Source organism: Pongo pygmaeus, chromosome 14 (genome assembly GCF_028885625.2).
Source record: "Pongo pygmaeus isolate AG05252 chromosome 14, NHGRI_mPonPyg2-v2.0_pri, whole genome shotgun sequence".
Lineage (NCBI taxonomy): Eukaryota > Metazoa > Chordata > Mammalia > Primates > Hominidae > Pongo > Pongo pygmaeus.
Window position 1 is genome coordinate 27,126,265 of NC_072387.2, and position 143,854 is coordinate 27,270,118.

At 43.7% G+C, this 143,854-nt stretch overlaps 4 protein-coding genes, 1 long non-coding RNA gene and 1 other non-coding gene across 13 annotated transcripts; 3 read left to right on the plus strand and 3 right to left on the minus strand.

The window, feature by feature from the left end:
- Nucleotides 1–1,549: 1,549 nt before the first annotated feature.
- On the minus strand, nt 1,550–17,301 carry LOC134738067 (inositol-pentakisphosphate 2-kinase-like). Its single transcript, XM_063650922.1, has 2 exons — nt 17,206–17,301; nt 1,550–1,855 (listed from the first exon to the last, which is right to left on the minus strand). The coding sequence occupies exons 1-2, from the start codon at nt 17,299–17,301 to the stop codon at nt 1,550–1,552; spliced, it is 402 nt and encodes a 133-aa protein (XP_063506992.1).
- Nucleotides 17,302–39,657: 22,356 nt separating this feature from the next.
- SAP18 (Sin3A associated protein 18) lies at nt 39,658–50,069 on the plus strand. 4 transcript variants are annotated; one of them, XM_054446122.2, is made up of 5 exons: nt 39,658–39,707; nt 41,529–41,933; nt 42,138–42,247; nt 48,048–48,170; nt 48,424–50,069. In XM_054446122.2, exons 2-5 carry the CDS (start codon nt 41,805–41,807, stop codon nt 48,578–48,580), a joined length of 519 nt encoding a protein of 172 aa, XP_054302097.1. In that variant the 5' UTR covers nt 39,658–39,707; nt 41,529–41,804; the 3' UTR covers nt 48,581–50,069. The 4 variants fall into 4 exon arrangements, with proteins under 4 accessions (XP_054302097.1, XP_054302099.1, XP_063506675.1 ...); XM_054446124.2 differs by having other exon boundaries at nt 39,661–40,093; XM_054446125.2 differs by lacking the exon at nt 39,658–39,707 and adding an exon at nt 41,385–41,416.
- On the minus strand, nt 41,138–41,209 carry LOC129011990 (small nucleolar RNA SNORD27). Its single transcript, XR_008493500.1, has one exon. It is a non-coding gene; the product is annotated as a small nucleolar RNA SNORD27 (small nucleolar RNA).
- A 3,268-nt stretch (nt 50,070–53,337) lies between the features above and the next one.
- Nucleotides 53,338–77,467, minus strand: SKA3 (spindle and kinetochore associated complex subunit 3). 4 transcript variants are annotated; one of them, XM_054446119.2, is made up of 9 exons: nt 77,236–77,310; nt 73,515–73,576; nt 73,238–73,403; nt 68,884–69,295; nt 62,691–62,776; nt 60,802–60,887; nt 58,827–59,030; nt 56,938–57,056; nt 53,340–56,394 (listed from the first exon to the last, which is right to left on the minus strand). In XM_054446119.2, coding segments are annotated over exons 2-9 (1,119 nt in total). In that variant the 5' UTR covers nt 73,560–73,576; nt 77,236–77,310; the 3' UTR covers nt 53,340–56,393. The 4 variants fall into 4 exon arrangements, with proteins under 4 accessions (XP_054302093.2, XP_054302094.2, XP_054302091.2 ...); XM_054446116.2 differs by having other exon boundaries at nt 53,341–56,394; nt 77,263–77,467; XM_054446117.2 differs by lacking the exon at nt 53,340–56,394 and adding an exon at nt 57,312–57,433 and having other exon boundaries at nt 56,951–57,056; nt 77,263–77,391.
- Nucleotides 56,672–60,552, plus strand: LOC134738002 (uncharacterized). The gene is made up of 2 exons (XR_010123482.1): nt 56,672–56,794; nt 57,762–60,552. It is a non-coding gene; the product is annotated as an uncharacterized LOC134738002 (long non-coding RNA).
- On the plus strand, nt 77,288–78,427 carry MRPL57 (mitochondrial ribosomal protein L57). 2 transcript variants are annotated; one of them, XM_054446120.2, is made up of 2 exons: nt 77,288–77,607; nt 77,801–78,427. In XM_054446120.2, the coding sequence occupies exons 1-2, from the start codon at nt 77,364–77,366 to the stop codon at nt 78,112–78,114; spliced, it is 558 nt and encodes a 185-aa protein (XP_054302095.2). In that variant the 5' UTR covers nt 77,288–77,363; the 3' UTR covers nt 78,115–78,427. The 2 variants fall into 2 exon arrangements, with proteins under 2 accessions (XP_054302095.2, XP_054302096.1); XM_054446121.2 differs by having other exon boundaries at nt 77,567–77,615.
- The last annotated feature ends 65,427 nt before the right edge of the window (nt 78,428–143,854 follow it).

A 143,854-nucleotide genomic window follows, 5' to 3' on the forward strand; every position in this document is an offset into this window, starting at 1 on the left:
AAATTATTATAATGGTAATATATGCTCATTGTAAAACATTTCAGAAAATGAAGGAAATTATGTGTTTGTCCATTTGGTTGTTATAACAAAATAAACTTAAGAAAATTATTTCTGGCATTACTGGAGGCTGGGAAGTCCAACAGCAAGGCGCTGGCAGATTCCATGCCTGGTGAGGGTCCATTCCTTGGTTCCTAGACAGCCCTCTCCTGACTGTCTCCTCACATGGCCAAAGAAGTGAGGGTCTCTGAGGGCCTCTTTTTTTTTTTTTTTGTATTTATTCAAGCAAGTATAATTCTCAAGTTATCACAAAATTCCCCCCCAAAAAAAATTTACAATCAGCAAAATAGCTTCCTTATTTCTAATGTATCATTTTCATATAATTCCATGGTTTCACTAATATTATATGTTATAATAAGCCTCCACTAGTCCCTCAAAACGATGATATAAATAATCAGTCTGTACAACCTAGCCTAGAGTAAAAAACTGAAACCAAGATTCCCAACGTTTTTCATAGCAGCCGGGCACACTTTGGTGACCCCAGCGAGAAACCTCTAGGCAGCAGCCAGGAGCTGTTCACCTTCCAGAAGCAGGGCCTGTGGCAGCCTGACAGGGAGAGGACATGGGGTCCAAAAACACAACTTGTTTCAAGGCAAACCTGAGGGAGGAACTTGGTCCAGAAGGAAGAGAAAACTAGTTCCTCAACCACCCCAAACACCGGAGTGTCAGGAAAGCAGTGAGCTGTCAGGGCACACTGTCCAGCCCGGACACAGCAGCTCAGCCAGTCACAGCTCCACCTCCAGCTTCTACAGCAGCAATTTCCAGTGGGAAAGAACACCTCATCTCCCCCTCATGTGAAAGATAAAATCATAAACAAAAAAATTGGTCAATGCTCGCATGAGTGGTGTCCATCCTGACCTGAGTCTCGCACTCCCTGCTGCCCCACCTGGAGCCGTGGGCTTCAGCACGTCCACAGGGACCCTGAGTCTACACTGCTCAGAACTGGCATCTGCATGACCATGAGGTCATGCTCTGCAGCAGGGTACCACCTAAAAACCTGTGTTGATATGTGGCTTGCACTGAAGAAGTGACCATGTAACTCAGCTGTGGAAAGTTCCAGTAGTATCCATGTTTTCTTAAAAGTCCAAACTGTAAAATGTATGTGACAAGTCAAGTTTTCTATGTTAAGAGTCTGGTGGTAGCAGATCAAACCTTAGGTCTTAGAATAAGGCTTTTCGCATTAGATAATCAGAGATGAGCACTGATTGGGAAGGAAGAACTACCCAGAAGGTCTTCCCAGGGCTTAACGGACACTTCCATTTTAAGTATGAGAGCAGCTTCCTGGGACACAGCACTCATGTCCTACATTTCTTGTCCAGGAAGATGTTTCTAGTGCTCTTCAATTGCATGTCTCCAAGAGGCAATCCCACCTCAACAGGGGTTAAAAGCAAAAACATTCACGACCAAAGTTCACCCAACCCAACAGAAAATAGCTCTATCATTCAACCTTCACATTTTATGTTCAAGTTTCAAAGACACTGCAGGGAAAAAGTTAGATCTTGTGGAGAACTAGTGTGCAATCTTCACTTTCCTTGAACCGAGTTGACGTCATGGTGTCGTCTTTGGCACGTACAGTCTTTGAATAATAGTTGATGATCTTGCCATCCAGTTTATACTGATAGGGAATGCTCTCATAGGGCTTGAGGTCAAGGTCCACCACAGACATGGAGAAAGCAAACCTGGGCCTCGATGAAGGGATGACAGGCCTTTGATCAGATCTGGCATCCTGCAGACAGGGGGAGAGTGCGATCATGATGGAGCAGTCCTTGGCAGTCATGGCGATGCGGTACTGCTGCACCTTGAGGCCAAGGAGGGCGGATCACTTGAGGTCAGGAGTTAGAGACCAGCCTGGCCAACATGGTGAAACCCCATCTCTACTAAAAATACAAAAATTACCTAGGCATGGTGGCAGGTGTCTGTAATCCCAGCTACTTGGGAGGCTGAGGCAGGAGAATGGCTTGAACTGGGGAGGCGGAGCTTGCAGTGAGCCGAGATTATGCCATTGCACTCCAGCCTGCACTCCAGCCTGGGCAACAATAATGAAACTCGGTTTCAAAAAAAAAGGTCTGTCACAGTAACGACAGACAGTCATGCGTGACATCACTCGAGAGAGGAATAAACTCACGTTTTGGCTTAATCTCTACACACAGAATCTGCCGATGGTGCTCTGCAAAGTGGTAGGTCTGAAGTCTGGTTAAATGGAGAAGGCACATAGTGTAACCACTGAGAGTGTCCAGGTCCTTGTCACAGCGAGACTCTGGTCTTTCAGATTGTATCTTTATTTTATTTTTATTTTTTAAATTTTTTTGAGATGGAGTCTCACTGCGCCGCCCAGGCTGGAGTGCAGTGGCGCAATCTCGGCTCACTGCAATCTCTGCCTCCCGGGTTCAAGCGATTCTTCTGCCTCAGCCTCCCGAGTAGCTGGGACTACAGGCACGCACCATCACGCCCGGCTAACTTTTATATTTTTAGTACAGGCGGGGGTTTCACCATATTGGCCAGGCTGTTCTCGAACTCCTGACCTCGTGATCCGCCCACCTCGGCCTCCCAAAATGCTGGGATTACAGGCGTGAGCCACCGCACCCTGCCCAGATTGTATCTTTAAACGAAGCTGTTTCACAAACTCTAAAGGTGGCTGAACAACTTCCCCACAATGAACATAGTTCTCCCCCAAAAACTCCTTTATGACATTTTTGCCAAAGTCCACTATGTTCTGCAGGTGCTGAAATATCTCTTCCGAGGTCTTCTTCCTACTTGGAGGAAACTTCAGAAAACTCAGCAAGACACAGCGCTGCACGTGTGGTAGGTACCCCCATTAATTCGCGTCCATTAGCCCCTCTTCCATGCCCTGGCGCAGCCCTGGCGCCTCGCGGGCTGGGACGCAGGAACGCAAGCTGGGGGGCGGGAACGCGAGCTGGTGGCTGCCCGCCTCACTGGGCACCAGCCGTTGCCTTCGGGAGAGGAGTGCCTGTCAGCTGCCGCCACCCACCCGACCCCGCCGCCGCGACTCGCAAGCTGTGGCCCTTTGGGGCTTCTTTTATAAGGGCACAAATCCTATTCATCGAGGCTCCACCCTCATGACCTAATCACCTTCCACAGGCCCCACCTCCTGCTACCATCACACCGATGGTTAGGATTTCAACACGTGAATGGGGCTGGGGTGACACAAACATTCACACTGGAGCAAAATGTAGAAGGAAGAAAAGGAACATCACCAGTGCTACCACCAAGAGACTTACTCCTCTGTGCACTCATTTGCCCATTCGGCAAATCTCTCATGGAGCAGGTGCCGCGCTGGAGGCCAGGGAGGGGCGGTGCAGCAGAGGCCTCGGCTTTGAGGAGTCAGGCAACAGAGAGCAGTCAATCCACAAACACACCAGGTAGCTTAAGTGCGAGGAAGAGAGAGGAAGCAGGCATGAGCCACAGCGCCCGGCCCAGAATGTACATTTTTAAAGTTTGCTACAGTTGTCTAGTGACCTTCCAGAAGGTCATACTGATTTGCCCTCCACACAGCACTCTGTGGGTGTGCTTGTTTCCCTACATGCTTTCTAGTGCTATATCCAGAAATCCACCTTCAACAGTCTTATTTTCACTGGCACTAGCCAGTATAGTTTAAAAAGGAGATTTGGGCGGGGAGCAGTGGCTCACGCCTGTAATCCCAGAACTTTGGAAGGCCGAAGTGGGCGGATCACGAGGTCAGGAGATCGAGACCATCCTGGCTAACACGGTGAAACCCCGTCTCTACTAAAAATAAAAAAGCCGGGCGTGGTGGCGGGCGCCTGTAGTCCCAGCTACTCAGGAGGCTGAGGCAGGAGAATGGCGTGAACCCGGGAGGCGGGGCTTGCAGTGAGCAGAGATCATGCCACTGCACTCCAGCCTGGGAGACAGAGTGAGACTCCGTCTCAAAAAAAAAAAAAAAGGAGATTTGGGGCCGGGCACAGTGGCTCATGCCTGTAATCCCAGCACTTTGGGAGGGCGAGGCAATCGAATCACTTGAGGTCAGGAGTTCAAGACTAGCCTGGCCAACGTGGTGAAACCCTGTTTCTACTAAAAATATAAAAATTAGACGGGCGTGGTGGCACACGCCTGTAATCCCAGCTACTCAGGAGGCTGCGGCAGGAGCATTACTTGAACCCGGGAGGCAGAGGTTGCAGTGAGCCGAGATCACGCCATTGCACTCTAGCCTGGGCGACAGAGCAAGATGCTGTCTCAAACAAACAAACAAACAAAACAACAACAACAAAAAAAACCCACTGTGGCTGGTGTCATCATTATTATTGCTGTTGTTCCTGCTGTTGGAACAGTACAAATGGGAAAAAAGTAAAAAGGAAGAGAGTTTACCAATTGTCTAAAATGAAATACCTAACAGGTTACAGAGTCAGGACTTAAACCTAGAAATTCTGACTCCTGCTCCAGTGCTTTTTCCAATTAAGCTGCTTTTTTTTTTTTTTTTTTTTTTAATTTCTTAGTTTCCCTCTGCCTTCTTTTGTCTGTGACACACTGGGGTTCAGTGTGAGTGGGTGTAAATGAGCCTGGAACAACTCCTTGTGCCAAGCAGCAGGGAAGCCATCAGACACTGACAGGCCCATGTCAGTGAGTCCCTGGATGGAGTTGAAAGTGCCACTGGCTAAGGAAACATTTGAAAATTTCTAAATCTATGAATTCAAAAAGAGACTAAAAACAATGATGACCACAACTTCGTTGCTCACCCTTGAAGAATGCTAGGAACCAGCGTTTAAATTTGAAAACCGGCAAATAAAAGGAAAGCAGTAAGTATTTATTCTGTGCTTCCAATATGAACTGTACTACTGGGTAACCAGAGAGCTGACAGAGGGGCAGCTCCTATTTATAAAGTAATCCAGCTGATTAATGAAGAACAGAAAAATGAGAGTACCACCACATGCCACCCTTGTGTGAGATCTACCCAATGGCACACACACGCAAAGCACACAAAACCGAGCAGATGTTCTGTGTGAAAGTGCACACCACCACTGGTGAAGTGTTTTTGTAAAAGTTTTAAATTTAAATCTGACCCAGCATCTCAATCAATTTCTGGGAAATATAGGGGAACTTGCTAAGTGATGCATTGAAGTGAGGCTGCCATTGGTAAAGTCTAGGAGCTGAAAAACTCCACAGGACAAACAACCTGGCTTCTTCATCTGAAAATTTGCAAGGAAAAAAAGAGATGGAGGGCGAACTTATGGATTAAAAGAAAATTAAGTTGGGTGACTTTTATGTAATAGAAATGACACCTCAATCAAGCTGCTACAAAGAAACTAATTAAGAAGCTTATCAACCAGGACTCATAGGGCTCTTATTTGGATCCTGATTAGAAAAAAAAATGTACTAAAAAAGTTTTATGAGACAATTGGACATTTAAACACTGATTTCCAATTTGATAATCTCAAGGGATTAATGTTTTAAAAAATTATGTATAATAATGTTATTTTGGTTATGTTTTAGAAGAATCCTATCTTTTAGTGACACTGAAATATTTATGGATAAAAGTAGATTATTTCTGGGATTTCTTCAAAATAATCTGGGATTGGGAAAGTAGGTGGGGTAGAAATGAACCACGACATACCCCTACTTGATACTTGTTGAAGCCGGATGAGATACCTGTGGGGTCATAGTACTATTCTCTCTACTCTTGCATATATTTGAAAATGTCCATGATAAGATCCAAGGTTTCAGTGTGCAGAGATTATGTAAAAGAATACTTCTCAGTCTGGGCATGGTGGCTCACACCTGTAATCCCAGCACTCTGGGAGGCCTAGGTGGGTGGATCATCTGAGGTCAGGAGTTCGAGACCAGCCTGGCCAACATGGTGAAACCCCGTCTCTACTAAAAATACAAAAATTAGCCGGGCATGGTGGTGCATGCCTGTAATCCCAGCTACTTGGGAGGCTGAGGCAGAAGAATCACTTGAACCCAGGGGGACAAAGGTTGCAGTGAGCCAAGATCACACGACTTCACTCCAGCCTGGATGAAAGAGAGAGACTCTGTCTCAAAAAAAAAAAAAAAAGAATACTTCTCCCACCTTAATTGAAATTTTTAAAATTAGAGACAAATCAAATGGAGTCTAAGTTAATATTTTTGGTACATCCTTGGGATGAAATACCCTGCTCCCATTACAAATGCATATGTCCACAATATGTTGTAAGCAATAAACCAGCTTACAAATGTAATTTTAAATTTAATTTTAATTTAATTAAAACAGAAAAAAGGCATTATACGCCCATTGTAAAAAGCAACTCAAATAATACAGAGGGGAAGAAGGGAAAGCTTCACCTCCTTTCTCCATCCCTGTTGATGGGACTCAGATTCCTCTTTCTTGTGTATTTCTTACAGACCTTTTCTGTGTGATTCATAGTTTTGGATTTTCCAGGTTGTCAGAGTTGGAATCATACAGTATGTTGCCTTTGCAGATTGGCTGCTTTCACTTAACAATATACATTTGAGGTTCCTCCATGTTTTTTATGGTTTAATAGCTCAGTTCATTCTAATACTGAATAACATCCCATTGTCGGGATGAACCACAGTTTATCCATTCACCTACAGAAGGACATCTTGGTTGCTTCCAAGTTTTGGCAGTTGTGAATAAAGCTGCTGTATTCCATGTGCAGGTTTTTGTGTGCACATAAGTTTTCAATTTATTTTGGTAAATACAAAGAAGCACAATTGCTGGATTGTATAGTAACAGTATGTTGAGTTTTCTAAGAAACCATCAACTGCCTTCCAAAGTGGCTGTTGGCTGGGCATAGTGGCTTATTGCAATTTGGTAGGCCGAGATGGGAGGATTGCTTGAGCTCAGCAAGGAGTGCAAGACCAGCCCCGGCAACATAGTGAGACACTCCATCTCTACAAAAAAAAGGAGAAAACAAAACAAACCAAAAAACTGATAGTGTTTGATATAGCAAATTTTTATTTATTTATTTATTTTGAGATGGAGTTTCACTCTTGTTGCCCAGGCTGGAGTGCAGTGGCGCGATCTCAGCTCACTGTAACCTCTGCCTCCCGGGTTCAAGTGATTCTCCTGCCTTAGCCTCCCCAGTAGCTGGGATTACAGGCGTGTGCCACCACGCCCAGCTAATTTTGTATTTTTAGTAGAGATGGGGGTTTCACCATGTTAGTCAGGCTGGTCTTGAACTCCTGACCTCAGGTGATCTGCCCATCTTAGCCTCCCAAAGTGCTGGGATTAGAGGCGTGAGCCACTGCGCCTGGCCCACGTTTTTACAGTTAGTTTATATCTTACAATTTTCATCGGTAGTTTCATTGTAGGTTTAAGTAATAAACCAGGAAACTTTAAAAAATAGATGATAGATAAATCCCTCAAGGGCTTCCCGGTGCCCTCGGGATAACATACAACTTTCTTACTGGTACTTTCTATGTTCTTTATAACCGGTTCCTGCTCACTCTCCAACCCCAACTCTCCTCTGTAGCCAGCCCCCTAAGCATTCCATCCTCTGTCCTTTGCACATATGTTCAACTCTGTCTGAAGGCCAGCCCTGCACACCTTCCCCCAGCAATCTCTATTTATCCTTTAAGTCTCGATGTAGAATCATTTATTCCATGAAGCTGCCCTGGTGTTCCCCTCCCCCAACCCAACGCTTTGAACTTCCCTAGTATAGCGCTTTTCACCAGATGACAGTTGTCTAGTTGTTTGATGTCTTCTGAGGAGGTCAGCCAGCCCTGTGACCAGAAGGCATGAGCCCTGAGTTAAGTCTTCCTCACTGTTCTGTTCCTAGCCCCTAGCAGAGGAAGCCCAGCTCCACCATGGGCTCTGGCCAAGTGTCTGTTTTCTGACTTCTTCTTGTCCCTATTGTAAGGTCCCTCTCTCAGCGACCTCCACATGCCTTTCATGGGGCCCAGGCTCCTTTAGCTGCTCTCCCCGTGGCATGGAGGGTGTGCGGGACAGCACGAGGCTGCTCGGGCCACGTGTTCGGGAGCCTCACCCTGCCACGGCCGCTGCACTACCCTCATGCCCTGAGGAGCTCTGGGCTCCCTGAGCTGTGGGATCCCCTCAGTCTTTTCTGAGGTTTCTACCAGCCTTTATCTAGTCTGAGTCAGGTTGCTTTTCAGAGACATCATCAAAGTTTAACTCTATCAACATCACCAATTAGGGTGGTGCAAATCCAGAGCACAGACTTATGACCTGGCGAGGATGTGCAGCAACAGGAACTCTCATTCACTGCTGGTGGAATGCAAAATGGTGCAGCCACCCTGGTCTTTTTGTTTGTTTGTTTTTAGAGACAGGGTCTCTCCCCATTGTCCAGGCTGGAGTGCAGTGGCATGATCATAGCTGACTGCAGCCTGGAATTCCTGGGCTGAAGCCATATCCTCCTATCTGGGCCTCCCAAGTAGCTGGTGCATACCACCACACCCGGCTAAGTTTTGTTTTGTTTTTTTTTTTTGAGAACGAGTCTGGCTCTGTCGCCCAGGCTGGAGTGCAGTGGCGCGATCTCGGCTCACTGCAAGCTCTGCCTCCCGGGTTCACGCCATTCTCCTGCCTCAGCCTCCTGAGTAGCTGGGACTACAGGTGCCCGCCACCACACCCGCTAATTTTTTTTGTACTTTTAATAGAGACGGGGTTTCACCGTGGTCTTGATCTCCTGACCTCGTGATCCGCCCGCCTCGGCCTCCCAAAGTGCTGGGATTACAGGCGTGAGCCATGGCACCCAGCATTTTTTTTTTTTTTTTTTTGAGACAGAGTCTTGCTCTGTCGCCCAGGCTGGAGTGCAGGGGTGTGATCTTGGCTCACTGCAACCTCTGCCTTCTAGATTCAAGTGATACTCCTGCCTCAGCCTCCTGAGTAGCTGGGATTACAGGCATGCACTACCACGCCTGGCTAATTTTTGTATTTTTAGTAGAGATGGAGTTTCACCATGTTGGCCAGGCTGGTCTCGAACTCCTGACCTCAGGTGATTCACCTGCCTCAGCCTCCCAAAGTGCTGGGATTACAGGCGTGAGCCACTGTGCCCGACCAACATTGAATATTATTAGTATTTGTAGAGATGGGGGGGGTCTCACTATGTTACCCAGGCTAGTCTCGAACTTTTGAGCGATCCTCTTGCCTCAGCTTCCCAAAGTGCTAGGATTACAGGTGTGAGCCACCACACCTAGCCAAAAGCCACAGGTTATTGATATAGCAAGAAGAACTTCACATAATTTAAACTAAAACAATGCTACTGTTTGAATGTGTTCCCTTCAAATTTCAGGTGTTGACATTTAATGGCCAATGTGATAATATTAAGAGGTGGCCTTTTAAAAGGTGATTAGACCATGAGGGCTCCTCCCTAGTGAATGGGATTAAGACCCCTATTAAAAAGGCCAAGGCCTCTCCGTCCTCTCCCTCTCCCCCTCCCGCTCCCCCTCCCCCTCCCCCTCTCCCTCTCCCTCTCCCTTCTTCGGTCTCCCTCTCCTTCTTTTTTTCGGTCTCCCTCTGTTGCCAAAGCTGGACTGTACTGCCGTGATCTCGGCTCGCTGCAATCTCCCTGCCTCGGGCTCCTGTGATTCTCCTGCCTTGGCCTGCCCAGTGCCTGGGATTGCAGGCGCGCGCCGCCACGCCTGACTGGTTTTTGTATTTTTGGTGGAGACGGGGTTTCGCGGTGTTGACCGGGCTGGTCTCCAGCTCCTGGCCTCGAGTGATCTGCCGGCCTCGGCCTCCCGAGGTGCTGGGATTGCAGACGGAGTCTCGCTCACTCAATGCTCAATGTTGCTCAGGCTGGAGTGCAGTGGCATGATCTCTGCTCGCTACAACCTCCACCTCCCAACCGCCTGCCTCGGCTTCCTAAAGTGCTAAGATTACAGCCTCTGCCCCGCCGCCACCCCGTCTAGGAAGTGAGGAGCGTCTCTGCCAGGCCGCCCTGTCTGGGAAGTGAGGAGCGCTTCTGCCCGGCCGCCATCCTGTATAGGAAGTGAGGAGTGCCTCTGCCCAGCCGCCACCCCGTCTGGGAAGAAGTGAAGAGCGTCTCTGCCCGGCCGCCCCGTCTGGGAGGTGAGGAGCGCCTCTGCCCGGCCGCCCCGTCTGGGAGGTGAGGAGCGTCTCTGCCCGGTCGCCCCGTCTGGGAAGTGAGGAGCGCCTCTGCCCAGCCGCCACCCCGTCTGGGAAGAAGTGAAGAGCGTCTCTGCCCGGCCGCCCCGTCTGGGATGTGAGGAGCGCCTCTGCCCGGCCGCCCCGTCTGGGAGGCGAGGAGCGTCTCTGCCCGGCCGCCCCGTCTGGGAAGTGAGGAGCGCCTCTGCCCGGCCACCCCATCTGGGAGGTGAGGAGTGCCTCTGCCCGGCCGCCCCATCTGGGAGGTGAGGAGCGCCTCTGCCCGGCCGCCCCCTCTGGGAAGTGAGGAGCGCCTCTGCCTGGCCGCCCCGTCTGGGAGATGAGGAGCGCCTCTACCCGGCCGCCCATCGTCTGGGATGTGAGGAGCGCCTCTGCCCGGCCACCCCATCTGGGATGTGAGGAGCGCCTCTACCCGGCGGCCCATCGTCTGGGATGTGAGGAGCGCCTCTGCCCGGCCGCCCCGTCTGGGAGGTGAGGAGTGCCTCTGCCCGGCCGCCCCGTCTGGGAGGCGAGGAGCGCCTCTGCCCGGGCGGCCCCGTCTGGGAAGCGAGGAGCGCCTCTGCCCGGCCGCCCCGTCTGGGAGGTGAGGAGCGCCTCTGCCCGGCCACCCTGTCTGGGAGGTGTACCCAACAGCTCCGAAGAGACAGCGACCATCGGGAGCGGGCCATGAGGACGATGGCGGTTTTGTTGAAAAGAAGGGGGGGAAGTGTGGGGAAAGGAAGGAGAGATCAGATTGTTGCTGTGTCTGTGTAGAAAGAGGTGGGCATAGGAGATTCCATTTTGTTCTGACTAGGAGAAATTCTTCTGCCTTGGGATGCTGTTGATCTATGGCCTTTCCCCCAGCCCCGTGCTCTCTGAAACATGTGCTGTGTCAACTCAGGGTTAAATGGATTAAGGGCGGTGCAAGATGTGCTTTGTTAAACAGATGCTTGAAGGCAGCATGCTCTTTAAGAGTCATCACCACTCCCTAATCTCAAGTACCCAGGGACACAAACACTGCAGAAGGCCGCAGGGACCTCTGCCTAGGAAAACCAGAGACCTTTGTTCATGTGTGTATCTCCTGACCTTCTCTCCACTATTATCCTATGACCCTCCCATATCCCCCTCTCCCAGAAACACCCAAGAATCATCAATAAATACTTAATTAAAAAAAAAAAAAAGGTTTCACGTGGCATTCAAGTCTTGCCTCTTCTGCCTTCTGCCATGTGAGGACGCAGAGTCCCTCTGCTCCAGAAGATGCAGCCACAAGATGGCATCTGGAAGCAGAGTTGCCCTCAGAGACTACACACCTGCCAGCATCCTGATCTAAGACCTCCCAGCCTCCATAGAACTGTGAGAAATAGAGTGTGAGACATCAAGTGTATTGGTTAAAAAAACAAAAAAAATTAGAACTGTGAGAAATAAAGTTCTGGGTTTTTTTTGTTTTGTTTTGTTTTTTTGATGGAATTTTGCACTGTCACCCAGGCTGGGGTGCAGTGGCACGATCTCAGCTCACTGCAGCCTCTGCCTCCCGGGTTCAAGCGATTCACCAGCCTCAACCTCCTGAGTAGCTGGGATTACAGGTGCCTGCCACCATGCCTGGCTAATTTTTGTATTTTTAGTAGAGACGAGGTTTTGCCATGTTGGCCAGGCTGGTCTTGAACTCCTGACCTCAGGTGATCCACCCGCCTCGGCCTCCCAAAGTGCTGGGATTACAGGTGTGAGCCACCGTGCCCAGCCTGTTCTTTATAAATTACCTAGTCTCAGGTATTTTGTTGCAGTGGCAGGAACAGACTAATACAAACAGCAAAAGTAATTAACGATTTAAGACGTGATGACAATGATGTAATTGAAAGTTTAAGATGACCAAGAAGCACCGAGTGGTTTGAAGCCAGGAATGCCATGATTAGCTTGATGGATTAAGCAGATGCTTGGGCTGTAGTGTGGAGACTGGAAGGGAGAAGGCAAACCTGGGACCTGGGAGGCCAGGCAGGAAACTTGTCCACCAGGCAGGAGGGAGGGAGCCCTGAGCCAGGCTATGGCAAGGGTGACCAGAGAGCCTGACCAGGACCTGGTTTGCATAGAACAAGCCCTATTTACACCTGTTGTCCTGGGGCCCCACGCATTCTCAAATGAATCCCAGTTGCAAGGCCGGGCGCGGTGGCTCATGCCTGTAATCCCAGCAGTTTGGGAGGCCGAGGTGGGCGGATCATCTGAGGTCAGGAGTTTGAGACTAGCCTGGCCAACATGGTGAAACCCCATCTCTAATAATAATACAAAAATTAGCTGGGCATGGTGGCGCACACCTGTAATCCCAGCTACTTGGGAGGCTGAGACAGGAGAATTGCTTGAACCCAGGAGGTGGAGGTTGCAGTGAGCCGAGATCATGCCATTACACTTCAGCCTGGATGACAAGAGTGAAACTCCGTCTCAAAAAAAAAAAAATGCATTTAATACACTTAACCTAAACAAGGTGTGGTGGCATGAGCCTATGATCCCAGCTACTCAGGAGGCTAAGTCGGGAGGACCACTTGAGGCCAGGAGTTCGCTGTGTGCTGTGATCACACTTGTGAATAGCCACCACACTCCAGCCTAGGCAACACAGCAAGATCTGTCTCTTAAAAAAAAAAAAAAAAAAAAAAAGACACCTAGCTGGCCACAGTGGCTCATGCCTATAATCCCAGCACTTTGGGAGGCCGAGGCAGGCAGATCATTTGAGGTCAGGAGTTTGAGACCAGCCTGGCCAACATGGTGAAACCCCATCTCTACTAAAAATACAAAAATTAGCTGGGCTTGGTGGCGCACACCTGTGGTCCCAGCTACTCAGGAGGCTGAGGTGAGTGAATCACTTGAACCCAGGAGGCAGAGGTTGCAGTGAGCTGAGAGCACGCCACTGCACTCCAGCCTGGGTGACAGAGCAAGACTCCGTCTCAGAAAAAAAAAAAAAAAAGACACCTAACTTACTGAACATCATAGCTTAGCCTCACCTATCTTAACATCTACAGACACTTACATTAGCCTACAGTTGGGGAAATCATCTAACGAAAAGCCTATTTTGTGATGAAGTGTTGAATATCTCATACAGTTTATTGAATACTGTGCTGAAAGTGAACACAGAAGGGCTGTATGAGAACTCCAGGTACATACGGTTCCTACTGAATGAGTGTTGCTTTCACGCCACCACAAAGTCAAAAATCTTAAGTTGAACGTCAGGGACATCTGTACGATATCACGTGTTATACTGGGGACAAGGGTGTCTTGGGGTGAAGGGGAGGGCAAGGAATGACCAGGGCTAGGGCCATGAATTTTAGCAGGTCCATGGCCATGCAGCCTGAGACTCGCCCGCAGCGCACAGTGGCTCTGTGATTGAGTTCCTGCACTGAGATGTGATTGGAAGAGACGTGACGATGTCCTTGCAAATGACGGTGAGGCCTTCCCCCATTGCCCCTTCTCCTGCTCTTTTGCAGGAAACATCAACAACCAGAGCCTTCCCCCAGGGAAGGATGGCAGAGCTGTCCCACAAGCCAGGGGCACCACATCTGGACTGTACGTGAAAGCAAAAAGAGCTCCTCTATTATTTAGGCCTTTGTTTTTCTATCTTCTTGTTACAGCAGTGTAGCCTGTGCACTAAAACACAGTAGGCATTTGCTTAATAGACTGTGTAGGAGTTTTAGATGGAAGTCCCCACTCATCACTACTGTTACCCTTAAATAGGTTTAATCTCTTAGATTCCCCAAGTCTTGGACTCAACTGTAGACCTTTTGCTCTGGACTTCTTTTTTTTTTTTTTTTTGAGATGGAGTCTTGCTTTGTCACTGCAACCTCCGCCTCCTGGGTTCAAGCGACTCTTCTGCCTCAGCCTCCCTAGTAGCTGGGACTACAGGCATGTGCCATCACTCCCAGCTAATTTTTATATTTTTAGTAGAGATGGGGTTTCACTATATTGCCCAGGCTGGTCTCAAACTCCTGACCTCATGATCCACCTGCCTCGGCCTCCCAAAGTGCTGGGATTACAGGCTTACAGGTGTGAGCCACTGCACCTGGCTTGCCCTGGACTTTTACTGAATGGTCCCTAGGATGAGTTCCCCCCATTAAGGCCACAGAAAAACCGGGAAGCAGTAAGAAGCCTATATATGGAGACTGGCCTTAGAGGAAAGGGCTCAGCCACAGGGCTGAGCCAGGCCTGGTTTCCCTTCTAGCTGTCTGTGGATGTGCTGAGCCACGCGGGGGAAGCCACGTGGCAAGTTGCTTGAGTTTGGTCCTCTATGTTAGGCTAAAGGGGTAAGTAAAATAAAGTTGACAAATGGTGAGCGGCTGCAGAGGGCTCAGGAAGAAAGCACAGATGTCCCATCCATCCTTCAGACATGCGGGGGAGAGTTCCTGGTGTGATGAAGCCTTCGAGGCCACCCTGCTGAGTATACCCTGTGTTTACTGCGCAGCAGCTGTGTGCAGGCAACGGAGCTGGCAGGAAGCAGCACCAAGCAGAATGAGACACTGCCCTTGCCACCAAGGGGCTAATGGGGCAGTGAGGAGACAGAAAGACTCTTTTTTTTTTTTTTTTTTGAGATGCAGTTTTGCTCTTGTTGTCCAGGCTGGAGTGCAATGGCAGGATCTTGGCTCACCGCAACCTCTGCCTCCCGGGTTCAAGCAATTCTCCTGCCTCAGCCTCCCGAGTAGCTGGGAGTACAGGCATGCACCACCATGCCCAGCTAATTTTATATTTTTAGTAGAGACGGGGTTTCTCCATGTTGGTCAGACTGGTCTCAAACTCCCGACCTCAGGTGTTCCGCCTTCCTCGGCCTCCCAGAGTGCTGGGATTACAGGCATGAGCCACTGCACCCGGCTGAGACAGAAAGACTCTTAACCATAATGTGATGCAAAGGAAACTCCAAATCTGTGGTTGGTCCTTTCAGACCTCCTGAAGTGCTGGTGGCCGGCATCCTAGAGACCCCACCCTCACCTGCGGTGCTGCCTGCCAACCTGGGCTCATGGCACGTAAGGATGAGATCACTGCTCCGCTTGGTTTGTCAAAGCTCACTTTAGAGGCAGTGCAGCACCCCGCCCCCAATTCAGAGAAACACTGGGTATGTTGTCTGCAACTTCAGATATGTGGGATAAACAAACCCCTACTCAAGTGGAAACTAATCCTGCCGTTTTTCTCTGCCTTTGCAATTCATCAAAGCATCCGTCCTCAAAGTCTCAGTGTCTCATGTGTGCCTTCCAATGGATCTTTCTTCTTGCCACGATAAATGGCATACTTTTATCTTTTTTTTTTTTTTTTTGAGACAGGATCTCGCTCTGTTGCCCAGTCTAGAGTGCAGTGGTGATCACAGCTCACTGCAGTCTCAAACTCCCGGGCTCAAGTGATCCTCCTGTCTCAGCCTCCTGAGAAGCTGGGACTACAGGCACATGCTACCATGCCTGGCTAATTTTTTGTGTGTTTAGTAGAGATGGGGTCTTCCTGTGTTGCCCAGGCAGTTCTTAAACTTCTGGGCTCATGTGATTCCCCTAACTTGGCCTCCCAAAGTGCTAGGATTACAGGTGCTTAGCCTAGTTTTATCCTTAATAGGCCTCCTTTAAGGTGTTGCAATCTTTCAGTTCATTTTGGCTTAAGGTTTGTATTTTTCTTTTTCTGATGGTGGCCTGCTGGTTGAAAAGGCCTGGGTTCTGAACACGGGGTGCAATTTGTAAGGATTGCATTTGGAGCGGGTGACATTACTTAAGCTGTGTTTCCATCCTGGGGTACCTCCAACCAACAAAGTCAAAGATGTAAAATACATTAACAGAGCATTTTTTCCCTTGGCCTGCAATAGAAAACTCTAAAGAATTAAAAGAAGAAAAAAAGAAGGAAGACTCCTATACATGTATGTACAAAATATATGTATATCTGCTATGGACAGAATGTCTGTGTCCCCCCCAAAATTCGAATGTTGACATTCTAACCTCCATTCTGATAGTATTAGGAGGTGGAGCCTTCGGGAAGTAATTAGGTCGTGAGAATTGCGCCTTCGTGAATGTGTTTAATGCTCTTATAAGAAGAGAATAAGAGAGCGTCCCCTCTCTCTCTGTGTCTCTGTCTCTCTGTGCCATGTGAGGAGGCAACAAGAAATCAACCTTCTCTTAGCCAGGAAGAAGGCCCTCACCAAGAACTCCAGCCATGCTGACATCTTGATCTCTGACTTTCAGGTTCCAGACCTGTGAGAATAAATGTTTGTTGTTTAAGCCACCCAGTCTATGGTAATTTGCTATAGCAGCCTGAGCTAAGAATAGGTGTGTGTGTGAGTGAAAATGATGAATACAGTATCATTACAATTAATGAGGTGCCTAATGGTGGTTGCCAGGAGTAGGGGGAGGGACATAAGGACCTTGTTGTTTAATGAGCACAGCTTCCATTTACAAGATGGAAAACTTCTGGAGATCTGTTTCACAATGATATAAATATCCGTAACATCACTGAACCGTACACTTAACAATGGTTGAGTGATACATCCTATGTTAGGTGTTTTTAACCACAATTTTTAAAAACCCAGATACCTAATTGTCAATTCTTGATTTCTTATTGGTCAAGGAATATCACTGGTATTAGTTCATCTACTGTGTCGCACCCTCGATTTAAAAATGCCCAGGGTTGTTTGCACTTTGAAGAAAAGATGACCCATATGATCCAGTCAGCAGCGCAATTCACCCTTTGTTCTTTGTTAACTCGGTGAAAGGGGTCACACTCATAATGGCTTTACCCGTTGTTGATGATGGTTATGTCTTCTCCCTCTGGTGTTCCCTGAAGAAAGGGTCCTCCTGAGAAAAGAAGCTTAGAAGGGGAGGCTGAAAAAGGAGATCAGGTGCAAGGACGTGAGGCCAGCCAGGCATCAGAGCACACTTGGGTAGCCATGGGCTAGCCTGTGGGTGGTCAGAGTGACACATCACATGGGAGACTCAGCCTACTGGCAAACTTCCTGATTTATTCAAAGTATACCGCAGGATGTAGTCTTGTGGCAAGTGGGCTGCAGAGATGCTGAGTACCTTGGTAGAAGCACCCAGGGCCATCCCCTACAGGTGGTCATGCATGTGGGTGCATTGACATCAGCCTGGGAAGCCCTCATATTGCTACTGTGTTACCCTTCCTCCCTGCGGTCCTGCTCCCCGCTTCCCATCCCCCTGCAGTCCCTGAAGCTTCTGCCCAAGGGCATTTACTCCACCCCAGTGCTCCTCCATGCTCCTTGCTAGCCAAGCAACACTTTTATTCAACCAGAAAAAGGCAAGCCAGCCAGCGCGGTGGCTCACACCTGTAATACCAGCACTTGCGGAGGCCAAGGCAGGTGGATCACTTGAGGTCAGGAGTTCTAGACCAACCTGTTCACCAACATAGCAAAAGCCTGACTTTACTAAAAATATAAAAATTAGCTGGGTGTGGTGGCACACACTTGTAATCCCAGCTACTTGGGAGGCTAAGGCAGGAGAATCACTTGAACCCAGGAGGTGGAGGTTGCAGTGAGCTGAGATTGCACCATTGTACTCTAGCCTAGGTGACAGAGTGAGACTCCATCTCAAAAAAGAAGGAAAGAAAAAGGCAAGCCTTTCTTCAGACCCCTTACCACGTGCTACTGGACACGGTCATAGTCACTGTCCTATTTGATGACAACTAGAATGGGACGGGGCTCACACAGAGTGGTGCAAAACACAGTTTGCACAACCATGAGCAGCAGCTTTTTATGCTGTCTATGGAAAGCTTTGACTCTGCAGTTAATCTTTCTGAGACTCCCATTTCCTGCTACTTTGGCCAACAGACATCATACAAGTTAGTGGGCCTTTTTGTAGAACAAAACTGATATTAAAGCCAATAACTAATCAAAGCCAGATTCCTAAAAACATATCTCACAAAACTGCTGTCACACAAGCACAAAAAGTAGTTGCCCCACTACCCTCACACCAAACACATGGCACTTAACGGCATTTCCTAAGTGTCAGACATTGTCGTTAGTGTTCTACAAATATTAACTCATTGAACTGCATCCTCTTAGCAATCTTATGAGGCTGTCATGATTATTTCTCTATTATAGATGAGAACTCGGAAGCATGAAAAGGCCAAGTGTCTTAGTCCATATTATGCTGCTATAGCAGGATACCTGAGATTGGGTAATATACCAAGGAATTTCTCACAGTTCTGGAGGCTAGGAAGTCCAAAGTCAAGGCAATGGCATCTGGTGATCTGGTGAGGGCTGTATCCTCTGGAGGGAAGGGATGCTGTGTCCTCATATGGCAGAGGGTAGAGAGGCAAATGGGCAAATGCTACATGAAGCCTCTTTTATAAGGGCCTTAATCCCATTAACCAGGAAGGAGTCCTCATGGTCTAATCACCTCTTAAAGGCCTACCTCTTAATACTGTCACATTGGCAACACCTGAGTTTTAGAGGGGACACATTCAAACCACAGGACTAAGTAAATTCCTCAACGTCACCCAGAGTTAGCAAGTGGAGAACCATGAGCAAATCCAGGCAGCTGGCCTCAGAGCGCTACACAATGCTTCCTTTGTTTGTTTGTCTTGGGGTTTTTCTTTTCTTTCTTTCTTTTTTTTTTTTTGAGGGTCTCACTATGTTGCCCAGGCTGGTGCCTCCCAGTTTCTTATTTCCATTTTTACTCATTATTTCACTTATTTTTATTTTCACTCAATGAACATATCCAAAAGCCTAAAGCCATCTTTATATAGGCATTATAAACAGATACATTTTTTAAATTTATGTAAATCAACACAAGTGGTCATGGAAAAATGGTGAATGTAAGCAAAATTAAAATGACTGAGAATCTGCATTTGCATTACCTGGGTTTGGAAAGCAAAAGTGTGGGAGTTCAGCATGGTATTTATTCATAAATTAAGAATCGGAAAGACACCAAGCTCAGTATTTCCTGTCACTCACCTCAGCCTTAACCAGTTGGGACCAACCAGTCACCCCAGGAATGGAGATTTTTCACTGAACTTTCTGTTTGGGAGGCAGCACCCCTCCCACCCAGCGGCTGCTCCCTAGTGGCTGCCACATTTTCAGCTGGGGAATTCCAGCTTTGCCTTATCTCTGTGGCAGGCCACCAGGAGCCATGCTGGACTGAAGTCAAGGCACAGCCTGATGATAGTGATCTATAATTACTGCTTGTCCCTTGTAACTACACTTTTAAGCACTGTCAAGAAATTACTGTACCTTTTGTAGTATATTCAAAGCTAAAGTGGAAGATCTTAAAGATTCCCATTCTATTTATAAAGCTATGATGACATCATGTCCTTAGCAATGACAAGTTCTGCGCATATGAAATTTATAACGTAGATCAAGTTTTGAGAATTTTTACCTTGTTCCTAGAAGTCTAATTGAAGATGTACCTAACATAACCACCTTTGCTTCATATTTACTTTTTCCATGTGTTCTTAAGTGTAATAGGTAGGACCACTTTGTTGGCCACTCATTCATTCATTCATACACAGTTTCAACCAACATTTGTTGAATGTTAGATCTCGGGCAAAAGCTATGCCCTAGGACGCAGGAAAAATAAAACAGACCCTACCATCCTGGAGAAAGAAAGAAAAGAAAGAACACTGGGCAAGTGCCACTTAACTCTGTGCTAGGCATTGGTCTAGAAAGACTGACATGTTAACAAGTAATTAGAATAGTTTGAAAGATTTAGGATATCATCATTCAAGATTTTGTGGGTGGCTGGGTGCAGTGGCTTATGTATGTAATACCAGCCCTTTGGGAGGCCAAGGCAGGAGGATCACTCTAGACCAGACTGGGCAACATAATGAGGTCCCATCTCTACAAAAATACAAAAATAGCTAGGTATGGTGGCACACACCTGAGCCTGGGAGGTTGAGCCAACATTGAGCTGAGATCGTGCCACTGCACTCCAGACTGGGAGACAGAATGAGACCATGTCTCAAAAAAAGAAAAAATACGTGGGTACAGGAGGAAGGAATGATGAAGTGTCCTGCCACTTGCAATCACAGGCAATGGCTTATCTTTTCTAATTTCATGTTTCTTCCATGTGATCTGGGACTCTTCTTTCCTCCAATACACAGGACCTCTTCAAATGGGGAGATAATTTATGAGCATAAACTATCAACAATTGAGCTAAATCTCAAGCACAATCTCAGTTTACTCAGCATTGCTTTGCTTTTTCATTTTTTGTTTTTATTTCTTGCTCGAGTGGTTAATATGCCTACGTGGTTCAAAAATAGTATTTTTAGGCTGGGTGCGGTGGCTCACGCCTGTAATCCCAGCACTTTGGGAGGCCAAGACAGGCAGATCACCTGAGGTCAGGAGTTCGAGATCAGCCTGGCCAACATGGCAAAACCCTGTCTCTACTAAAAATACAAAAATTAGCCAGGCGTGATGGCGTGGGCCTGTAATCCCAGCTACTCTTTAGGCTGGGGCAGGAGAATCACTTGAACTCAGGAGGCGGAGGTTGCAGTGAGCCGAGATTATAGCACTGCATTCCAGCCTGGGCAACAGAGCAAGAGTCCTATCTCAAAAAAAAAAAGTATTTAAAAATATAACTAAATGTATTTTCATATATTATTTATATATTAATATATTACACGATTAATATTACTAATTTATTTTATTAATAATAAATAAAATATTTTTATTAATAATAAATGTTTTATTAGTAAATATAAGGTTTGTAAAATAAGTATAAAATATTAATAATTATATTTATGTGTGTATATACATATACATACATAAAATAAGGTATACAGTCTCTATAGGTTGCTACTTGTATTAGTTCCTCATGGGCCTTTCCTATGTTCATTCATGAACAAACCAATGCAAATGTACTTACTTACTCCTCCCCTCCCCGTTTTATAAATAAAATGTAGCACTCTGTCTACAATACTCAGCACCTTGCTTTTGTTCATTTAATAGTATATCCTGGACAATGATGACATCCTCATTATTTTTTACTGCTGCATTATATTCCTTTTTGTGAATGGGCCATTATTTAACCAAACTCTGATGGATGAGCATTTGGGTTCTTTAGTTTAAAGTCTTTTGTTGTGTCAAGCTTGTAACCATAGCCTTTTGTATACATGCTTGTGTATCTGAATGATTAGTACTCAGAAAAGGGGTTGCAGAGTCAAACATATTTTTAAATTGGATTAAATACTGTATTGACAAAGTGTTCCCTATTGGGGTGGTAACATTTTACATTTTCATCAGCAATGTAGGAAAGCTCCCGTTTCTTCAACGTTTGGGTTTTTGCTGATGCAGTAGGTAGAAAGCAGTGTTTCCGTCAAGTTTTAATGTGCCTACTTTTCTCTTACATGAGACAGGTTGGGCATCCTTTCATTGATTCCAGGGCCATTTGCATTTCTTGTTCTATAAACTGTGTCCATTGCCCATTTTTCATTTGGATTAATCTTTTCTATTTCTAAGAACTCCTTGTAAGTCAGAGAGGCCGGACAGATTGGCTCACACCTGCAATCCCAGCACTTTGGGAGGCCAAGATGAGAGGATTGCTTGAGCCCAGGAGTTCGAGACCAGCCTGGGCAACATGGTGAAACCTTGTTCCTACAAAAAAATCTTAAAAAATAGGAATTAGAATAATAATAATAATAATAATAATAATAAGTTAGAATAGCCCCGTGTCTGTGGCATAGTTTCCAGTATCTTTTTCTGGTTTGTCGTTTGTTTGCTGTTTACAGGCAGGGTCTTGCTCTGTCATCCAGTGGGAGTGATGTGGCACAATCAGGGCTCATTGTAGCCTTGAACTCCTGGGGTCAAGTGATCCCCTCTGCTTCAGCCTCCCAAGTAGCTGGGACTACAGGCATGCACCACGCCCAGCCATGTCATTTGTTTTTTAACTTTACTTATGGTGATTGATTTTTATGAGGTGGGATTATCTGCTCTGTCGCCCAGAATGGAGTGTAGTAGCACGATCATAGCTCTCTGCAACCTCAAACTCCCAGGCTCACGTAATCCTCCCACCTCAGCCTTCTGAGTAGCTAGGACTACAGGTGTGCACCACACCCAGGTAATTTTTTATTTTAGTAAAAAACAGAGTTTTGCCATGTTAGCCAGGCTGGTCTCGAACTCCTGACCTTAAGTGATCCACCTTCCTCAGCATCCCAAAGTGCTGGGATAACAGGTGTGAGCCACCATGCTGGGCCAATGTCCCCACTTAAAAATGCAACATCCATGTCTACCCAAACACTCCAAGCCCCTTACCCTGCTTTACCTTTTCCACAATGATCACTTTGTAATATAATCTTTTTTTTTCTTTTTTTTTTTTTTTGAGACAGAATCTCATTCTGTTGCCCAGGGTGAAGTGCAGTGGTATGATCTTGGCTCAATGCAACCTCTGCCTTTCAGATTCGAGTGATTCTTGTGCCTCAGCCTCCCAAGCAGGTGGGAATACAGGCATGCGCCACCACACCAGCTAGTTTTTAAATTTTTAGTAGAGATTGGGTTTCACCATTTTGGCCAGGCTGGTCTCAAACTCCTGACTTCAACTGATCTGCCTAGCTCAGCCTCCCAAAGTGCTGGGATTACAGGTGTGAGCCACCATGCCTGGCCGCTTTGTAACATGATCTATTATTCACTTATTTATTTTCTTCTTTTTATTGCCTGTCTTCTTCATAGGACTATAAACTTCACTGGGACAGAGTTTTTTTCTCGTTTGTTTACTGAACATCCGCAGAGCCTAAACAGAGCCTCGAATGCAGGAAGTATTCAATAAATATTTATCAAGTGGATGAATTCAATTTTTTTTTCTTTTTCCATTGGAGTTGGAGGTTTTTTTTCTTATGAGTTCTTTACATATTAAAGATATTGGCTGGGCGTGGTGGCTCATGCCTGTAATCCCAACAATTTAGGAGGCCAAGGCGGGCAGATTGTCTGAGGTCAGGAGTTCGAGACCAGTCTGGCTAACATGGTGAAACCCTGTCTCTACTAAATATACAAAACAATTAGCTGGGCGTGGTGGTGTGCATCTTTAATCCCAGCTACTCGGGAGGCTGAGGCAGGAGAATGGCATGAACCCAGGAGGCAGAGCTTGCAGTGAGCTGAGATCACACCACTGCACTCCAGCCTGGGCGACAGAGCAAGACTGTCTCAAAAAAAAAAAAAAAAAAAAAAAGATATTAGCCCTTTTGTCAATATGTTATAAATATTTTTCTTAGAATATGTCGCCAAAAAAAGGAATATGTCTCCAGTTTTCCTATGCATTTTCTTACATTATGGATAATATTTTATGGGCTGTATTATAGATATTTCCCTATATTTAAAAAAAATTTGGCCTGGCATGCTGGCTCATGCCTGTAATCCCAGCACTTTGGGAGGCTGAGGCTCCCTCCTCAATCCCAGTAGGCACCATTCCCACCATTGTGTCTCTACCAGTGGCCACCTGCATTCACAAAGCATTGCCTTTATTCCTGGCACACACAGATAATAATTGAGGTCATTGTGTGGTCACTGCATGCTATGCCCCACCAGGATCCCATTTCTACCAAGAGGAGCTTGCCACTGCCTTCCAACCCAACCATCTCAGACAGCCAACCCCAGAACCTCACTGCTTTGGCCTTAGGGTTTGTGCCCTGCCCCTCCCTCCCCACCTCCCACCCGCACCCCTTCCCCCCGCCCCCGCCTCCCACCAGATTCCTATGTTGAATAGTCCCCACTGTGTTGGTATTGAGAGTTGAGATCATTGGTAAATGATCAGGTCATGAGGATGGACCCCTCATGAATGTGATTAGTGTCCTTGTTTCTGTTACCAGGCTGGAGTGTAGTGGTATGATCTCTGCTCACTGCAACCTCTGCTTCCCGGGTTCAAGCGATTCTCCTGCCTTAGCCTCCCAAGTAGTTGGGATTACAAGCATGTGCCAACCACGCCCAGCTAATTCCTGTATTTTTAGTAGAGATGGGGTTTCACCATGTTGGCCAGGATGGTCTCGATCTCCTGACCTCGTGATCCACCCACCTCGGCCTCCCAAAGTGCTGGGATTACAGGTGTGTTGCCCAGGCTGGAATGCAATTGTACGATCTTGGCTCACTGAAACCTCTGCCTCCTGGGTTCAAGTGACTCTCCTGCCTCAGCCTCCTGAGTAGCTGGGATTACAGTCATGGGCCACTACTCCTGGCTAATTTTGTATTTTTAGTAGTGACGGGGTTTCTCCATGTTGGTCAGGCTGGTCTTGAACTCCCGACCTCAGGTGATCCGTCCGCCTCGACCTCCCAAAGTGCTGGGATTACAGGCGTGAGCCACTGCACCTGGATCTCTCTCTGTCTCCCTCTGTCACCCGGGCTGGAGTGCAGTGGCGTGATCTCAGCTCACTGCAACCTCCACCTCCCGGGTTGAAGCAATTCTCATACCTCAGCCTCCCGAGTAGCTGGGATTACAGGCGCCCACCACCATGCCCGGCTATTGTTTGCCCTTTTTTGCCTTTCTGCCATGTAAGGACACATAGAAGGTGCCGTCTAAGAGGAACGGGGCCTCACCAGACACTGAATACCTGGCTCCTTGATCTTGGACTTCCCCACCTCCAGAACGGTGAGCAAGACATTCTGTTGTGTAAAAATTATGCAGTCTAAGCTGTTTTGCTGCAGCAGCCTGAACAGACTGAGACACCCACATTTGAGAGTTGTTTCCTGGGGCCACTTCTGGCACCAAACACTTACGCAGTGTTCAATTGGAAAAACAGAAACCATTCTATATATTTTAAGCAGAAAGGGATTTAAATTATGGAATCAGATACTGTAAAAACTGCTGGCAGGTCTAAAGGAGCAAAAATCCAGGGAAGTTTGTCAAAATAGCATGAAGAAAGATGATAAGTAGCGTGAAAAAATCCAGGAAAGTAAGGTGTTAGTTTCCATGTTCATCATGGCAGCTGTGGGACAGGGACCTAGGAAATTGCTGCCCCCTGTTCCCTGGTTAGAAACCTCCATGATGCTCAAACACCCATCAGGGAGGGGCAGCCTCACAGGGGGTGCCTAGAGGTGGCTGCAAGGCCTCAGGTGTGCTGAGGTCCCCACATTCCCACTGCTCGCTGTCTCAGCATCCCTTTGTCTTTCAAATAATGCAGGAGTACCTATCCTTGGTCCTTGGCAGAATGTAAATCCTAGAACCCTGGAGGCAAGAGGGTCTGGGAAATACAGTTCTAGGATTCCGAGGAAGGCAGTGGAGATAAACGGTGGTTGAAGATAAAAAGAGGGAGAGAAAGCTCCATAATGTCTAGCACACTCCATTAAAAACCTGGCCGGGCGCGGTGGCTCACATCTGTAATCCCAGCACTTTGGGAGGCCGGGGTGGGCAGATCACGAGGTCAGGAGATCGAGACCACGGTGAAACCCCGTCTCTACTAAAAATAAAAAAAAAAAAAATAATTAGCCAGGCGTGGTGGTGGGCGCCTGTATTCCCAGCTACTTGGGAGGCTGAGGCAGGAGAATGGCGTGAACCCAGGAGGCAGAGCTTGCAGTGAGCTGAGATTGCGCCACTGCACTCCAGCCTGGGTGACAGAGTGAGACTCTGTCTCAAAAAACAAAACAAAACAAAACAAAAAACAAACAACAACAACAACAAAAAACTTCTTTCTAATCAGGAATTCAGCTCTCTTCATTATACTCACTCTTTCTGTGAGTCTCCTGACCCCCCCAAAGGCTGGTATTTCTCAGGGCCCGGTCCACAGGCCAGGTGTGCCCCATCCCAATCCTACTAAAATGTGCTCTCTGCAGGCGGCCTTTTTAGGATCACCCTTAAGTATGCTGACAACCAAAACTTTCCTTTTCTCCAAGCTGTGAAGCTAAGGTTTGTGGAGTTTCCAACGGTTGCAAAGCCCACAGAACTCGCTGAGCAACTGAGCTTCTGTCTGCTCTCCCTGTGCTGGCACTGCCCAGAGTGGCAGCTTGCGAAGTCAGGAGCAGGATGAGGCATCTGAGACGGCCCTGCCTCCTCAGTACGCTTCAGCACACTCCAGTGTGTGAGTACAAGGCAGGAAGCACTGGCTGCTGTCATTCCCTTTGTCCTGAAGAATGACAAATAGTCCATTGTAGGGTCCCAGCGGCTTCCCTGCCATGCCCAACTCATACCCTCAGTATAAATTACAAATTTACAGTTACACACCCTACCCTCATACCTTAGCAGAGAAAAAAAATTAAGCTGAGTTACAAACTAGATGTTATTAAAAGCCTAAAGATTATGGTTACAAAGAAAAACATAACTATTACACATTCTCAAGGCTTATTTTTTCTTTGTAAAGACAGGCAGGCTGGACACAGTGGCTCATGCCTGTAATCCCAGCACTTTGAGAGGCCGAGGTGGGCAGATCACCTGAGGTCAGGAGTTCAAGACCAGCCTAGACAACATGGTGAAACCCTGTCTCTACTAAAAATACAAAAATTAGCCAGGTGTGGTGGCACGTGCCTGTAGTCCCAGCTACTCGGGAGGCTGAGTCAGGATAATCGCTTGAACCTGGGAGGCGGAGGTTGTGGTGAGCCAAGATTGAGCCACTGCACTCCAGCCTGGGCAACAAGAGCAAAACTCCATCTCAAATAAATAAATAAAGGCAATTAAAATGTAAATTTGTAAAACAACAACAACAACAACAACAAAATAAAGGCTTGTGATACTACCCACCAGAATAGATCAAGCAAAAATTTGGATCCGGTAATTTTTTTTTTTTTTGAGATGGAGTCTCGCTCTGCTGCCCAGGCTGGAGTGCAGTGGCACTATCTCAGCTCACTGCAAGCTCCGCCTCCTGGGTTCACGCCATTCTCCTGCCTCAGCCTCCTGAGTAGCTGGGACTACAGGCGCCTTCCACCACGCCTGGCTAATTTTTTACATTTTTTAGTAGAGATGGGGTTTCACTATGTGAGCCAGGATGGTCTCGATCTCCTGACCTTGTGTGGACCTGGTAATTTTTAAGTCTTAAAAATTCTTTGAACTCAGAACTGTAAATGATGAAGAGATGTCCAAAGCACTGGCAGGACTTGCACAGAAATTGCCTGGCTGCTTGAATTTCAAACCTCTCACCTTCCCAAGTCAGTGAGCACCAAGCTTTGGGAAGGATTCCCAACCCCCGGGAGCCCTGGAAGCAGCTGAGGCCCTCGGCTTTCCCTGGAGATGTTGGTTTCCATTGTTTGTTGTTGTTGTTGTTTTAAGATTCCCAGGTGCTTCTAATGTGCAGCCACCATTGAAAACCTCTGGTTTAGGGGTTAAATAAGGCGGACATCTCAACTGTTTTCATATTAATACTTCACTACTACTACTCCCAGAAATAACCTAGTAACTATTTCCAGTCCCACAATGTAATGGTCTTGAACTGATGCCATTTAAAGTTGTGTTCACCTGGCCTGTAACAGCCACCTTGACTCCTTTCATAGCCTGGGGTTGTGGCTGACTTTTGTGAGTTTCCCTGAGTGAAACGGTGGGTGCACTAGAGTTACTGTCTTCTCTCCTGGCTGGCCATTTTGAAATACTTTCCACATACAATACATGCCTACTTATTTGCTTTTTCTCCCTTTTCCTTGATCAGGACTTAAGAGTTTTGAAAGTAACAATGAGAACACATGGACACAGGAAGGGGAACATCACACTCTGGGGACTGTTGTGGGGTGGGGGGAGTGGGGAGGGATAGCATTAGGAGATATACCTAATGCTAAATGGCGAGTTAATGGGTGCAGCACACCAGCATGGCACATGTATACATATGTAACTAACTTGCACATTGTGCACATGTACCCTAAAACTTAAAGTATAATAATAATAAAAAAAAAGAGTTTTGAAAGTTGATTAAAATAAATATTCTTCAGAACTTGAATCTGGCTGTCAAGAATGTGAGTGAAGCCCCATATAGTGGCTCACACCTGTAGTCCCAGCAGTTTGGGAGGGCAAGGCAGGAGGATCGCTTGAGCCCACAAGTTCCAGACCAGCCTAGGCAACATAGTCACTCTGGTGGGGGCATGCCCTCTGCACCAGCTCTGGGAGGTGATTCTGCCTGTGTTGCTGACTGCCCAGCCTCACAGAGTGGTTGTGTGTTTTTCTAAGCCTAATTGATCAGCCTTCTTGGTGGTTCTGTGAGCTGCTTTTTCAGCCCATTCCTTTTCTTAAATTGGCCAGAGTCCTTCCGTGTTTGCAAGAAGAATCCCAACCGCTATGACTCTTATTCTAATTAAAATAAAATTCAAACTCCTGTCATGGCCTCAGATAGGTGACCTGGCCCCTGCCCACATCTGTGGCCTTTCTGTCCTTTGTCCTCCCTGCTCCAGCCCCTGGCCTGGCTTCTTTTTTTTTTTTTTCTTTTTTTTAGACAAAGTCTCACTCTGTCCCCCAGGCTGGAGTGCAATGGTGCAATCTCGGCTCACTGCAACCTCTGCCTCTCGGGTTCAAGTGATTCTCCTGCCTCAGCCTCCTGAGTAGCTAGAATTACAGGCGCCTGCCACCATGCCCGGCTAATTTTTTTGATATTTTTAGTAGAGACGGGGTTTCACCATGTTGGCCAGGCTGGTCTCGAACTCCTGACCTCAGGTGATCTGCCCGCCTCGGCCTCCCAAAGTGTTGGGATTACAGGCGTGAGCCACTGTGCGCGGCTGGCCTGGCTTTCTTTCGTTCTCCCTACATGCAGCCTGGGCCATCTCAGCCACTTCCCAGAGCTCACCCTCTGCCTGCAAGCCCCATCTCCCAGATCTCCAGGCTGTCTCCTCTCATTTGGCATCACTTCAGAGCCCTGTGTGTTCCTCTTTCTTTTTTTTTTTTTTTTTTTTTTTGGAGACAGGGTCTTGTTCTGTCACATAGGCTGGAGCGCAGTGGCACAATCATAGCTCACTGCAGCCTTGACCTCCTGGGCTCAAGTGATCCTCCTACATTAGCTTCCCAAGTAGCTGAGACCACAGGTGCACACTACCATACCCACTTAATTTTAAAATTTTTTGTAGAGATAGGGTCTTACTATGTTGTCCAGACTGATCTTGAAGTCCTGGGCTCAAACAATCCTTCTGACTCGGCCTCCCAAAGTGTTGGGGTTATAGGCATGAGTTTCCAGTTTATTTGGGTAAATACCAAGGAGCATGGTTGCTGAATTGTACGACAATAGTATGTTTAGTTCTGTAAGAAACTGCCAAACTATCTTTCAAAGTGGCTGTACCATTTTGCATTTCCACCAGCAATGAATGAAATTTCCTGTTGCTCTACATCCTCAGCATTTGGTGTTGTCAATGTTTTTTATTTAGCTGCATAAACAATCATGTCACCTGCAAACTACAACAGTTCTTTTTTTTTTTTTTTTTAATTAGTTTATATAAATAGACACAGGGTTTTGCTATGTTGCCCAGGCTAGTCTCAAACTACTGGGCTCAAGTGATCTGCCTGCCTCAGCCTCCCAAATTTCTGGGATTACAGGCATAAGCCACCACGCCCAGCCAGTACAACAGTTTTAATTCTTCCTTCCCAATCTGTCTACCTTTACTTTTCTTTTCTCGTCTTGCATTAGCTAGGACTTCTAATACAATATTAAAAAGCAGTAGTGAGAAGGGACATCCTTTCCTTGTTCCTCATCTTAGGGGGAGGACTAATTTCTCACCATTAAGAATGATGTTAGCTGTAGGCTTTTTGTAGATGTTCTTTATCTAGTGGAGGAAGTTCCTCTCTATTCCTAGTTTGCTGACAGTTTTTATCATGAATGGGTGTTTGATTTTGTCAAATGCTTTTTTTTTCATTATTGATATGATCATATTATTTTTCTTCTTTATTATTATTATTATTTTTTGAGATGGAGTCTTGCTCTGTTGCCCAGGCTGGAGTGAGCACAGTGGCATGATCTCGGCTCCCTGCAACCTCCGCCTCCCAGGTTCAGGTGATTCTACCGCCTCAGCCTCTTGAATAGCTGGGATTACAGGCGTGCACCACCACACCCAGCTAAATTTTGTATTTTTAGTAGAGACGGGGTTTCACTATCTTGCCCAGGCTGGTCTTGAACTCATGACCTCGTGATCCACCAGCCTTGGCTTCCCAAAGTACTGGGATTACAGGCATGAGCCACTGCGCCCAGCCGATTTTTCTTCTTTAGCTTGTTGATATGATGGGTCACATCACATCAACTGATTTTTTTTTTTTTTCTGGACTGTGTGGCATTTGTCACCTTTTATTTTATTTATTTATTTAATTTTTGAGATGGAGTCTTGCTCTGTTGTCCAGGCTGGAGTGCAGTGGCCTGATCTTGGCTCACTGCAACCTCCACCTCCTGGGTTCAAGCGATTCTCCTGCCTCAGCCTCCTGAGTAGCTGGGATTACAGGCACGTGCCACCATGCCCGGCTAATTTTTGTATTTTTAGTGGAGACGGGGTTTTTGTATTTTGTTTTGTATTTTTAGTAGAGACAGGGTCTCACCATGTTGGTCAGGCTGGTCTTGAACTCCTGACCTTGTGATCCGCCTGCCTCGGCCTCCCAAAGTGCTGGGATTACAGGCATGAGCCACCACGCCCGGCCACATTAGCTGATTTTTAAATATTGAGCCAGCCTTGCATACCTGGGATAAATCCCACTTGGTTATGGTTTTTTTAATACAACATTGTTGGATACAATTTGCTTATATTTGTTCAGGATTTTTGCTTCTGTGTTCATGAGAGATACTGATCTATCTATCTATCTATTTTTTTTTTAAGCGAGGATCTCATCTTGTCACCCAAGCTGGAGTGCAGTGGTGCAATCCTGGCTCACAGCAGCTTCAGTCTCCTAGACTTAAGTGATCCTCCCACCTAAGCCTCCCAAGGAGCGGGGACTATAGACATGCACCACCACCCCTGGCTACTTTTTCATATTTTTTTATAGAGATGGGGTTTTGCCATGTTGACCAGGCTGGTCTTGAATTCCTGACCTCAAGTGATCTGCCCACCTTGAACTCCCAAAGTGCTGGCATTACATGTGTGAGCCACTGCGCCTGGCCCTAAAATGTCTTTAACCATGTAACACATATTTTAATACCAGGTATACATTTATTTGGGAGCAGTGGCTCACTCGTGTAATCCCAGCACTTTAGGAGGCCTCTACAGCTTGCCTCTGGTAAATATGTTGCTGACACTCTGCAGACTCTTGAGGAAGTAGATGTCTGTTTGAAAACCATTTTCCATCTAATCATTCAAATGCTTAAATTAGGGAGTAAAATGAGAGACATTTCAACTCTCTGAAAAGACAATGCCACCCCTTATTCTGTTCCACTGGCTTAAAAGTAAATGGGTTTCCGAATCCTACACCTCAGGGTCTAATTGGTGGGAACAGCCTAGTAATTTATCCAACTGTTCATTGATATAATTCAATAGGCATTAACTGAGCACTAGCTATGTGCTAGGCAGGCTCTGTGGACTAGGCTAGGAGCTGGGGATGCAGAGGTAAGACCGAGCCTCTGCCCTCAGGGAGTTTACATTCTATAAAGAGAGGGTGACGTAAGTCACATAAATCAGAAACGAGAGATGCTATGAGAAATAAACAAGCGATTGCTGATGGAGGAGGGAGGTAGAGAGAACTCTACATTACTAAAGCTGAGAAAGGCCTCTCTGAGATTACTTTGATAATAGACTGAGTGAGGACTGAGGATGGGACAAGGGTGTGGGGGAAGATTGTCTCAGGTAGAGTAAGCAGCAAGTGTTAATGTCCTGGGCTGGTAGGGAAGGCCCACAGGGCTGCAGAGCAGCGAATTAGGAGGATGGCGGGAGAGGAGGGCGGAGGAGTCATCAGTACCTTAGTATGGAAGTTAGCTTTTGTTCCAAAGTACAATGGATACTTTGAAGGTTTTTAATCAAGGGATTAGGACTTTTAAAACACTACCCCTCTGGCTATAGTGTGAAGAATGCCAGTAGGGGTAACACAGCAAGACCAATTAGGAGGATCAGGACTGATTCATGGCAGCATTGCCTGTAGTGCTGATGCCAAACAGGTACTTCTGCTCATTTGTAAAAATACAGAGTTCTGGCCAGGCTGTGGTGGCTCATGCCTGTAATCCCAGTAAGAGGTGAAGCCAGCTGGACTTCCTGGGTGGAGTGGGGACTTGGAGAACTTTTCTGTCTTACAAGAGGATTGTAAAATGCACCAATCAGCACTCTATAGCTAGGATTGTAAAATGCACCAATCAGCACTCTGTAGCTAGCTAGAAGTTTGTAAAATGCACCAATCAGTGCTCTGTAAAATGGACCAATCAGCAGGACATGGGCGGGGACAAATAAGGGAATAAAAACTGGCCACCACCCCCACCCCCCCACCCCCCCACCCCCCCACCCCCCTGCTCAGCCAGCAGTTACAACCAGCTCCAGTCTCCTCTTGGGCTGTGGAGCCTTTGCTCTTTCGCTCTTCCCAATAAATTTTGCTGTTGCCCACTTTTTGGGTCCATGCCATCATTAAGAGCGTGACACTCACCGTGCCATCTTTAAGAGCTGTCACACTCACTGCGAGGGTCCGTGGCTCCATTCTTGAAGTCAGGGAGACCATGAACCCACCGGACACCAGCATGTTGGGGACACCAGCACTTTGGGAACCCTCGGAGGCCGAGGCAGGTGGATCACCTGAGGTCAGGAGTTCTGAGACCAGCCTGACCAATATGGCGAAACTCCGTCTCTACTGAAAATACAAAAATTAGCTGGGTGTCGTGGTGTGAGCACGTAATCCCAGCTACTTGGAAAGGGAGACAGGACAATTGCTTGAACCCGGGAGGCAGAGGGCGTAGGGAGCGGATATCGTGCCATTGCACTCCAGTGCGGGAGACAGAGGGAGACTCCGTCTCCCCCCAAAAAAAGAGTTCTTAGGATAGCAGAAAGTAACCACGTGGGCTTGGTGGCTTATGCTTGTAATCCTAGGACTTTGTGAGGCACAGGTAGGAGAATCACTTGAGGCCAAGAGCTCGAGACCATTCTGGGCAACATAGCAAGACTCAATCTCTACAAAGTATTAAAAAATGAGCTGGATGTGATGGTTCATGCCTGTAGTACAAGCTGCTCAGGAAGCTGAGGAGGGAGGATTCCTTGAGCCCCGGAGTTGGAGGCTGCAATAAGTTATGAGCATGCCACTGCCCTCCAGCCTGGGCGCCAGAGTGAGACTCTTTATCTTTGGGAAAAAAAAAAAAAAAAGCCAGGCGAGGTGGCTCACACCTGTAATCCCAGCACTTTGGGAGGTGAAGGTGGCCGAATCACCAGAGGTCAGGCATTTGAGACTAGCCTAGCCAACACGGTGAAACTCCGTCTCTACTAAAAATTATAAAAATTAGCCAAGTGTGGTGGCATGTGCCTGTAATCCTAGCTACTTGGGAGGCTGAGGCAGGAGAATCGCTTGAAGTGTGGAGGTGAAGGTTGCAGTGAGCCAAGGTGGCCACTGCACTCCAGCCTGGGCAAGAGAGTGAGACTCTGTCTCAAAAACCAAAAAGAAAAGAAATGTATAGTCTAAGTAATAATTTTACTACCTGTAAGCTTCATTCTTCTAGGATTGTTATGGAAATTTATATATATTTTTGACTCCTTTTTTGAGACAGGGTCTCACTCTGTTGTCTAAGCAGCAGAGTTGTACGGTTGCACAGTCATGGCTCACTGCAGCCTTGACCTCCTGGGCTCATACAAACCTCCCACCTCCAGCTTCCTGACTACCTGGGACTATAGGCACGTGCCACCACAGCTAATTTTTTTTTTTTTTTTTTTTTTTTTAAGAGACAGGGGTCTTGATAATGTTGCCCAGGCTGGTCTTAAACTCCTGGACTCAAGCGATATACCTGCCTCAGCCTCCCAAAGTGCTGGGATTACAGGTGTGAGCCTTTGCGCCCAGCCTTTACTCTTGGTAACAAGTAGATGCTTTACTGAGCCCGTTCACATACACCCCTTTGTAAAACAGAGCCCAGTAAATATTGTGCTTATGAATGCTGTACCCCTTGTCACCTACAGATGCGCCTGAAGGAAAGAGTGTCATGTGAGGAATTTGAAAAGCATTAATAATCCCCCTAGAGATTCAAATTTATAATCCACAACTTTCATAAAGAACCAGAAAGTTCTATGAATAATACATTTCATTAAATCGTCTCCAGAAACACATTTTGTACAGTGTTCACTTATTTCCCTGCCATTAGAAGGTCATTCTTCTTCATCTTAACAGGAGAGAATGCCATGGAGTTGCAGTGATTGACTGAGGCATATTCTTTAGAACTCCTCATTACATATTTCTGATTTTAATTCGGAGAATCTGCCTTTTCGTAGATTCATAATGCTAGGACACACAAAAGAGAGGTAGAAAAAGAAGAGTGGGGAGAGTCTGATGACTTATTTTTCACATACTTCAGATGTTCACTTTTTTAATTTTTAAAATTGTGATAAAATTTATGTAACATAAATGTTAATATTGTAACAATTTTTTGGTGTACAATTCAGTGACTTTAAGTATGTTCACTATGTTGTGCAACCATCCCCACCATCCATATCTAGAATTTTTTCATCATCTCAAAAAGAAACTCTGTACCCATTAAGCAATAACTTCCCACTCCCCACGTACCCACCAGCCCCTGGCAGCTTCTCTTTTACTTTCTGCCTATGAATTTGCCTGTTCATTCTATGTGTCTCTTACAAATGAAATCACACAATGTTTGTTCTTTTGTGTCTGGCTTATTTCACTTAGCATAATGTTTTCTAGGTTCACCCACGTTGTAACGTCTCAGAATTTTATTCCTTTTGAAAGCTGAATATTCCATTCTATGTGTATCTTTCCATCTGTTGATGGACATTCAGATTGTCTCTACCTTTTGGCTACTGTGAATAATACTGCTATGAACACTGGTGCACAAATACCCGAGTCCCTGCTTTCAATTCCCTTGGGTATATTACTTAGAAGTGTAATACTTGTCCATGTAAATTCTAAAAAGAAAGAAAGGAAAGATGCATACCCTTAAATATTACAATTTCAGGAGCAATTCAGAGCTGGTCCATGTAGGTAGAATGAGGGCTGCTGAAAAATATTCCAAATATTCTAAAATATAGCTGCACTTCTACTGCCTCAAGATGTCAGAAAGTTTCATTTTGATGAGAGCTGGTTATTTGGAAAGGTCCCAAAATGAGAGCTTATATCTAAGAAATGAACCCTCCCCAGTATCACCAATAAAAGGTTGTGAAGTTCTTCATTTTCATAGTTTCAATGTTTTCCCTTTAATGGATTGATTAGAGTGCCCTCATGTGTCTGCATTTTTATATTATGGAGGTTTTGAAAAAGATATAATACTAGAATCATCCTAGAATTCTTCTTTATTCAGAAAAATAAAATTTTTAAAAAAGATATACTAGAATCATAGAACTGGGGAGAAAATTTAAATATCTTTTTGAAAAAACAAACACTGCCTGCATGCAATTCTGCATGCATGCCTATTCTAGGCACAATGAAAAAACAAATTTTTTATGGCTGGGTGCGGTTAGTCACACTTGTAACCTCAGCACTTTGGGAGGCTGAGGCGGTGAATTGCTTGAGGCCAGGAATTTTTTTTTTTTTTAAGAAGGAGTCTCGCCCAGGTTCATGCCATTCTCCTGCCTCAGCCTCCCGAGTAGCTGGGATTATAGGCGCCCACCACCATGCCCGGCTAACTTTTTGTATTTTTAGTAGAGACGGGTTTTCACTGTGTTAGCCAAGATGGTCTCGATCTCCTGACCTCGTGATCAGGCCACCTCAGCCTCCCAAAGTGCTGAGATTACAGGCGTGAGCCACCGCACCCTACCGAGCCCAGGAGTTTGAGACAAGTCGGGCAACATGGCAAAACCCCATTTCTAGAAAAAATTAGCTGGGCGTGGTGGTGTGGCCTGTGGTCCCAGCCACATGGGAGGCTGAGATGGGAGGATTGCTTGAGTCCAGGAGGTGGAGGCTGCAGTGAGCTGAGATTGAGATTATGCCAATGCATTCCAGCCTGGGCAGCAGACCCAGACCCTGTGTCAAAAGTAAGTAAGTAAATAACTATTTTAAAAGAGTAATCTAAATCACACATACAAAAGAGTTTCTAAGATGTACAGCTACAATGTAAAGAATAAAAAACACACTCCTCCTAGTGAGAAAGAGTATATTACCAGTATCTTAGAAGCCATGGATGCCCTTCATAAATTGCATCACCCAAGCTTACCCTCAGAGGTAACACTAAAGTGAATTTAGTGTTTATTTCCCCCTGCTTCTCTTTATAGTTTTACTACTCATGTTTGTTTCCCTAAACAGTATTTTTAGGTGAGGGGTTCCTATTTTCCCCCCATATTGAATAAACTGTATAAATTGAATCCTATCTTATGTGTTCTGTGACTTGCTTCTTCTACTTTTTAAAAAAAGAAGGCCAGGTGTGGTGGCTCACGCCTGTAATCCCAGCACTTTGGGAGGCCGAGGTGAGCAGATCACGAGGTCAGACGATTGAGACCATCCTGGCCAACATGGTGAAACCCCTTCTCTACTAAAAATACACAAATTAGCTGGGCATGTATCGGGGGAAAATTTAGCCAGATATCGGGCGAAATTCACCCCCGATATTTCACATAGGTTCTTTTCTATTTTCCCTAAGTGTCGGCCAGTCTGAGAAATAAAGGGACAGAGTACAAAACAGAGAAATTTTAAAGCTGGGTGTCCGGAGGGGAGACATCACATGTTGGTAGCTTCCGTGATGCCCCCTGAGCTGCAAAACCAGCAAGTTTTTATTAGTGATTTTCAAAAGGGGAGGGAGTGTACGAATAGGGTGTGGGTCACAGACATCACGTGCTTCACAAGGTAATAAGATATCACAAGGCAAATGGAGGCAGGGCCAGATCACAGGACCACAGGACCAGGGCGAAATTAAAATTGCTAATGAAGTTTCAGGCACTCGTTGTCATTGACAACATCTTATCAGGAGACAGGGTTTGAGAGCAGACAACCGGTCTGACCAAAATTTATTAGGTGGGAATTTCCTCATCCCAATAAGCCTGGGGGCGCTACGGGAGACTGGGGCTTATTTCATCCCTACAGCTCGACCATAAAAGACGGCCACCCCCCCCAAAGCGGTCATTTTAGTGGCCTACCCTCAGGGACGTATTCTCTTTCTCAGGATGTTCCTTGCTAAGAAAAATAATTCAGCGATATTTCTCCCATTTGCTTTTGAAAGAAGAGAAATATGGCTCTGTTCCGCCCAGCTCACTGGTGGTCAGAGTTTAAGGTTATCTCTCTTGTTCCCTGAACATTGCTGTTATCCTATTCTTTTTTCAAGGTGCCCAGATTTCATATTGTTCAAACACACATGCTCTACAATTTGTGCAGTTGATACAATCATCACAAGGTCCTGAGGTGACATACATCCTCCTCAGTTTACAAAGATGACAGGATTAAGAGATTAAAGTAAAGACAGGCATAGGAAATCACAAGGGTATTGACTGGGGAAGTGATAAGTGTCCATGAAATCCTCACAATTTATGTTCAGAGATTGCAGTAAAGACAGGCATAAGAAATTATAAACGTATTAATTTGGGGAACTAATAAATGTCCATGAAATCTTCACAATCCACGTTCTTCTGCCATGGCTTCAGCCAGTCCCTCCATTCGGGGTTCCTGACTTCCCGCAACAGGCATGGTGGTGCATGCCTGTAATCCCAGCTACTCAGGAGGCTGAGGCAGGAGAATTTCTTGAACCTGGAAGGCAGAGATTGCAGTGAGCTGAGATCGCACCACTGCGCTCCAGCCTGGCGACAGAGCGAGACGCCGTCTCAAAAAAAAAAAAAATTAAAAAAAAGAGTACTGATTCATTTATTTACTTTCACATCTTTATAGTATTCCATTTTATGATATACTCTAGGTAGGCAGTTGAATTGTTTCTAGTTATTATGAATAAACACATTATAATATTATTTAAACTGCTGCCTTGTGCTCATGGCCAACAGTTTTTCTGAGTTACACATAAAGCATAGAATAGCTGAGTCTTTTTTTTGTCTTGAGACGGAGTTTCGCTCTTGTTGCCCAGGCTGGAGGGCAATGGTGCAATCTGGGCTCACCACAACCTCCACCTCCCAGATTCAAGTGATTCTCCTGCCTCAGCCTCCCAAGTAGCTGGGATTACAGGCATGCACCACCATGCCTGGCTAATTTTGTATTTTTAGTAGAGATGGGGTTTCTCCATGTTGGTCAGGCTGGTCTTGAACTCCCAACCTCAGGTGATCCACCCACCTTGGCCTCCCAGAGTGTTGGGATTACAGGCGTGAGCCACTGCGCCCAGCCAGAATAGCTGAGTCTTAAGGTGTGCACATATTGAATCTTTCTGGATGATGCCAATCAGTTTTCTAAAGTGGATGAGCACAATCTATAAGAATTCCCTTTTCTCCATATCCTTGCGAGCACTTAGTTTTCAGACTTTCACATTTTGGTTAATCTAGTAGAGTGAAATGTTATCTGTGTTTAACTTTGCATTTTTATGACTATTCTTGGGGTCTGGTATCTTCATATGTTTACCTTTATTTAATCTTCTATGAAATGGCCCATTTTTGTTTTGTTTTGTTTTGAGACAGTGTATAGCTCTGTTGCTAAGGCTGGAGTGCAGTGGCAAGATCTTGGCTCACTGCAATCTCTGCTTCCCGGGTTCAAGTGATTCTCCTGCCTCAGCCTCCAGAATAGCTGGGATTACAGGCACCTGCCACTACGACCGGCTAATTTTTGTATTTTTAGTAGAGAGGGTTTCGCCATGCTGGCCAGGCTGGTCTCGAACTCCTGACGTCAAGCTATCCACCCATTTCAGCCTCCCAAAGTGCTGAGATTACAGGCGTGAGCCACCGCGCCTGGCCCATCCATGTCTTTTGTCATTTTTTCTATTGAATTATGTATTTTTAAAATAGCAAGGTATAGCATTAGTACAGAAGGGTGCATAAAAAATAAATGGGGTTGGGCATGGTGGCTCTTGCCTGTAATCCCAGCAGTTTGGGGGGCTGAGGAGGGTGGATAGCTTGAGGTCAGGAGTTTGAGACCAGCCTGGCCAAAATGGCAAAGTCCTATCTATACAAAAATTAGCCCGGCATGGTGGCTTGCGCCTGTGTTCCCGGCTACATGGTCCCAGCTACCCAGGAGGCTGAGGTGGGAGGATCACTGGAGCCGGGAAGTCAAGGCTGCAGTGACTCATGATTGCATCACTGGACTCCAGCCTGGGTGACACAGCAAGACCATCTCAATAATAACAACATAAATGTACTCTTTAAAGAGTAATTTTAATTCAGGCCGGGTGTGGTGGCTCATGCCTGTAATCCCAGCACTTTGGAAGGCTGAGGCAGGTGGATCATGAGGTCAGGAGTTCAATACCAGCCTGGCCAAGATGGTGAAACCCCGTCTCTACTAAAAATTCAAAAAAATTAGCTGGGCATGGTGGCGGGTGCCTGTAATCCCAGCTACTGGGGAGGCTGAGGCAGAGTATTGTTTGAACTCATGAGACGGAGGTTGCAGTGAGCCGAGATTGTGCCACTGCACTGCACTCCAGCCTGGTGACAGAGTGAGACTCTGTCTCAAAAAAAAACGTAATTTTAATTAAAACAGCTCTGTAACCACCACCTACCTAGGTTAAAAAAAAATGGAATGTTGCCAACACTCTAGAAGCATTCCATTTGCCCCTCCCTTGTTACAATTCCCTTCTATACTCAGAGGTCATTACTACTCAGACTTTTCTGGTAATTATAATTACTTCTCCATTTTCTTTATAATTTGGTCACCTGGGAATTCTTTTGAACAATATATTTTAGTATTGCCTGCTTTTGAATGTTTTGAAAATGAATTCATACAGTAAATACATTTTTGTCTTTGGTTTCTTGTATTCACCACCATGTTTGTGAGATTCCCACTGCTTCATATGACTGTAGTTTGTAAATTTGTGTTGCTTTATAGTATCCCACTGTTGATTGGTAGTTTTATTGCTGTCTAGTACACTACAATTCACTGAACTGTCCTACTGTTGATGGACACTTGGGCTGTTTCCAGCTTTTTGTTCTCATGAACAATATAGCTAAAAACATTCTTGTAATGTCTCTGGATACACTTGAGCAAGATTTTCTCTAGGGTAAGTACTACTTTCTAAAACAGGTGTTCCAGTTTACATTCTTACCAGCAGTATATGAGAACTCCCAGTAGCCTACAAACACTTGCTACTGTCAGAGTTCCTAGATTTTTTGTTTGTTTTAAGACGGAGTTTCGGAGTTTTGCTCTTGTTGCCCAGACTGGAGTACAATGGCGTGATCTTGGCTCACTGCAGCCTCCGCCTCCGGGTTCAAGCGATTCTCCTGCCTCAGCCTACCAAGTAGCTGGGATTACAGGCTTGTGACACCACAAGTGGCTAATTTTGTATTTTTAGTAGAGACGGGGCTTCACCATGTTGGTTAGGCTGGTCTCGAACTCCTGACTTCAAGTGATCCACCCGTCTTGACCTCTCAAAGTGCTGGGATTACTGGGGTAAGCCACTGTGACCAGCCGTATTTTTTTTTTTTTTTTTTTTTTTTTAGACGGAGTCTCACTCTGTCATCTAAGTTGCTGGACTGCAGTGGCACGATCTCCACTCACTGTAACCTCCGCCTCCCGGATTCAAGCAATTCTCCTGCCTCTGCCTTCCCAGTAGCTGGGATCATAGGCGCCTGCCACCACTCTCGGCTAATTTTTTTTTTTTTTTTTGTATTTTTAGTGGAGACGGGGTCTCATCGTGTTGGCCAGGCTTGTCTCAAACTCCTGACCGCAAGTCGGGAATCAGGAGGTCAAATAACCCGCCTGCCTCTGCCTCCCAAAATGCTGGGATTACATGCGTGAGCCACCACCACGCCCGGCCAGAGTTCCTAATTTTTGCCAATCTAGTGGGTATGGTTTAAAAACCAATCAATTGAAACTAATCGTGGTTTTAATGCATTCCCCTGATTCGTAATGCGCTTGCGCACCTTACATGTTTGTTGACTATCTGGATTTTGTCATTGCCAACGCACCTGTTCAGTAATTTTATCCATTTTTCGATTGGGTTGTCTGTTTAGATCCTATATATTCTGGATAATTGCCTTTGTCAATCATATGTGTAACAAATTTCTAATGTGTGGCTTCTCTCTTACGATGTATTTTTTTTCCCACTCTTCAGTCGTAAGATGTTATCACTTGTAAGTTCAGTCATATACTTGACATTTTGGGTTCATCATGGAGTTATGTATTTTGAAGGTCAGATTATTTTTGTCCTAAGCCAGTCAAATCAATTGCTTCAAGTTAGTTGTTTTTGTATCATATAGTCCCACCCATAGGTCCTGAAGATATTCTAGAACGTTATTTCCTACAAGTTCTGGATTTGCTGTACGCGTTCAGGTCTGTAAGCCACCCGAACTGTGTGTGGCTGTAAGGATCGCCCCATGACCACGTAGGCTGGCGGCCCCTCTTCCGGCTTACCTCAGGGGCGGGTATCGCGGGCCTGTTTTTTCATCAGAAAGATCTATATTTTGCTAATAAAGGAATGTTTTGTGTCCAATAAGGTTTTCGTCATTACGCGTGAAAACTCCACCTTAAGCTTATTTCGCCTGTGAATATTTAAGGGAAAAAAACATCCCGGCAACCAACTGCTAGGCGACAGACGCTAAGCACCGCCTCCCCGCGGACGTCAGCACCCGCCTTTTCCCGAAGTCGCAACACGCAGGAGCGCTCCGGCTCGTACGCCACGCACGGAAGTGCGCTTGCGCCAGGAGACGCCCCGCCCAGCCCCTGGCCGACTATAAAGTGTCGAGCTTCTCCTCGCGAGAGACTTTGTGCTCATGCTCGCTGCAGGGGTCGGAGGTCAGGGCGAGCGTCTCGCGGGCCGTAGGAGGAAGATGGCGGTGGAGTCGCGCGTTACCCAGGAGGAAATTAAGAAGGAGCCGGAGAAACCGATCGACCGCGAGAAGGTGAAGGCCCCCTCCGCTGTGGGGTCCGGGAAGATGCTGGGGATGACCCCCGCAGGGTGCAGAGGCGCGGCCTGTGTGCGGGAGGAGATGGTGTTTTTGGTCTCGGGGCAGCTCGGAGGCCGCAACGCCTCGGTAAGAGAGATGAGCTCCGGGTTCGCAGCTAGTGTTTTTAACTTCTGCCCTTACGTTTTCTCTCTCCCTCAGACATGCCCACTGTTGCTACGGGTCTTCACCACCAATAACGGCCGCCACCACCGAATGGACGAGTTCTCCCGGGGAAATGTACCGTCCAGCGAGTTGCAGATCTACACTTGGTGAGGAGGGCAGGGTGGCCTCAGGGACCCGGGCCGGGAACCTGGAACAACAGTTAATTGCCTTTGCCAGTGTAGAGTTATTCTCCTTGATTTCAATTTCATTTCTCCACTTGAGGCCTTCGGACTCAGCTTTCAGGAAGTTAGAAGTTTTTGTTGTTAGGTGAAAGGAGATTTGCCCGTATTGTAACGCTTTTGTGATTAATGTTGCAGCTTTTGGGCAGTTTAGAATGGACAGACCCAAGATTGCTATCACTGTTATGACAGCTAGGTACAAAAGTGATAGGTAGATAATTAAGTTGTAGTATCCGCCCTAAAGGGACTCATAGTCAAATAAATTGCACTAGGACAACATGGTAAGGGAGAGTGATGCTGTCGAGTGGTATTTGTTATTCTCAAAGAGCATTTCCACGTAATATTAAGCCGTAGGTACCAAAGCACCAAAAGTGAAAAATAAACTACCAAAACCCGGGTTATTTCTTCTCGAAGGGTTAATGGAAAAGCTTTTGATATGTGTTTAGTGAAGATGGTTCCTGAATGTTTATCTCTTGGGTGTACCTCTACAAACTACTGCAGGCTTGTCTTTAGCGCTGCACGTAACTCCTGGGATTGATACCATAATGGCTTTTTAGTATAAGTAAAAGGTGTGTAATTGAAAAATATATGTATATACTTTATATATATATTTTTGAGACAGAGTCTCCCTCTGTTTCCCAGGCTAGAGTGCAGTGGTGCCATCTCGGCTCACTGCAACCTCCACCTCCTGGATTCAATTGATTCTTCTGACTCAGCCTCCCAAGTAGCTGGGATTACAGGTGCCCACCACCACGCCTGGCTAATTTTTGTATTTTTAGTAGAGATGGGGTTTCACTGTATTGACCAGGCTGGTCTCGAACTCCTGACCTCAAGTGATCTGCCTGCCTCAACCTCCCAAAGTGCTGGGATTACAGGTGTGAGCTACCGCGCCCGGCCTAAAATAAATTTTTTATTGTGATGAAAAGATATATAACAAGCCAGGCACGGTGGTTTATGCCTGTAATCCCAGCACTTTGGGAGGCTGAGGCTGGCGGATCACTTGAGGTCAGGAGTTCGAGACCAGTCTGGCCAGCGTGATGAAACCCTGTCTCTACTAAAAATGCAAAAATTAGCCGGGTGTGATGGCGCAGAATTGTAATCCCAGCTAATTGGGAGACTGAGGCAGGAGGATCGCTTGAACCTGGGAAGTGGAAGTTGCAGTGAGCTGAGATTGCGCCACTGTACTCCAGCCTGGGCGACAGAGCGAGACTCCGTCTCAAAATATGTATGTGTGTGCATATATAACAAAATTTGCCGTGTTAACCATTTCTTTTATTTTTATTTTTTGAGTCTCACTGTGTCACCAGGCGGGATCTCGGCTCACTGCAACCTCTGCCTCCCGGGTTCAAGCGATTCTCATGCCTCAGCCTCCTCAGTAGCTGGGATTACAGGCGCCCGCCACCACGCCTGGCTAATTTTTGTATTTTTAGTGGAGGCAGGGTTTCACCATGTTGGCCAGGCTGGTCTCGAACTCCTGACCTCAAGTGATCCGCCCACCTTGGCCTCCCAAAGTGGTAGGTTTACAGGCGTGAGCCACCGCACTTGGTAATTAACCGTTTCTAAGTGTACAATTTTTTGGCATTAATAGCATTCAAATTGTTTTGCAACCACTGTTTCTACAAGTTTTTATCCCTCCCTCCAACAGAAACCCTGTACCCCCATCCTGCCTTTTTTTAATTTTTAAAGAGACGGAGTCTTGCTCTGTTCCCCAAGCTGGATTTGAGCTCCTTGGCTCAAGCAGCTGGGACTACAGGCACACACCACCATGCCCAGTGTGCTGGTACCATTTTAAGGACTCTCTGTGCCTATTATTAATTTCCCATTCCTCCCCTGCCCCATCCCCTGGTAGCCTCTAATGTATTATCTGTCTATGTATGAATTTGCCTAGTCTGCATATTTCATTTCAGTGAACTCATTACAGTATTCGTCATTTTGTGACTGGCTTATTTCATGGTGTTTTTAGGGTTAAAGTTGTAGCATCCATTTAGCCTTGTCAAGGCTGAATCATATTTCATTGTATGTGTGCATCACATACGTACTCATCTATTGATGGACACTTGGGTTGTTTCACCTTTTTTGCCATTGTGAATAATGCTGCTGTGAACATTGGCATACAAATGTGTTTGTGTCCCTGCTTTCAGTTCTTTTGGGTATGTACCTAGGAGTGGATTACTGGGTCATATGTTAATTTTGTTTAATTTTTGAGGAACCACCAAACTTTTTCATAGCAGCTGCACTATTTTATATTCCCCAAAAGATGTATAATTTTAAACTATTTAAGCCCTGTACACTAGAGCTAATCCCTTGAAGATTAGGACCTTACTTGTCTTATTTGGAGGTGCTTGTTAAATTTATATAGTAGTATGATACCTGTACTTAAGCATCACTCAAGGGTAAGTGTTCTAGGAAGGTTGATTTAGCTTATATGGAAGAACTGTTGAATAATGGCTTGATGAAAATCTCTTCAGAAATTAAAGTGTATGTTTCTTCCACCAAGAGTTCCTATTTGCCAGGTGCTGTGTGTGCTTAGATCCTGAGGGTATAAAGTCAAGAAGGTACTGCTCCTCCCTGTAGTAAGTCCTTTTATCAGGGAAAGTGGATGAATAGAGTGATTTTTAGGGTTAAAATGGCAGGGTGAGGTTGTTCCACAGACCTTCTACTCTGAATCAAGAAAAAAATTACAAAAAAAATCCTGTCCTAAACTATACCATCCATAAATTGTTACCAAACAAAGAAGGAACAACCTTAAATTATATCTCAAAATGGTGGCCAAAAAAAAGATTCTGAAAGACTGGATGATTGGTATGGGGGTAACACAAAGGCCTGCCCTCACTCCCAGAAATAGTAATGAGGGAAAATTAGTTAACATATACTGGAAATTCTCAATTTGGAGAAGTAGACTGTGGAGTTAAAAAGTAAGCAGTCCCACGACAAGTTATGGAAACAGGAGTGGAAGTCCAGAGGAGCCCAGTAGAGGCAGGCTGTGTTTACCAAAGTCAATCAGGGCTCAGCCAGAAAAACAAAATTGGGAGAGATGTGTTAAGAGATTTATTTCTGCTGGGCGCGGTGGCTCACGCCTGTAATCCCAGCACTTTGGGTGGCTGAGGTGGGCGGATCATGAGGTCAGGAGTTGGAGACCAGCCTGGCCAACATGGTGAAACCCCGTCTCTGCTAAAAATACAAAAATTAGCCAGGCATGGTGGTGGGTGCCTGTAATCCCAACTACTTGGGAGGCTGAGGCAGGAGAATTGCTTGAACCCAGGTGGCAGAGGTTGCAGTGAGCCGAGATCGGCACCACTGCACTCCAGCCTGGGCGACAGAGCGAGACTCCATCTCAAAAAAAAAAAAAAAAAAAAATGCTTTATTGCAAAGAATTGGCTTACATGATTGTGGGGGCTGTCTAGGCTCTTAATTATCAAATCTGTAGGGCAGGTTCTCAGGAAGGAAGAGCTGCTCTTAGGGCCTTTCAACTAATAGAATCAGGCCTACCCAGATTATATAGGATAGACTTCTGAATTCAAGGTCAATTGGTTGTTGACTTCAGTCACATCTATAAAATATCTCACAGCAATACCTAGGTTAGTGTTTGGTTGAATATCTGGGGACTGTAGCTTCGTCAGGCTGACACAAGTACTGAACCCCACCCTGTCCTCAAGCTTCTGACTGGTGATGAAAAAGCAACACTTGGCACTCTAATTGTTGGTCTGGAAAGACAGTCCTTAGAAGGTGGGAAGCTTGTGTAGGTTTCACACTGTCAGAACTGATAAAAGGTGTGATATAAATACCCCAAATTAAGAGCAAGACAATATTGAAAATATTTTTAGAAAGGAAAAAATTCTTTCTGGTATTTATCATCATAAGTATATACTGTGTATCAGAATATAGATTGAGCATCACAAGTCCAAAATCTGAAATGCCACAAAATCTGAAACTTTGAGAGCTGACGTGACACCGGTGGAAAATTGCACACATAAGTTCTTGACACAAACTTCTTCCTTTTTTTTTTTTTCTTTGAGACAGAGTCTTGCTCTGTCATCCAGGCTGGAGTGCAGTGGCACAATCTCAGCTCACTGCAACCTCTGCCTCCCAGGTATAAGCAATTCTCCTGCCTCAGCCTCCTGAATAGCTGGGATTACAGGTGTGCACCAAACTTCCTTTCATGCACAAAATTACTTAAAATGATGTATATAATTATATTCCAGCTGTGTATAAGGTATGTTTGAAACATAAATGAGTTTCTTATTTAAACTTGGGTCACAACCCCAAGATATCTTACGTATATGCAAAAATTCTAAAATTTGAAAAAACCCAAAACACTTCTAGTCCCATGTATTTTGGGTAAGGGATACTCAACCTATAATTGATACAGAATAATTAACATCAAAATATCAGGTTAAAAAAAAAAGTCACCTCTGAGACAGATAAACCAATGTGACCTCAGGTTTTTTTGTTTTTGAGACAGAGTCTCAGTCTGTCACCCAGGCTGGAGTACAGTGGCACAGTCTTGGCTCACTGCAGCCTCCGCCTCCCAGGTCAAGCGATTCTCTTGTCTCAGCCTCTCGAGTAGCTGGGATTATAGGCTACAGATGTGTGCCACAACGCCTGGCTAATTTTTGGATTTTTAGTAGAAACGGGGTTTCACCATGTTGGCCAGGCTGTTCTCGAACTTGAGCTCCTGGCCTCAGGTGATCCACCCGCCTTGGTCTCCCAAAGTGCCGGGATTACAGGCATGAGCCACCGCACCTGGCAAAAAAATGTATACTAGGTTATTTCTAAGATGCTTATATTTTAAAATCATTTTTCAGTTTGTGCTCTATTAGCTCAGGGGACTATATGAAAGTTGCATTCAAATCAATATTTGCAGGGTAAGAAACTTTATTGTGACAAGAGCCTGTGCTTCATCATAAGAAGATTTTGTATATTTCATTGGCTCTAGGACTCTTATCTGTTGTAAAACTTAAGATTCTATCTAAGAAAGAAGAAACACATCTGGCTGGGCGCAGTGGCTCACGCTTGTAATCAATCCCAGCACTTTGGGAGGCCAAGATAGGTGGATCACTTGAAGTCAGGAGTTCGAGACCAGCATTGCCAACGTGGTGAAACCCTGTCTCTACTAAAAATACAAAAATTACCTGGGTGTGGTGGTGGGCATCTGTAATCCCAGCTACTCAGGAGGCTGAGGCAAGAGAATTGCTTGAACCTGGGAGGCGGAGGTTGCAGTGAGCCGAGCTCACGCCACTGCACTCTAGCCTGGGCAACAGAGCGAGACTGAAAAACAAAACATCAGTATGAAAATACTTTCCTAGTACATTGATTCTAAGATACATTCCAATTTCAGAGATGCTAAAATGTGGAAGGGTACATGTCTTAGAACTAATGGGATACATCTATTTTGCATATTTGGATTTATTTGGACTAGTTACCCTTAGGTAAATCACTATGCCATAAGGTGTTGTGTAGCAACAGAAGATAGCATATAGAATCTCTGAAGTCCCTTTTAGCACTAAGAGTCTAATTAATTGAAATTTCCAGCAGTAAGGCTGGTACATAGAGTTTTTGGAGGCAAACAGTATTTTTAGCTGCTTTAAAATTAAACTCTAGTATAAGACCGTGGCAGTTTCTAATGTAAGTCACAACTGAGATATATGTAATTAACTCATTGTCAGTATCCCTTTTAATATTATTGCTGATTAAGCAAATGTAAATGTCTTTTTAAAAACAAATCCAGGATGGATGCAACCTTGAAAGAACTGACAAGCTTAGTAAAAGAAGTCTACCCAGAAGCTAGAAAGAAGGGCACTCACTTCAATTTTGCAATCGTTTTTACAGATGTTAAAAGACCTGGCTATCGGTAGGTGACTTCTCATTTTTAAGTCCTGTAGTCTCTTTGTTTTTAGTATGTTTTAACTGATACAGATAACTCCTTCAATGAATCTTGTCAGTGGGAGAATATGGGTTTATATTTATACATGGTTTGGCTTAATAGTTAAATTTTGGAACTGTGTTATAAAATGATGGAGAAAATCCAGTGCCATATTCACTTTGTAGTACCTATTGGGTTTCACTGATTTGGATACATTAACAGTTGATTTTCTTTCTTGCAGAGTTAAGGAGATTGGCAGCACCATGTCTGGCAGAAAGGGGACTGATGATTCCATGACCCTGCAGTCGCAGAAGTTCCAGATAGGTGATTACTTGGACATAGCAATTACCCCTCCAAATCGGGCACCACCCCCTTCAGGGCGCATGAGACCATATTAAATTCTATTTACTATTTCTTGAATTTATTTTTCCGTCAGTTATGTAAAATAAACTTACTGTTCTTCATCCCCTGATTATTGCCATTAAGCCTTTAAATTCTAAACAAATTATAATGCATCATCTATTTAGGAATTAGATTGGGATGTGCTATTGTATGATTACTGATAGTCTGTATGTTTCAAGCCCTTCTGTAAAATATGAAGAAAAGTGCTCTTAGCATTCTGTGTAAAACTGTACTGTTAAATACATGTGTGTAATCAGCCTGAGTGTGAAAGTTAATGGAGGCCTGGGAACAGGGTTTATACTAAGTAGTGGAGGAGCGTATGGTTAAGTCCAAAGGGGCAGAACAAGAAAGCCATGGGATTGTATGAAATCAAACATGAGTTTGTGGTGTAGACTGCTGTATGCAGTTGGAAAGGACATGTGAGAGTGAGCTCAAGTGGCAGCAGAGGCAGTTTGGAATAGTATAAGCTGTGGCAAGTTGAAGAAGCTGTGTTGGACGAGATTGCCCCGCCTTGATCAGGGTACCATGACATAAGAGGTTAAAGAACAGGCAACACAATGAGCACTTACATTTTTAACGTGGGGAATAGGGCATTTTAAAGGGTGGAACCAGTTCAGAGGAAACAAGGGTTTCGGTAGAGGTAGAAAGGTTTACCCTGGAGATCTGCAAATGGAGGGAGGGGTGAAGGAGGAATCTTAAGACTGAGGGAGAAGAGCCAAGGACAAGGTCAGGTTGAATGAGTAGGAGGTATTCACACATCTTGTGTGCTAGGTACTGGCGTGCCATCTGATTTGAGAGGCAGTAAAGCAGTGATGAAGACCAGTGCAGCAGGACATTTAAGTCCTGATTGCAGCAGTGACTCTGCAACCTTGGATAAATTATTTGAATCTTTATTTTGTAAAATGGAGATAACGGCCTATAGGATTGTTAAGACTGAATATTTTAAAAGAGCTTAGAATAGTGCCTGACAAATGAGAAACAATAAATACTGATTATTGGCCGTAAAGTGGTATTAAAACTGGATCTCTTTTCTTCCATGGCACTACTCATTTTGAAGTTTATGAACAGTATGACAGTGTATTGTAAATTCCTTTTAGTTTGTTACAGTAGCCAATTGAAAATGTATATATCCCAAAATTAAAAAAAAAAAAGTACTAGCAGCAATAAAATTGCACTAGTTTTATCTGGTACATACAAAAACAGCCATTTAAAATCTAATGATTCTGTGGAATTGGTGTCCCTGTTAGCAATGGCAGAGACCAGCCTGGAGCCTAGATCTGGTGTCTCTTCTGTGCTGTGGTTTACCCCAAACCTTTAGGTTGCTTATTCATTCAGATTAGATAGACTGGAGCCATAAAGTTAATTTGCACCTAGCTTTTTGGAGAATAGCCATGATTAACTTCCTATTCGTGGTAGGGGGGAACCCTATGATTTATTATGCAGATGAAGAGGGTAGGAACTAAATAAAGGACTTTGTAAGCCAAAGTGGTTGGGCTGGTTTGTCAAATTCCACCCTTTGCTTGGTTCCAACATGGAATTTTTCCTTTAAAGATTTCAATATTCCATCAAAAGTACAGTTAGAGAATACCTAGTGAATTTATTGAATATAATGCTAAGAATCAAAAGACTTGTACTAGTTTACCTCTGGCTTTGGTAAGTGTGGCTTTGAGTAATAACTGAGCTGTTTCCCCACATATAAAATAGAAATAAGTAGTCATCATGACATCTTGCTCAGTGCTTTAGTGTCTGCCCTGGTTGCCTCATTTGCTCCTAGGTATTTTGGAATTGATGTTTTCCCTTTGGAATATGTGTTATAGTACATGATATTGCCTATAATGTCTTTTTAGTTTTTCACGGTGTACAAAAACTGGGACGGTTATGCCCAGCTGATCATTGACTCAGGTAATGTTTTAGGTATCGGTTGTATGCATGTGAGGGGCAGGTGTGAATGGGGGTAGAAAGAAACATTATTAGGCTAGGTTTAAAATTCTCTAAAATTGAACATAATAAGGAGCTGAACTTGATATACCTCTTTCTTGTTCAATTAAACACATTTCAGACTTGTTTTTCTGAAATAGAAGGCAACACTCTAAATCAAGTTTATAACTATGATTTAAGTGTTTACTTGTGCCAAACACAGATGGTTCCCAAGTTATGATAGTTCAACTTTAGATTTTTCAGCTTTGCAATGGCGCATAAGTGATAAGCCATTCACTACGGTCCTCAGCTTATTATGGGGCTACATCCCAATAAACCAGCTGTGAACTGAACATCTTGTAAGTAGAAAGGGCACTTCTGACTTAGGATATTTTCAACTCATGATGAGTTTATCCAGACATGACCCCCTAAGTAAGGAACGTTGATACTGTGCTGAGGAAAAACTTTACCAGCATTACCTCATGTAACCACAACTGAGATACAGTGACTATAGTTGCCATTTATAGGTGACAATGAGGCCCAGATTGAGGGGCTACTTTAACAGCTCAAAAATGGGGCATTGGACCTAGGTAGCCAAAAATAGAGGATTAGTTGAAACATTTCCAGAAATAATGTTCTTTCATACTCAGTTTCTTTTATCCTCAGTTTCTTATAGTCTGGCATCCACCCACACTACACTGACACACTATTCTTGTAGTGATGTTATTCCCTACAAGTAGCAATTTTTGCCTAGTTATCTAAAGTAGACCTCTTCAGTTTTTATACAAACTCAAAATGCCTCTCTTACAAAAAAATATGACATGGTCATAGTTTCCACTTCGAATGTGGAAACAGCCAGATGTCTGCCTGTTCTGGTTTGTCTTCTATTACTTAAATATAGGTTGCTTTTGCAAATAACTAATTTCCTGGAGTCTGCAATGGCACAAGCTTGAAGGAAGTCATGTTTAATCTGTTAGAAAGGATTAATCATGACTAGGCAACTATTCTGTGAAGACAAAATCATGGATTCTCCTCCTTAAGAAATCCTTAGGGGAAATAAGCTAAACATAAAAGTAATTTTAATACTAAATAGTAGTTGTAATAAGCAGAAGTCCTTAGCCTGGGAATGTTAATGCAGACTTTATTATAGGAAGGTGTAATGATATCCCTACCTCATAAAACTTGGGAGGAGTCAGTGAAATTAGGGGAGAGCCTGGTGGGCAGTGAATATTCAGTAAAGGTAATCTATTTTAAAGAGAAAAAAGGTGGTATTTCTAGCCTCTTCAATTTGTGCCTTCAGCTGTTTAGAATTTCCTGCTCTACCCTCGGTACTATGTCAACCCAGTTACAACTAACTCATAAGAAAATTTAACCAGGATTTGGCCGGGTGCAGTGGCTCACACCTGTAATCTCAGCACTTTGGGAGGCTGAGGTTGGCAGATGACCTGAGGTCAGGAGTTCAAAACCAGCCTGGGCAACACAGTGAAACCCCCGTCTCTACTAAAAATACGAAAATTAGCCAGGCGTGGTGGCGCGTGCTTGTAATCCCAGCTACTCGGGAGGCTGAGGTGGAAGAACTGCTTGAACCTGGGAGGCAGAAGTTGCAGTGAGCAGAGATTGCACCACTGCACTCTAGCCTGGGTGACAGCGAGATACCGTCTCAAAAAAAAAAAAAACGGAATTTGATGAAATTAGAGCAATTTAAGAATGAAGTGGGCCGGGCGCGGTGGCTCACGCCTGTAATCCCAACACTTGGGGAGGCTGAGGTGGGCAGATCACGAGGTCGAGTTCGAGACCATCCTGACCAACATGGTGAAACCCCATCTCTACTAAAAAGACAAAAACTAGCCAGATGTGGTGGCACACGCCAGTAATCCCAGCTACTTGGGAGGCTGAGGCAGGAGAATCGCTTGAACCTGGGAGGCAGAGGTTGCAGTGAGCCAGGATCTCACTATTGCACTCCAGCCTGGGCAACAGAGGGAGGCTCAAAAAACAAAACAACAAAACAAGAATGACATGAACCTTCTGAGGGATATTCAAAAATCCTTGAAAATTTTAGATGAGTGCCTGTTTTATGTACCAGATGCTATGAACCTGGCAATACAAAGATTTGACACAGATGCAGATCCTTCCTCAAAATCTTAGTCTAGTCTAGTGAGGAAAAGGTGCAAATATTGATAAAAGGTGGACAGAAAAATGTCACAAGAAAGAACTGCTACTGAAACTGTGGTAGGATAATGAAAGGTTTTCTACAGATGGCATTTAAGCTTGTTCAACTTCTAAAAGTGGAGTGGGATCTACACTCCAATAAAGTGCACAGCATGAACAAAAGAGGAAACGATGAGCTCACAATCAGTAAAGCACTCACCTACTGACCTTTGGCAGGAGTTCCAGATAAAGAGGAGTATCAGATAATTCTAAAGAATTGTAATAATCCAGGTGAGAATCTGGGTAGTGGTAGAAAGATGTTAAAAGACGGAGCCACCGTAGGGCTTGGCAACAAACAAGACTTGGGATGGGAAATCGGACATGGAAAGTTAATCATTAAAGCCTCAATTTCCTCATTTGAGAAATTGGGTACCTACCTCAAAGAGTGAATTACACACGTTAATAAATGTATAGCATTTAGAACCATGCCTGGCATTGTAAGATCTCAACTCTTTGATGTAATCACTAATTCACACAATAAACCTTTTAAACTGCTAGGTGCTCGGGTAATGGACAAAGCAAGCAAACAAGGTCCTTGCCCTCATTGAGCTTTTGTGGTCCAGTGGGGAAGACAAGTATTAAATAAATGTATACCCAAATATTTTATTAAATAGAATTTATTAAATTCTACCAAATAACTATGAAGGACGAGAATAAGGTGCTGAGAAAGAACTAAGGGGGAAAATCTCTTTTAAACCAGGAAGATAGGCAAAGTCTTTGATAAAATGATACTTAATCTGAGAGCATATTAGCCAGGGCTCAAAGTCTGAAGTAACAGAAAACTCCAGCTGGCTCAAGGGCAAGGAATTTATGCATCATTTAACAGAAAAGTCCAGGGTAGAGCTAGCTGACTTCAGGCCCAGCTGATCCTTGAGCTCCAACACCACCTCAACTCTGTTGCGAGGGCTCCTCCACAGGCTGGCCCTCCCTTCACGGCTCCAGCTGTACCTCTGCATCTCCAGAAGTGTGCTGCTCTTTCCCAGTACTTCCCCAGTCCCAGAATGGGCTTTCATTGACCTGACTTGACCAGTGTGGTCAGAAGTTGTGATGTTGCTTGGTTGAGCCTGGAGCTGGCCTGTAGGTTCTTAAGGGCAGTAGTTGGGGGGCAGACAAAAACATCAAGTGTCCACCAATTAAGGATGAGGGAGTGTTAGCACAGTGGGTGGGAAAAAGTATTCCAGGATGAGAGCAGCCTGTGTGAGGCCCGGGGGCAGGAAGAACGGAGTGGAAGAGGGTGGTGTGGCTGGAGCACAAGGGGCAGGAGGGAGAAGCAAGCTGGGGTCAAATCACGTAGGGCCATGTAAGCCAAAATAAGGATCTTGGATTTCATTTTAAGAGCAGTGGGAAGACACACTTGAAAGATCCCAATATTTGAAGCTTGACAAGCTGGAAGCATCAGTTCTAAGAAACAGAAACTAGGATCACAGGAGGGAGGTGGTAAGGGTTAGGGAAATATGACTTGGACAAACTGAGGGGCCACCACTAAACAACTGGTGCTCCCTTGCAGATAATCAGAAATGCTTAACAGTCTTTATTGCCCATCGATGTGGTTTGGCTGTGTCCTCACCCAAATGTCACCTGAATTGTAGCTCCCATAATTCCCACGTCATGGGAGGGATGCAGTGGGAGGTAACTGAATCATGGGGGCGGGTCTTTCCTATGCTGTTCTCATGATAGTGAATAAGTCTCACGAGATCTGATGGTTTGATAAAGGGGAGTTCCCCTGCACATGCCCTCTTGCCTGCCACCATGAAAGACGTGTCTTGCTTCCCCCTTTGCCTTCTGCCATGATTGTGAGGCCTCCCCAGCCATGTGGAACTGTGAGTCCATTAAACCTCTTTCCTTTATAAATTACCCAGTCTTGGGTATGTCTTTATTAGCAGCGTGAGAACAGACTAATACACTCATCTTTAAAAAACCTCTTCACTACATAACCTCTTATAGCTACTACCCCTTCTCTCGCCTCCCTTCTTTAGCAAAACTCCTCAAAAGAGCTGTCTAAAGCCACTGTTTTACCTCCTCAGCTGTTTTCTCTTCCATCCACTACAGACTTCCAGTACCAGCACTCCATCAAAATTAATCAGTGTTGTCAATAACATCGACTTTGCCAAACCCAACAGTCAATTCTCAGTCCTCTTTTTATTTGAATTCTCAGCAATATTCACAGAATCATCACTCTCCTTGAAATACTTTCTTCCTACTTCACTGGCCTCTTCTCAGTCTCCTTTGCTAGATTACCCTGCCCCTTTCCATCCTCTGAAGTTGGGAGAACTCCAGGATTTGGTCCTTGGTACACTTTGAATATATTCCCTCCCTAAGCAGCTCATCCGGTTCTGTGGATTTATATACACACGGTACACAGTGAAAGGCTGGTATACATTTCAGAGTCAATGGCATACATAAGGCTGACTAGAGCTTTACTTTGAAAAACAAAACTAAGTATCTTAACATTTTATTTTACATTATATTTAACAAAAATTATAGTTACAACTACCCAGTAACTCCTAGAACAAGGACAAAATCAAGTTTGTTTTGGTGACAGTTTTCTGACAAGATTAATAGAGCACAATGGACAGGTCCCCCATTTGACTTTCAAGGAACAATCATAAAACAGGGTAATCTTTACTGCATCAAATTCCCAAAACTAAGCCTTTGAAGTAAGTTGACATAATACTTGTTGTTTCTTCTCAAATTTTTAATGGTTCTCCACAGTATGCTAGGTCCTTATTTTCTCATTGGCTGTAATTTGACAAGTTCTCCAAAAGCACTATCATGAACTTAATTAGATAATACTTTCCAGTTGTACTTAAATCAGAAGACTCGTAGGCTTGATAAGCAGGTCAGCCTGAAGCTACCAGGCAGCTCCGGAGGCTCCCGTGGCCATAGCTAACAGTGCACAGGAGGGCCCCTGGCCCAGGATGAGCCCTCAGAACCTTTTAGAGAGAGTGAAATTCAGGGTCTACTGGGTGTCCAAGCTGCAGAGTGGAGTGTGAGAGGTCAGCTGCCATGTGATAGAAAGAGCTGACATGAGAGAAAAGACCCCCACACAGTGAAAAGCTGGGAGAAAAGAGAAACAAAACTCACAACCTGACAGCAGAGTTCCTGGTTCCAACTATTGAGACCTGTCTCCACCTCCAATGGTCACAGTATATAGGTACCCAGGCCTGGAAATCTCCCTGTTTTCCTAATTAGTTTAACTGGTGTTCCTGTTGTTTGCAAACAGCAACTGCATCTTCAGACAGCACTGAGGAAGTAAAAGGTGTGGGACGGTCCTGAAAGGAGATGATGGGAAGGAAGAGCTGGCTGGCAGCAATGTCTCCCTGGCCAGAAGGTCAGGGGTGGCCTCATCTGAGTAGCAAACACCTTTATATTTTTAAAATTACTTGTCCTACTTCCTGGTACTACTTAAACCATTCTGTTGATTAAGCTGGGTAATTTAGTATCAATGAAACACTAATAATACTTAAAGAGTGAATGACTGGACTACATGTCCACAAGACTAAGGTTAAACCTTATCGAAACTTCATAAAAAGCGTATTATGATGTTAATGTTCATGTCTGTCTTTAAAATGGGTCAATGTTTAAAGGGGGACAGAGGCAGGGGAATGTGAATGATAAAATCGGTCCAGCTCAGCTTTCATCTCATTCTATTCAGTTTCTGTAATGGATAGATCCACTGGAATTTCTGCAACAGATACAAATAACAAATATCAATTTAATAAAATTAAAAGCCATTAAGACAAATGACACAATACTATGGCTATATATTTTATACTTATAAAATAATTGAGGATAGATTCCCACTGATATCATTAAACTGGATAATTCGGGAATCTGAGATTCAGGGATCACAAGTTCTATATCAAAAGATAGAGACAGGCTATTAACTTAAGCTGGCAAATGTCAATTAAAAACAAAATTTTTACTAATATTCAATTTTTTTTTTTTTTTTTTTTTTTTTGAGATGGAGTCTTGCTCTGTTGCCAGGCTGGAGTGCAGCGGCACGATCTCGGCTCACTGCAACCTCTGCCTCCTAGATTCAAGCGATTCTCCTGCCTCAGCCTCCTGAGTAGCTGGGACTACAGGTGTGTACCACCACACCTGGCTAATTTTTGTATTTTTAGTAGAGACGAGGTTTCACCATGTTGGCCAGGATGGTCAAATGTTAATTTTTAAATGTCCTCCTCAAAGAACACACGAACTTTCTTTACAAAGGTAACATACTCACCAGTTTCCTTTGTTGCTGACATCTCGGATGTTCTGTCCATGTTTAAGGAACCTTTTACTGGGTGGCACTGCTTTAATTGCTATTGGAGTAGCTAGGTTTGAGTTGTATTTTGATAAAAGCTAAAAAAAAAAAAAAAAAACAAATTCCTTTTTATCGAGCCATATGAACAACATAACCTAAATTTGGAAGCAGTTATAAAATGTTCAATAAAAGCTATGGGGCAGGCATGGTGGCTCACGCCTATAGACCCAGCACTTTGGGAGGCCAAAGCAGGTGGATCACTTGAGGTCACGAGTTCGAGACCAGCCTGGACAACAGGTAAAACCTCGTCTCTACTAAACATACAAAAACTAGCTAGGAGTGGTGGCACACACCTGTAATCCCAGCTACTCGGGAGGCTGAGGCCCAAGAATTACTTGAACCCCAGAGGCGGAGGTTGCAGTGAGCTGAGATCATGCCACCGCACTCCAGCCTGGGAGAGAGAGCGAGACTCGGTCTAAAAAAAAAAAAAAAAAAGACATGCTAACAGCAATGAAAAGATGGAGATAGTAGAAATTTAACTTGGATGCGAAGGACTGATTTTTAAAACCTAAAATGTATTCTGACTGAGGTTAGTGAAAACAAGTAGCAATATATCCCTGAGAGGAAATTAAGCCTTAACAAAGATGTTAGGGAAAATACACAAAGGAAAGATGTAAAATGAATGCTCAAAAGGAAGGTCATCAATTATAAAAATTATGAAAGGAGAACATGAAGTATCAGCTATAATTTTTTCTTGCATAAAGGGGTGATATCGTAAATATAAGGCTTCTTTCCTTTTACAGAGAAATAAGGAGAGATGAAGCAACCATTGGGAAGTGGAAACTATATAATTTTCATAAAGACAGAAGATGCTCTTTCTTCATGCAATTATATCTTCCAGAAAAGCAAAGACAGAGAAAAAAGGATAACAAGTACTTTATTGATATCCTAGCATGAGTCAGTTCTAATGGCATCTGAGTATTTTCCTAAGTGATTTATCTTTCTCATGCGTCTCCGTAAGTCAGGAAGATTTCTAGAATGGCTATTAAGAATTCCACACGTGTAAGTAATAATTGCCAAACACTGTAACTTCTATTAAGGAGGGGGACTGTCAAAGAATCAGACTGGTTATTTAGAATTGGCAGTTGTTATAAGTTATTAGTAGACTAATGGTAACTGCTGTTAAATACTAAAGAATCAGATACAGTCAGGCATCACTTAACAATAGGGATACATTCTGAGAAATGCATTAGGTGATTTCATCGTGTGTGAACATCACAGTACTTACACAAACCTAGATGGTATACCCTACTACACACCTAAGCTATATGGTATAGCCTATTGCTCCTAGGCTACAAACCTGTACAGCATGTAACTGTCCTGAATAGTGCAGGCACTTGCTACACAGTGATAAGTACTTGTATATCTAAACACAGAAAATGTACAGTAAAAATACAGTATCATAATCTTATGACTGCTGTGGCATATGCAGTCCATCACTGACCAAAATGTTATGCAGCACATGACTATATTCTAATATACATCAATCAGTGTTTCTTAAACTGAGGTCCAAGAAGTCTCAAGTTCAAGAAACACTGGTATGTAATTCATGATACCCTGGCTCTGCGAAATTGTAGGGTAAATGACTTTTCTGACTTTGCCAGCAACACTTCTAATGGAACCATGATCGACATGGAAACCACAGTTGAACAAGTATTAGAAAATAAGGTCAGAATTTAGATTTTCTCATCACCAAAATTAGCACATTAGCCCAATGATAAATAAGACAGTTTATATGCAGTTTCAGGTCTTTAAATATTTCATTTTGAAAAGAATATCAGAAAAAAAAAATAGCCTGGAAAAATAACCTGGAGAATATCTTCTGGAATTTTAGTTACTTCTGGAGGTGTAGGTGTTCTGAGCAGATTCTCATAAGAAGAAATCGTAGGTGAAGAGGGATCTGTTAAATTCTCAAAGCATGTGTCTGAATTTAAAACCAACGAAGTATGATCTTTAACTTCCAAATCATTTGATGAACTATTTGTTTTTGATAATGGGTAATTTGTGGATACCTGTTGAATAAAAATAAACCATTAAATTATGGTAATATAACATAATGTAGTAAATAAAAATAGTTAATCATTTGTTAGTTCTATTGGGGTCTCTAATAGGCCCCAATATGCCCCATCTTCTCTGACCAAGTTCTAAACAAAATCAAGAACAAATGGCATACAGAGGACAAAATATCATCTTCATTACTAATAAAGGCTGAGTTAAAGCTTAATGTCAGCAAGGTGCGGTGGCTTACGACTGTAATCCCAGCACTTTGGGAGGCCGAGGTGGGCCGATCATGAGGTCAGGAGTTTGAGACCAGCCTCGCCAACATGGTGAAACCCCGTCTCTACTAAAAATACAAAAAATTAGCCAGGTGTGGTGGCACATGCCTGTAATCCCAGCTACTCAGGAGACTGAGGCAGGAGAATTGCTTGAACCCAGAGGCGGAGGTTGCAGTGAGCCAAGATTGCGCCACTGCACTCCAGCCTGGGTGACAGAGTGAGACTCCGTCTCAAAAAAACAACAACAACAAAAAAACGCTTAATGTCATAACTAAATAGAATGAACCAAAGATTTAGATGGATACTCCCACCCCATCTCAGGCAACAGTGAGTGTAGTCAGACGAAAATCACAGCATGAACAAATGTTACCACATGCCCTCCCAAAAGGAAGAAAGCAGATCAGAGGTAAGTTTAGTATGCAGATTATTCATGGTAAATCAGCCAATTGGGTAAGTTGCTTCATCTCTCTCAGGTCAGAGTTAACAGAGAGGATAGAGTGTCACCTCAGTAGGGTACCTTCCACGTGAACATAAGGAGTAGATTAATTGTAAATGGCAGGTACTAACAGGCAGATAACCTGATACTTCAATTGGTAACACAGCCCTGTGTTCATCCACAGCTGCACTGTCCAATATAGTAGCCACAGCCACATGGGGCTCTTTAAATTAAATTTTAAGCTAATTAAAATTAAATAAAGTTTAAAGAGTTAAATATTAGTTCTTCAGATATACTAGACACATTTTCAGTGCTCAATAACGTGATTAGAGGCTACCATATTGGACAGTGCAGACTATAAAACATTTCCATCATTATAGAAAATTCTATTGGATACCCTAATACAGTATTGGTTTTCTACAGCATTGGTTAAGTCACCCTACTGACTAAAGAGGGATAAGGTTTTGATTTGATGAAATCTGATTAAATTTATTTGTTGGTAAAATTTAGGTAAAAAAAGCACAAAATCACCCATAATTTTATCACCCAGAGATAACTACACTTTGCTGTTTCTATCCACTTTTTCCTTAAAATATGTGTATATATATGTGTGTGAACATACACACACATCATTTTCCATATGATTAATATTTCTTGAAAACATTCTTTTTATATGCTCTCATCTGTTTTTCAAAACATGATAGTATACGTAACACCTGATCTTATGGATATGCCTTGCTGTGTTTTAGTTCCTTGGTATCATTCGATATTTATACTGTTTCCCATGTTTTGTGCTTATAAATAATGCTGTTCCTTACTCTATGACTTGTTTTAAATCTTTGTCCCAATTTGCCTTAGAAAAAATTCTGAGATATGGTTTAAGGGTATGAAAAATATTTTTTAGAGCAATTGATTTATGCTGCCAAGCTACCCTCCAGAAATGCACTGTAAATACACTCCTAAAAGCTAGATTCATCCATGTCTTCTAAACAGACTCTTTGAGCCTGCAAGCAGTAATGTATTTGAGTCTTTAGGAGAAAGATTGTGGCTTTCAATTTCATGGAAAGTTACCAAAGCTATGCTATTCTTTGTAGATGGAATTTTCAAACCAGGAGTACAGAATGTAGGTACCAAAGGAGAGTTGGTATACTCGGCATCTAAAAGACACATAAAATGGTCATTAAAAAATTATAACTATAGAATGCTTAACTGGACAGGAAAAAAATCTCATATTTACATATGTAATTATCATTAGCACTAATAAAGTTCAGCAAGGATGCAAGAGTAATACACAATAACAAATATCTGTGTTGTAATATATATTAAACATAAAAGCAACACACTATTACACATATAATTTGAAAAAAGATACTTTTCACAGTAGCAAGAAAGACAAGATACCTACAAATATATCTATTAAAAATGGTGTAAAACCTTTATGGAGAAAATTATCAAACTTCTGACAAAGGAGGAGGAAGAGGGAGAACAGGTCACTTGCCTTCCAAGATGGCAGGACTTACTCCAAAGGTACAGTAGTTAAAAACAGTACATTAACCAGGAATGGAAAAATTAAAGATAAGAACAAGACAGACCCATGCATATATAGACAAGAGAGACCCATGCATATGTAGACAATTGCTATCTAGAACACATAGTATCATCGAGGCAACCTTAAAAAACAACAAAGAGAAAAGGTAAATATGTTAGAAAAACAATCTAACTGGCAAAATATCTTAAGTCTAAAAATCATCAAGTACTGGAAAAGACGGAGAAACAGGAACTCAACACCACTAGTGAGAAGATATATCTTAACAGCCACTCTTAGCTGACTATTCAGCATTTTCTAGAATAAGTAAAAATGTGCATGTCCTTTGACCTGGCAATTCTACTCCTAGATATGAGAAACACACATATGCACAAGGGAAAATTTCCTTAGGGCACTGCCTATAATAATAAAAAATAAAAGCACTACCTCTTAATCAGCAAATGAATATGGCTCATATATACAGTAGAATACTATTCATCAATTAAAAAGGATGAAGTGCTTTGGGAGGCCAAGGTGGGCAGATCGCTTGAGTCCAGGAGTTTGAGGCCAGCCTGGGCAACATGGTGAAACCCCTCTACCAAAAAAATACAAAAATTAGCTGGGCATGGTGGTGTACGCCTGTAGTCCCTGCTACATGGGGGCTGAGGTGGGAGGACTGGTTGAGCCCAAGAGGCGGAGGTTGCAATGAGTTGTCTACATTTGTGACCAGCCTGGGCAACATGGTGAAACCCCATCTATACAAAAAATACAAAAATTAGCTGGATGTCGTGGTGTGTGCCTGTAGTCCTGGCTACTTGAGAGGATTGCTTGAGCCTGGGAAGTTGAGGCTGCAGTGAGCCAAGATTGTGCCACTACACTCCAGTCTGGGCAACAGAGTGAGACCCTGTCTCAAAGAAAACAAAACAAAAAAATCATAAAACTCTAGGATTTTATTTTGCTTTTTCATGAACACCAATGTCTTCATGTTTGCTGGGACAAATATGAAAACACTGTATGAAAATTTTCTTTTAAGTTACTGAGCTATTCAAAAGAAAGCAAAATTTAAATTGGCAGCTGATGTATTCCGTGCGTGGTTTATATAAGAAAGATAATGTACAACTCTAATCAATAGGTTAAAAGAAAAAGTACTATGGCTCTACATCAAAAGATTGGTGAATAAATATATGTTTCAAATTAAAATGTTAATAACAAGCTGACAAATACTGAATATAATCAAGAGTATTAAAAACATACCAGGAAATTTTCTTTCTCTTGGACAAAATCATGCTGAATGAAATGGTACTTAATGTAATCCAATGTTAGGAATTAAACAGATGAAGAAAACTATTAGAATGTCTAAGATGATGAAATCAATTTTGTTCAAAGATAGTTTGGGAAAAATGTTCCTGAGAAGTAACTCGATTCTTATACTTACCACTTTTTTCCAACTGCTGGATGATGGGGCTGGGAGTGGCAAAAACATTGTCATTGAGCCTGGATTCTGTATCTATGGCCTCCTCACTGGTGTGATTCATAGGGAAATTACAAGGTTAAAAAAGTTAACATTCAATCTCTGGGAAAAAATTTAACCTTACTAAATATCAAGTTTGGACAAACATTCAGTTATGCTTTATGGTATAGAAGTCCCATGAAACAAATTCTTTTCTTTTTTCTAATATATATCCATGGTACAAAAAGGTTAAGGACCATTAAGTTCAACTTATTAGTTCAAAAAGGGAACTATGTAACTCATGGGGCTTCAAGATCCTAAAGTGGAATTTTATAACCAGTGTACACATATAGATTAAAAACTTGCCATTTTTTTAAGACTAAAATGACTAATCCTGTCATATGATTATCATTGTCCTAGCCAATTACACAGATGTCTGTAAAATAGTTATAAAGAGAATATCACTGAATACAAGATAGTTCAGGATTGATTTTCACTTACAAGTTTCCAGTTTGGAATTTAAACATAATGACCCATGCTGTCTTTAACATCTTGTGTAAACTTTTTTTTTTTTTTTTTTTTTTCTGGAGACACGGTCTTGCTCTGCCGCCAGGCTGAAGTGTAGTGGTGCTATCTCGGCTCATTGCAACCTCCACCTCCCAGGTTCAAGCGATTCTCCCATCTAAGCCTCCCGAGTAGCTGGGACTACAGGCGTACACCACTGCACCTGGCTAATATTTGTATTTTTTTGGTAGAGACAGGGTTTCACCATGTTGGCCAGGCTGGTCTCGAACTCCTGACCTCAGGTGATCCACCCACCTTGACCTCCCAAAGTGCTGGGATTACAGGTGTGGATTACAGGTGTGAGCCACTACGCCTGGTCATTGTGTAAAACATTTTTTTAAAAGTGTGTATACGGTATGGCACATATACAAAAGAATATATATGTTGTACAAAATTTCTAAAAATAAAAGGGCTGGGCATAGTGGCTTATGCCTGTTGCAGGGCCAAAGTGGGAGGATCTCTTCAGGGTATGAGTTGGAGACCAGGCTGCGCAACATACCAAGACTCCATCTCTACAAAAAATAAAAAAAATTAAAATTAGCTGGGAGTTGCGGCACATACCTGTAGCCTCAGCTACGCAGGAGGCTGAGGTGGAAGAACCACTCGAACCCAGTTCATGGCTGCAGTGAGCTATCATCCTGCCACTGCACTCTAGCCTGGGTGTTGGGAATGTTTCATGGAAAGAGTTGATTTGTAAATGTCTAAAACCTTTTACCCAGTCATTTTACCTCTAAGAAAACTCAACAAACATTTTGGCATAGTAGTATTTATTACAGCTTATTTATAATAGGGGAAAACTGGAAAGAACCAAAATATGACAGTGAGACCCTGTCTCTAAAAATAGAAAGAAAGAAAGAAAGACTACTACTAGTACCTGTGTAGTCCTCTATGGAAGCTTCCCAACTTGGTACCCATCTCTGCCCTACAGAGGGAAATTTCTGTCTAGATTTGCTTGGTACTTTAACTACTTGTGTACTCTTAATATAATTTTTGTGCTTTTGAACTTTTGAACTATAAATAAGTGTTTTATATATATATATGTAACTGCATACTTTGTTTTCCTTGAATTTGTTCATTTAAGTAAAATTTCATAAAAGCTTTTATATACACTGACAATTTTCCCTAAGAAAGATTCACCAGTGGCCACCAGCATTATTATAAAAGCATTTTCTTATGTCTTATCAACACTGAATATAACCTGTCTTTTTTGGTATTCTCTCTCTTAACATTAACAAGCCTAGTTAAAATTTGGAAATAAAAACATCTGGATATGTTTTATCCAAATATGCATCTGGATAGTTGAAAAATGACATCTCATTTTTTTATTTGAATTTCCTTCATTACCTGCAAGGCTAAAAGTGTTCATATGCTTATTGGTCAATTGTATTTCTTCTGGGGTTTTTTTGTTTTGAGATGGAGTCTCACTGTGTCATCTAAGCTGGAGTGCAGTGGCACCATCTCAGCTCACTGCAACCTCCGCCTCCTGGGTTCAAAAAATTCTCTATGAGCCTAACGAGTAGCTGGGACTACAGGCGCCCGTCACCACGCCTGGCTAATTTGTGTATTTTTAGTAGAGCCAGGGTTTCACCATGTTGGCCAGGCTGGTCTCGAACTCCTGACCTCAAGTGATCCACCCACCTTGGCCTCCCAAAGTGTTGGGATTACAGGCGTGAGCCACCGCGCCCGGCCTCTTCTTTTGTTAATTCATGTCTTTGCTCGTTTTAAAAACTGGGATGTCTGTCTTTCACTAATTACTGCATATGGGTTTTTAAAACATGTTACGTATCTATGTAACATATATATGCACATATATTTATTTTATCATGTTATAAAACTTTTCCTGCTTTGTCGTTGGTCAAATATTTTATGATATAGTGGTTTAAATTTTGTATGCGATTAAATCTATCCATATTCTTTACTATGATTTCTAGCTTTGATGTCATGCCATAATTTAACTACTTTCTACTGTTAGTTATTTTGGTTATTTCCAATTCTCCCCATTTAAAATAAGGCTGTAATAAACACTACTGTGCCAAAATGTTTGTCAAGTTTTCGTAGAGGTAAAATGACTGGGTAAAAGGTTTTAAACATTTAAGAATCAACTCTTTCCACGATACATTCCTGACAATGACATATGAACACATGTTTCATTGTACTCTTCTAACAGTTAAAACAAATATGCTTTGTACTATTTTGATAGACAAAGCTGTTTTTAAAATATTTATTAGTCATATCTATTCCTATCCATTGCCTAGGCTGCTTTGGTGTGTTAGTGGTTTTTTATCAGTATGTGTGTAATAGCCCTCAATGCAATTATTTTCTTGGTTTATTTTTTGCCCTGTATATGCTTCATGTTCCAGTCTATTTATTTTATTTTTATTTTTTTAGAGGTGGGATCTAGTTATGTTGTGCAGGCTGGTTTCAAACTCCCGGGTTCATGTGATTCTCCCACCTCAGCCTCCCAAGCAGGTGGGACTAAGGCATGAATCACTATGCCTGACTCATGTTCCCTTCCATATTTCTGAATAGAATAAACAAATATCATTAAGATGTCTAATCATGTCAATTAATTTACAAGTTTCTTGCAATTACAAACATATTGGTAATTGCAATATACTTTCACTGTTTAAACAGATAACTTAATCTATATTTTCTTTTACTTTTTAAATAATTTATCTAAATATTTATCTTTTTGATCTATCTATATTTTATGTTGACTTGAGGCAGAGACGACTTGATTTTTTTCCAGTTAACGAATTGTTCCAGTATAATTTACTGAATCATCTTTACTTCAAAAATACCTTCAGGATCACCTGAGGCCAGGACTTAGAGACTAGCCTGGGCAACACAGTGAGACCCTGTCTTTACACAAAGTTAAAAAAAAAAAAAAATTAGGCAGGCATGGTGGTCCATACCTGTAGTCCCACCTACTCCTTGGGAAGCTGAGGCAGGAGGACTGCTTGAGTCTGGGAAGTCGAAGCTGCAGTGAGCTATGACAATGCCTCTGCACTCCAACCTGGGTGACAGACTAAGAACCTGTCTCTAAAAATAAATAAATAAATATATAAAGAAAGAGTTGCCCTGTGTAACTATACAAAATATATATCTTCTATCAGCCTCTTACTTGAATTTTATTATTTCTATTCATTTTTCATGTGATTTTCTTGAGTTGCCTAGGTACAAAATGGCCTAGAAGTGCAACACAGAAATATTTCTTATTTCCTATCTCATTACACTGGCCAGAGCATCAAGAATGATGTTAGGCTGGGCGTGGTAGCTCACACCTGTAATCCCAGCACTCTGGGAGGCTGAGGCAGGTGGATTACTTGAGCCCAGGAGTTCAAGAGCAGTCTGGGCAACGTGGCAAAACCCCATCTCTACTAAAAATAGAAAAATTAGCCAGGCATGGTGGCTCATGCCTGCAGTCCCAGCTACTCAGGTGGCTGAGGCTCGAGAATCACTTAAACTCAGGAGGCAGAGGTTGCAGTGAGCTGAGATTGCCCCATTGCACTCCAGCCTGGAAACAGACCAAGACCTTGTCTCAAAACAATAACATGACACGACATAACATTAGAAAGGGTTCAACCAGAACACCATCTATGCTCAGAGCTTTTTGGAGCTTGTTATCTGATAACTTTTTTTTTTTTTTTTTTTTTTTTGGAGAGTTTTGCTCTTGTTGTCTAGGCTGGAGTGCAGTGGTGTGATCTCAGCTTACTGCAACCTCTGCCTCCTGGGTTCAAGCAATTCTCCTGCTTCAGCCTTCCAAGTAGCTGGGATTATAGGCGCCCTCCACCAGACCCAGCTAATTTTTTGTATTTTTAGTAGAGACAGGGTTTCATCCTGTTGGCCAGGCTGGTCTTGAACTCCTAACTTCAAGTGATCCACTGTGCCTGGCCTGTTATCTGATAATTTTTCAGTTTTCTTCTCTGATTACTGGTCTACCCAGGTTTTCTACTTCAAGTCAATTTTTATTATTTTGTATTATTTTCCAAAACTTTATCTGAAATTTTCAAATTTCCCAATACTATACCCTATGATATTTTCTGATAGCTTAGAAAAATAAAAACATAGGCCAGGCACAGTGGCTCACGCCTGTAAACCCAGCACTTTGGGAGGCCGAGGCAGGTGGATCGCTTGAGGCCAGGAGTTCAAGATCAGCCTGGCCAACATGGTGAAACCCTGTGTCTACTAAAAATACAAAAATTAGCCAAATGTAGTGGTGTGCACCCGCAATTCCAGCTACTTAGGTGGCTGAGGCACGAGAATCACTTGAACCCAGTGGCGGAGGTTGCAGTGAGCTGAGATCGAGCCATTGCACTCCAGCCTGGGGGACAGAACAAGACCGTCTGAAAAACAAAACAAACAAAACACACAATATAGTCCTTAGTTCTTAATGCTCTTATTTGTATTTATGTTTAGATAAGGACCAGTTCTTAGGTTTATCAATTCTACTCTTAAAAATCTTTTGGATTAAAATTTTATCTTTAGTGTTTTTTTCCCCAGAGTTTTTTTCCCCAGAGTTGTGGGGGTTTTTTCTTTGACATGAATGTTTATTTTCCTTCTTTAATAGTAACAGTTTTTAATGATAAGTATTTATCTATAGACACTACTTGGCTACTTTGATAAGTGGTATTTTCATTGTAATTCTTACGGTTTTAATCACCATTTCCATGCTAATGACTCCCAAATCTAGTTTAGCACTGAATTCTTCACTGAGCTTTAAACTGATATTAGAATGCCTAAGCATGAAGAGGCACTACCAATGTCAAAATCAACATGTAAACACATCACCTATCCCCCCATACTCCAGGTATTCTTTTCTTGTTCTAACATCATCCCAAACAACAAAACAGAAACTTGGGGTTTATCCTAGATCATCCTCTTTTCCCATGTCTCCATAGCAAATCAATCACAAGTTCTTACTAATTTTACCCCTTTAATTTTATTCCCTCTTTTCTATCCCTACAAATATCATCTTTTTTCAGGCCCTTATCACTTCTTCTATAGTCTCTCACCTGAAGAAACTGACAGCTAACACTTTATTGATAGTATTGGTGATTCGAGAAGATCTGTAATATAAAGTATCTGAAAACCTTACCACTAAAGAACTTATTGGCCAGGCACGGTGGCTCACGCCTGTAATCCCAGCACTCTGGGAGGCCCAGGCAGGCGGATCATGAGGTCAGGAGATCGAGACCATCCTGGCTAACACAGTGAAACCCCGTCTCTACTAAAAATACAAAAAAATTAGCCAGGCGTGGTGGCGGGTGCCTGTATTCCCAGCTACTCGGGAGGTTGAGGCAGGAGAACGGCGTGAACCCAGGAGGCAGAGTTTGCAGTGAGCCGAGGTCGTGCTACTGCACTCCAGCCTGGGCGACCGAGCGAGACTCTGTCTCAGAAAAAAAAAAAAAAAAAAAAAAAAAGAACTTATTGATGTAACCAAACACCATCTGTTCCCCTAAAACTTATTGAAATAAAATAAATAAATAAGTATCTGAAAACTTTTCAAAGCAAAAATGTTGTCTGAAACATTATATTTCTTCTGGAAAAAAATCAATAAATACAAAAGGTTTAGAAAGCTAGATAAAATATGCCTTTTAACAGGGCTGCTTACCTTTTATTATTCCTCACATTTTTAAGTCCCATTGTGTAATCTTCATTTAAACACATAGTATATTCAGAGATACCAAAGTGTTCTAATTTAGGAGTTACACACTCAAAATCATCCATTTTTAGTGCACATTTTGGAGTTTTTAGTACTTTTACTAGTGATTGTTTGGTAGGTGGAGTTACAATTATGGGCTCTTCCTTATAGTTGTTCACTGCCTGTGGAGGGTTTGGTAGAACTTGGGATACCATGTACCGCTCAAGTCCAAAGTCTGAAAGTTGTGGACTACGTGGAGACTTCTCAGAAATACAACTGCTTGCAACAGGAGGATCAGACAGATTATCTTTCACATCAGTCTTCTGAAAATTTTCACCATTAGACAACTCTGGGTCAGAGTTAATGGCTTCTTGCTTGTGTACTAGGAGGAAAAATCAGAATATTCTGGTCAAACATCAAAATGGAAAATTTCATGTTTACAAAAACAACAGATAACAGCTTATCTGAAATTACCCAAGTCGGCAAAAGTTCTGATTGTCTAGACATTTTATTTAGTATTTATTGAGACAGAGTCTCGCTCTGCCACCCAGGCTGGAGTACAGAGGTGTGATCACAGCTCACTGCAGCCTCGACCTCCTGGGCTCAAGTGATCGTCCCATCTCAGCCCCTGGGGTAGCTGGGACTACCGGTGTGCCACCATGCTAAGCTAATTTTTAAATTTCTTTTTGTAGAGATGGGGTCTCATCATGTTGCCCAGGCTGGTGTCAAACTCCTGGGCTCAAATGATCCTCCTGCCTTGGCCCCCCAAAGTGATGGGATTTCAGGCATGAGCCACCACACTCAGCTGAAATGTTATTTCAATTGTCCCTTTAATAAAGTTCTGACATGTGTCTCTTGTGCACCCATATCCCAATGTGATTATACATTAGAGAAGGAAAGCAAGTTAAAGTGTTACAAGATGAAAAATTAATATTCACAAATAAAAGTCCAATTTTCTTACATCCTTAATGTGATTTACTAGTTTTTCTTAATATTTTCTTTTTTTTTTTTTTTCCTCAGACTTTAGTGAGCATCAGAATATATTTTCTGTAGCTTTGACTGTTGCCCAGGCTGGAGTGCAGTGGCACAATCACAGATAAGTAGGCAACAATGGGGGAAGGCCCCAGGTTGGGGAGAACAATGAACAACTGTTCTGAGAAAAGGCTAATCACAAACAACCTGCAGGCACAACAACGTTGTTCCTTTTTTTTTTTAATATTTTTATTTTTGAGTCAGGGTCTCACTTTGTCCCCCAGGCTGGAGTGCAGTGGCAATCTCGGCTCACTGCAGCCTCAACCTCCAAAGCTGGGACTATAGGCACGCACCACCATGCCAGCTAATTTTTTGTATTTTTGGTAGAGATAGGGTTTCACCATGTTGCCAAGACAGGTCTAGAACTCCTGAGCTCAAGTGATCTGCCCACCTCGGCCTCCCAACGTGCTGGGATTACACATGTGAGCCACCATGCCTGGTCACAACAACCTTGTTCTGTACCTAGCCCGCCTCCAGCATGACCCTATGAAACTTCCCTTCAGCCTCTGCCTCTTTGCAGACAGCCCCTTCTCTGCTGTACTGCCCATTGCAACCTTGCAATGTTATTTTCATACTTTCGCTAATAAATCTGCCTTTCTCTACCTACAACTGTCTTGGTAAATTCCTTTACCACCTGCGACACTAGCCCCAGCTAGTCACACCCACAACACTGGGCTCAGGTGATTCTCCTACCTCAGCCTCCCAGGCAGCTGGTACTACAGACATGTGCCACCATGCCCAGATAATTTTTTGTACTTTTTATAGAGATAGGGTTTCGCCATGTTGCCCAGGCTGGTCTTGAACTCCTGGGCTCAAGTGATCCGCCTGCCTCAGCCTCCCAAAGCGTTGGGATTACAGGCGTGAGCCACTGCACCTGGCCTGAAACTGTATTTTAAAATTTCATGACAGTATGGAATCAATTGTGTTCCAGATTTAACACAGAGTATGATATTATTTTAGATTCGTAACTTCCAGATGCCTCAGCTAAATAGCAAAGACTGCTATATAAAGATAAGTTTGTATCCTAAGTTAGCCTGGAACACCTATATAAAACACCTAGTTGAGAAAAATAACAGGAGAGCATTTCAAAGATATACAGTTTCTCAACCATTAATAATAGGTTATATACTTTTTTTTTTGTGGGGATGGACTCTTGCTCTGTCACCCAGGCTAGAGTGTGGTGGTGCAATCTCAGCTCATGGCAACCTCTGCCTCCTGGGTTCAAACAATTCTCCTGTATGAGCCTAACGAGTAGCTGGGATTACAGGGACACGCCACCACACCCAGCTAATTTTTGTATTTTTAGTAGAGACAGGGTCTCACCATGTTGGCTAGACTGGTCTCGAACTCCTAACCTCAGGTGATCTGCCCGCCTTGGCCTCCCAAAGTGCTGGAATTACAGGCATGAGCCACCGTGCCTGGCCGGTTATATACTTTCTTGTTTGTTTTGTTTTGTTTTAAAAGCCTGGAGTTTAAATCTCTAAAGTTTTATATTTTGATTTCATAGTTTCTGTTCCTTTGAAGAGTTTCTGAGTCACTGAGTTGTTTTGGCATTATGCTTTCTGTTACTTTCGAGAAATGCTACAAGAGTTGCCAAAAACCTACTGATGATCACAGGGCTGTCATTTCAGAGATTAATAAATCATCATTATCACTACTCCATAGGGAGATATTATTATCCCCATCTTATAAGTGAGGAAAAAGCAACTTAGAGAAATTACCCAAGGTCACGCATGTAATAACTCGTGAAGCCAGTATTTGAATCTGTGGCTCTTTCACACCAAAGTCAACTGAATTCTATGATTCCATGTGGGGGGGTGGTGGTGGTGGTATGGGTTGTTTGTATGTAGGTATATATGTATGTATTTTATTTATTGAGACAGGGTCTTGCTCTGTCATGCAGGTTGGAGTGCAGTGGCGTGATAGTAGCTCACTGTGGCCTTGAACTCCTGGGCTTAAGGGATCCCTTCTGCCTCAGCCTCCTGAATAGCTGGGACTCCAAATGTGCACCACCATGCCCAGCTAATTTTGTAAAAGAATTTTTTGTAGAGACAGAGTCTATTATGTAGCCCTGGCCTCAAGTGATCCTCCTGCCTCAATCTCCCACACTGCTGGGATAACAGGCATGAGTCACTGTGCCCGTCTCACATGGACTGTTTAACTTACTTGCCACACACATCCTCAATACATACTTGTTCAATTTAATAATAGAAATGAAGACACTGGGCCGGGCGCTGTGGCTCACGCCTGTAATCCCAGCACTTTGGGAGGCCGAGATGGGCGGATCACGAGGTCAGGAGATCGAGACCATCCTGGCTAACACGGTGAAACCCCGTCTCTACTAAAAATACAAAAAAATTAGCCGGGCATAGTGGCAGACCCCTGTAGTCCCAACTACTCAGGAGGCTGAGGCAGGAGAATGGCGTGAACCTGGGAGGTGGAGCTTGCAGTGAGCCGAGATCGCGCCACTGCACTCCAGCCTGGGCGACTGAGCGAGACTCCATCTCAAAAAAAAAAAAAAAAAAAAAAGAAATGAAGACACTGAAGTTAGTCATTCAGAGGTATGGGCATAACAATAACAGTTAATAATTAACCTTAGGTGACTGACATGCTAGGCACTGCTCTAAGCAACTTTATCTTATTTAATCCTTATACAATCTCATGAGATAGATATACTAAACATTCCCACTTTACAAATGAGAAACTGAGGCACAAGGTTAAGTAACTTGACAAAGATAATAGTACAGCTATTAAGTGGTGGAATACAGATTTGAACTCAGGCATTTTGGCTCCAAATTCTAAACCACTATGATAGACTGCCCTTTATTAAAATTTTAGAATCAAAAAAGGACTTCATCAAATTTTATAGCCAATATCTCTTTCTATGCAAGAGAACACTGTGAACAAGAAAAATGAAATAACATGCCTTGAGGTCTCTCAGCTTTTATTGGCAGGGCTAACTAGAAGCCACCTATCCCAAGTTTTGAAGATTTATCTTGTAGTTTTTCATTTAAATAGGCCATCTAGCCTAAATGAGCTAAATCTAGCATTGTGCTAGCTTTCATTTGGCATTTTGGAAAGGAGAGCAAGGACTGTCTTTATATTACACCCCTGATTAGCACTCCAAAAGCACACCACACAGTGAGAGTTGACTAAATATTTATCAAATAAGCGTCAGATAACGACAGAGCTAGAACTAAAAACCAAAGCCAAGCCTACAGTTGTCTGAGTTAATCATGTGCCTTGTTTCCTCAATACTAAAACAAATGCTTTAAAATGAAGTTATTCAAACCTGAATTTTTCTTGACACGTGGACTATATCCATACTTCTGGAAATGCTCTCTTATTTTCATAATATCCATTGAATTTTTTTCCATTAGTACTTTTGTTGCCTTTATGAAATCAATGCCTTCTTGATTTTCCAATCTTGCTTTATCAAGAAGAATATTAACATCATCCTTTTATGAATAAAGAAAGTACATTTTAATTTCTCTAACTTCTGACTAAATTTAGGATAAAAAAATTACTTGCCACAGAAAAATAATAAATCAATATTGTAGGAGTGATACCTTTAGAGTCTGAACTTCTGAATGAAGGTCATATAAAATTCTCATTGGATAATCTTCAAAGTCTTCAATATGAATATTGAAAGAAAAAAAGTCCAATAAATGTAAGGAAAAGGAGGAAAAAAAAGAATATTTAGTATACAATCATGTACATTATAATGACATTTTGGTCAATGACAGATCACATATGACAGTGGTACCATAAGATAATACCATATTTTTTACTGTACCTTTTTTATGTTTAGATACACAAATACTTACCATAATGTTACAGTTGCTTACAGTATTCAATGCAGTTGCATGCTATACAGGTTTGTGGCCTAGGAGCGATAGGCTACACATATAGCCTAGATATGGAGTAGGTCTTATCATCTACGTTTGTGTTACATATGCTCTATGATGTTCGCACAATAACAAAATTGCCTAACGTTGCTCAGAATATATCCCCATTAAGTAACATGACTGTATAACATACATACTGAGAAACATACAAATCCTAAGTATATAGTTTAATGAACTTTATAAAATGAGCATACCTGCACAACTGGCCCTCAGCTCAAGAAACAGAAGGATAAACAGAGCCTTAGTAGAACTCTAGAAGCCCTCTTATAGTCTCTCCCTTCCCCCCAAGGGTAAACTTTAGCCTGATTTCTTTTTCTTTTTTTGAGATGGAGTTTCGCTCTTGTTGCCCAGGCTGGAGTGCAATGGTGCGATCTTGGCTCACTGCAACCTTCACCTCCTGGATTCAAGCGATTCTCCTGCCTCAGTCTCCCAAGTAGCTGGGACTACAGGTGTGCGCCACCACGTCTGGCTAGTTTTATATTTTTAATAGAGACGGGGGTTTCACCATGTTGGTGAGGCTGGTCTTGAACTCCTGACCTCAAGTGATCCACCCACCTCGGCCTCCAAAGTGTTGGGATTATAGGCGTGAGCCACCGCACCCGGCCACCTTACCCTGATTTCTAACACCATGAAGCAGTTTTGTCACTTATGAACTTGATTTAATGGACTCATACAATATGTACTCTTTTGTGACTGGTTTCTTTCACTCAACTGTTACATTCTTCCACGTTCATAATCTAATCCATGTTCATTACTGTGTAGTATTTCCACTGCGTGATACCAAATTTATTTATTCTATTGTTGAAACACTTTGGATTGTGCCTAGTTTGGAACTATTATGAATACTCTTGCTTTGAACTTCCTAGAACATGTCTTTGGTACCAATGTATTCATATTTCTGTATGTTAAGAGACTTAGAAAAAGTGCTGGATTATATGTTATGCATATGCTCAACTTCAGTAAATACTGCTAGTTTTCCAACATGATTTTTACAGTTCGCACTCCCACCAGCAGTGCATAAGAAGTGCATTTGTTCCTGCTCGTCATCACTGGCCATCAGAGAAATGCAAATCAAAACCACAATGAGATACCATCTCACATCAGTTTGAATGGCAATCATTAAAAAGTCAGGAAACAACAGGTGCTGGAGAGGATGTGGAGAAATAGGAACACTTTTACACTGTTGGTAGGAGTGTAAACTAGTTCAACCATTGTGGAAGACAGTGTGGCAATTCCTCAAGGATCTAGAACTAAAAATACCATGTCACCCAGCCATCCCATCACTGGGTATATACCCAAAGGATTATAAATCATGCTGCTATAAAGACATATGCACACTTATGTTTATTGCCGCACTATTCACAATAGCAAAGACTTGGAACCAACCCAAATGTCTATCAATGATAGACTGGATTAAGAAAATGTGGCACATATACACCACGTGCAGCCATAAAAAAGGATGAGTTCATGTCCTATGTAGGGACATGGATGAATCTGGAAACCATCATTCTCAGCAAACTATCGCGAGGACAAAAAACCAAACACCGCATGTTCTCAATCATAGGTGGGAATTGAACAATGAGAACACTTGGACACAGGAAGGGGAACATCACACACCGGGGCCTGTCATGGGGTGGGGGAAGGGGGGAGGGATAGCATTAGGAGATATACCTAATGTAAATGACAAGATAATGGGTGCAGCACACCAACATGGCGCATGTATACATACGTAAGAAATCTGCACATTGTGCACATGTACCCTAGAACTTAAAAGTATAATAATAATTTTAAAAAATGAAAAAAAAAGTGCGTACTGCTCCAACAACAACAACAACAACAAAAAGAAGTGCATTTGTTCCACATCTTTCCAAACACTTGGTAATTTTCTCTTTTTCGTTTTAGCTATCCTGCTGGGTATGCAACTGTACTACATTGAGATTTAATTTGCATTTCCTTGATGACTAATGAAATTGATGTCTTTTCACATTCCTAATGGCCATCTGAAGATAATTTTTTTTTTTCTGAGATGGAGTCTCACTCTGTCGCTCAGGCTGGAGTGCAGTGGCGCGATCTCGGGTCACTGCAACCTCTGCCTCCAGGGTTCAAGCGATTCTCCCACCTCAGCCTCCGAGTAGCTGGGATTACAGGCGCCCGCTACTATGTCCAGCTAATTTTTTTTTGTATTTTTAGTAGAGACGAGGTTTCACCACGTTGGCCAGGCTGGTCTTGAACTCCTGACCTCGGGCGATCCACCCATCTCGGCCTCCCAAAATGCTGGGATTACAGGCTTGTGCCACCGTGCACGGCCAAATTTTTTTTTTTTTTTTTTTTTGAGACGAAGTCTTGCTCTGTTGCCGAGGCTGAAGTGCAGTGGCCGATCTCGGCTCACTGCAAATTCCGTCTCCCGGGTTCACGCCATTCTCCTACCTTAGCCTCCCGAGTAGCTGGGGCTACCTGCGCCCGCCACCACGCCCAGCTAATTTTTTGTATTTTTAGTAGAGACAGGGTTTCACCGTGTTAGCCAGGATGGTCTCGATCTCCTGACCTTGTGATCCGCCCGCCTCAGCCTCCCAAACTGCTGGGATTACTGGCGTGAGCCACCGCGCCCGGCAGAAATAGATATTTTCAAGTGACTGGAGATCATTCATTATATAATTAAAGTAAAAGTAGTCTGCAGGGTGTAATATTTTAAAGCACATTACAATTATGACATTTATGAAATAATTCCAAATTCTGAACTACTTTTTCAACAATTAAAAAAATCTCTAATAAAAAGGGAAATGGTGAATTTTGCTTTATTTATATAAACATATTTTTTTAAACCCCAGCACTGTTGAGTACTAGTGTTTGTGTTGGTAACATGGTTTAGCGGGAAAAACACAGAGGTTTACTGCAACTGTGGACCACCTGAGTGAGAAAAAAGTCACTATATGTGTAAAGTATTGTGTAAAGAACAACGTTAAATAGCCTGATTCTAAGAGAAACTGTTTAGATTTACATGGTATTTTATTGACAAGCACACATATTGTATGTGACGAAAGCATATCACGTATAAATTAGTATATGCATTATGAGCTCAATCTGTTAACTTAGGTTCTTTATTAAGTGCTGCTGTCTCTGTTCATAACACAATAGTGCTACTTTCATTATCTCAAGAGAGCCTTGGGTTCTACATGGGTCTAAAACGGACAGGCGACAAGGGTTCCTAGGAATAAACCATAAACAGGCCCGGGAGCTACGCTAACGCCAAACGCCGAGCATTGAGGCGCAGCACCCGCCCTGCGCCTGGGTGGCAGCCGTCCACGCCGTCAGTGCCTGGCGGTTCCCGTGGGACATACCGTCCACTCGCCACGCCCCTCCGTCCGCGGCGCACCCCACGCACCGTGCCCGGGCCGCCCGCCTCACGCACCGCTTTCCTCTCCGTCCAGCGCTCGCTGCAGCCGGGCCGTCTCGCAGTCCAGCGTGCTGGCCAGAGACCGCAGCTTCCCGCAGAAGCTCCGGATAGGGTCCATGCTGAGCACAGCGGGGAAGGACTCCAGGCGTACGCGGACCCCACCGCTCAGCTCACAGCCTCCCGCCACTAGTTTGAATCTCTCGGCGCCGGACGCGTCCTCGGCTCTGCGCAGGCGCGGTCCTCTCTCGCGAGAGCCGAAGTCTCTCGCCGAGGCCCCAGGAGACCTCGCGAGACGGGTGCGTTTACGCCACAGCGTTTGCCGGCGGCCGCGGAGGCGCGGAGTCTTGAGCAGTGCGGCTGGTGAGTAGGTGTGCGAATTCGGTTCTCTAGGAAGCTCCTTCTTCGCCTGCTGGCCTTAGCTGGGCTCCCCGCTTCTCTGGAGGGGAGGCGGTGGGGAACTCCCGTAGGCGTGAGCTGGAGCGCGCGCCCGTTGCTCTCTCCAGGTCTGGCCGCGCCAGTTCGTGTCCGCAAAGCCCGTCCCTCTCTTCCGCAGGCACTATGTTCCTGACTGCGCTCCTCTGCCGCGGCCGCATTCCCGGCCGTCAGTGGATCGGGAAGCACCGGCGGCCGCGGTTCGTGTCGTTGCGCGCCAAGCAGAACATGATCCGCCGCCTAGAGATCGAGGCGGAGAACCATTACTGGCTGAGCATGCCCTACATGACCCGGGAGCAGGAGCGCGGCCACGCCGCGGTGCGCAGGAGGGAGGCCTTCGAGGCCATAAAGGTGGCCGCCACTTCCAAGTTCCCCCCGCATAGATTCATTGCGGACCAGCTCGACCATCTCAATGTCACCAAGAAATGGTCCTAATCCTGAGTCGTCACCCTTGGATTTTATGGATCACGGGGCTGCCCATCTTTACCTGGTCCTGGAACTGAAAAACTGTAGCGTCTGTGAAAATGAGCCTTCGGACCAGTCTTTATTAAAACAAACAAACATGAGTAGTCTGCATATAGAATATCTAGGGCTCTAAACCCCCCAATACTTAAAAGTCTAATTGCCTCCAATACTTAAAAGTCTAATTGCTGTCCTGTCGTTTCATTAGTCTGATAGGAAGATAGGGATTTCCTCAGTCACAGATGGTATTTTGAAGGAAAGCTGCAATAAAGCCACAATGATTTGAGGTCTTTGCTTAAGTGTGAGATACTTGATGGGGGCTTTATCATGCAACATTAGTTTGCTTACCTTAAGAATTGCCCAGAATAAAAGGAAATATGAGCTTTTCAGTTAAACATACTACTAAAAACATTTTCCGGGATTTTACTACTAAAATTGGACATTTAAGTGAAGTAAAAGAGGCCGGGTACGGTGGCTCACGCCTGTAATCCCAACGCTTTGGGAGGCCAAGGCGGGAGGATCACTTGAGGTCAGGAGTTCAAGACCACCCTGGCCAAGGTGATAAAACCCATCTCTACTAATACAAAAAAAATTAGCTGGGCGTGTTGGTGCAGGCTTGCAATCCCAGCTACTTGGGACGCTGAGGTGGGAGGATCGCCTGAACCTCAGAGGCAGAGGTTGCAATGAAGCGGAGGTTGCAGTGAGCCGAGAGCATGCCGCTGCACTCCAGCCTGGGAGACTGCATCTCAAAAAAGAAAAATAAACGAAGTAAAAGATACTTATCAGAACTGTTACAGGAAGGTGTATTTTTTAGCTATTTTGGCAGGGTGCTGTAGTGCTTGCATGTAGTCCCAGCTATTCAGGAATATTGCTTGAGTCCAGCTTGGGCAACATAGTGAGACCCTATCTAAAATAATAATAATATATGGCCAGGCGGGGTGGCTCAAGCCTGTAATCCCAGCACTTTGGGAGGCTGAGGCGGGCAGATCACTTGAGGCCAGAAGTTCAAGACCAGCCCAACCAACATGGTGAGACCCTGTCTCTACTGAAAACACACAAAATTAGCCGGGTACGGTGGTGAGGCATGTGATCCCAGCTACTCAGGAGGCTGAGGCAGGAGAATCGCTTGCACCCAGGAGGTGGAGGCTGCAGTAAGTCGAGATTGGGTCACTGCATTCCAGCCTGGGCGACAGAAAAAATTTAGGTGGGGAAAAAAATCAGAATTGCGTCTCTGGGAACAAGAATAAAGGAGAAACCAGGATTGACTGGGAAGACACACAAAGAACTTTGTCGAAGTTGTATGGCTGAGGCCCACACGGTGGCTCACTTGTGTAATCCCATCACTTTGGTAGGCTTAGGCAGAAGGATGACCTGAGGTCAGGAGTTCCAGACCAGCCTGGCCAACATGGCGAAACCCCATCTCTACTAAAAATACAAAAATTAGCCAGGTGTGGTGGCTTACGCCTCTAATCCCAGCACTTTGGGAGGCCAAGGTGGGCGGATCACAAGGTCAGGAGTTTGAGACCAGCCTGGCCAATATGGTGAAACCCTGTCTCTACTAAAAATATAAAAATTAGCAAAAAAAATTTAGCCAGGCTTGGTCGTGCATGCCTGTAATCCTAGCTACTGGGGAGGCTGAGGAAGGAGAATTGCTTGAACCCAGGTGGTGGAGGTTGCAGTGAGCCGAGATCGTGCCGCTGCTCTCCAGCCTGCGTGATGGGAGTGAGACACCATCTCAAAAAATATATAATATAAATAAAAATATCTTTTTTGAAAATAATATATAATTTACCAGTTGAAGATGTTCGCTTTCTGAATATAATAAAAATAATAAGAAACTTTGTGTTTCTAAATACATACTGTATATAGCAGTGTAATACAGCACCGTGTACAATATGCATTTGGTGACACAGTATACAGCACTCTATACGGTTGGAACTATTTTATGTTTGAGGAAACATTTAAGAAACTGTCCAGAGTTACAGCCAGTGATGAGATGGACTTGAGATTGAATTGCTGTATAATACAGAAATCTTGGTTGAGTACGGTCAACAATAATTTATTGTACATTTAAAAATAGCTGAGGCCGGGTGCAGTGGCTCACGCCTGTAATCCCAGCACTTTGGGAGGCCTACGCAGGCGGATCATGAGGTCAGGAGATCGAGACCATCCTGGCCAATATGGTGAAACCCCATCTCTACTAAAAAATAGAAAAATTAGCTGGGCGTGGTGGCACATGCCTTTAATTCCAGCTACTCGGGAGGCTGAGGCAGGAGGAGAATCACTTGAACCAGGGAGTCGGAGATTGCAGTGAGCTGAGATTGTGCCACTGCACTCCAGCCTGGTGACAGAGCAAGACTCCATCTCAAAAAAATAAAAATAAATAGCTGAAAGATGGCCTGGCGCACTGGCTAACGCCTGCAATCCCAGCACTTTGGGAAGCCTGAGTTGGAGACCAGCTTGGGCAACATAGTGAGAACTCTCTACAAAAAATCAAAAAATTAGCCAGGCCCATGGTGTGCACCTGTAGTCCTAGCTGCTTGGGAGACAGGCAGAAGGATGGCTTGAGCTGGGGAGGTTGAGGCTGCAGTGAGCTGTGGTTGTGCCACGACACTCCAGCCTGGGCCACAGAGGAGTACCCTGTCTCAAGAAAAAAATAGCTAAAATACTACAATTGGATTGTTTGTAACACAAAGAAAGGATAAATGCTTGCAGCAATGGATTAACCCCCACCAAAAAAGAAATCTTGTGGACTGTTAAATATATAGAAAAAAAATTCAATCCCATTATTCACTGAGATATTTTCCATTAACGAGATAATCTTCATTTTTTTTTTTTCTTTTAGTCTCCTTATACATACGCTTTTTGAAAATATATTGAGATATTGAGCCCAGGAGCTTGAGGCTGCAGTGAGCTATGATTGTGCCACTACATTCCTGGCTGGGGAACAGAACAATGTTTCAATTTTTTTTTTTTTTTTTTTTTTTGTTGTTGTGTGTGGTGGCTCAGCCTGAAACCCCAGCACTTCGGGAGGCTGAGGTAGGAGGATTGCTTGGTGCCAAGAGTGTGAGACCAGCCTGGGCGACATAGTGAGACCCTATCTCTGAAATAAAATGAATCAAATATGTATTGAGATAGATAAATAGAATTTAGAGCCGAAAGCTGTAACTGTAACATTTAAATATCGTGATAACAAAGGGCTTTCCAGAAAGGTAGTGCAAAATTTCAAGACTAATGTATGAGAGTGGCAGTCTTATTTGCGAGCATTAAATGTTTTTCCTCATTAACAAAAATTACTATATTTTGTTAGATGATTCACTTTTTTTTTTTTTTTTTTGAGACAGGGTCTTGCTCTGTTGCTCAGGCTGGATTGCAGTGGTGCCATCTTGCCTCACTGCAGCCTCAACCTCCATGCTCAATTGATTTTTGTATGTTTTTGTAGAGACAAGGTTTCGCCATGTTGCCCAGGCTGGTCTCCAATTCCTGGGCTCAAGCCATCCGCCTGCCTTGGCCTCCCAAGGTGCTGGGATTACAGGCATGAGCCACTATGCCCAGCTCCCATTCACATTTTAATATCTGCAATTTGTATAGGCTATGGTGAAGACACATTGTTTTTTTTTTTTTTTTTTTTTTTTTTTTTTTTTTTTTGAGATCGAGTCTCGCTGTGTCGCCCGGGCTGGAGTGCAGTGGCGCCATCATGTGCCCAGCTGACACATTGGGTTTTTAAAAATGATTATTCATGCTGGGCACAATGGCTCACACCTGTTATCCCAGCACTTAGGGAAGCCGAACCAGGTGGATCACCTGAGGTCAGGCGTTTGAGACCAGCCTGGCCAACATGGCGAAACCCTGGCTCTACTAAAAATACAAAAATTAGCTGGGCATGGTGGCGTGCGCCTCTAGTCCCAGTTACTCTGAAGGCTGAGGCCTGAGAATTTCTTGAACCTGGGAGATGGAGGTTGCAGTGAGCAGAGATTGAGCCATTGCGCTCCAGCCTGGGTGACAGCAAGACTCAAAAAAAAAAAAAAAAAAAAATTATTCGTTGTCTTTTAACAAAGTGCCTGAAGTGTAATAGGCGTTTCACAGTTGCTTAACCAAGTTAACTATTTTATTAATGTGTCATATACTTGTTAGTATATAAATACTTGTTGAATTCTTTTCATTGCTCACAGAAATGTCTCTGCTGCATATGGGCAATTTAATATCTCTGAACAGGCAAGGTGGCTCGCGCCTGTATTCCCAGCATTTCGAGAGACCGAAGCAGATGGATAACTTGAGGCCAGGAGTTCGAGTCCAACCTGACCAACATGGTGAAACCCCATGTCTACTAAAAGTAGAAAAGTTAGCCAGGTGTGGTGGTGCACACCTGTAGTCCCAGCTACTCAGGAAGCTGAGGCAGGAGAATTGCTTGAACCCGGGAGGTGAAGGTTGCAGTGAGACAAGATTGTGCCATTGCACTCCAGCCTAGGTGACAGAGCGAGACACTGTTTAAAAAAATAAATTAATAAATGATTATAATAATATCTCTGAACTTTTCATACCTGGAAATAGTGGCTGCTGATACTGTTGAGGAGAAAGGTGGAGAAAGATGCCAGGGGGACCTGCTTAAGCATTGCTACTACTATTGCTCTAATCTATGTATGAGTCAGAAACCTTTGAATTTGGAATTTGTAAAACGGTAATGGTTAACTTGAATCTCAGAGGACATTTGAGAAGCAAAAGGATGCCAAAATAAAACTGTGAGTATGAAGAAATTGAAGGCAACAAATGAGAAGATAGGCATTGTAATGTACAATTGTCTTTAAGTTTTAAAACAATCTTGTAAAATAGATATCCCCACACTACACATGTGAAACTGAAGCTCAGAAATGTCAGCAACATTCCCATAAACAGTGAATGTATAATGTAGGACTAGGCTTACTAAAGACCTTACTCATTTTAACACAGCACACTAGGTGCTACAAATAAAATACAGCCATTGGCCAAGGCAATGTTGTAGAAACATGTAACTTTTTTTTTTTCTTTTTTTTTTGAGACAGAGTCTTGCTCTGTCACCCAGGCTGGAGTGCAGTGGTGTGGTCTTGGCTCACTGCAACCTCCGCCTCTTGGATTCACACCATTCTGTTGCCTCAGCCTCCCGAGTAGCTGGAACTACAGGCGCCAGCCACCACGCCCGGCTAATTTTTTGTATTTTTAGTAGAGACAGGGTTTCACCGTGTTAGCCAGGATGGTCTTGATCTCCTGACCTCGTGATCTGCCCGCCTTGGCCTCCCAAAGTGCTGCGATTACAGGCATGAGCCACTGCGCCCGGCCTTGAAACATCTAACTTTTCTCTTTGAAAACCTATAACTGTTACCATCATAGTCAACATAGTTCTTGATCTTTTTTGTCAACAGAGGCTAATTGGCCACCCAGAGATGTTCATAATCAGACATGTAACAAAACATATCATTGCCAACCTGGGCGTTACGCACAGTCCCTATCTTCTATCTGTAGTAGAGGTCCTGGGGCTCTGTTTTATCCAGTTGTTGAGTGAGGGAAAGTGTTCATTTCTCAGCCTTGCCTGAGCAGTCAGGAAAAGCTTCATAAGAGGTGATCCTTGAGCAGATTCATAGTTTGCCTGGCCAGCAAGTGGGTGGCAGGAATTACAGGCAGAGGGAACGATCTTGTGATTGAGAAGTTGATAGTATTTTAGTATTGTTAGAGGGTAGGATATTTGAGAATGGGGAAGAAAAGAGAGAAAAGCCTGCAGAAGTAGGCAGGGACTAGAATATGAAAGGTCTTGCATGACACTATAAGAAGTGTAGCTTTTATAAAACCGCATCAGTAATGGGGAGCCATTGAAAATTCTTAATTAGTGGAATAATGAAAAACATGATGAAGCCAAGCATAGTGGTGCACCTGTAATCCTACCTACTTGGGAGGCCTAGGCAGGAGGATTGCTTGAGCCGAGGAGTTTGAAGCTGCAGTGAACTGTGACTGTACCATCGCACTACAGCCTGGGCAACAGAACAAGACCCCATCTCTTTAAAAAGGAAAGAAAGAAAAAAAAAAGAAATGCATTGGTAATGTTACCAAAACAGATGTATAGACCAATGGAACAGAACAGAGGCCTCAGAAATAATGTCACACATCTACAACCATCTGATCTTTAACAAACCTGACAAAAACAAACAATGGGGAAAGGATTCCCTATTTAATAAATGGTGTTGGGAAAACTGGCTAGCCATATGCAGAAAACTGGACCCCTTCCTTACACCTTTTACAAAAATTAACTCAAGATGGAGGAAAGGCCAGGCACGGTGGCTCACGCCTGTAATCCCAGCACTTTGGGAGGCTGAGGAGGTGGATTACAAGGTCAGGAGATTGAGATCATCCCGGCTAACACAGTGAAACCCCGTCTCTACTAAAAATACAAAAAATTAGCGGGGCGTGGTGGCAGGCACCTGTAGTGCCAGCTACCCAGGAGGCTGAGGCGGGAGAATGGCATGAACTGGGAAGGCGGAGCTTGCAGTGAGCCGAGATCACGCCACTATACTACAACTCCAGCCTGGGCGACAGAGTGAGACTCTGTCTCAAAAAAAAAAAAAAAAAAAAAAGATGGATTAACAACTTAAATGTAAGACCTAAAACCATAAAAATCCTAGAAGAAAACCTAGGCAATACCATTTAGGACACAAGCAAAGACTTTATGACTAAAACACCAAAAGCAATGGCAACAAAAGCCAAAATTGACAAATGGGGTCTAATTAAACTAAAGAGCTTCTGCACAGCAAAAGAAACTATCATCAGAGTGAACAGGAAGCCTGCAGAATGGGAGAAAATTTTTTGCAATCTATCCATCTGACAAAGGGCTAATATCCAGAATCTAGAAGGAACTTAAACAAATTTACAAGAAAAAATAAACAACCCCATCAAAAAGTGGGTGAAGGATATGAAGACATTTCTCAAAAGAAGACATTTATGCGGCCAACAAACATAAGAAAAAAAGCTCATCATTACTGGTCATTAGAGAAATGCAAATCAAAACCATAATGAGATACCATCTCAAGCCAGTTAGAATGGCAATCATTAAAAAGTCAGGAAACAACAGATGCTGGAGAGGATGTGGAGAAATAGGAACTCTTTTACACTGTTGGTGGGAGTGTAAATTAGTTCAATCATTGTGGAAGACAGTGTGGTGATTCCTCAAGGATCTAGAACCAGAAATACCATTTGACCCAGCAATCCCATTACTGGGTATATACCAAAAGAATTGTAAATCATTCTGCTATAAAGACACATACACACGTATGTTTATCGCAGCACTATTCACAATAGCAAAGACTTGGAACCCATCCAGATGCCCATCAATGATAGACTGGATAAAGGAGATGTAGCACATATATACCATGGAATGCTATGCAGCCATGTAAATGATGAGTTCATGTCCTTTGCAGGGACATGGATGAAGCTGGAAACTATCATTCTCAGCAAACTAACACAGGAGCAGAAAACCAAACACTGCATATTCTCACTTATAAGTGGGAGTTGAACAGTGAGAACAATGGACACAGGGAGGAGAACACACTGGGGCCTGTTGGGGGGTAGGGGCCTAGGGGAGGGATAGCATTGGGAGAAATACCTAATGTAGATGACGGGTTGATGGGTGCAGCAAACCACCATGGCACGTGTATAACCATGTAACAAACCTGCAGGTTCTGCACAGGTATCCCAGAACTTAAAATATAATAACAATAATAAAGATGGCGGGGTGCGGTGGCTCACGTCTGCAATCCTAGCACTTTGGGAGGCCAAGGCAGGCAGATCACCTGAGGTCGGGAGTTCGAGACCAGCCTGACCAACATGGAGAAACCCTATCTCTACTAAAAATACAAAAAAATTAGCCAGGCTTGGTGGTGCATGCCTGTAATCCCAGCTATTCGGGAGGTTGAGGCAGGAGAATTGCTTGAACCCGGGAGACAGTGGTTGCCGTGAGCCAAGATCACGCCATTGTACTCCAGCCTGGGCAACAAGAGTGAAACTCCGTTTCAAAAAAAAAAAAAAATGCATGATGGAAGAGGCTTGGTGGAGGTAGAGATTGGGAATAGAACATATGGCTAGTGCAGTAATCCAGCTAAGTATTGAATTTGGATGGTAGAAGCATAAGGGGGTGAAAAGGTAGAATTCACATAAGTTGTGACCAATCAGATGACTTCTAATTTTCTGCCTTGGAGGGTGTTTTATGATTTATATGGGATAATGCAAGTAGCTTCAGTGACTGTCTCTCCAATATATTCATTGGAAAGTTCCCTGGGATGAACTCCACTATTTGCTTTTCTTTGTTTGAAACCAAGCTTGCTGCTGGAAAAAAATCACATAAGTAGGGTTATTACTTTCTGTTGAAATTCATGATCACAATCACTCAGAACTCAACATTCCCTGGCAATCTTTGTTTTCAAATTTTTTATTAAAGAAAAAAATTTTTTGAGACCAAGTCTCACTATATTGCCCAGGCTGAAGTGCAGTGGCAATTTACAAGCACAATAATAGCTTGCTATAATCTTGAACTCCTTGGCTCAAGCAATCCTCCTGCCTCAGCCTCCAAAGTAGCTGACACTACAGGCCCACCACCATGCCTGGCTAATTTTTTTTATTTTAATTTTTTTGTGGAGACAGGACTAGTTATGTTGCCCAGGCTGGTCTCAAACTCCTGATCCTCCTGCCTTGGCCTCCCAAAGTGCTGAAAGTACCTGTGTGAACCACAGTGCCTAGCCCCCCAGCAGTTTTATCATGTGTATTACTTTGCTAGGGCTGTCATAACAATACCACAATCTGGGTGGCTTAAACAACAGAAATTTATTTTTCCACAGTTCTGAAGGGTGGATTGGTTTTCTTGATCCTTTGGTAAGGATCTGTTACACGCCTCTCTGCTTTCAGATGATCATCTCACTCTCTTCCCATGATTGTCTCTGTTCATGCACCAGTCTGGTGTCAATCTGTATTTCCAAATTTCCTCTTAAAAGGCTAGCAGCCATATTCTATTAAGGGCCACCACAACTGTCTAATTTTAACTTAATTACCACCTTTAAAGACCTATTTCCAAAGACAGTTACATTCTGAGGTAATGGAGGTTAGGACTTCAACATACTGTAGAATTTTGAGGGACACAGTTCACCTCATAACAACATGCTGTACTGATTGAATTGGTGTAATTTATCCTATTCATTGAGATAACTCATACCTTTTCCTCCCTGCAGTAGCCTTCTGCTTTCAGGCCCTCCTCCATCATCATCCCCATCTGTGACCTGGCCTCATATAGGTCACAGATATGACCCTGATAACATGGAATCTCATCACTGTGGATCCCCTTCACCTTCCCAACACCTAAGCCACGTCTGTCCTCACCTTCAATCCTTTGTTGAAATCAAGGATATGCCCTCCTTTCAAATGCCATGCCTGGGTTCCTGTTGAAAACAATGAATTGGGCCGGTGTGGTCACTCATGCCTGTAACCCTAGCACTTTGGAAGGCTGAGGCGGGCGGATCACCGAAGGTCAGGAGCTCAAGACCAGTCTGACCAACATGGCGAAACCCCGTCTCTACTAAAAATACAAAAATTAGCCGGGTGCAGTGGTGCGCGCCTGTAATCCCAGGTACTTGGGAGGCTGAGGCAGGAGAATCGCTTGAACCCGGGAGGCGGAGGTTACAGTGAGCCGAGATCGAGCCACTGCACTCCAGCCTGGGTGACAGAGCAAGACTCCATCTCAAAAAAAAAAAAAAAAAAAAAAAAAAGAATATTGTAAAGGAGGTGGAAAAAAAGATAAGTGTACAGGAAATCCAAGGAAAGAGTGACAACAAACTTCTTGACATAAACCATGCAAGCCAACAGGGGAACATGACTTTTATTTATTTATTTATTTATTTTTTGAGACAGAGTTTCGCTCTTATTACCCAGGCTGGAGTGCAATGGCGTGGTCTCGGCTCACTGCAACCACCACCTCCTGGGTTCAAGTGATTCTCCTGCCTCAGCCTCCAGAGTAGCTGGGATTACAGGCATATGCCACCACGCCTGGCTAATTTTGTATTTTTAGTGGAGACGGAGTTTCTCCATGTTGGTCAGGCTAGTCTCGAACTCTCGACCTCAGGTGATCCACCCACTTCGGCCTCCCAAAGTGCTGGGATTACAGATGTGAGCCACTGTGCCTGGCCAGGAACATGACTTTTAAAGTACTGAAAGTTTTTTATTTTTAAATTTTTATTTATTTATTTATTTATTTTTTTGAGACGGAATTTCACTCTTGTTGCCCAAGCTGGAGTGCAATGGTGTGATCTTGGCTCACTGCAACCTTCGCCTCCTAGGTTCAAGTGATTCTCCTGCCTCAGCCTCCCAAGTAGCTGGGATTACAGGCATGTGCTACCATGCCCATCTAATTTTGTATTTTTTTGTGTTTTTAGTAGAGACGGGGTTTCTCCATGTTAGTCAGGCTGGTCTCGAGCTCCTGACCTCAGGTGATCCACCCGCCTCAGCCTCCCAAAGTGCTGGGATTACAGACGTGAGCCACTGTGCCTGGCCTGAAAATTTTTTAAAAAGCTGTCTGCCTTAAAGTAAGGTGGGGTTGGGAGAAGCAATAAAGATCAGAGCAGAAACCAATGATACTAGAAAAGTAAAACAATAGGAAAAAAAAGGATATATTTGAACATCAATAAAATTGATAAATCTCTGGCCAGAATAATCAGGAAGAGAGAAGACATGAATTACCATTACCAGAAATTAGTAAAATGGCATCATTAAAATGTTTACAGATTTTAAAAATATAACAAAATATTAACGACTTTATTCCAATAAATTGGACAACTTAGATAAAATAGACAAATTCCTTGAAAAACACAAACTACCAAAGCCCACTGAAGCAACAGATAAACTGAATGGACTTATATGTTCAATAATTGGATTTGTAGTTAAAAACCTTCCCACAAGGAAGACTCCAGGCCCAGACAGTTTCATTAGTGAATTTTACCAAACATTTCTGGAATAACACCAATTCTATATAAACTCTTTACAGAAAATTGAAGAGGAGAGAATACTGCCCAACTCAGTGTAAGAAGCCAGTATTATCCTGATATGAAAGCTTTAAAAAGACTTTACAAGAAAAATCTACAGAACAATATCCTTTATGAACATAGATGCAAAACTTTAAAATTTTATTTGAATCCCTACAATATATAGAAACATGACAACATCATTATCAAATGGAGTTTATCCTTTGAATGCAAGGTTGGTTTAGCGTTCGCAAATCACTCTAATTTACCTTATTACCACACACACACACACACACACACACACACACACACACACACACACATTCATGATCATCTCATTAGATGTAGATAAAAGCATCTGAGAAAATCCAACATCCAATCCTAATAAAAACTCTCAGCAAAGTAGGGATAAAAGGAAACTTCCTTGACCTGACAAAGTACACCTATGAAAAACCAACTGCTAACATCATATTTAATGGTAAAAAACCTAATTCTTTCCTCCCTAAAATCAAGAACAAGGCTAAAATGACTGTTTTGGGTTTGTTTGGTTGTTGATTTGAGACAGTCTTACTCTGTCACCCAGGCTGGAGTGCAGTGGCGCCCTCATGGCAGCATCTCCAGGGCTTAAGCGACCCTCCCACCTCAGCTTCCTGAGTAGTTGGAACTACAGGTGCGTTCTACCACGACCGGCTGATTTTTGTATTTTTGGTAGAGATGGGGTTTCTCCATGTTGCCCAGGCTGGTCTCAAACTCCTGACCTCAAGTGATCCTCTTGCCTTGGCCTCCCGAAGTGCTAGAATTACAGGCAGGAGCCATCACTCCCGGCCTGATCTACACTTTCAATGCAATCCCAGCTAAAATCCAGTAGGTGTTTTTGTGGGGGTTAGGGGGGTGTAGAAATTGACTAACTGGTTCTAAAATTCATGTGGAAATTCAAAGGACCTTGAATTACAAAAACAACTTTGAAAAAAAAGTTGGAAAACTTGCACTACTCAATTTCAAGACAAAACATAAAGCTACAGTAATAAAGAGAGTGTGATGCTGGCATAAAGACAGACAAATAGCTGGGAGCAGTGGCTCACACCTGTAATCCCAGCACTTTCGGAGGCTGAGGTGGGCAGATCACTTGAGCTCAGGAGTTCAAGACCAGCCTGGGCAACACTGTGAAACCCCACCTCTACAATCTCTACTGGAAAAAAAAAAAAAAATGAGCCGGCCATGGTGGCAGCATCTGTGGTCCCAGCTACTTGGGAGGCAGAGGTGGGAGGATTGCTTCAGCCCAGGAGGCGGAGGTCGCAATGAGTTCTGACTGCACCACTGCACTCCAGCCTGGGTGACAGAGAAAGATTTTGTCAAAAAAAAAAAAAAAGCAACTGAATAAAACAGAGTTCAGAAGTAGGTCAATTCATATACAGGCTATTAATTTTCAACAGAGATACACAGGTAATTCAGTGGGGAAAGGATGGTCTTTTGCAAAAAAAAAAAAAAAAATTGTGCTGAAACAAATGAGTAGTCTTTTCTTTTGAGACGGAGTCTCCCTCTGTTGCCCAGGCTGCAGTGCAGGGGCATGATCTCGGCTCACTGCAACCTCCGCTTCCCGAGTTCAAGCGATCCTCCCACCTCAACCTTCCAAGTAGCTGGGACCGCAGGCATGTGCCACCATGCCTAGCTAATTAAAAAAATTTTTTTTTTTTTGTAAAGACAGGGTCTTGCTATGTTGCCCAGGCTGGTCTTGAACTCCTGAGTGATCCTCTCATCCTGGTCTCCCAAAGTGCTGGGATTACAGATGTGAGCCACTGCTTCCAACCTTCTTCTGAACTTTTTTTTTTTTTGTGATGGGATCTCACTCTGTCACCCAGGCTGGAGTGTAGTGGCGTGATCTCGGCTCACTGCAACCTCCACCTCCCGGGTTCAAGCGATTCTCCTGCCTCTGCCTCCCTAATAGCTGGGACTACAGGCACCCCCCACCACACCCGGCTAATTTTTGTAATTTTAGTAGAGACAGGGTTTCACCATATTGGTCAGGGTGCTTGAACTGACCTCAGGTGATCCACCCACCTTGGCCTCCCAAAGTGCTGAGATTCAAGGCGTGAGCCACTGCGCCCAGCCACAAATGGGTATTCTTTTTTTTTTTTTTTTTGAGATGGAGTTTCTCTTTGTTGCCCAGGCTGGAGTGCAGTGGCGCGATCTTGGCTCACTACAAGCTCTGCCTCCCGGATTCACGCCATTCTCCTGCCTCAGCCTCCCGAGTAGCTGGGAATACAGGCACCCGCCACCGCGCCTGGCTAATTTTTTTTTGTATTTTTAGTAGAGATGGGGTTTCACCGTGTTAGCCAGGATGGTCTCCATCTCCTGACCTTGTGATCTGCCCGCTTGGGCCTCCCAAAGTGCTGGGATTACAGGCGTGAGCCACCGCGCCGGGCACAAATGGGTATTCTTTTTTCTTTTTTTTTTTTTTTTTGAGGCAGAGTCTCGCTCTGTCGCCCAGGCTGGAGTGCAGTGGCCCGATCTCGGCTCACTGCAAGCTCCACCTCCCGGGTTCACGCCATTCTCCTGCCTCAGCCTCCCGAGTAGCTGGGACTACAGGCGTCCGCCACCTCGACCGGCTAATTTTTTGTATTTTTAGTAGAGACGGGGTTTCACCATGTTAGTCAGGATGGTCTTGATCTCCTGACCTCGTGATCCGCCCACCTCGGCCTCCCAAAGTGCTGGGATTACAGGCGTGAGCCACTGCACCCGGCCACAAATGGGTATTCTTAAACAAAATATGAACTTTGTTTTTTGTTTATTTGTTTGTTTGTTTGTTTTGAGACAGAGTTTCGCTCTTGTTGCTCAGGCTGCAGTGCAGTGGCACAATCTCAGCTCACTGCACCTTCCGCCTCCTGGGTTCAAGTGATTCTCCTGCCTCAGCCTCCCCAGTAGCAGGGATTACAGGCACGTGCCACCACACTTGGCTAATTTTTTTTGTATTTTTAGTAGAGATGGGGTTTCACCATGTTGGTCAGGTTGATCTCGAACTCCTGACCTCAGGTGATCCACCCACTTCAGCCTCCCAAAGTGCTGGGGTTATAGGCATGAGCCACTGCGCCTGGCCAAAAAGTGAACTTTGATCTGTACCTCATGCTTTATATAAAAATTAACTCGAGGTGGATTATGAACTAAATAGAAAACCTAAAACTATAAAACTTCTAGTAGAAAACATAAGGGAAAAATCTTTGTGACCTTTGGTTAAGGAAAGATTTATTAAATATGACCCAAAGTGATTAATTAAACCAACACTTGAGAAATTAGACGTCAATCAAAATTAACATCTGCTTTTTAAAAGACACTGTTAAAAGAATGGAAAAACAAGCTACACTCTGGAAGAAAAATATCTGATAAAGGACTAATATCTGGAATATATAAATCATTCTCAAAATTCAATAATAAAAGAAAAACCAAAAACATTTAAATGGGCAAAATATTTTAACAGTCTTCCAAAAAATATGGATTGCAAAGAAAACACATGAAAACAAATTCAACACCATTAGTCATGAGGAAATGCAAATTAAAACCACCATGATATACACATCCATTAGAAGGTCTCAAATGTAAAAGGCTGACATTATCAGCCTGGCGCCGTGGGTCACACCTGTAATGCCAGCCCTTTGGGAGGCCAAGGCAGGTGGATCACAAGGTCAAGAGATTGAGACCATCCTGGCCAACATGGTGAAACCTCGTATCTACTAAAAATACAAAAATTGGCCAGGCGAGGTGGCACACACTTGTAATCCCAGCACTTTGGTAGGCTGAGGCGGGCAGATCATGAGGTCAGGAGTTCAAGACCAGCCTAGCCAACACAGGGAAACCCCATCTCTACTAAAAATACAAAAATTAGCTGGGCGTGGTGGCGAGCGCATGTAATCCCAGCTACTTGGGAGGCTGAGGTAGGAGAACCGCTTGAACCTGGGAGGCGGAGGTTGCAGTCAGCCAAGATCGCGCCACTGCACTCCAGCCTGAGCGACAGAGCGAGACTCCGTCTCAAAAAAAAAAAAAAAAAAAAAAGCAAAGGAAAAAGATCTGTACTTAAATGTTCTATCAGCTCCATTATAATAGTAAAAAACTAAAAGCAAGAAATATCATCTATCAACTGAGGAATGGATATACAAATTGTGGTATATACACAAAATTTATCCATCGTCTATTTTGGTGTTAGGTTTATGCTGCACTCATAAAATGAGTTGGAAGCTTTCATCTTCTTTTTTTTGAGATGGAGTCTTGCTCTGCTGCGCAGGCTGGAGTGCAATGGCACAATCTTGACTCACTGTAGCCTCCGTCTCCCGGGTTCAAGCGATTCTCCTGCCTCAGAGTAGTTGGGACCCAGGTCCACACTACCATACCTGGCTAATTTTTGTATTTTTAGTAGAGACGGGGTTTCACCATGTTGGCCAGGCTAGTCTTGAACTCCTGACCTCAGGTGATCCACCCGTCTTTGCCTCCCAAAGTGCTGGGATTACAAGCGTGAGCCACCGTGCCTGGCCTCGCTTTCCTCTTTTCTCTACTGTCTGAGAAGTTTATGTAAGATTGGTATTATTTCTTTTTTAAATGTTTAATAGACCTCACCAGTGAAACAATCTGGGCCTGGTGTTGTCTTTGTGGGGGAGTTTTTTGTTTTTGCTTTTGTTTTAGCATTCATCATTTATTTATTCATCGTAGTGAAACATCTGTCATTTGTTTTCCGGCATACATTCTCTGCTAACATCTCTCTGATTTTCCTCCAGGAATCTCCCCTCCTCCTTTTTCAGCCCTTTGCTTCAGGTGGGGCTTTTCCTCCGCCTCAAGAATGGAGCTCAGCCAATTAGCACATCACATTTCTGTGGCTACCGTGATTGCTTCAGGGATGGCCATGTGATCCATTCAAAGTCCTTGGTATGCAATGATGCTTTTTTGTGGCATGCTGAGATAAGGACACTTTGTGTTTCTATTGGATATGAACCTTCAAATATTAGTAACTATGGCTGTGCAGTCAGTTTTCCAATCACATGGAAAATGGAACCAACTCGAAGAAAACACCTTTTTATTTATTTATTTATTTATTTATTTATTTATTTATTTTAGATAAGGTCTCATTCTGTTGCCCAGGCTGGAGTGCCAAGGCGTGATCACAACATACTGCAGCTTTGAGCTCCTGGGCTCAATGAAACCTTCCACCTCACCCTCCTGAGTTGCTGGGACTACAGACGCGTGCTGCCACGCCCAGCTGATTTTTGTATTTTTGGTAGAGACGGGGTTTCGCCATCTTTCCCAGGCTGGTCTCGAACTCCTGGGCTCAAGCGATCCTCCCACATTGGCCTCCTAGAGTGCTAGGATTACAGGCATGAGCCATTGCACCAGGCCAATTCTCCGTTTTCTTTTGTCCAAAAATGTCTTTATTTCCCCTTCATTGCTGAACAGTATTTTCATCAGATACAGGTTACACATTGGTAGTTCTATTTTTTTTTTTTTTTTTGAGATGGAGTCTTGCTCTGTTGCTCAGGCTGGAGGGCTGTGGCATGATCTCGGCTCACTGCAACCTCTGTCTCCTGGGTTCAAGTGATTTTCCTGCCTCAGCCTCCTGAGTAGCTGGGATTACAGGCATGCAGCATCACGCCCGGCTAATTTTTGTATTTTTAGTAGAGACGAGGTTTCACCATGTTGGTCAGGCTGGTCTCGAACTCCTGACCTCATGATCTGCCTGCCTCAGCCTCCCAAAGTGTTGGGATCACAGGCGTGAGCCACCATGCCTGGCCCTGGTAGTTCTATTCTTTCATCACTTGAGAAATGTGCCACTTCCTTCTGGCCTCATGTTTTCTGATTAGAAATCCACTGTCTTTCAAATTGTTTTTGCTCTATAAGTAGGGTGTCATTTCTCTCAAACCACTTTTGATATTTTTCCCTTTGTCTTTAGTTTTCAGAAGTTTATGTTGGGTCTTGGCTTGGATTTATTTGTATTTATTTTGTCTGTGGTTCACCCAGGTTTTTAAATCTGAAGGTCTATGTCTTTTGTTAAATTTGGGGAATTTTCAGCCATGTTTCTTTTTTTTTCTTTTCTTTTTTGAGACGGAGTCTCACTCTGTCGCCCAGGCTGGAGTGCAGGGGCACTAGCTCAGCTCACTGCAACCTCTGCCTCCCGGGTTCAAGGGATTCTCCTGCCTCAGCCTCCCGAGTAGCTGGGACTACAGGTGCCCACCACCACGCCCAGCTAATTTTTGTATTTTTAGTAGAGAAGGGGTTTCACCATATTGGCCAGGCTGGTCTCGAACTCCTGACCTTGTGATCTGCCCAACTCGGTCTCCCAAAGTATGAGCCACTACTTTCAACCATATTTCTTTAAATACTTCTTCAGCTCCTACTCTCTCTGCTTCTTCTCAAATTCCAGTGATGAGAATGTTAGATTTTTTTGTTACAGTCCCACAGGTCCCCGAGGCTATGTTCTCCAACCTCCAACCATCCCTGGCCACAGGTCTATTTTCTGCCTTTTTTTTTTTTTTTTTCTGAGACAGAGTCTTGTTCTCTCTCCAGGCTGGGGTGCAGTGGCGCGATCTCAGATCAGTGCAACCTCTGCCTCCCAGGTTCAAGTGATTCTCCTGCCTCAGCCTCCCAAGTAGCTGAGACTACCGGTGGGTGCCACCACGCCCAGCTAATTTTTGTATTTTTAGTAGAGACGGTGTTTCACCATGTTGGCCAGGATGGTCTCCATCTCTTGATCTCGTGATCCACCCACCTCTGCCTCTCAAAGTGCTGGGATCACAGGTGTGAGCCACCACACCTGGTCTATTTTCTGCCATTTTTACTATTTATTTATTTTATTTTTTCTGAGACAGAGTCTCCCTGTGTCGCCCAGGCTGGAGTGCAATGGCATGATCTCAGCTCACTGCAACCTCTGCCTCCCAAGTTCAAGTGTTTCTCCTGCCTCAGCCACCCGAGTAGCTGGGATTACAGGCGCCCGCCACTATGCCCAGCTAATTTTTATAGTTTTAGTAGAGACAGGCAGGGTTTCACCATGCTAGCCATGCTGGTCTCTAACTCCTGACCTCAGGTGATCCACCCATCTCGGTCTCCCAAAATGCTGGGATTACAGGGGTGAGCCACCCCACTCAGCCTTTTCTGTTGTTTAGACTAATTCCTGTTGTTCTGTCTTCAAGTTCATTGATTCTTTCTTCTGTTCTCTTCATTCTGTTGAGCCCATCTATTAAGTGTTTTTATTTTGGTTATTGTATTTTTAAGTTCTAAAATTTCCATTTGGTTCTTTATGTGTCTGATTTCTTTGCAGAGATTTTTCTCTTTTTCACCTGTTTCAAGAGTGTTTGTAATTGCTCATTGTAATATTTTTATGAAGGCTGCTTTAAAATCCTTGTCAGATAATTCCAACATCTGGGTTGGTGCCTCTTGTATTTTGTCATTCAAATGGACACTTTCCTGATTCTTGGTATGATGATTTTTTATATTTTGGACATTTTAGGTATAATGAGATCCTGGATCTTCTTTAAACCTTCAGTTTTAGCAGGCTCCTGTGAAACTACCCCTACAAAGGAAGCAGGGTGCTTCTTTGCCTACAAAGGAGCACAGGTGTTTCTTCTCCTTCCCCTTCATCCCTTTTCAAATGTTACCACCCTTCATAGCATCAGATAGATTCCATCACATGCACCTGCACACATCCAGAGGTGCATTCACAGAGCACTGCATGGAGCTACGTGCACCGATGGCTCGGGAGGCCCCCCTGCTGGGTTTGACTTATGATGTAGTTTATGCCCTTGGGTGGAGGACACTGCAAAAGACACAGCCTCCATCCCTGCACACCCAGCCACCACCACAAGGCTGGGAGGGTGGGGAACAGGGGATCCTCATTCTTTATTCATAGCCTTATGAACTTCAGGGAGCACAGGCAGCGTTATCCCCAGGGGGGTTGCCCCTTCCTTCCTTCCTTCCACAAACATATTCAGAAAGTGTATTTCATGACTAGCACTGTGCCAGACACTGGAGGTAATAAAGAAAAATAGCACTGGGCCTGTAATTGGGAGTCTAGATATACGATATGGAAATGCAGCTGACAATGCAAGGAGCAAGAGGACTTGCACAGTGGTGCATGGCAGCTTGCTGTCATTTTCTGGGCACAGAAAGTGCTGATGGAAGGGAAGGAGGGGGGAAAAAGGAAGGATGACAGGACGGAAGGAGGGAAAGAAGGAAGAGGAAAAAAGAAAGGACAGGAGAAAGGGAGGAAGGCTTCTGCAAAAAAATTAAAATCAAATTTTTGACATTCTTTTTATTTGCTTTTTTTGAAACAAAATGACACTTGCCAGACACCAGCTTCGTGGCCCATGTCCTGGCCGCTGGTATCCAGATGACAGCAGCGTGATCCTGCTGTGAGGTCCTTCTGTGCCCTCTGATCTGAGTTCCTGAAAGCAGAGAGCCACCCAGGAACTGCTGTCCCTCAGGCCAGCTGGCTGGTGATGGGCTTTTGAAGACTCTGCTCTCTCTCCTGCTGGGAGAGCTCCCCAGGGGCCACCAGGAGCCAGGTGATCGCTCTCAGCCTCTGTGAGCTACTGGAGGTCACCAGACCTTCCCACACCCCAGGCAGGTGCCAGGGCCTTTAAGGAGGCTTTCTGCTCCACAGGGATGTTCTGTGGGCTCCAGTATTCTGGCGAGCATCAGCTCATTCTCGGCTTAGTCTTCTTGCTGTATCGCTCCTGCCTCTGTTTTGCTTCTTTTTGGTGATGCCCTGTTTCCATCTTATGAAGAGGGCCTGTAAAATCCAAGTTTGCACAAACCCCCAGGGGTTGTTAGGGGCACTGGAGAAGGGCTGTGTGTCGGCCATTTGGTTGGATTTTACATCCCTTGGACTTGAATACTTATCATTTAAATTTGAGTCTCTGTCAATGTAACTCTTACATATTTTCTTTTTTAAAATTCCTTTTCCCAAAGTCTAGGGTATATGTAAATATGTTCAGCATCATGAATCTGTTCTGAAATTTTCCTTTCTGCCAAGATTCTTACACAATTCATCTTCATAGATCAACAATAAATCCAAATCAGAGTTCCCTTTATTGCTTCCTCTTTTTGCTTTTCATTTTATAACTAATTCAATATTTATTTGGAAATATTGTGAAATATTTAAAATGTACACAAGGCATATAGAAAAATTCAATGAACTACTGTGCATCCACCATCCAATGGAAGAAATAAAACATTATCAGTACATTAGAAGCCCTCTGGGTACCCAGTCCCAGGCTGCATATTTACCTCCCCACAAACAGATAAACACCACCATGAAATTAGGGTTTATAATCATCGTACTTCATACCTTTAGTACATATGCTTGTATCTCTATGCAGTATGTAGTGTATTAAGTGGTTCTTGCATTGATATAAAGAGATACCCGAGACTGGATAATTTATAAGAAAAGCAGGTTAATTGGCTCATGGTTCTGCAGGCTATACAGGAAGCACCATGTCAACATCTGCTTCTGGGGAGGCCTCGGGAAGCTTACAATCATGGCAGCAGACAAAGGGGGAGCAAGAGTGGCAGGGGAGATGCCGCAATTTTTAAACAACCAGATCTCATGAGAACTCGCTCACTAGCCTGAGAACAGCATCAAACCATGAGGGATCTATCCCCATGACCAAAACACCTCCCACCAGGCCCCACCTCCAGCACTGGGGAGTACACTTCAACAAGAGATTTCAGTGGGGACAAATATCCAAACAATATCATTCAGCCTCTGCCCCCTCCCCCGACAAATCTCATGTCCTTCTTACTTTGCAAAATATAATCAGGGCTTCTCAATTGTCCCCCAATATCTTAACTCATTCCAGCATTAACTCAAAAGTCCCAAGTCCGAAGTCTCATCTAGAATGAGTTCCTTTCACCTATGAGCCTGTAAAATCAAGACAAGTTATTTACTTCCAAGATACAATGAGGGTACAGATATTGGGTAAATACTCCCAACCCAAAAGGGAGAAATCAGACAAAAGAAAGGAGCTACAGGCCCCATGCAAGTTCAGAACCTACCAGGGCAGTCACTAAGTCTTAAATCTTCAAAATAATCTCTTTTGACTACATGTCCCACATTCTGGGCACATGGTATGCTGGGTGGTCTCCCAAGGCCTTGAGGAGCTTTGACCCTGCGGCTTTCCTGGGTTCAGGCCCTGAAGCTTCTCTCACAGCTTATTGAGTGCCTGCCACTTTTCCATGTGCAGGATGCAAGCTGCTGGTGTATCTACCATTCTGGGATCTGAAGGACGGTGACCCCCTTTCTCACAGCTCCACTAGGCAGTGCCCCAGTGGGGACTCTGTGTGGGGGCTCCAATCCCACAATTCCCCTCTGCACTGCCCTAGTAGAGTATCTCCATGAGGGCTCTGCCCCTGCAGCGGGCTTCTGCCTGAGCATTCAGGCTTTCCCATACACCCTCTGAAATCTAGGCAGAGGCTGCCAAGCCTCCTTTACTCTTGCAGTCTGTGTCTGCAGGCTTAACATCACATGGAAGCTGCCAAGGCTTATGGCTTGCATTCTCCAAAGTGGCAGCCCAAGCTGTACCTGGGGTCCTCTGAGCTGGGACTGAAGCTGGAGTGGCCTGAATGTGAGAAGCAGTGTACTGAGGCTACACAGGGCAGAGGGACCCTGGACCTGGCCCACAAAGCCATTCAGTCCTCCTGGGCCTCTGGGCCTGTGATGGGGGGAGCTGCCTCAGAGTCTTCTGAAAAGCCCTAGAGGCCTTTTTCCTATTGTCTTGGATATTAGCACTTGGCCCCCTTTTAGTTACGCAAATGTCTCTAGCAAGTGGTTTCTCCACAGCCTGCTTGAGTTCCTCCCCTGAAAACAGACTTTTCTTTTGTACCATACATCCAGGTGGCAAATTTTCCAAGTTTTTATTCTTTGTTTCCCTAAGTTCCACCTTTAGGGCATTTCTTTGCTCCCACATCTGAGCATTGTTCTTTAGAAGCAACCAAGTCACATCCTGAATGCTTTGCTGCTTAGAAATTTCTTCTGCCACATACTCAAAATTATCACTCTTAAGTTCAAACTTCCACAGATCCCTGGGGCATGGACATAATGCAGCCAAGTTCTTTGTTAAGGCGTAACACTCATGACCTTTGCTCCAGTTCCCAATAAGTTCCTCACTTCCATCTCAGACCTCAGCAGCCTGGACTTCGCTGTCTATATCACTATCAGCATTTTGGTCACAGTCATTTACCCAGTCTCTAAGAAGCTGCAAATTTTCCCTCATCTTCCTCTCTTCTTCTGAGTCCTCCAAAGTCTTCCAACCTCTGCATGTTCCAAAGCTACTTCCACATCATCAGGTATCTTAATAGTAATGCCCCACTCCTCAGTACCAATTTTCTGTATTAAGCCATTCTTGCATTGCTATAAATAAATACCTGAGACTGGGTAATTTATAAGAAAAGAGGTTTAATTGGCTCATGGTTCTTCAAGCTATACAGGAAGCCTAGTGCCAACATCTGCTTCTAGGGAGGCCTCAGGAAGCTTATGATCATGACAAAAGGCAAAGGGGGAACAAGAGTGGTGGGGGAGGTGCCACACTTTTAAAAAGCCGTATCTCATGAGAATTCACTGACTAGCATAAGAATAGCATCAAGCCATGAGGGATCCACCCCACTGACCCAAACATCTCCCAGCAGGCCTCACCTCCAGGATTGGGGATTACATTTGGTATTAGTCTGTTTTCATACTGCTATAAAGAACTGCCAGAGACTGGGCAAATTATAAAGGAAAGAGGTTTAATTGACTCACAGTTCAGCATGGCTGGGGAGGCCTCAGGAAACTTACAATCATGGCAGAAGGCAAAGAGGAAGCAGGGCACCTTCTTCACAAAGCAGCAGGAAGGAGAAGTGCAGAGCAAAGCGGGAGAGCCCCTTATAAAACCATTAGGTCATGTGAGAACTCCCTCACTATCACAAGAAGAGCATGGGGGAAACTGTCCGCATGATTCAATTGCCTCCACCTGGTCTCTGCCTTGACATGTGGGGATTATGGAGATTGAAATTCAAGATGAGATTTCGGTGGGGACACAAAGCCTGACTAGATCACATTTCAACAAGACATTTAAGTGAGTACAAATATTTAAACTATATTATATAGTATTTTTTAATGTTTTATACTCATTAGAAATAAATCTTGATATACGTATTCTTCTGCAACTTTTCTTACTCAACACATTTTTGAAATTCATGCATGTTAATATATATAACACTAGCTCATGCATTTTCACTGCTGCATACTCATCTCTTATATGACTGTAACATACTTCATGTATCTATTATTCTACAGATGAACATTTAAGATGTTTCCAGTCTGCTGTTGGGATTTTGTTTTGTAATTCAAAGAATGTTGCTATAAACATTCTTTGATTGTCTTTGCATTCCTGGGAAAAGCTCAATGTGGTCATGATATACTTTTATTGTTATAAGTTACTCTATTTGACTTGAAAGTTTACACAGGGACTTGCAGTCATGGGTGGCAGGTGGCCTTTTCCAAGAGTCAGGAACCTCCTTGGAGAGCCACGTATAATTCAAGGGTGGGTAGCATGACCAGCCTGTCATGCTACCTGGCCCCCAACCCAAACCTCTCTGTGCTCCCATCCCCCTCAAAGACACCATTCACCCCTAGCCACATCCCTTCCCTCCCTAGCTAGGTCACTGCCTTGTGGCTGTGCCTGCCTCTCCTCCTGTGTCTGTGTCTCAGTCATCTGCTGTAAAGCCCATATTTACCCCGTGTCTATATTCACATCTCCACCCTGAGGGTGGCTGGAGAACATGTCTCCTACACAGCCAAGTGCCACTGTGCATGTGCATGTGAAGTCCGGCTGCCTGGGATGCCCCCTCTTTGAAGGCTCTGCAGAGATGACTGGGCTGGGGAAGCAAGTGCTTGGTGGCCACAGAGCCTCATTGTAAGTTGTTCTTGAACACCTGAGCCCTTCCTGGTGCCCACCAGGCACTATAACTTCCTCACCAGAATGTGGCTTTGCCTGGGTGCAGACAGAACCAGCTTGGGATGCTCTTGGGTGAGGACAAAACCAGCTTGGGATGCTCTTGGCCAAGGGTATTGGGGGCTCTCTGGCCTTTTGCAACTGATCCAAAGATACCCATAACAAACTTACCTCAACCTCACCCTTATAGAAGACTCTTCTGTGTGCAGGTTGTCCTCACACCCTGTCCTCACAGGAAAAGGCAGATTGAGGCTGCCAAGTCAGCCTAGTTCTACCCTTCATGCTTCTAAAATAAACAGGACTTGATCACGAAAAAAAGAGAGAGAGAGAGCTCAATTTGGGAGAGACAGAGGTCCAACCTTATTGAGAGATAATGGGAAACCTGGATGAGAAGTACACTTTCTTTAAGTGAACACAAGGATTTGCAAGAAGAATAATTTGGCAGGGTGCTATTTTAAGATATTAATATGAGAGGGAGAGAGAGAAGCTATGTGCTTAATACTGTAAATAGGGCCTGCAACCAAAGAAACTCACTTCTGGATTCCTTATTTTGTAAGAAACCCTAAACACTTAGGGAAAGGGAATTCACAGAGCACCTTGAGGAAACCTAAAGGAAGAAAGAAGCATGCAGGCTTAAAAGAAATGCTCCTGCCACTTCTGCCACTGCCCCCCACCAAGCCCACGCATGCCTCTCAGAGAGGTCAATAAACTCCAGGAAGGAAATGGTCACATGAGGGGTCCAGACAGATGGGGCCACAGGCCCATAGACAGGAATTCCTTGCCTCAGGTGTGATATGGGAGCGACAGTCACCAGGCATCCCAGCTGCATCCTGTGTGTACTGCTTCTCCCTCGGGATTTTAAAATTTGCTCCTATCTGTCCAAAGACCAAATGGATGCCCCCGTGGCCAACAGTACTTTTTTAAACCTCGTGATTGTAGCCCAGTGCTAAGGAAGGGGGGAACCCCCCAGGAACAAACATCATTATGTTTTTTATCTGACTCAATAGAAGTTCAGAGTTAGAAAATGTGAAAAGGGGCCGGGCGCAGTGGCTTGTGCCTGTAATCCCAGCACTTTGGGAGGCCGAGGCGGGCGGATCACGAGGTCAGGAGATCGAGACCATCCTGGCTAACATGGTGAAAGCCCGTCTCTACTAAAAATACAAAAAAAAAATTAGCCGGGTGTGGTGGTGGGCGCCTGTAGTCCCAGCTACTGGGGAGGTTGAGGCAGGAGAATGGCATGAACCTGGGAGGCGGAGCTTGCAGTGAGCCAAGATTGTGCCACTGCACTCCAGCCTAGGAGACAGAGCGAGACTCTGTCTCAAAAAAAAAAAAAATGTGAAAAAGTATATATTTTTGCACACCCAGTTTGTGGGCTACGTGTCACACATCATTAAGTGGTAAATTCTACCGTTCTGTCTTGTTAGCCCGAAGCTAAAGAAGGCTGTTATTGCAAACTACAGACAATGCACTTGGTAGAAAGCAGCAATATCCTGAATCCTTGTCTTGCAAAGACATACCCAAGCAACAGTGGCAACCCACCCACCTCAGGACCCAGTTCTCAGCCTCTGTGTGGCTGGCTTTTAAAGCTAAGAAAAGCCAATAGGAATGTACAAATCCAGTGAGAAGAAAGCCATGGAGGCTTCTGAGCACCCTGTGAGTAGCTAGGAGCAACATGTTCCCAGGTCCTGAAACTTCCACAGTAATAAGTCGGGCAGTGGTGGAGTCGTGCTGGGGATGGAGCATGTGAGCTTGAGACACCTTGTTCCTACTTTCTACAAGGCAATAATAATCATCCTATTAGGCCTCAGCGCATTTCCCATAGGGGCCCTGGTGGGCTTGTGTGGCAGCGACATTTGACACAACCATTATTATTTTTTGGATGCATATGGAAGATGCTGGTGGTTCTATTTTGTTAAAGAAACATGGAAATAAATTCATCTCAGAGAAAAGATCAAACCATGAAGTCACACAGAAAAAGGAATGGATCAGAATGTTCTCATGTTGTGCTTGGTGCTGATTCCTGAGATTAATAGTTAAATTGTCTTTTAAAGCCATTTCCTTTCTTGTCTCCATTTTTAACTAATTCTATCCAACCATCTAGCTCAGACTCAGGACTGTTAACCCGGAAAAGAGGGGAAATGCAGAGGTCTCCTTGGTAACTACGTCTGTACGCGGGCTGGAGCTGCTACCTCTGGTGGATCTAAGCAGAGTGCTTCTGAATCACTCTTGTTGCTCAGCTCCCAGCAACTTTGCCTGGGGGCATCAAGAAAGATTTAGAAAGATGAGCACCAAACACCCCTATGTTGAGAGGACCACTATGCCTGGGTGACACAGCCCTGCTTCTCCCTCGGGATTTTAAAATTTGCTCCTATCTGTTGCAAATCTGCCTTTCTTTCTACTATATCCTCAAATCTCTACTTAGATCATCAGAAACATTTTTTTGAAATAAAATAGCACCCTTTAACTCAGAAATTCCCACCTGGGAATCTGGCCCAAACAAATTAATCCACAAGATAATAAAAGCTGTATGCATGAAGATGTTCATTGCAGAATTTTTAACACCCATGACAGAGACAGGTTAAATGACAGGAAATGATTATGTGAATTGTGGTATATCCAGGCAATATATTATTACACTCAACAAAAGTATAACTAACACTGTGGCAACAGAGAACAACATGTCTTACAATCTTAAGTTTTAAAAGAATACACGATTATAGCAACTAAAAGATATAGGCCGGGCATGGTGGCTCACGCCTGTAATCCCAGCACTTTGGGAGGCCAAGGCGGGCAGATCACCTGAGGTCAGGAGTTCGAGACCAGCCTGGCCAACATGGTGAATCCCCGTCTCTACTAAAAATACAAAAATCAGCTGGGCATGGTGGTGGGAGCCTGTAATCCCACCTACTTGGGAGGCTGAGGTAGGAGAATCGCTTGAACCCAGGAGGCGGAGGTTGCAGTGAGCCAAGATTGTGCCACTGCACTCCATCCTGGCCAACACAGAGCAAAACTTCATCTCAATTAAAAAAAAAGATATATATATATGTATCTGTATACATATATGTATCTGTATACATATATATGTATCTATATATGTATCTGTATATATATGTATCTGTATACATATATATGTATCTATATATGTATCTGTATACATATATGTATCTATATATGTATATGTGTTTACATATATAGATACATATATGTATACGTGTATATGTATATATGTATATATGTGTATATATGTATATATGTGTATATATACATAGGTATATATGTGTATATATCTATGTATATCTGTGTATATATACACATATACGTATATATGTATATATGTGTGTATATATACACACATATATACATATGTATGTATGTAGATATATACACGTATACGTATACATGTATATATGTGCATATATGTATATATGTATTGTATACGTACACACATATACATATATGTATTGTGTATATATACAGATATGTATATACACATATGTATAGTGTATATATACACATGTGTATATACATATATGTATTGTGTATATACACACATAGGTATATACATATATGTATTGTGTATATATACACATATGTACATACATATATACATACATATGTATATACACACATATGTATATACATATATACACACATATGTATATACATATATGTATTGTGTATATACACACGTATATACATATATACGTGTGTGTGTATATACATACATATATACATATATATACACATATAAATACATATATATACACACACATATATGTATATATACACATGAAGTACCAGAAAGGAATGCACAAAATAACACTAGTAATGCTAGGTGAGTAGCTGTAAACATGAATTCCCTTCTGATGTATGATTAATAAAATAAATAGCACCCTGAGCTTCTTCAAGTATAAACCAAATGTCATAATTATTTAGAAATTATTTAGAAAAATCTAACTATTCTTATGATTTCCTTTTAACTAAGCCTGTTAGGTATGGGGCCAAGTGAGTCAGAAAAGATTGAAAGTTGAGCCTTTTCAAATTCGAAGAAGGATTTCTTTTCACCAAAGCAGTAAAATTGCTCTTTTTTTTCCTACCCTCATTTTGTTTTAGTTTCTCTGAGTTAAATGCTAATTTTTATTATCTATTTTTTTAAAATGCTGCTTTCCATGCAGGCTTTAGATCTTTAGGTAACTATTTTCCAATTTACCCTCTTATCCTCGCTGCATCAAGCTGGTCCTTCTGTCTCACCACTGCAGGCTCAGAAAATCATTGCATGTTAGCTGGGCATGATGTCCCAAATCTGTAATCTCAGCTACTGGGTAGGCTGAGATGGGGGCATCAATTGAGCACAGGATTTCCAGGCTGTAGTGCATGATGATTGTGCCTCTGAATAACCACTGAACTACAGCCTGGGCAACATAGCAAGACCCTGTCTCTTAAACGTTAACTAATTAATTAAAATTAAAAGAAAATCGTTGCATGTTTGAACTGTGAAGGATGGGACCAGGCATGGTGGCTCACACCTGTAATCCCAGCACTTTGGGAGGCTGAGGCGGATGGATCATCTGAGGTTAGGTGTTCGAGACCAACCTGGTAAACATGGTGAAACCCCGTCTCTACTGAAAATACAAAAATTAGCCAGGCATGGTGGTGGGCACCAGTAATCTCAGCTACTCGGGAGGCTGAGGCAGGAGAATCGCTTGAACCCAGGAGGTGGAGGTTGCAGTGAGCCAAGATCATGCCACTGCACTCCAGCCTGGGCGACAGAGTGAGACTCCATCTCCAAAAAATAAAAAGAAAAAGAACCGTAAAGGATGCTAGAATTCTTCTGTGCAAGGTTTCTCAAACTAGGGTCAGTTGGAGGTAGGAAGGTATATGGCTTTGTTGTTACATAGTCCTTCAATTTACTTTGGATTGATAATTTTATAATAGCTATAAGCATAAGGCATTTGCAATGGACCGAATGATTGTGTACCTCCAACATTCGTGTGTTAAAATCCTAACCCCCAAGGTGATGGTATTAGGAGGCTGGGCCTTTGGGAGGTGATTAGGTCATGATGGCAGAGCCCTCATAATGGGATTAATGCTCGTGATGGTTGACTTTGGGTGTCAACTTGGCTGAATTGAGGAATTCTCAGAAAGCTGATAAGGCATCATTTACTCTGAATGCTTCAGCAGGCACTGAGCTATTCCTCTTCTGCTGAAAGGGACACCCAGCTGGTTTTACTTTGGACTAGAGTGTTTCCCAAGGAGACTGGCTTGTGGGTCAATGGACTAAGTCTGGGGAAATCTGCCTTCGATAGGGGCAACCAGCCAACTGACTGGGAGCCTGAATGGAACAAAAAGGCAGAAGAACAGCAGAGTTCTTCTCCTGCTCTTGGACATCAGTACTCCAGGTTCTCCAGTCTTTGGACTCTGGAACTCACACCAGCAAGCAATGCCAACTGGGGAGGGCCACAGGCACCCAACTCCAACCCCTGAGAGCGGCTGTGTGGGCTGAGGCCAGCAAAGCCATGGGGATGGGACTGCCCAGGGCTGTGGGGGATCAACCCCCACCCAGTAAATTCAGATACCAAAATGTAGAGTCAAAGAAGATTTAATGCCTTAAGATTTAATGTCATTTGCCCTGTTAGGTTTTGGACTTTCTCGGGATCTGTTATTCCTTTCCTCTTTCCTATATCTCCCTTTTGGAGTGGAAATGTCTGTCCTGTCCCTGTACCACCAAAGTATTTTGGAAACATATAACTTGTTTGATTTCACATGCTTACAGTGGGAGGGAGGGAAATTTGTCTTAGAATGACTCCTGCCTGGAGTCTCACCCGTATCAGATTTAGATGAGTCTGTCGACTCTAGAATTTTAAGTTGATACTGGAATGAGTTAAGAGATTTGGAGCCATTGGGATGGAATGAACATATTTTGCATGTGAGAAGGACATGAATTTGGGGTGCCAGAGTTGGAGTGGTGGAATGCTATGCTTTGAATGTGTCCCTTCCAAAACTCAGGTGTTGCCAATGTGATAATATTAAGAAGTGGGGCCTTTAAGAACTGATTAGGCTATGAGGGTTCCTTCTTCCTGCATGGAATTAGGCACCCTTACATTAGGCTTGGTAGAGGAAGTTTATCCCTTTTGCCCTTCAGCCTTCTGCTATGTGAGGACACAGCATCCTCACCTCTGGAGTATACAGCAATAAGGCACTATCTTGGAAGCAGTGACTGGATGGTCATCAGACAACTGAATCCACTGGCACCTTGATCTTGAACTTCCCAGCCTCCAGAACGGGGAAAATTAATTTCTGTTCCTTATAAATTACCCAGTCTCAGGTATTTTGTTTATTTAAAAAAATTTTAAACTTTAAATTTTTGTGGGTACATAGTAGGTATATATATTTCTGGGGTACATGAGATGTTTCGATATAGGCACACAATGCGTAATAATCACATCATGAAGAATGGGGTCTCCATTCCCTCAAGCATTTATCCTTTGTGTTACAAACATTCCAATTATACTCTTTTAGTTGTTTTTAAATGCACAATTAAATTAGTAGTCTCGGGTATTTTGTTGTAGCAGCACAAATGGACTAAGACAATGCATTTGTAAGAAGAGACATGTGAGAGATAATCTCTCTTGGCCATGTGAGGACATAGTGAGAAGTTGGCTGGCTGCAACCTGGAAGCAGGCCCTCACGAGAACCCAATCATGCTGTCACCCTGATTGCAGACTTCCACCCTCTAGAATAGTAAGAAATAAATTTCTGTTGCTCATCAGCCACCTGGTGTGTGGTGGTTAGTTTCAGTAGCTTGAACTGACTAAGACAGTATTTATACTTAATTGTATAATTACATAAATTTAAGCATTACTACAAAAGAAATATTTTTATTCAGTTAACACCCGGGAAGGGCATGAGAATTTTCTTTCTTTGTAAGAGGCCAGTCCTTAGTAAGTCTCTACCTGCCTTCACGAGATAAGGACTCTGAGTCTGAGGCAGGAGAATGACTGGGCCCTGCTCCCTCTGGGGTGGGAGACTAAAACCTGTTCGGTATGTGTCTTAGTCTGTTTTGTGCTGCCATAACAAAATACCAGAGACTGGGTAATTTATAAAGAAAATAAATTTATTTCTCAGAGTTCTGTAGGCTGGGAAATCCAATATCAAGGTGCTGGCATCTAGGGACAGCCTTCTTGCTGTGTCATCCCATGGTTGAAGGCATCACAGGGTGGGAAAAAGGGAGAGAGAGGAAGAGAAGGGAAAAGAGCCAGACTTATCCCCTCATCAGGAACCCACTTTCTGAGATAATTAACCCACTCCCCCTGAAAATGGCATTAATCCATCCATGAAGGCAGAACTCTCATGACCTAATCAACTCTTAAAGATCCCACCTTTCAACATCATTGCACTGGGGATTAAGTTTCCAACACATGAACTTTGGGGAACACATTCAAGCCATAGCTATGTACTTAATTATTCCATATAGGATTTAGAAACTCTGGCTGGCATTGTCCTGTCAGACTCTACATTACAGTTCTGAGAGCTCAGTGGTGGTTGTAGCTTCCCCAAACCATCTTTATAGTCATGATCAAATTTGTATATCCCACCCAGAACTGTCCCCTGAGCTCCAGATTTACATTTTGAGGCATGTATTCCACATCGACTCTTGGACATCTCAAACTTAACACACCCAACAAGAGCCTAAGTCCTCCCCTTTCCATTTATAAGGACACCCTCTGATATGGTTTGGTTGTGTCCCCATCCAAATCCCAACTTGAACTGAATCTCTCAGAATTCCTATGTGTTGTGGGAGGGACCCAGGGGGAAGTAACTGAATCAAGGGGGCCGGTCTTTCCCATGCTATTCTCATGATAGTGAATAAGTCTCATGAGATCTGATGAGTTTATCAGGGGGTTCTGCTTTTGCTTCTTCCTCATTTTCTCTTGCCACTGCCATGTAAGAAGTACTTTTCACCTTCCACCATGTTTCTAAGTGTTCCCCAACCATGTAAAACTGTAAGTCAAGTTAAACCTTTTTCTTCCCATTCTCGGGTATATCTTTATCAGCATGAAAACAGACTAATACAGTCAACTTGTACCAGTAGAGTGTGGCACTGCTGAAAAGATAATTCTAAAATGTGGAAGCGACTTTGGATCTAGATAATAGGCAGATGATTGGAACAGTCTGGAGGGCTCAGAAGAAGATAGGAAAATGTGGGAAAGTTTGGAACTTCTAGAGACTTGTTGAATGGCTTTGGCAAAAAAGCTGATAGTGATATGAACAATAAGGTCCAGGCTGAGGTGGTCTTAGATGAGATGAGGAACTTGTTGGGAACTGGAGCAAAGGTGACCCTTGTTATCTTTTAGCAAAGAGACTGGCAGCATTTTGCCCCCACCCTAGAGTTTTGTGGAACTTTGAACTTGAAAGAGATGATTTTGGGTATCTGGCAGAAGAAACTTCTAAGTAGCAAAGCATTCAAAATGTGACTTGGGTGCTGTTAAAGGCATTCTGTTTTAAAAGGGAAATGGAGCATAAAAGTTCAGAAAGCTTGCAGCCTAATGATGCAATAGAAAAGAAAAGCTCATTTTCTGAGCAGAAATTCAAGCTGGCTGCAGAAATTTGCATAAGTAGCAAGGAGCCTAATGTTAATCCCCAAGACCATGGGGAAAATGTCTCCAGGGCATGTCAGAGACCTTCAGGGCAGGCTCTCCCATCACAAGCCTGGAGGCCCAGGAGGAAAAAGTGGTTTCATGGGCTGGCCCTGGGGTCCCTGTGCTGTGTGCAGCTTAGGGACTTGGTACCCTCTGTCCCAGCCTCACCAGCTGTGGATGAAAGGGGCCAACATAGAGCTCAAGTTGTGGCTTCAGAGAGTGGAAGCCCTAAACCTTGGCAGTTTCCATGTGGTGTTGAGCCTGCGGATGCACAGAAGTCAAGAATCAAGGTTTGGGAACCTCTGTCTAGATTTCAGAAGATGTATGGAAATGCCTGGCTGCCCAGGCAAAAGTTTGCTGCAGGGACGGGGCCCTCATGGAGAACCTTTGCTAGGGCAGTGCAGAAAGGAAATGTGGGGTTGGAGCCCCCACACAGAGTTCCTACTGGGGCATGCCTAGAGGAGCTGTGAGAAGAGGGACACCATCCTCCAGGCCCCAGAATGGTAGATCCACCAATAGCTTTCACCATTTGCCTGGAAAAGCTGCAGACACTCAATGCCAGCTTGTGAAAGCAGCCAGGAGGGAGGCTACACCTTGCAAAGCCACAGGGGCGGAGCTGCCCAAGACCATGGCAACCCACCTCTTGCATCAGTGTGACCTGGATGTGAGACCTGAAGTCAAAGGAGATCATTTTGGAGCTTTAAAATTTGACCACCCTGCTAGATTTTGAACTTGCATAGGGCCTGTAACCACTTTGTTTTGGCCAATTTCTCCCATTTGGAATGGCTGTATTTACCAATTACCTGTGCCCACATTGTATCTAGGAAGCAACTAGCTTGCTTTTGATTTTATAGGCTCGTAGGTGGAGGAGACTTGATTTGTCTCAGATGAGACTTTGGACTGTGGACTTTTGGGTTAATGTTGAAATGATTTAAGACTTTGGGTGACTGTTGGGAAGGCATGACTGGTTTTGAAATGTGAGGACATGAGATTTGGAGAGGCCAGGGATAGAATGATATGGTTTGGCTGTCTCCCCACCCAAATCCTCAACTTAAATTATATCTTCCAGAATTCCCACGTTGTGGGAGAGGTCCGGGGGAGGTAATTGAATCATGGGGCCTGGTCTTTCCCGTGCTATTCTCCTGATTGTGAATAAGTCTCACAAGATCGGATGGGTTTGTCAGGGCTTTCTGCTTTTGCTTCTTCCTCATTTTCTCTTGTTGCTGCCATGTAAGAAGTACCTTTCTCCTACTGCCATGATTCTGGGCCTCCCTGGCCATGTGGAACTGTAAGTCCAATTAAACCTCTTTTTCTTCCCAGTCTTCAGTATGTCTTTATCACAGCATGAAAAAGAACTAATACACTCTCCTTGGCCAAACCTGAGTCAGGCCCTGCTCAGCTCTCTTTGAGATTCGGCCTCATCCTCAGCCTGCCAAACCCAGGTTGGTGAGAATCTCCCCACTCTTGTTGCCTAATCAAGTCCCTTTCGGTTATTTTCTGCCCAGTGACCTCTCACCCTGCCTGTTGGCCATAAATCCCTGGCTGCCCCTGTTGCATTTGGACTTGAGTTCAGTCTCCTTCCCTATTTCAATAGTCTGGAATAAAGTCTTTCTGGCCTGTTAAACTCTGTCCGGTGTAATTTTTCTTTAACATCACCTCCACACCCACCCCCAAACTCATGCACCTCCAGCTTTTTCTGCCAGACACCCAGATGCATGGGCCCTAAAACCCAGGTGCCATACTTGATGCCACCCCTCCCTTATTCTTTGCATCCAATCAACCCATCTCAACTCTGTCCACTTTTCCCTCCTTAGTCCCAGTCACCCTGACCTCCAGCCCCCATGACTGCAGCCTCCTCCAGCTGGTCTCCCATGTCCACTTTTCCCCCCTTGAATCCATTCACACAAACGGCAACAGTGAACGCTTAGATGACAAATCAGACAATGGCTCGCTCTTTCTGAAACCTTCCAAGGGCTTCCCATTTCTCTGAGATTGAAATCCAGACTCCTCACTTGGCTGCAAGGCCCTTCTCCCCAGCCTCACTGCATTGTTTCTCCCTGGTCCCTCTGCTCCAGGGGCCACACTGATGGGTCTTCTGTTTCATAATCACCCATCTCTGCCTCATCTCGGGTCTTCGTTCTGGCTCTGCCCTTGGCCAGGATGATGTCTTCCCCTCAAGTGGCCCCTTCTCATTCTCTGGGTCTCAGCTTCAATGTCAACCTTCAGAGACACTCTCCTGACCAATATTCCTAAAGTGCAACCCCTGCCACTCTGGTTCAGGTCTATGCTCATTTTCTTCACAGCCCCCACTACAATTGCACATAGTTATATGCCTGCTTATCTGTCTTCATGTTTCCCTTGCACTGGCTTATAAGCAACATGAGGGCAGGGCTGTGACATCCTCATTGACAGTGACACCACTTTCACTTGCCTAGGACTGCACCAAACATGTGGTAAACTCTCAGTCAAAACACACTGAATGACCTAAGTTAACCTTGAGTCGACTTTGACCTTTCCCGTAAGCTCTTCAGTCACAGAACAGTCCTCTGCAGACCAGGGGGTGGGTTTCCTGATGAGTACCACAGTATTGCCTACTCTAGGCAAGCTCCTGCCCTCTATCTTAGCACAGCCAAATGTAGGCTGGCTTGTGGCAGGGAAACACATGTTGTCTATATTAGCCTCAAAGTAGCATTAAGTGTTTTTTGTTTTGTTTTTGTTTGTTTGTTTGACAGAGTGTCACTCTGTCGCCCAGGCTGGAGTGCAATGGTGCAATCTCAGCTTACTGCAATGTCCTCCTCCCGGGTTCAAGTGATTCTCCTGCCTCAGCCTCCCAAGTAGCTGGGACAACAGATGCGTGCCACCACACCCAGCTAATTTTTTTTTGTATTTTTAGTAGAGCCAGGGTTTCATTGTGTCAGCCAGGATGGTCTCTATCTCCTGACCTCGTGATCTGTCCACCTCGGCCTCCCAAAGTGCTCGGATTACAGGCGTGAGCCACCGCACCTGGCCAGTAGTATTCTTACATTTTATGTCACAAAGTGGCAGAGGTCCCATGATATGACATTGGACATATGGACTAAATTTCATGTCTTTGGAAAACATGGTAGAGCAAGATAGCAATATGCTCTTCCACTCTGCTCTCTGGGGCTGCCACTTGGCTGGGGAGGGGCCATGTTACATCTGGGCCAAATCATCCTGGGGCTCCTGCTCAAAGCGCCACCCTCATGTCTGCAATGGCCTATGCAAATATGCAAAGCCCCCTTTGAAAGCTCTGCAGTGCTGCTTAGCGGTGTTCTTTGCACCTTCAACAATGCTCACTCACATGCAAGACCTGCCCATGGACATACCAGGATTAGCAAAGCAATCCGTAGCCCTGAATTTCTGTGGGTGCCTGCATTTGCTGTGCTACAAGGGGAAGAGATTGTCATTTACAGTGAAAAATAAAGGTGGTGTTAATTAAATTTATTTTCCTAAGTGTGGACATCTCCAGACCTCTATTCCTTTCATAAGGTGAGCAAGTATGTCCTACAAAAGAATGAGCCAGAAATGAACTTCATTTTACTGTTATAATATCCAGAATTCACACATTTTTAAGCACTTGCTAAAATAAGTAGTGATTTTACAATTGACTTGCATAGGCTCTTTGTATTCCTCTGGTTTGGAAACTGAAATAGAACTGTGTACTGTATTACTTTGCCCAGATACAACATTGACACTGATGTTTTACAACCAAAATGCTACCACCTCTAGGTACATAGTGTAACCTGACAGACACTGTGTGTAACTTGCCTTCTTCCCTGTAGGTGTATCCATTTCCAGGCCAAGTTGAAGAGAGTAAAATTTAAAGACAGAACCACTAATCAGCGGCTCCACCGTAATGCCAAATTGCCAGGACCATTAAAGGTTTGTGATTGCACACTGAAGGCAAAGGTCAGGATAAGCCAGGGCACACACTGTACATTGCAACATAGCTCTTTCTCTTACTTCCAGAAACCTTATCAGATGGAAGGATCACAATGGCGACAGTGAAAGTTCTACAGGTACGCTTTTTGTACACTCCATTTTAGATGCAGCGTCCACTGTGTGAGCTTCAGGACTAAGCATTAGTTACAGGTTCCTCTGTGCATGCCTGACTGTGTGTCTGTGTGACCACAGCAGCTGCAGAGCAGTGATTTGGCAGTGTGAGTGCAGGAGCTCCCTAAGCCAAGCCATTCAGGATTACAAAGCAAGGACGGCAAGGACTGGGACAGGTGGGCAGGGAGCTGGAAGACAGGCAGGTGCTGCAGCAGAAAGACTGCGGGCTTTATGGTCAGACGTGCCTTAGTTGGAAGCTTGGCTCTGCCGCTTTCCAGCTTTGTGAGTAGGGGAGTGAATTCACTTCTCCTAGTCCTACGTGTCTCACATGAGAAACAGGAACCGTCTACATTTCCGAGTTGCCGAGGAGATGGAAAGTGAACAGCAGGTGCACAGTAGGGGTAACGGTGGTTGTAAAAGGTGGGTGCAGAAGCTGTGGAGGTCCATGCCACGTATCCAACCCTACCCACTCCATCATGGACACCTGCCACTCACAAGAGACTGGGAGGCCTGGAAACCAGAAGGGTCCTGCATGGACTGATGGCTTATCTCAAGGAATAGCTCAAGCTGAAGGCATTGAGTGGCCTGATTTATTTTTGTAATGAAGTAACTCAGGTTTTTAAATCTAAATTCATTATATTTCTCTATGGAGCCACTAACATCACTTGTGGTGTCAGGAATGGCTGTCATAGTGAGGATGGGAAGGAGAAGGAGGGAAAGAAGAAGGGGGAAGTAGCTACTTCAGCTGTGCTGGACATTTTGTTTTGGTCCCTTTTTAATATTTAAAATAATCTGGTAAAGTGAATGCTTTAAAAATATTTATTGCCTTTGTTTTAAATATCGTGTAATTAAGTTTATATAATTACTTTTTAATAAACTTTTTATTTTAGAAGCTTTAGATTTACAGAAAAATTGTCCAAAATTTACAATACTACAGAGTCCTCATATTCCCCCCACCCAGGTTCCCCTGATATTAACATCACACATTAGCCTGGTACACGAGTATGTTAGTCACAAGGAGTGAACCAATGTCACTGCATTATTTTCACCAGCATTCACACTTTATTCAGATTTCCTTACTTTTCTCCTGCTGTCCTCTTCCTGTCCAGGATCCCACACTGCAATTAGTTGTTATGCCTCCTCAGAATCCTTTGGCTGTGACACTTTCTCAGACTTCTCTTGTTTAGGGTGGCATTGACTACTTTGAGGAGCATTTGTCAGGAATGTTGCATAATGGCCCTCCATTGATGTGTCTGACTTTTTCCCCTCATGATTAGAATGGGGTTACGGGATTCTTTTCTGTGGAAGAGCACAGAGATTGAGTACCATTCTCATCACACCATATCAAGGGGGACATGCTGTCAGCATGGCTTCACTCTCGACGTTGGCCTTGGTCACGTGGCGGAAGTGGTGATCGTTAGCTTCCTCCACCGTGAAGTTATTCTCCTTCCTCCCTTTCCAACCCATCCTCTGGAAGGAAGCTGCTACGTACAGCCCACACCAAAGGTTGGAGAGTTATGTTCCACCTCGTTGAGGGAAGAGCGTGAATTACTTGGAACTCCTCTGCATGGGAGATTTCTCTATTCATTCATTCATTCATTCATTTGGGATTCATTTATATCGGTGTAAACAAATGGATTTTTATTTTGTACTTTGTGTTATAATCCAACACCCCATTGTTTATTTTGCTTCTTATGTGTTCCAGCTCTGGCTGTTGAAACTCTTTCAGTTGGGTCCTGTTCCCCTTTGACATCCCTCCATCCCCCAATATGGTGGCCTTTTTTGAGCACTTTCTTATTTTCTGGCATTATATTATTATTGCATTAAGTATTGGCTCATGTATTTCCTGGCCCAGTCCTAGAATCAATCACGTCTCCAAGAAGACTTGTAGACTTGCTTTTTAAGCTGTTAGCAGCTTTCAGTCCAGGGCTGTATGTTCGCCACCACTGAAGTAATACCCTTCTGAGTATCGTAACCAAAGTTCATCCTCCCGTGGCTGCTGGGAGCACAAACTATTGCCTAATGCACATGAGCTCAGAGATTTTTCTGCCTGTCCTTTCTGGAGTTCTTTCCGCAGCTGCCATGGGAGCCCCTATGCTCACACACATGTGTCCATCAGTGCTCAGCCGAGGACCGGGGGATCCTCTCTGGAATTCCACAGCTCTCTCTCTGGGCAGCTCTTGCCTGTCTGGCACTCTGCCTTGAGAGTTACAGCTGCTTTGGTGTCCCAGATTCCTATCTCTGTCTCATGAATTTAGAGACTCCTGGGCTTTGTGTGGGGTCCCCTCCCCATGCTGTGGCCTAGGAAGCCCCCAAGGCTGCGAGCGGGGGAAGCTGCAGGGCTCACCTCCACTGCTCTCCCTCTCAGGGACCACCGTCCTGCACGACTCTATGTCCAATGTCTGAAAACCCTTGTTGCATTTATTTTGCCTAGTTTTTTGTTGTTTAAGATGGGAAGGTAAATCTAGTCCTTATGACTCTATCTTGGCCTGAGTAGAACTTCTAATTGACTCCAACATTTACCAAACAAAGGGTCCCATTTAGCAATGAGATTGACTTTCCTGGGATGCTAAGTAGTCTCGTCATAGTCAGTGACCCACAGTGAATCACCTGACCAAGGGAGGGACGCAGCTTGGACCATGCAGCGTTGTACAGTGGCGCTCATCTGTCTCTGTCACATATGAGGTTGCTGGTGGTGCAAAATAGGAATGGATTAGACTGAGAGGCTCTGAAAGCCAAAGGCCTTCCTACCTGCTCTACAGGACCATCAGAAGGTGGCTGCAGGGAGGGCTGCTGAGCAGGTCCAACCACTCTTCTCAGGAGACAAGGGCCTGTACTGGCCAGCAGCCACCACCACCATTTTAATGAAAATGGCCCATAGAAGTGGTATGCGTGGTGGCACAAGTAGCCTCAAGAGCCCAAGAGATCGATTGGTTTCACAGGAGTTCCCCTTATCCTGGGCAAGCTAAGAAGTGCTGCTTAATATGAGCACTCACCAAGAGCTTGAAAACCCACTTGGCTAACAAGTGTGGAAGGTGGAGAACAGGGCTGCAAATGCCCCCTGGGCCTCTGCTCAGCATCTTTCCTTCAGCTCCACTACATCAGAATCACACACACACACACACCCCTCCCACAACCCCCCTACATGCACACTCACACACATACCCCCCCACAAACACTCCACATGCACACTCACACACATACACACACATATCCCCCACAACCCCCCCACATGCACACTCCCACACATACCCCCCCACACCCCCCCACAACCCTCCCACACCCCCACAACCCTCCCGCCCCCCACACACTCACACATACCCACACATACCCACCACAACCCCCCCACATGCACACTCACACATCTACCTACCCACACACCCTAGAAACCCCCAAATGCACACTTGCACACATACACACCCCCCCCACAATACACACACACCCCCCACACACACTCACACACACATACACACACACACACCCCACGTGCACACTCACACACTTACCCCCACACACACACACACATATCCTCTTGGAAAATCAACAAGGGGCCATGATTTTCTTCTTGGTCTCAATTTCATTGTCTTCAGATCTTAGAAACTTTCCTTCTAAAACAGTGAAGAAGGCTTTAAAGATTCGCAAACAAAAAAATTTTTTTTTAAATCCAGGAATCTCATACCAAAGAAAAGAATGCTTTCCAAGGGTGAGTGCAAAGGAAATTTTCTTCAAGCAGCTCACTGTGTACATCAGAGTTCCTCCAACTGGGAGATTTACCTGTAGTTTGCAACAAGAACCACAAAGCTATCACCAAGTGAGTTAATGAGACCACATTCTCTGTCCTTCAACCAGCTGTGAGGGCAGGTGCAGCTGGGATGGAGAAGCTGCCAAGGAGTGGCACTGCCCTCCTCTGCTCGGGCCCACCTGCCAGGCCTCAACTGTCCTGAGGGTGAGGTCCACTCTCAGCATCTATGGCCTCACCCCCACCTTTGGTCTCATTCCACACCTCCCACCAACCACACCTTCCAGCACACCCAAAGCAAGAAAGCCCTTGGAGAAATGAAAATGTTTCTCCTCATTAAAAAAAACTTCTAATTAGTGAAGCAACCATAAATGACCATGAAACTCCTTGTTTCAGACATGGAGCTTCTTCAAGACCTGTTTCCTGTCATTCACAACAAGGGAGGAAGTGTCGTATTAAGACAGATGAGGGCCAGCAACCCTAGCTTTAGAGTTAATTAATATATTCATCTTTAAGAAGGGAAAGGGTCTCAGTGATTTGTGAAGCTGAGACAGGATGATCATGTGAGGTTAGGATTTCAAGACCAGCCTGGGTAACATAGTGAGTCCCTGTCTCTACAAAAAATAATTTAAAAATTAGCTGGGTGCGGTGGTACATGCCTGTAGTTCCAGCTACTCAGGAGGCTGAGGTGGGAGGATGGCTTGAGCCCAGGAGGTCACAGCTACAGTGAGCTATGATAGTGCCACTGTACTCCAGTCTGGGCAACAGAGCAAAACTCTGTCTCTAAAAACCGTAAAGTAGGGGAAGGGTGTGTGGGGGTGTAGAAAGATTTGGGGGGATTGTCATGAGCTCAGCTTCAGTATGAAGCCTGCTTTGAGTGGTGTGACCAGAGGCTTTACACTTGGTTGGCACTCACAGATCTGTCCTGGATGAAACTGAAGTAGTTTCCATGAGCGAACCCCCTTTTCACCTGATTCCCTTCAGGACATCTGCCTGGGGCCATAGCTGTGGACTCCCACTGCCTAGGGGACCACAGGACAAACTGGAGCTCACTGACCATGTAGGACTTCCTGAGTAACAGTGTGAGCTGGCCCGTGAAAGGTCCCCTTGGATCTCACATCCTGATAAGAGAGTGGAACGAGGCTAAAACAAAGAAAAAAGAAAAATCCATCCAATGCAATATTTAGGCTCAACCCATAAGGAAATCCCATCTCCCCGGCAAATCTAAGGAATGAAAATTTCTCACAAAATTAAGCTGCTGTTTTCTTCAAAAACTGGTCATTACCTCCAGGACAATGTTGGTACAAAGGTCTGCTACCCGGCCCTTCTACCACCCAGACAGTTCACTGTTCTGCAATCACACCATGACTTGAGGCCCAAATGTTTTCATTCTACCCACAACAGCCCCCCTGACCTGCTCCACCTGGGGGAATTCTTGCTTATTCTCCAAGGTTCAATTCCAATGGCACCTTCCCTGTGAGGCAGTCCCTAAGATCCCATGATATTTGCCACAGCCGTAAGGAATTAGTAGCCAAGCCTTTCTTCTCTGGGCTCCCACAGCTGCACCCCACTGCTTGTCCAACTCCTGCCTTCTGTTTTGGACTGTGAGGCCCCTGATGGCAGGGTCTGAGATTCATCCTGTCTGGGGCCCCGAGGCTACCCAAGGGCTCTGCGAGATGTGCACCAGGGGATGGACACACGGACGGAAGGACGTGGCTGCTCCACAGTGGCAGTGTAGGGCTTCAGGATTTTCAAAGTAGACTGGCATGTGCACTCTGATTTGCCCTTCCTCTCCTGGGGAGGCAGAAAAAGTATTATTCATGCTCCACTCACAAGGACACGAGTGTTGGAAAATGTGAAATGAGAGGCAGCCTGATGCTGCCCGGAAACCTAAACTAGACCCACAGACTAGTTTTGGCTTTCCTCCAGGGTATTCTGAGTGACTGTGAGCAAGTCTGTGGGCCTGGGCTGTAAGGAATTACCTACATTATCTCTGATCCAGTTGCAATCATCTACACCTCCCCTTAGGCCATGTGTTCCTAAGTGGTGAAGCCTGAACTAGCATCAAGGTTTTCAGATGCTTAGTGGCTTGTAAAAAGTCCTGGTGCCACTTCATTCTCAGGTGCCGAATTTGTTTTTCAAATCCGTGTAATATTGGAATAATGGCTGGTCCTCAACTGGTAATGAGAAGTTGTTTTTATGAGTGAAACCTGCATCGCCAGCACAGCTTGGGGTAGGTCCATGCTGCTAACTCCAGACAGGGATCAATGGGAAACTGCAAGGACACATTCATTCCTTTCAGCAAATATGGCAACAAGATAATGATATCCAATAGGTCTCTAATAAAGGAATGCAGGAAAAGCACATACAGAAGAATAGAAGTGAGTGAGAACAAGCAAGTGCTTACAGGTTCTGTGCTGATCATGCCTCTGCTAAAACAAAAACAAAACATTTTGGTTCATCAAGGCGCGCTGGAGAAAGCTGAGCTGCTGCTGCTCAGACTCTATCACAGCTCTGCTGACTGTGACATGGAAACAACAGGAGCCCCATCTACGGATGGAAAGATCATAATTTCTCAGACCGCATCAAAGTCTCACAAAGCCTTGTCTAAATGCTGTTCTGAGTGTTTCATTCAGCAACATTTGGCAAATCTCAAGGCTGGAGATGTAGCAATAGGATTAATAGGAGGAGTTGCCGAATGCATTTCTCTGTCCAAACACAAGGAGCAACAACACAGAAAGTTAAAACGTGGCCAGTGATTCGCAGCTGGCTTGCTCGGGGTAGCAGCCAAAGGCCTCCTTCAAAAGCTAAATATAGTCTTCCTTGTAGATAACCCAACAGTCAATGTTGTCACGAGTTTGAAAGAACCTCCCTGGGCTACTGTCAGGACTCCAAGGCAGGGTAAGTAGCACCTGCCAGCCAGGCTCAGTGAGCCTCCAGTCCATAAGAAGTCAGCAATGCTGCCATGGAACGCGGAGGGGCCCTGGAGTAATGGGGATAGCACCAGCCAACTATAACTTTAGAACTACTGCCCACCAGCCTACTATGTGGGAGAGACATGATGGTGATCAAGACACAGCCCCTGCCCTCAGAGAGCTGTCATCTAACACAAAAGTCCCCGACCCCCAGGTGGTGGACCAGTACCAGTCTGTGTCCTGTTAGGAACCAGGCTGCATGGCAGAAAGTGAGTGCTGGGTGAGTGAGCATAACCACCTGAGCTCTGCCTCCTATCGGACCAGTGGAGGCATTCGATTCTCATAGGCGTGAGAACCCTATTGTGAACTGTGCAGGCAAGGGATCTAGGTTGTGTGCTCCTTATGAGAATTTGATGCCTGATGATCTGAGGTGGAACAGTTTCATCCTGAAACCATCCCTACCCACCCCGTCCATGGAAAAATGGTCTTCCATGAAACTGGTCCTTGGCGCCAAAAAGGTTGGGGGCTGCTGCTCTAACAGATGGAGTAAAACAAATATGTCACTGCTGAACACAGAGGACTGAGATAATGATCACCATCGAGGAGAAAATGGCAAAGTGAGATTGAGGTTCAGAGGAAGTAGTGAGCACAGGCAACTGAGAAAGAAGAGGTGGCTTTGTGTGTGCGGTTGCACTGGAGATGGGCAAGGAAAGACGGGCATGAGCTCAAAAAGTGGAGATGGGGAGACACAGGGGGGCGAGCTGAGGGATGGGTGCATGGGGGTGTTCAAGAAATGGGAACATGCCAAATGGCTCGAGCAAAGACTATGCAACTAGGCAAACAAGAGGAAATAACACTGGGAATAGATGGGACTAAAAGGGCAGTGAGCCACAGGCGAGGCCCCTGGGTTTCAGTGGGGAGACTGGGGAAGCACTGTGCCCTCTTTAGCGGCCAGGTGTCAAGGCTGTCATTGAAGGGGCTGGCTGCACAGCAAGTTCAGGGTGAATCTAGGTAAGGAGGCAGGCACAGGAAACCAGTTACTGGCACTTACTGAGCGCCTCTTCAGACCCTCAACCCACCTGTGTGAAGAACCATGCTCTGTGGCTTCAGCAGAATGCAGAGCAGGCCATCTGCCAACTCACGCACTGGAACCGCTCTTCATGGTGCATGCAACTCAGGTCGCACGCCTCCACGCTGTCACTTAGCAGAGGAATTTTGCCAGCAGCTCACTCTGATTTTCCTCTGAGTATGGAGTCAAGAAGAAACATGGGAATTTTCTAATATTTCATTACCTGGGACTATTAAAAGATGGCAATTTCATGGTTCGAACTGTATCTTCTATTTACTTTATGGCTTATTGGGTCAGGTTGTAACTTGGACCAACTTTTACAACTATTCATGGTACTGCCACAATTTTGGTCATTTCTCCACCTTTAATGACAAAATGTAGCGTTTCCTTAACAAAGCACTGTTATTGTAATTCATTCTGGAAAACCTGATAGGTTTAGAGAGATGGCTGTGTTTTATGTTAATAATAATAATTTCAATAACTATAATAATGACAGCCCAGACAACACATAGACATGTACACATATGTTACCTTATTTATGCCTCACAACCACTCTGAAGTAAGTTCTATTATCATCTCCATTTACAGAGGAGCAAACTATTTAATGGAATTCCATAACAGACAACTACCAAAGGCCAGAGTTCAGTGCCTCCCAGTGCAAACAAGTTCAAATTTTCAGATGTTCCTTGTTATACTTCCGATTTGTATATTCCTTTTTTGACTGCTTTTATGAAATCATCACACTTGTAGATTCACAATCCACAGGCACAGTAGAAGCTTAATTATTATCACTTGCGTATGTCTTGAGTTCTAGGATTTATGCATTATTTTCACTTTTTTTTTGGACATCAATGAACCACTTTGAACTGATCCAACCATTGTTGCAAAGGGAAATCTAGCGTATGTATTTATTAACACGTGAATGAGACAAAACACAGTTGCAGAGAATTACACTCTTTTAATTAAATGTTAGCTGAAAAGTGACCAAGACAGTCCTTGTAGCATATGGGCAATATACTTTATCATTACTCTGAAGTGAGTGTTTATGTTCCCTCCAAATTCATGTTAAAATCCTAACCCTCGGCTAGGCACAGTGGCTGATGCCTGCAATCCTAGCACTTTGGGAGGCCGAGGTGGGTGGATCCCCTGAGGTCAGGAGTTTGAGACCAAACTGACCAACATGAAGAAATGCTGTCTCTACTAAAAATGCAAAATTAACTGGGCATGGTGGCGAATACCTCTAATCCCAGCTACTAGGGAGGCTGAGTCAGGAGAATTGCTGGAACCTGGGAGGCGGAGGTGGTGGTGAGCCAAGATCACGCCACTGCACTCCAACCTGGGCAACAAGAGTAAGTCTCCATCTGAAAACAAAACAAAAAAAAAACCTAACCCACAAGGTGATGGTCTGTGGAGGTGGGTCCTTTGGGAGGTGATTAGGTCAGGAGGACAGAGCCCTCATGAAGGGATTGGTGTCCTTATAAACAGGCCCTGGAGAGCTGTTGCCCCTGTGACATGTGAAGATGCAGCAAGGAGAAAACCATCTACAAGCAAAGAGGTGGGCCCTCACAGACACCAAATCTGCTGGTGCCTTGACCTTGGCTTTCCCAGGCTCCAGAACTGTGAGGAATATGTTTCTGTTGTTCCAGCCTATGGTGCTTTGTTACAGCAGCCAGCATGGACTAAGATGATCATCATGAAAACTAAGCTGACCAGGGTTGGTATCTCACCCCATCTCCACCACCGTAGGAAGGAGAACCCAGCATTATGTTTCTAAAGCTCACTAAAGGGAGGAGGTGACACAGGAAGGAGGAAGAGGGAGGAAGGAGCTCAGAGAGGGAGGAGAAACAGCTGGATCGGGGCAGTTTAGGAGGCACAAGCCGGGAAGGCAACAGAGGTTGGAGGATCCTAAGAGAAGGAGAAGCCAGGAACCCAGGCCTGTACAGCATTTTCCAGGGGTGGCAGGACCTGTGTGGGAGAGCTCTGGGATACAGGGCTGACTGAACATCAAGAGCTGGAGCTTCTGGGGCCCTAGCAAAAAACCCCCGTGTCCACCTTTGCACAGAAGCAGGGGAGCTGTCTGCCTTGAAGAGACTCTCAGGCCAAGATGGTAGGTTGAGATGGTGTTTTCCCAAATGTTCCCAAGGCCTTTCCCAAATCTGTTCTGTGTGTGGGCAGAGGGAGGAAGAGGTAATGTAAAGTAGATGAAATCAAATTTAGACAAATAGAAGGTGGCAATACTTCTCACACCCAGACTTGTGGGATAAAATGTATACCTGCCATAAATCTGTTACTAAGAATACAATGGGATAGCCGCAAAAATCACAATTGATCTTATACTTCATATTTCCTCTAAAATTACCAAGCTGCCAGCAGATCCACTAGTTAGTCCACAGACCACTAGGGACCCACAAACCTTATTTTCTACGATAATGTACTGGATCTTAAGCAACACATGGGCTGGGGCTTTTCAGCACCCAGCAGATAGTAAGCAGACAGTCAGAAGGCACTGAACAGCACTTGGTTCTAGTTGTTAAGTTGGTAACTTCAGAATCACAACAGTGTGAAAATCTCCCATTTCCTGGGGTTACCAGAGGTTCATCATTCTTTGGAACCAAAACATATAATCCACAAGGCTTGGCAGCTGTATTTGCTTTTGACAAATGTCTGAATTTTACTTAATGAGGATAAAAAAATATTTTGTTTCCATGAAAAGTTTTGCCTATGGAAGTTTTTGAGCTTGAAAATTTCAGACCTACTTTCACTTTGAAGCAGAAGGATCCCAAAACACTAAAAAGCCGATATCCATAAAACCAAAGCAGTGCCTGTGGGAGTTGCACCAAAGTCCCTTCATATGAAATTTCCTGGTGTCTCCAAGGGTGAACACAGTGACTTCCCAGGGGGTACAGGAAAGACAAGTCCCCCCCAAGACCCTGTCCAGGAGCCCTCCAGCCTGGGCCTCCTCCCTCATTCTCTTAGTCCTAAAAGTTTGGGGACATGTCAGAACATGAAAGGGAAAGGAAAACAAAAATAAAGTCTTAGTTAGCTATAAAACCCAAGTAACCAGAATCCTTGGATGAGTTTTATTTTGCTGCCTTATTTCATTTTTAGGAAATGTGAGATGAATGTTTTTACAAAATAAAACAAAAACTCCCTAAATATGACTTAGGGACAAGTTCCAATCTAGCCTGGAGCTCTTCTACCTTTTAAAGTTTACAGTAAGAACTGACCTACACTAATCCATTAAATTAGTGAATTGACTTTCCACCAGATTCTAGAAACATTATGGATTACAGCCCATTAGAAAAACATTTTAATTATCCAAGAAAAATTAAAGCTACATTTTATCTATTCTAAACAGGACAAAAAGTACACAAATCACTTATGGAAGGATAAGAAAAACAGAAAGTAAAAGTTTAAAAAGTTTACTTTTTTTAAACATTCAAGAAAAATGCTACTAGAAATCTGGTTGAGTATATGTAGTTTGCTAAAGAAACACTTTGAAATACTTCGCTTTCTGGTATCCTAGTTAAAAAGCACAAAACAATCTCTAACAGGGAGAAAAATACTAAAATGTGTTTTTCCCTTGCTGTTGCTCATTTGCTTACCCTGAATGAAACATTTAAAAAAGATACATATCATTGGCTGTCAAAGTCCTAGCTTTTGGGATACCTTTTATAAGCCACACCAAAATTTCATTCTGGTGTCGGGGTGGGGTGGGGGGGTGATGGGAATGTCAAGAACAGCAGTACAGTAAAACAGAAGTCAGAGAAAGGCTTGATAAAGTTTAAAAATAGCCAATATAAATTTGAAAATGGCATGAGAACACATCTGTAAGTATGCTGCTGTATTTTGTATTTGACAAGCCACCCATCATTTTCTACCTATGTTATCGCTCCCAAGATCTATTTTAATATTTACTGTATGTGTTAATAAAAATGAGTAATGGAAAGCATCATGACTCAACCACATGGCCATGAGCAGCCCATTAAAGCACAAATAACTTACTAATAAAAAGTTATTATCAGAATACAGAGAATTCCAATTAGCTTTTTATTTACTAACATTATCTTAGAGTCATCATAAAGTTAACCACTTCCTGCTTTTAATTTAGTTCATTCTAATGACGATTTCTCTGCATCTCTACAGTTCGTTTAGGGATGAAGATGGGGATAATGAAAAACAAAAGTCCTGCCAGCACTAGCATTGTCAAGCCTTGATATCGACACTTAAAACAACTGTTTGTGAGAGAAAACCTGGTATCTGGCTTCTGATGTTTCAGTACAATCTTCTGTTGTGCATCTGGATGACGTCACTGTTGTGTGTGAGTCCTCGGTCCCAATAATAGCCCAGCACAGAGGCGCCAGGGCATGCTTTCATATTCTCATTCATATGGACATAATAGGACTCCTGAGTTGCATGCTTCCCCCAGTGACACACGTCCCATGCCTGCAGGCTGTGCACAGGCAATGCAATGGCAGCCCAGAGGGAGAGGTGATTTACGGTGGCTCAGGCAGACACCACTAATACCGGCTTTTCATGTCTTTGACCAACAGACTTTGCAGAGATGTGCACACAGGGCCCTAACTCTCCGGGAGCTGCTAGGGGCAGAGCCCAGTAATCCCGACGACTTAGTGGATCCTGTGCCTCCCAAGGCTGGTGCCCACGGTGACTGCACACTTGTCACAGACTGGCAGGCCATTTGTCTGCTGCAGCCCACCAAATCCCACAGATCCTTCTGGATCCTTTGCAGTAGGCTTTTCATACCTTGAGTCATATTTAATGTTCACATGAAAAAGCAACTACTGTTTGCTGTGTTCATAGAAGTCTTGTTAGAAATTAACACCTTGTGAGAATAAAAACATCAAGTAAGTATTTATCTGAGGTTGTTTGGAAAAAACAGTCCTGTGGGTAAGGTTTTACAACAATAGGCACTGTAGTGACAGAGGAGCGCTCCCCAAAACGACGGGGCTCTGTGAACTGCCGGTGCTCAGCAGAGTGCAGCCCATGTGTGCAGCAGAGCGTGGCCCATGTGTGCAGCAGAGCGCGGCCCATGTGTGCAACCTCATTCCATTAGGAAAGGTAATAAAGAGGTCAAGGATCCTGATTTCTGTCTCCAAAGCCAGGTGTCTCTCAAACATGTGTCACTGATCACAAGTGGAGGTGAAGCAGTGAGAGTAATGAAAAGCAGTTGCAGCCAGGCACGTGGCTCACGCCTATAATCCCAGCACTTTGGGAGGCAGAGGTGGCGGATCGTGAGGTCAGGGGTTCAAGATCAGCCTGGCCAACATGGTGAAACCCCGTCTCTACTGAAAATACAAAAATTAGCTGGGCATGGTGGTGCGTGCCTGTAATCCCAGCTACTCAAGAGGCCGAGACAGGAGAATCTGGGAGGTAGAGGTTGCAGTGAGCTAAGATTGCGCCACGGCACTTCAGCCTGGGCAACAGAGCAAGACTTCATCTCAAACAAACAAACAAACAAAAACAAAAACAAAAAAAAAAGAAAAACAGTTGCCACTGCTACTGCAATATATATATTTTTAAAAGCTCCTGTTTATAACCCACAACATTAACTCAATGAAATAAGTGTATTCTTCCAATTACCCATCATAATTTTGATGTTCAATAAGACTAAAACAAAAAAAGATACGTAGTACCATAGTAAGCTGTCATCTGGAGGAATCAGGTCTTATGTTTTATTAATCAGGAAAACTAAATGTAGAATTGAGTAAATGCATGTATTTATGTCTCCGTGACTTGTAGTCATGGGATTTTTAATGATAAATTTAGATGCAGTCATCCTAGACCCTCTCCAGTCATGAGAAGAAGGCATGTACAATGTCTGGTGACTTCTGGTAATAGGCTAAAACACATTATATAAAAGCATAGGGTGTTCGGGGACTGGAGGTCAGCCTGATATAGTTAGAGTGAAAGATGGCACAGGAAAGGTTCGGGAGCCACACTATGGGTGGTTGGGAGTGTCACCTGAGTTCCCAAACTCCAGAGTTCTCAAATTCTCACCCACAATAGTCACCTGAGAGCTTTAAAAGATCTCGGTGCAAGGCACCATTCCAGACTTGGAAAGTGGGAATGGGCAATTTTTAAAGCTTTCCAGATAATTCAGCTGTGCTGCCAAATTTGAGACCCAATACTAGGCATAAGTGCTTTTCAAACTTTAATATTCGAAATCTCGACCAGCCTGGCCAGCATGTGAAACCTTGTCTCTACTAAAAATACAAAAAGTTAGCCTGGTATGGTAACGTGCACCTGTAGTCTCAGCTACTCGGGAGGCTGAGGCAGAATGGCTTGAACCTGGCAGGCAGGGGTTACAGTGAGCCAAGATCGCACCACTGCACTCCAGCCTGAGTGACAGTGAGACTCCATCAAAAAAGAAAAGAAAAGAGAAGAAAAGAAATCTCCTGTGATCCTGTTAAGATGCAGACTGTGATTCTGCAGTTCTGGGGTGGGGCCTGAGAGGCTGCATTTTAGCAAGACCCCAGCTGATGTTGATACTGCTGGTCTATGGACAAGTTTGAGTTGCAAAAGTGTAGAGAATGGGAAACCTCCAAACATTTCTGTGTGAGGGAGTAATGTAACCAAAGCTGAACTCTGCAAAGAGGAATCAAACATCCCTTAGCAGAAGTAGACTTAAAGGGGAAGGAATGAGGTAGGAGACCATTAAAGAAGTTAATGAGAGAGAACAAGAAATGGGCTTGGAGAAGTCTGAATGATTCCTGGTAGCAGGCTCCCTGTGGAGAAGTAACCCTATCACATTCAACGCCACTCTACAGGGGGCTGTTGCTATGGGGTGGGCTTGTAAAAGGCCCTACCAGGATCCCAAAGACCCTGTGAACTGTAGTCTACTTTGATATACAGTCCTTCCCAGCAGTCTGAGTTACCTGCACAGCACAGTGCCTTCCCTCTGCTTCCAGGCACATGGGGGAATTGCCTGTGCCCACCCCTTAGCAGTTGGCAGTTGGCAGGACATGCAGGTGGTGTGGCTTCGTTCCCTGCAGCCCAGCAGCCCCAGGAACAACCGAGAGAGTAGATCCCCCACAGACCAGCTCTGTGTGTGAGAATGATGCAGAGGGCACCCCACCCACACATGGCCAGAGTGAGAAACACACTTCAGTTGGGTGAATTCACAGAGATTCTCAGGTGATTTGTTACTGCAACACAAGCCTGGCTGACCTTGACTGATACACTAATCAGCTGGACCCACACCCTGTGGGCCATTTCCAGGAACCTGGCAGAGGTGATCTGAGGCCTGGCGATCCTGCTGGAGAACTGCCCAGATTCCATTTATATGGGGGATATGGCTTGAGGATCTTGATCCTAGTAACTCACCTAATCTCCAGGACCACTGGCGAAACTTGGCAAGACCCCACATGTTAGAAGGGTTGCCTCAGCTCCTGAAGCTTTCCTTGTGATACAGTTTGGATACTGGTCCCTGCCCAAATCTCATGCTGAATTATAATCCCCAATGCTGGAGGTGGGGCCTGGTGGGAACTGTTTGGATCATGGGGGTGGATCCGTCATGGAGCGGTGCTGTTTTCGGGACAGTGAGTTCTCATGAGTTCTGGTGTGTGTGGCTCCTCCCTCCCCCTACTCTCTCTCACTTGCTCCTGCTTTCACCACGTGACTTGCCTGCAGCCCCTCTGCCTTCCACCACGATTGTAAGCTTCCCGAGGCCTCCCTAGAAGCCGAGCAGATGCCAGCATCATGCTTCCTGTACAGCCTGCAGAATTAAGAGCCAATTAAACCTCTTTCTTTATAAATTATTTAGTCTCAGGTATTTCTTTATAGCAATGCAAGAACAGCCTAATAAACCTTGTGAGTACGATATTTCCTCAATCAGTGCTGTTGGCTGCGGTGCTTTACCTTTTCTTCCCTTGTCCTCCCATATCACAGCGAGTTGGAATCGGATATCTTTATTTGGCTTCCACTTCTGCTGTCTACTTCAACCCATGCTCCATTTTCTACATTGAGAGAAATGTAGAAAATGACTAAAGAGCATGACACAATCTGTCATTAAGAAAATTGAAATAATATTGGATTTTTTAAATTAAAAAAACAAGTGTTGCTTTTAAGTTGAGCATTTAGCTTGATATTCTTTTCAGAACTCTCACTTCATGCCAAACCAAAGAGAATTCAGAGGGCTCTAATGTCACTCATCTAAACTTCACCCTGAAATGAGTTATTTGAAGTCTGCAAATGAATGTAAAACAGGTTCTGTGTGAACAAGGTATTAAAATAATGACCTGAAACTACTTCAAAGGCGAATCATCAATTTTAGTTATATCTCATGATTTTGCCTTTGTTTGTTGAAAGCCATACTTATTCCTCAAGTGAATAATGAGCAATGTCCTAGAAAAATATTCTTCTTGCACCAGACAGGATCAGGAAGTGGAAAGAGTATTGCATTGGATACTCGTTATTTTAAAATTGAATTAATGAAAAAACTAGACCCCAATTTTTCTTTGTAAAATGAAGGAGTAAGAAGTCTTTCATCTCCAAAGTTTTATGCAATGATGGTTTAAGATTCCCTTCAGTGGTGGATGTGACTCTATCTTGGCTGAAAATTTGAGTATTTTTCAAAAGAATTCTCAGATTCTCTTATACATTGTCAAATTCTCCAGCCATCAGTCTGTTTCCTTTACCTCTTATATAACTCAATTTTAAAAAGAAAAAAGTCATTCTAATCAATCATCAGTTCAGCCGTCAATTTCCTCTCTTTTCTTGGACATAATCTTGCAATTGTTATCTGTATTTAAATTTGTAGCCTGTTAAAAATAAAGCCCATGTGAGCTTACTGGTATTTTCCAAATTTTGACAATGAATGTGTCACTTCGGTAAATAGAAAAAAAAGGTATTAACATATACAGGGAATTGGATAAGATTTCAGAAACTATCTTTCCAAAAAACTATTTTTTCCTATTTGTGCTAGGCTGAAGAACCCATCTAGCTAGAGAAACTCACTCCCAAGAGGTTCTAGTTGGTTTTCTAAAATTTTTATTATCTTTACTGCCTATTAAGTCATTGATATCTGTTCTCTATGGTTGGATAAGTTCTATCTGTCAACATGGGATGATTTACTTATGCTGCTTCCTGCAAATAGGGCCCTAATAAATGAATGTCTTCTACACTGTATTTTTAGAAATCAGCATTTTATTATAAAAGATGATACATGTTCATCGTAAAAAATTTAAATTGTATGCATATGAACTGCAAAGTAGACAATACCCCCAATTCCAGTCCTCAGTAGATAATAATTGTTAACGATTTCCCTTGTATCTTTATAGATATTTCCTATGCCCAAAAGTCTACATGTTTACACAAACAAAAAATGGAATAATTTATTGAATATGTATACCTTAGTTCTTTCAATATATCTTTGTCTTCTTTACTTAATGGTGTATAGAACACTTTATAATGGCTACTTAGGGGGCATACCTATTGTGGAATATTTAATTTCATATCTCTACTTGCTACACATGAGATCCAGAGCAAAAATAAAAGGAAACAGAACAAAATATATGTGCCATGCCCTATGAAAAAACATCTTAGCTGGGTCATACTTAATGAGGCAAGCTGTATAAAGTGCTAAAATAAAAAACAAGATTCAAGTAAAAAATAATAATAATGGCTACTAGTGTTCGGTGGTATAAATATTCTATAATTTATTTAATCAGTCTTCTATTGATGAAGTTTCTGGCATGGCAATGAATAGAGCAGTGCCCATATCTTTGAATATCTATATTAAAATATTTGTGGAATAAATAAATGCTGAGTCAAAGAGTATGTGTATTTTCCGTTTTAATATAGAGTTGTACCGATTTGCATGTCCACAGATAATGGAGATGGAGGGCACCTGTTGTCCTGCACGCTTGACAGCACTGAACATTATCCACTTCTAAAATCCTTGTCAAACCTACAGCTGAAAATGTAATTTGCAGCAAATAATTTGTATTTCTCTAATCACGAATGAGGCTGAGCATCCTGTCCTATGTTCACAGCAGTCTGTATGTCTCGTGCTCACTGACTGTTAAAAAGTTCTTTGTTATGTTTTAAAAATTGGCCTTTTATCACGGCTTGGCAGTCTCCTTCCCCACCCCACTAGTTTGTTATACATCCCTGATCCAAGTTTTTGGTGCAGTTTGTTGAGCAGAAGCCTTACATTTTTATGTGGCTAAATTAATCCCTCTTTTCCTTTATGGCTTCTGAGTTTCCCATTAGGTTTACTTTTCCAAGAAAGGGAGAACTGCTTCTAATTTAATCTCTGTAATCAGCTGAGAGTAGTTGGAGAGGCTGGGTCCGTTACTCACATACGGTGTGACCTTCTACAAGTTACTCATCCTCCCAGAACTTCAATTTCCTCATGTGTAAAAGTGGGATAATAAAAGCTCCTTTAAAGGATTATCGTCAAGACGAAATAAAATCATGTGGTTACAAGTGTACAAGTGAGTGCACAGCACACAGGAAGTGTTCAGTAAGTGGTGGCTTTACTTCCCTGAGATTTTAAACCATCATCACTTAACAGCTCCAGCAAATGAATCATAGATGTGTGGCAAATTCCTGTTTCTCTGGAAGGCAGAGAGAGCGCTGGGAATGACAGCATACTGCCCGTGGGCCAGTCCCTGGCTTGCTGTGGCACTGCCACAAATGCTGCTGTTGTGTAACTTCCTACGAAGCAGGATTAATTCCTAGCATGGTTCTTAAGTCACTTTGGGATCTAAGAGATGTTTCAGTCATTCTAGGATTTGAGCTTCTTGAAAAGGCTCAGGACAAATGGCAGTGAAGGCTATGTGGATACACAGTTTGTGGGTAAGCACAACGTCCTCACCTTAACTTTCATGAGAATGAAAAGAAGAAATTGCTCAAGAAAAAAACCAGAATTGAGACAAGAAATAAAAGTGTAAAAGTTTACATGGAATTTATATGTATCTGTTCTTTTCTTTTAGAGTTGGAATCTTGCTCTATCACCCAGGCTGTAGTGCAATGGTATGATCATAGCTCCCTGTGGCCTCAAACTCTTCCAGGGCTCAAACAGTCCTCACACGTCAGCCTCCCCAGTGGCCAGGACTATAGGCGTGTGCCACCGAGTCTGGCTAATTTTTTTTTTTTTTTTTTGTAGAGGTGTGTGTAGGGGGGATCTCACTATGTTGCCAGGCTGGTCTCAAACTCCCGGCCTGAAGCGATCCTCCTGCCTAGGACTCCAAAGGGCTGGGATTATAGCATGAGCCACTGCACCTGGCCATTACATGGCATTCCACATAGTAGTCCTCCTCTGTCAAATGAGAACTCATAAGCACTACACATTGCTGGGTCCTTTAGAACATAGAGAGAAATACATATGTACACCTGATTGAAGGTTGTGCTGAATATTCACGCTTGGTCTCCTATCTGATTCTATTTATCATGGCTAAATAGATAAAAAATATAAAATTAAAAATTCTTTCAAAGAACTCAATTATTTAAAAGGCTTCTTACTTTAACAGAGAATAGAGTCAAACTTTAATCAATTTTTATATGAAGGAATCTACTTTCCCCATAATTTCTAATCAATGTAACCTTCTATTATTCAGGAAAAAAGGTAGCCTAGATCTGAGGTATCATGATGTAACTGATTCAGAGCGGCAGTAGCTTTTTTGGTTGAATTTCAATTTCCAAATAGCTAGAAAACACTCCTTTTGGCTACCTGTTGTTAACTTAGCATCAAGACTACTGCTCAGGTACACTGACCTTAGCTACTACAAGAAATGCTAAGGATTAGCTATATTCCTATTAACACGTTTTCAGATGTGTTTTCACCAGAGAACTCAACTTGTTTATTTCCTACAGAAACCTCTACATAGAGCACAGCACAATCTCTCAAATACAGCAGCAATGCTGTCTTCCAACTTACATGATCTTCCAGTGCGGCTTTGACAATCCTCCCTTTGAGAGGCGCAGGCTATGTCCTCTTGCCTTGAAAATGGGTGGGCTTTTATGACTGTTCTCACCAGTAGAGGGCAGTGGAAGGGATGCTATGTGACTTCTGAGGCTAGGTGACAAAGACAGCAGAGCTTCCACCTGCTGACTCGCACACTTGCTGTCATATAAGGCAGCTAACAATTCAGAGGTCACTGCAGTGAGGAAGGCCAGGCCGCTTGGAGAGGTCAAATGTTCTCCAGCCATCACCCCAGCAGGTCCCAGCAGACAGCCAGTGTCCAGTGCCAGATGTGTAAGTAAAGACGCCTCATCCCAGCCCAGCCAAGCAGTCACTCCCAGTCTTTGAGTCTTCCCAGACAAGGCCCCAGTATCACAGAATGGAGACAGGGACACATGAGCATAATAAAATCAGTGCTTTATGTCACAAAGTTTTGAGACAGTTTGTTACCTGGCAATAGCCAGAAAACACAGCCCTGAACTCTGATTGGCACAGGACTCACCCGCTGTTCTCCTGTCCCCACGGCTTCTCCACTGCCCTGAAATGCAATAAGAAATTCATCCCGAGCCTAAATAAAATGGAATCAAACATTTTCCTACAGGCTATTTTTTTTCAATAACTTCGTCCCCAAATAACCCAAGGATTCAAAATGGTTTGCAGAGCCTCACCATTGTCCTCACTTGATAGGAAATATGTAGACATTCTTTGTTCCCATGGAAAGTGTGAAGAACCTGAATCTGACAAACCACACAGGAGGTAACTTCCTCTTGGCAGAGTTTTCCACAGGTGCTGAATTTCTTTAATTAATTAATTTTTTTGGAGAGGGAGGTGGAAGAGGATGGGCATCAAAAGACGACTACTGGCTCATCATTTCAGTTGGAGGGGTTTCTCTGCAACATTTTCTCTAGCTTTCTCTGCTGCACCTTCTCTTACAGGTATCACTTTGTCCCTGCACTGTCAAGATAACTGTTTGCTGGGTATGGCGGAACACCTCTGTGTTTGGAAAGGTGCCAACAGAGGCTGAGGGGCGGGAGGTGCAGTTCCTTCATGGATGAGCCATAGGGGTAACCTTCCAAGAGACACGGCTTCGCGTGAGCTGGAAAATCTTGCATAGATATGCTTGTTACTCACTCATGGTTGGCAGGATCCTGTCTATTCTGTCCACCCCTCCTCACCTGTTCTGTGTGCTGCTTATGAACCAGAACCATGGCAGTGCTCATGACGGCTTTGGTCGGCTCACCCTTTCTAGTATGGCAGGGTTGTTTTTTCTTGTTGTTGTTGTTTTTTTTTTTTTCTGTTTTTTTTTGGAGACAAGGTCTCACTCTGTCACACAGGCTGGAGTACAGTGGTGTGATCATGGCTCACTGCAGCTTCAACCTCCTGGGCTCAAGTGATTCCCTGACCTCAGTCTCCCAAGTAGCTGGGACTACAAACATACACCACTATGCCTGGCTAATTTTTGTTTTGTTTTTTTTTTTTTAGAGATGGAGTTTTTCCATGTTGCCCAGGCTGGTCTCAAACTCCTGAGCTCAAGCAGTCTTCCCACCTTGGCCTCCCAAAGTGCTGGGATTACAGGCATGAGCCACCACCCCTGGCCAAATATGGCATATTTTAGAAGGCTAGAGCAGCGATATAAAAATATGAGCATCTACAAAATGTATTGTCTCCAAACACTTTGGCATCAATTGACCCATCTTAGACAGTCTTCCTTTTCTCTTCACTCGTTCGTTCAACAAATATTTGTAGTACACTATGTGCAAAGAAACATGAAAGGCACACAAGATTAGTAAGATACTCTTTTTCCACAAGACATTTGCAAAGTGATGGGGAAGTAACTATGGGTTAAATACACTTAAATATTTAATTTAAACATCGGTTACACTAAGTTAAGGAATGAAGTACAAACATAGTACTATGGGAATCCAAAGCGCAATCATGATCTGTTGGGAGGATCATAGAGTGAGGGGCTATGTGAATTGATGATTGTATAATGGCAGGAGTGGAAAGGGAAAGGATCCTCAGGGCAAGAAGAAATGGGTCTGGCAACAATATTCCATAAGCAAACCCTAGGAGGTAAAGCTGAGTTTCCTTCAAGCTTCACATGCCATGGTATAGATGAATGAGGTTTAGTATGTCGAATGTGAAACACAACAGGTCATCCGAGTGGACATGCCAGCAGGCACCTGGATTGCCTATATCTCAAGGAGGCATGCAGGCCAGAGGCAAACCTCATGAGAGCAGAAGTCACGTCTTGTGTTTCTGTGATCTTCCCCACAGAATCCAACGGAGTGGTCACAATTGTGCTCAGAGAAGCTGATGTAAGTTGCAGAGGGGACATAAAATTTCTTCTCATATTCAATCAACTCTCAAATACAGAAAACTGACCACCTCATCTAGGACAACTTGGTTCTAGTGTTTTCCCTTTTTCCTGCTGTTACTTGGCCTTAGTGTGACTTTCAGATACCTAAACTTCATTTAAGTATGGTATTCTTTTCTCTAAGTTCCAGGAAATTAATTTATAACTTTGTCATAAAAGATGAAAAGGTAGGGTTTTCTTATCCAAGACTCAATGGCATTAACACCAAAAGATTCCCTCATCCATTCCCAAAGGTCCAATAAACAGAAGTCTGGGTTTATTGTGAAAGGGTAATATTGCACTAATTTTATTTATTTATTTTTTTTGAGACGGAGTCTCGCTCTATCGCCCAGGCTGGAGTACAGTGGCGCGATCTCGGCTCACTCCAAGCTACGCCTCCCAGGTTCACGCCATTCTCCTGCCTTAGCCTCCTGAGTAGCTGGGACTACAGGTGCCTGCTACCACGCCCGGCTAATTTTTTGTATTTTTAGTAGAGATGGGGTTTCACCGTGTTAGACAGGATGGTCTCTATCTCCTGATCTCGTGATCCTCCTGCCTCGGCCTCCCAAAGTGCTGGGATTACAGGCATGAGCCACCGTGCCCGGCCTTATTTTCTTAAATCTATGTGTTTTTTATATGTGATTGATATGGATAATTTACACCATATCACCAGAATACATTTTCACAGCTCATCTCCATGACTGCTTAGTAATTTCTCATGGTTAATCCATTTCCCAGGAATTTCACTCTAAGCTTGCAATGTGCAAAGCAATGAGCTGTTAGGAAATTTAAAATAAGTAAGACATAGGTATTCTTCAAGAGGAGTTTGAAATTTAGAGAAAGAGAAAGGCCTAGAAATGTTTATAACGTAATACATGATAGGCCAAATGCAAAAATGGAGCAAAATATCTCTTCCCTCAAAAAATTAAAGTGCTGGTCAGCTTCAGTACAATGTACAAAGCTGTCCTTCCACTGACTAATATAAAGTCTACTGGGATGAGGACTGCACATATGGGATTGAGGGGTAAAAGATGAATGTGAATAGTGCATGAGGCCCATTTCCTACTCAAATCCATATCAACAGATGCTATGTTGGGAATCTTTTTCTCAGAGATGGGGATGGATCTGAATGAATGTTGAGATCCCCAGCCTGTCTCTTCTCAAACAACGAACACCTCTGTGCTAGATGACACCAAGGAACAGCTGGTAGCTATGACCTCAGTAACTGTGGAGCACTGTGCTGGACCCAAAGTGCTTTCAACTCAGCTGGGTGGGTGCCTGAGACTCTTTTCAAGTGAATCTACATCTCCAGGAATAGTACTGGGCATCAGTCTCCTCTGAAAGCTCCACAGAGAACTTGGACACAGACAGAGCATGGGGAAGCCCTGCTCCAGCCTCATGCAATGTGTTCATCTCACTCTATAAAACGCCACTGGTCATCTATGAATCATTCTTCACTCTCACATTTGCCTGCACTGAGATCCAGTCCAGTAGCACCATCAACTTTAAATATATTGTCTAACATTACTGAGCACTTACAGTATGCTAGGTACTGAACTGAGGGCCTTACATACATTTTGATATATAATCTTCAAAAACCACCTTAGGAGTTAAGTACTATACTGGTTTCCCAATTTATAGATGGAGAAACTGTAACTTGAAGTTAAGTGGCTGTGCAGTCACTTAGCTATGCGGAATGGAGCTGGGGATGGAAATTCTCTCTACTCGGCATCCGAGTTTATGCTTCTAATCACTAGGATATAGCAGCTCATTTATATGTATGGAATATTCAGGTTTTTAATGTGCTCTGCATCTATGAACAAAAAGCTAGTTGGCACATATTTATCCATAAAATAGAGAAAAATAAAGTATCCACTTGGAAATGATTTACCAAAAGGTTATATATTCAGCATTTATTTTCATAAAATATTTTGCCACTTATCTTTGTCCAATCTCAGCATCCAGACTCTTAGCAGGATACCATTGGTGTTCCCAGATATGGCAGGTTGCAATGTGCTTCATCTAACACTTAAGGAATCACTGCAGTGAGCCTGCTGCATTACAGCACATCTGCAGAGGTAGCCGCACTCAGCGTACAAATCGAGCAGATTCTGAAAAACATGGCACTGCCAAAGTGAAGCTACGGGGTTCTTGCTGTCTTCAAAATAAAAGATGATTCTTATATCGTTCAAGAGAATATTACTGCCAAAGACAAACTAGTTTTCTGAGCTCTGTCCTCTAATAAGCATGTACTGCAGTCCTGCCACATGAATACTAATTTTACCACTAAGGGTAGCTCTAGCTACCTGCCAAGTGCTGTCTTGGGGCTTTCTGTTAATCCTCACAGCAACCCCTCATCAGAGCTGAGGAGACTGAGGCACAGCGAGGCTAAGAAACTTGCCCAGGGTTAAGTTAGGAAGCAGCCGAACTGGGGCTGGGGGACCTGGGTGGGAGGAGCTGGCTCTAGCTACTTGGCTTTTTACCGCCCCCTCCCTGCAGACCAGGCTGTGTGACAGGCCTTGGGATTATGACGATATCAGAGATGCAGTTCCTTGAGAAGTGGAGAAACACACCCATCACCGTGGAGCTGGGACAGGGAGGGCCAGTTGTCTGTTTAAGTCTAAAGGAGCAACATTGTGAAGACTAACTTAAAACTGTCAAGAAAGACTATCAGGAAAAGTTCCCTTTCATAGAGTATTAATTCCTGGAAAATGGTCCCAAAGAGCTGATTGCCTATGGCGATGATGTGAATATAGAGAAAGACATAGAGAAACAGGCAGGTGTGGACTTAGGATGAAAACAGAACTGAAGACTGTAATGTCAGGTTGCCTGGGGATCACAGATGAGGCAGCTGGATCCCCACAAAGAATTGCACGTGAAAGAACTTAGCAAGTCTGGCGCTTGGTGGACAATCAAATAAACAGTGATTACTGGGTAGGAAGCAGTTGGAGAAAGAGTCCTATGATGGAAACAGAGGCCCAGTAGTCAGAACCAGTGGAACCCATTGGTTGAACAGAAGACATGGGTTTTCTTTCTTCTTAGCAAGGGGAAAGGGCAGAGGTCAGAGCAAAGCTAAAAGGTGAGCAAGCTGGCAGGGGAGGGAGAGGGCAGCTCCCAGGAGCCCATTAGCAGAGGTCCCTAGGACTTTGCTTTTATATGCAGACACTGCAAAACTGACAGCTCATGGGCCGAACAGTGTGCTGCTTTGTGTTTTAATCTGAACAATTCATCTACAGGAAAATCAGGAAAGTTAACATCTTCCAGATTTCTAACTTGTCTTTTAAAAAATAAAAGTCAAGGCAGATTGGCCTTGGGCTTCCAGGGGGCCACAGCGTGGTCCTGTGGAGGACAGGCTGGCAATGCCCTGCTGCCTGCGACCCACACCACTTCCCCCTGCCCCTTAACATGTTTGTATCCCCTGTCTGGCCCATGTACACATTTGAATAGTTGACCCTAAGTTCAGAGACTAAGCACAGGAGGGAATATGGCTGCCTTGGGGAAGAATAAGGACCCATGCTTCACAGTAAGGGGAAACTCAATTATGAAGAGGCCCAGCTGTCACCTTCATTGGGGAGTTAAAGGCCAGCGAGGACCACTAGCCCATGAGTGCTTCCAGCCTGCTCCTACCTCCCATTCCCACCACAGTCAGGGTTTTACCTATCTTAAAATATGTTATTTCATAATTTACATACACTATCCCATTAAACAACATGTGTTAAAAGATATATTACTTTAGTTAACAACCTTATGAGATAAATATCATTGTTGCCCTTTTACAGATGAGAATATTGAGGTTTAGAGAGTTAAGTAATAAGCTCAAGGTCACACAATGGAGATCTGAACAAGGGCAGTCCACCTCCAGAGCTCATGAACTTGAGGTGGTATAGGATATTAGACCCAAAGAATGTTAATAGATGCTCTCTTTAAAAGGATTTTTCATGGTCAAGTAAGTTAGGGAAATATTCGTTTCAGGTTTCTTTCTTAAGATTCTCAGAATCTTTAAAATACTAATGGGCTTTATGAATCTTCAAGTAAGAAAATCTATGTCTCCAAATTGAGTCATGAAATCTTTGCCAGAAACACAGCATGGAATACACTGTGGTGGAAAAGATGACTTCCAAAGCAAGATGAATGAAAACTTGTAATTATGGGTTGAGCAATGTGGATTTTCTAAGCCAAATCAATTATTTGCAAACCTTATATTTTTGGAAATGATACTTCAGGTATAGAAAACTATTAGCTTATGATCCCACCTTTTCCTCACTAACCTAAAATCTCAATTAAAATAAATCCTGTTGTTATGATTCTATTAATCTGAAATTCTATTAACTGTGACTCTAAAACTTTAACCATAGCAAGATAACAAAAAATAATCCCATATATGTATAGGATATTTTGACATTTACTGTTTTACATATTCCTTAATATAATCTTTATGAACTAGAAATGATTTTGTTTCCATTTTATAGATGAAGAAAATTAGGCCCAAAAAAGGTTAAATGAATTGACAAAGGTCAAAGAGCAACCCAGTAAGTGACAGTATATCTTTAAGTGTTGCCAGATATTAATGTACTGACTAAATACTAATACGGTTTTTAATAATAAAAGCATTTAGTTGTCTTATCAGGAGATGATTCATATTATTAAGTCATATAGCTTCCATTAGCCACACATTTTGATAATTCCATTCCTCAACCTTGGTAGTTTATAGAGAATATATTATAAGTCTTCTAAGTAATGTGGCTTAGCATATCAGGATTACAAGGACTTTAACACACGAAAACCCAATCCTAAGTGCCAATACTCTTTAAAACAGAAACATGGCTACCAAGAATTTAAGGAAGAATCAACAACAACCCTTCGCAAACTATCCCAAACATTTAAAGAGGAAGGAGCCCTTCCAAACTCATTTTATGAGACAAGCATTATCTCATTCCTAAGTTAGATAAGGGTACTACAAAAAAAGAAAGAAAATTACAGACCAGTATTTTTTTTTCCCATCTTACAATATATTCTGATCATCTTTCCAGGTAATCAAATATCCTGCAACATCATTTTAATGGTTGTTTGGCATCATTAGGGCATGAATTAATTGCCAGGCATATACACAGTGCCATTCATTTCATTAGAAAGAGAAGTGTCTCTATTTTTAAAAAAATTTTATTATTATTATACTTTAAGTTTTAGGGTACATGTGCACAATGTGCAGGCTAGTTACATACGTATACATGAGCCATGTTGGTGTGCTGCACCCATTAACTCATCATTTAGCATTAGGTATATCTCCTAATGCTATCCCTCCCCCCTCCCCCCACCCCACAACAGTCCCCAGAGTGTGATGTTCCCCTTCCTGTGTCCATGTGTTCTCATTGCTCAATTCCCATCTATGAGTGAGAACATGCGGTGTTTGGTTTTTTGTCCTTGCGATAGTTTGCTGAGAATGATGGTTTCCAATTTCATCCATGTCCCTACAAAGGACATGAACTCATCATTTTTTATGGCTGCATAGTATTCCATGGTGTCTATGTGCCACATTTTCTTAATCCAGTCTATCATTGTTGGACATTTGGGTTGGTTCCAAGTCTTTGCTATTGTGAATAGTGCCACAATAAACATACGTGTTCATGTGTCTTTATAGCAGCATGATTTATAGTCCTTTGGGTATATACCCAGTAATGGGATGGCTGGGTCAAATGGTATTTCTAGTTCTAGATCCCTGAGGAATCGCCACACTGACTTTCACAATGGTTGAACTAGTTTACAGTCCCACCAACAGTGTAAAAGTGTTCCTATTTCTCCACATCCTCTCCAGCACCTGTTGTTTCCTGACTTTTTAATGATTGCTATTCTAACTGGTGTGAGACGGTATCTCATTGTGGTTTTGATTTGCATTTCTCTGATGGCCAGTGATGATGAGCATTTTTTTCATGTGTTTTTTGGCTGCATAAATGTCTTCTTTTGAGAAGTGTCTGTTCATATCCTTCACCCACTTTTTGATGGGGTTGTTTGTTTTTTTCTTGTAAATTTGTTTGAGTTCATTGTAGATTCTGGATATTAGCCCTTTGCCCTTTATCAGATGAGTAGGTTGTGAAAATTTTCCCCCATTTTGTGGGTTGCCTGTTCACTCTGATGGTAGTTTCTTTTGCTGTGCAGAAGCTCTTTAGTTTAATTAGATCCCATTTGTCAATTTTGGCTTTTGTTGCCATTGCTTTTGGTGTTTTAGACATGAAGTCCTTGCCCATGCCTATGTCCTGAATGGTAATGCCTAGGTTTTCTTCTAGGGTTTTTATGGTTTTAGGTCTAACATTTAAGTCTTTAATCCATCTTGAATTAATTTTTGTATAAGGTGTAAGGAAGGGATCCAGTTTCAGCTTTCTACATATGGCTAGCCAGTTTTCCCAGCACCATTGATTAAATAGGGAATCCTTTCCCCATTTCTTGTTTTTGTCAGGTTTGTCAAAGATCAGATGGTTGTAGATACGCAGCATTACTTCTGAGGGTTCTGTTCTGTTCCATTGATCTATATCTCTGTTTTGGTACCAGTACCATGTTGTTTTGTTTACTGTAGCCTTGTAGTATAGTTTGAAGTCAGGTAGCGTGATGCCTCCAGCTTTGTTCTTTTGGCTTAGGATTGACTTGGCGATGCGGGCTCTTTTTTGGGTCCATATGAACTTTAAAGTAGTTTTTTCCAATTCAGGCCAGTATTTCTAATGAACATGATGCCAACATTCTCAGCAAAATACTAGTGAACTGAATTCAGTTGCACGTTAAAAAGATCATACACCACGATGACGTGGAATTTCTCCCTGGGACGCAAGAATTGTTTAACATGCACAAATAAATAAATGTGATTCACCACATTAACAGAATGAAGAATAAAAGTCATGCGATCATCTCAAAAGATGTAGAAAAAGGATTTGACAAAATGCAACTCTTTCATGATAAAAACGCTCAATAAATTAAACACAATAAAAGCCATATATGACAAGCCCATGGTAAACATCACACTCAA

What these genes read in the sequence shown, in the direction of transcription:
- LOC134738067 (XM_063650922.1), bottom strand. Translation starts at nt 17,301, where the DNA reads ATGGAGGAGCACTGGGGTGGAGTAAATGCCCTTGGGCAGAAGCTTCAG. An exon ending in CAGGACCGCAGGGAGGAAGG is followed by an intron (nt 1,856 to 17,205) that starts GTAACACAGTAG and finishes CTTGGCCTCAAG; the next exon opens with GTGCAGCAGTACCGCATCGC.
- SAP18 (XM_054446122.2), top strand. Translation starts at nt 41,805, where the DNA reads ATGCTCGCTGCAGGGGTCGGAGGTCAGGGCGAGCGTCTCGCGGGCCGT. An exon ending in AACCGATCGACCGCGAGAAG is followed by an intron (nt 41,934 to 42,137) that starts GTGAAGGCCCCC and finishes TCTCTCCCTCAG; the next exon opens with ACATGCCCACTGTTGCTACG. An exon ending in GAGTTGCAGATCTACACTTG is followed by an intron (nt 42,248 to 48,047) that starts GTGAGGAGGGCA and finishes AAACAAATCCAG; the next exon opens with GATGGATGCAACCTTGAAAG.
- MRPL57 (XM_054446120.2), top strand. Translation starts at nt 77,364, where the DNA reads ATGCTGAGCACAGCGGGGAAGGACTCCAGGCGTACGCGGACCCCACCG. An exon ending in AGTCTTGAGCAGTGCGGCTG is followed by an intron (nt 77,608 to 77,800) that starts GTGAGTAGGTGT and finishes TCTCTTCCGCAG; the next exon opens with GCACTATGTTCCTGACTGCG.
- SKA3 (XM_054446116.2), bottom strand. Translation starts at nt 77,365, where the DNA reads ATGGACCCTATCCGGAGCTTCTGCGGGAAGCTGCGGTCTCTGGCCAGC. An exon ending in CAGAAGTTCAGACTCTAAAG is followed by an intron (nt 73,404 to 73,514) that starts GTATCACTCCTA and finishes TATTCATAAAAG; the next exon opens with GATGATGTTAATATTCTTCT. An exon ending in AATGTGAGGAATAATAAAAG is followed by an intron (nt 62,777 to 68,883) that starts GTAAGCAGCCCT and finishes GAATCACACCAG; the next exon opens with TGAGGAGGCCATAGATACAG.